Source organism: Bufo gargarizans, chromosome 9, assembly GCF_014858855.1.
Source record: "Bufo gargarizans isolate SCDJY-AF-19 chromosome 9, ASM1485885v1, whole genome shotgun sequence".
NCBI classification, from domain to species: domain Eukaryota; kingdom Metazoa; phylum Chordata; class Amphibia; order Anura; family Bufonidae; genus Bufo; species Bufo gargarizans.
The window spans coordinates 127,451,747-127,595,925 of NC_058088.1; the positions used below are offsets into that span (position 1 = coordinate 127,451,747).

Here is a 144,179-nt window from a genome sequence, read left to right on the forward strand (position 1 = left end):
TCTTGAGATGACCTACCCCCATAGGGCTTTTGCTGTTGCTATTGCAGTGTCTTTCCTCATGGGTAAGGCTTCCACCCATTTAGAAAACACATCAATCACCACTAGCAAGTAACGATACCCTCCAGGAGCGCTGGGCAAAGGGCCAACAAAGTCAATTTGTAGCCTTTCCCATGGTCCTTCTGCCAACGGTATCCTGGACAGCACAGGCCTTTGTCCTTTTGGCCTTGGATTCATTTGTGCACAGATTAAACATTCTTGTATAATCCTCACAACAGTGTCTTTCATGTTTTCCCACCAATATTTTGTTTGAATAAACTTTAAAGTACCCTCAGTACCCATATGCCCTGTCAGCCTATGGTTCTCTTTGGCAATGTCCTTTTGATACTGACAAGATACCACACATCTAGGGCCGCCTGGTGTTTCTCTGAGCAGCAAATCATCCTGGATATTGTAATATTGGGGTTTCTGTGCTGTCTTTTCCCTAATGGAGCATTTGATTTGCTGTAAATTAGAGTCTTTATCCTGCTCTGCTGCTAAGCACAGTGTTGGTGCCTTAACCACAGGCAGGCATTCAAGTTTAAGATCCATTTTGTCTCTGTCCTCACTGTCATGTTCATTCCAGGCCTGTCTTCCTTCAATATCATAGGGAGTCCACCTGGCCCCCATGACAGCTGCCTCTTTGGCTAGTTTGTCTACCTCATTGTTGCCAACCGCAATTTCATCAATGCCCTTCTGATGTGCCTTCACCTTTATTATTGCTACTCTTTGGGGTTCTAAACAGGCTTTGTCCCAAATGCCCTTCAACACTGAACCATGTGCAAGTGTCTTCCCTGATTCAATTGAAAAAAGAGAGGCTCCGGCACCAAGCGTGGACGTAGAAAAAGTTTTCTTCCTTTGCATGTCTTCCCTGATGCATCACTAAATCCTCTTGTATGCCACAAAGGCATGTACTCAGTTAGTGATCTAGTAACATAGGCACTGTCAGAAAAGATAGCAATTGGGCCTAATTGAAAGTGAAAAATGGCTTCTCTTACCGCTTCCAATTCTGCTCCTTGAGCGGAGAAAGTTCTTGAGCACTTAATGAGAATTCGTTCATTGGTTTGTGGACACCACATGGCGTACCCTGTGTGAAACTGTCCCTCTTCCCAATACCTAGATCCATCCACCCAAATTTTCAGATCTGCCTTTCCTGCTGTCAATTTGAATACTTCCTGTGTCTTAGTCCTATGCACTAGTGATGAGCGGCAGGTGCCATATTCAATTTCGACGAAATTCGCGAATATTCGATAGAATATTCGTTATATATTCGTCGAAATCGAATATTCGTCATTATTCTAGTTATTGCGATTAATATGCGATTTAAATAATCGCATATTGCGATTTTTTACTTAAAGGCTACTCTCCTATTAAAATAGCAATGCGATTAATTCAAGTTCTAATAATCGACTTTCGATTTCAACTTAGTACTGCTATATTCCATATTCGTTAATTCTAGCCTAATATGGAATATAGCAGTGCTAAGCTGAAATCGCAATTCGATTAATTCAAGTTATAATAATCATATTCCACAAAACGAAGATAACGAATGTATTTGTCATATTCCACAAAACGAAGATAGCGAAGTATTCTGCATCTTCGTTTTAGCTACCTATTCATCAACTTCGCTAATTCTAGCAATCATATAGGAAAGTTGACTATAGAGACAGCTAAGTTTAATTCGCTATGTGATTATATTATTTAGCTTTTTTTATAAATAGAATAATTATAATAATTATCAGGTATTATAATTATTCTATTTATTTAAAAAAAAGCTAAGTAATATAATCGCATAGCGAATTAAACTTAGCTGTCTCTATAGTAAACTTTCCTATATGATTGCTAGAATTAGCGAAGTTGATGTATAGGTAGCTAAAACGAAGATGCAGAATACTTCGTTATCTTCGTTTTGTGGAATATGACGAATATATTCGTCATATTCGCTAATTCTACCAAGCCAACCATAGTAAACCAGGTCCAAGTTGAAATCGTGATTAATATAACTCGAAGTAATCGCATGGCGATTTCAACTTAGCACTGCTATATTCCATATTAGGCTAGAACTAATGAATATGGAATATAGCAGTGTTAAGTTGAAATCGCAATTCGATTATTATAACTTGAAATAATCGAATTGCGATTTCAACGTAATTCTCAAATCCGACAGTACATTCTAGTATATGGAGACGTTCCCATGGTAATGGGGACGCTCCATGAGCATGGAATATAGCAGTGCTAAGTTGAAATCGCCATGCGATTACTTCGAGTTATATTAATCGCATTGCGATTTCAACTTAGCACTGCTATATTCCATATTGGACTAGAATTAACGAATATGGAATATAGCAGTGTTAAGTTGAAATCGCAATTCGATTATTATAACTTGAAATAATCGAATTGCGATTTCAACGTAATTCTCAAATCCAACAGTACATTCTAGTATATGGAGACGTTCCCATGGTGATGGGGACGCTCCATGAGCACGGAAGTCGGCAGAAGCGGCAACGGGCACTGACTGGAGCAGCCAGGAAGCCAGGAATCCAAAGGACAGGTAAGAACAACTTTAGGGAAGTTGGAAAGAAAAAAATATAACAATTAATAAAAAATTTATAAAAAAATGAATATTCGATATATCGAATTTATAGCACTATATTTGAAATATTCGCGAATTAGCGAAGTGCCGATATTCGCAAAAAAAAAATCGATATTCGAACTCAACACTACTATGCACCTCTCCACAATCATGTTTCTCACCTTCGTATTGCATCAGTTGTGGCAGCACAAAGGTAGTACTGTGTGCTACAGTGATGTTCCTTGGTGTCAGATCTACCAGCCATCTGGCTACCCTTTGAGATGACACTCCACTGAGTGTCCTCTCCAAGAGCATCTTGATGGGAGTGTGAGGTGTTTGTATGATGATCTTGGCAAACCCCACTATGTGTTCTGTTGCTATCACTGCCCAGTGTACTGCCAAAAGATTTCTGACACAGTCCTCAAATCCTATTTCCACAGGACTCAATAACATTGATAGGTACCCAACAGGAACCCATTTTCCTTGCCTCTCTTGTAGCAACACAGCCGTAATTGCTATTTTGGAGGCATTGACCTGTATTTCAAAGGGTAAATCTGGGTTTGGATTGCTTAGAGCAGGTGCCTGAGTGAGGCTGATCTTCAGTCTAACAAACGCTCCCTCATGCTCTTTCATCCACTCAAGCAGGTCTGCTTCCCGTGCTTCTCCTTTCAGGAGTTCATAGAGCGGCTTAGCTTTCTCAGCAAATCCCTCTATGAAGTCCCTACAAAATCCAACCATCCCTAGAAATTGCCTAAGGGCTGTTTTTGTGTTTGGCCTTGGCAACCTCTGTATAGTTTCACACTTGTTAGGGTCAGGAATCCTCCCTCCTTTTGAAACTATAACTCCCAAAAATGTCACCGCTTCCTTCATTAACTGGGCCTTCATAGGATTTAGCTTAAGGCCTGCATCTTCAAAAAGTCTCAACAACTCATTTAGTAACACGTAGTGTTTTACCTTGTTGTCAGTTTGGAGCAATATGTCATCCACATATTGCACAATACAGTCAGGCTCCGAAAATTACAACAATATTCCAACCATGCATTTATGGAAGTATGTTGAACTGGATTTGAAACCCTGTGGCAACCGACAAAATGTGTATTGTTTCCCTTGAAATGTAAATGCAAATTTGTATTGGCAATCAGGATGAATAGGAATTGAAAAATACCTATTTGAGATGTCTATTGATGAGTACACCGTGGAAGATGGCTTAACTGTTGTCATCATGTCGGGCATTTTGGCGACAACATTTGTAATGGGAGGGGTACACTTGTTTAATGCCCTGTAGTCTAGGGTAGGGCGCCACCCATTTGGTTTCCGAACGGGCCATAAAGTCGCATTGTTTGTAGACTGGCATTCCCTGATTACATTTTGGCCCAGCAATTCCTCAATTGTGTTTTTGATATATGGAATTGACTCAGGTGGTATCTTGTATTGCCTCTGGGGAGGGGGATCTGGGCCTTCTACCATCACAATCATATTTGACACTTTGCCACACTAAGTTTTTGATGTTGCCCACACTTTGTCATGTTGCCACAAGATATCAGCCAATCGTTTATCCTCTGTTTTTAATAATGCAGCAGGGTCTAGAGACTCTGCACCCTTGATCGCAGCAATTCCATAGTTATCAGTAACCATTTTAAGGCAGCCTTTATATCGTGATCCTTTCCACAACATCCAGTTACACAGATCAACAATGAGCCCATGTTCCCTCATCACATCTGATCCAATGATAGTACCCTCATGTGTTGAGGACAAGTACAAACTATGCTCCACACCTAGGTTTCCCATGCTTATAGCTACCGGTACAGATTGCCTAGAAGGTACCAATTGTCCACCAAAGCCTCTTAGAAAAATACTTTTACCTCTAGGGTTGATTGTCAAATCCAAATTCGTCAAACTTACCGCTGCCCCCGTATCCATTAAAATATTTGTACGATGGCCCCCTACCGCACCCTGGTCTACTGCCTTTGTCCCTATCTAGCTGGCACACAAGGGACAACACAGGGGCCTGACATTCCTATGGTTTTACATAAGGATTTGTTGGTGGTGGGGCCTTAAATTCCTCTGGCAACTCCGCTATTGCTTTTCCTATCCTTCTGATTTCTTTCAAAAGTGGACCATACAATGTAGCTTTAGGAGGCTGAGATACTCCATCAGCTGCATTATCTAATCCTTGCTTTTGCTGCTTTTTTCTTGGAAAAAAAGCTCTGTCATTGCATTCTCTCATAGTATGACCTGTATTTCCACATTTGTAGCACTTCCCCATAAATCTTACTTTGCCTTCATTCTTAACTATTTCTGATATTCTCTTCTGAGGTTTGTTGTCATTACAAGTCTCCTGAATCCAGTCCTTTAAAATATTTACAAAGGCTTGATAGGAATTTGCGTTCCTTAAGGCAACCTTTGTTAGGTAGTCAACAAATGTGCATTTATTAGCCATTGAATAAAGAAAACTGCTGTCGTGAGGAGGCCTGTCATGACAGTTATATGTAGCACGAAATAGGGTCAAATACTCACTACAGAAAATGATTGGGTCATCCCCTCTCCTTAATTTTGCATTCTCTAGGGCATTGGTACCTCTAGTATCTCTTCCTCCCATTATTCTCTGCAACTCTTTCAGCTTATCACTTGCATTTCCCCAGTTGGAATTGAGTTCTGCAGATAATCCTTTGTGAGTGCCCACAGGAGGCTGTAACTTCTCACAAAGCTGAGATGGAAGCCATACCCTAAACAAGGAACATGCATCCCTATTATTGAGATTATACTGCTTAACCACAGCTTCCAGCCTGTTGGAAAGATTAATGGGTGAAGCACTTGTATCAAATTTCCCCAATATTTGGCATAGGTTTGTTTTATCCTGTATAGAAAGTGTTGTGGATTGGATATGATTGCTACCATGAATATGCATCTCTTCTTTGTCTGCTTCCATCTGACACAGGAGTAAATAGAGAGGAACTATGATCTGGGGTTGATTGTGGCCCATCTGCAGTGCAAATAGGCTACTCCTCCCCCCACTTCCTCTCTGAGATCTTCACACCCACAACAATCATTTTCAGCGCTAGCAATAGCCACAGTGATTCCCTGTTCAACTCTATCCAGCTCACCCCTTAACTGAGCCTTTTCAGAGTACCACTGCAATTCCTTTTGCTCTGCTACCTCTTTCATTTTCATTAGCATGCACAACATATTAGCCAATTTCTCTTTCTTTGCTTTCTTATTTGACTTTCTATGTTTGCTATTTACATTCTGCTCATCACATTGCTTTATCATATCATTAAACTGATGTGTTAAAGCATCGTTTGTACAAATCTTAAAATTAGCAGATGCATGTTTTTCAACAAATTTATTCACAATTTCCATTGTACTTACTACTACAGACAACAGAAACAAATACCACTAACTTACTACAGTCAGTAAATGACAATTCACAAAGAAAAATAAATATACCACAAATGTATTGCAACTAGTAAATACTAATTCATTACAAAACAAACAACAACACCAGGGAAACAGATTTCATAAAATTCTCCCTATGGTAATCACACTCCAAAACCACTATCAGAGTCTCGTGATTTACCTATCCTTGACTGACCGTATCTCATATACCTGATCAACTATAGATCCAAGATCCAGGCCAAGAGTGATCTCCTATTGAAGCATAAGGCTACTTCCCCTTAACATGAGGTTCAGAGAGTTTCCTCTCCCTCACTTTCTTCGCAGAGATGTCTGTTTTTTCCTTTAGATCCTATGAGCACTTCAGTCAACAGGGTACTAACCCTAAGTTCTGTATTTCTTTGCAAAGGTTTTGGTCCGGTCTCAATGCAGGATATTCCTTGATCTTTCAATAACTGAATAAAGCAGAATCAAACGCCTGGGTCCTTCGTAGAGTGCTGTTTTCCACGGTCACGTCTGGGGTGCCAAATGTTGTATCCAAGGGTTTCTGCTGACTATATTTGTATGTCTTTGAAAGATAAGGAATCCGGATTTATGTAATGGCTTATTTAATTAATAAAAGTAGGGTAAAAGGTTACAAGATAAATGGATAACAGAGTATAAAGCAAACCTTCCTTCAATGTCCTATACTTGAAAAGAATATAAACATAACTAATAAATCCTAGTACTAGCTTCCCAACAATCAATACATATCTAACTAAGTAACTACCATTGATCTAGTGTATATTATATATCAAATAGAACCACATTCACACCCACAATTCCACCCCTTACTCCAGTATCTTCCGGCCTCCTTCATTACCATTCATCCAATGAACTTGCAGTAAACTGATCTGAGTCCACTCCTTCATATTGATGCAGTAACTGCCACCTTCCTGCGGATGGCACTGGTGTCCTTTTAGTTTGCCTTGGGCCTGAGGGATGGCATATTGTTTCAGCTATGTCAACAGTTTTCCTTCCAAACTTCCTTGAGAATCAGACCTTTTAGGGCCGACAGGATGCCTACACCATTACAAATGCGCAGTCCATTGTGTATAACACCGCAGGGGCTGGTTTCAAGTCATCAGGACAGGGGAAACAGGAACCCTATCTCATTTCCATTCTTATCAGTCAGATGTCAAGCTTATTCACATTGCTATTGTTGCAGCTTTTACGACAAGAAATAGCAAACTGTTCAGTCTTATTCAGATGCTGTTTACGACAGGATGAAAACAAGATGTTCAGGCTTATTCAGATGTTAGGCCTATTGACATTGCTATTTTCACCAGGATGACAGTAGTCCATTGCTCCCTCATCAACACATCCAAGTCCATCAAAGTGTATCAACTTGTATTAAACTTATGTTGACTTCCAACAGAGGGTAATGGAGTTGGTGCACTTGGGGGAACGGCTGGGACCGCAGGAGCGGACACAGGCGATCACCCTAGCCAAACAGGCCACATTCTCTCAGGAGCACGGGTACACTAGACTGGCAACTCACAGGGTAGAGACTCCAAGCCATGCTCCGTTGAGGCAACCCGCCTACCACATCCTCGAGGCAGTCCGGGAAGGGATGTGTAAAGAAATAAAGGAGATGCTCCGCTTAGGAGTCATTGAGCATTCTGAAAGCCCTTGGGCTTCACCGGTGGTACTAGTGCCGAAGCAGGACTGTACAACCCGCTTCTGCATAGATTATTGGTGACTTAATGATAGAACGGTTACAGACGCCTACCCGATGCCCCGGGTAGACGAATTGTTGGACCGTATTGCTAGAGGGAAGTATCTAACTTAAAAGTGGCACTATTGAAGGCAACAGAAAATTGCATTAGGCTTGTCAGTAAAAGCAAAAAAAGGAAGAGACCACTGTGGTACTCAGCAGAAGTGGCCAAAACCATTAAAAACAAAAATATAGCATTTAGTAATTACCGTATTTTTCGCTTTATAAGACACACTTTTTTCCCCCAAAAGAGGGGGGAAATGACAGTGCATCTTATAAAACGATGGTTGACTTTTTTTTACAGGGCTGACACTGATATATCACCGGCCGCTATGCTGCACAGTGTGGCCGTCGATACATCAGTTACAGTGCGGGGAGGGAGGAGGGGCTGGAGGCAAGCCACAGCGGGGCCCGGTGCAGTCACTGTATTACACCGGGCCCCGCGCACAGAAGTCTCTTTGTATGTAAAATCTTTCATTAATCCTTTATACCGTAAATCGCTCTCCATTTGATGAACTTTACTAGCCTAATCGCCTGCATCACTACTCACTAAGAATACAGCGTGCGGTCCGGCCAGCGTGTGTGACTTCATTAATGAAGCAGGAGCAGGATGAAGTCATGCGCCGGAGGGACCTCACGCTACATTCATAGTGAGTACTGATGCAGGCGATTAGGCTAGTTTATCAATAGGAGAACGATGAATTCAGGAATAATGAAAGATTTTTGTCACGGAAGGTGTACAGGAAACAAGACAATGCAAAATAAATATATGACTCACTGGATCCAAAACTAAGGAACAAAAGGGAGACCCCTGCATAAGACCTGGCACTCTCCCTGTCTGCTCAGCCTATGCGAAAATCCCAATGGTGGATGATCGCATATCCACGTACCTCAACTATATACCACCTGAACACCCTACAATAGTGAGGGGACACGACCACCGGCTCCCTACACAAGACACGGAGGGAGTCAGGGTCACCTGGGATCCAGCAAACAGAAAATCACAAATAAATGTACAGCACTTATCTTGTAGAAGGCTGGAAAATAAGATCAGCATGCACACACACTCCAGGAAGTTGTATAAGCCGCACACTAATGCATTAGGGGGAGGAATTTAAAGGGATGCAATCAGTCTATCTACATGACAGCTGAGAGAGGCTAACGAGATGAGGAACTGAAATTCAAAACAAAGAAATCTCAAGGAGGAGGTTCTGAAAGGCTTCTGTCAGAGCTTCTCAGCTGTCTGGTTGTGACAATTTTACATACAAAGAGACTTCTGTGCGCGGGGCCCGGTGTAATACAGTCACTGCACCGGGCCCCGCCGTGACTTGCCCAGAATAAAGTACTGTAATGCTGTGAAACATAGGGCCATGAGGGGGACCAGCATAAGATGCTACATGTGTGTCACCCACACATATAGCATCTTATGCTGGCCCCCCTCATGGCCCTATGTGTCACAGCACACATCCCCCATAACAGTGCATCATCCACAGATTCCCCCCCCCATAACAGTGTGTCATCCACAGATCCCCCATAACAGTGTGTCATCCACAGATCCCCCATAACAGTGTCATCCCCAGACAATTAGTTCAAAATCCACCAAAAGCACACCTTTTGGTTCAAAATATTTTTTTTCTTATTTTCCTCCTCAAAAACCTAGGTGCGTCTTATAATCAGGTGCGTCTTATAAAACGAAAAAAAAACGGTATATAAAAAAAAATAAAACGAGGATGACAGGCAAATTTATAAGATTAGGCAGAGAGAGGCCAAACACGTTATAAGAGCTTCTAAAGCACAGGCAGAAGAGAAAGCTCAGTCAGTGAAAAAAGGCGATAAGACATTCTTCAGATACATAAATGAAAAAAGGAAACTAAAACAAGGAATTACCAAATTAAAAACAAAAGAAGGAAAGTATATGGAAGAAGATAAAGAACTAGCTGACTGCCTCAATGAATACTTCTGTTCAGTTTTTACAAAATAAAATAAAGGAAAAGGACCTCAGTTAGGAAATAAGACTAATTCATCTTTTGATGCATGTGTCTTTACAGAGGAAGAGGTTCTAAGTCAGCTGTCTAAAATTAATACAAATAAGTCACAGGGGCCTAATGGGATACACCCAAAGCTATTAAAAGAGCTCAGCGGTGAACTAGCAAAACCATTAACAGATTTATTTAACCATTCACTGGCAACAGGAGTCGTCCCAGAAGATATTGTGCCCATTCACAAGAAAGGTAGTAGGGAGGAATCGGGCAACTATAGGCCAGTAAGGCTGACATCAATAGTGGGGAAATTAATGGAAACTATACTTAAGGAGAGGATTGTGGAACATCTAAAATCCCATTAATTGAGAGATAAAAAACAGCATGGGTTTACTTCAGGCAGATCTTGTCAAACTAATCTTATTGATTTTTTTGATTGGGTGACTAAAATAATAGATGGCAGAGGTGCAGTAGACATCGCTTATCTAGACTTTAGTAAGGCTTTTGATACTGTCCCACATAGAAGGCTTATCAATAAATTGCAGTCTTTGTGCATGGACTCCCATATTGTTGAATGGATTAGGCAGTGGCTGAGGGACAGACAACAGAGGGTTGTAGTCAATGGAGTATATTCAGGCCATGGTCTTGTTACCAGTGGGGTACCTCAGAGATCTGTTCTGGGACCCATATTGTTTAATATCTTTATCAGCAAAATTGCAGAAGGCCTCGATGGTAAGGTGTGTCTTTTTACTGATGACACAAAGATTTGTAACAGGGTTGATGTTCCTAAAGGGATGCACCGAATTAAAAAGGATTTAGGAAAACTAGAGGAATGGTCAAAAATCTGGCAACTAAAATTTAATGTTGATAAGTGCAAGATAATGCACCTGGGGTGTAAAAACCCAAGAGCAGAATATAAAACAGTGATACAGTCCTAACCTCAGTATCTGAGGAAAGGGATTTGGGGGTAATTATTTCAGAAGACTTAAAGGTAAGCAGACAATGTCATAGAGCAGCAGGAAATGCTAGCAGAATGCTTGGGAGATAGATCAGGAAGATCAGGGAAGATCTACTAAACTAGTACATGAATTGCAGGACAAAACTTACCAGGAAAGATTAAAGGACCTTAACATGTATAGCTTGGAAGAAAGACGAGACAGAGGGGATATGATAGAAACTTTAAATACATAAAGGGAATCAACAAGGTAAAAGAGGAGAGAATATTTAAAAGAAGAAAAACTGCTACAAGAGGACATAGTTTTAATTTAGAGGGGCAAAGGTTTAAAAGTAATATCAGGAAGTATCGTATTTTTCACCCCATAAGACACACTTTTTTTACCCCCAAAAATGGGGGGGAAATGCCCCTGCGTCTAATGGGGCGAATGCTTCAATTTCAATCAGACTGCAATGTATGAGCAGTGAGAGAGGAGGGGCTGGAGTCTGGAACTAGGGGCGGGGCCCGGTGTAGTCACTGTACTCTTACAACGGGCCCCGCTGCTCACCGCAGTATTTATAAACATTTATAAACATTAATCCTTATCCTGTTAATAAGTTTAACTAAAGCTGCGCTCTCCCCGTTCCCCTGTATCAGTACAGCACTTACGAACAAGCTTCGATAGCAGGCAGAGCGGAAGGCAGCAGTAACGTCACTCACTGACGTTGAGCGCCTGCTCCTCCCACTTTATGAATGAAGCAGGTGGAGCAGGTACGCAACGTCAATGAGTGACGTTACTGCTGCCATCTGCTCTGCCTGCTATGGAAGCTTGTCCGTAAGTACTGTATTGATACAGGGGATACAGGGGAACAGGGGAGAGCGCAGCTTTAGTTAAACTTATTAACAGGATAAGGATTAATGTTTATAAATACTGCGGTGAGCAGAGGGCCGGTGTATTTGGGGACACTGTTATGAGGGGGATCTGTGGATGACATATAGTAGTGTCATCCACAGATCCCCCATAACAGTGTCATCCACAGATCCCACACCCCATAACAATGCCATCCACAGATCTCCCACACCATAGCAGTACCATCCACAGATGCCCCATAACAGTTCCATCCACAGATGCCCCATAACAGTTCCATCCACAGATGCCCCATAACAGTGCCATCCACAGATCCCCATAAACAGTGCCATCCACAGATCCCCCATAAACAGTGTCATCTACAGATCCCCCATAACAGTGCCATCCACAGATCCCCCATAACAGTGCCATCCACAGATCCCCCATAACAGTGCCATCCACAGATCCCCCATAACAGTGCCATCCACAGATCCCCCATAACAGTGCCATCCACAGATCCCCCATAACAGTGCCATCCACAGATCCCCCATAACAGTGCCATACACAGTTCTCACATAACAGTGCCATCCACAGACCACCATTAATTCAAAACCCACCAAAAGCACACCTTTTGGTTAAAAATATTTTTTGTCTTATTTTCCTCCTCAAAAACCTAGGCGGGTCTTATAGGCCAGTGCATCTTATAGGGCGAAAAATACGGTATTACTTTACTGAGAGAGTAGTGGATGCATGGAATAGCCTTCCTGCAGAAGTGGTAGCTGCAAATACAGTGAAGGAGTTTAAGCATGCATGGGATAGGCATAAGGCCAGGGGCTATTCATACTATTCAATATATTGGGCAGACTAGATGGGCCAAATGGTTCTTATCTGCTGACACATTCTATGTTTCTATGTGTCTATCGACTTATGCAAGGGCTACTGGCAAATTCCACTAGCCGAGGATGCATTTCCGAAATCTGCCTTCGCCACTCCATTCGTACCAATTTAGGGTCATGCCATTCGGGACTAAGAATGCCCCAGCTACATTCCAAAGAATGGTAGATCGTCTCCTAGATGGTCTCCAGGATTATGTGTGTGCATACCTGGATGACATAGCAATCTTCAGCGACTCATGGGAAGCCCACTTAGAACACATAGGGACCGTATTGGACAGGATCAGAGCAACTGGTTTGACCTTGAAACACGAGAAGTGTCACATTGGTATGGTGAAAGTTCAGTATCTGGGACACAGGGTAGGATGTTGGAAACAACGACCGGAGACTGCTAAAATTGATGCTGTTGCCCGTTGGCCCACTCCCCGTACCAAAACACAAGTTATGGCTTTTTTAGGGACAGCCGGTTACTATATAGGCTTTGTCCCTGACTATAGCGCCCTGGCCAAACCCTTGACAGACCTGACCAAGAAAAACTTACCCCTACAGGTCCTGTGGTCCCCAGAGTGTGAGACAGCCTTCCAAACCTTGAAACAAGCTCTTGTAAATGCACCTGTTCTCGCTGCCTCTGATCCTAACACACGTTTTATCATCCATACCGATGCTTCAATGTTTGGACTGGGGCAGTGTTAAGCCAGATTGGAGAGGAGGGGGGTCGCACCCAGTAGCCTATTTGAGCCAGAAACTATTGCTAAGGGAGGTCAGTTATGCAGCTATTGAAAAAGAGTGCCTAGATCTCGTATGAGCACAAAAAAAAACTGACACCTTATCTCTATGGCTGTGAATTCACCCTTATCACCGACCACAATCCCTTAATATGGCTCAATCGAGTGGTAGGGGATAATGCTCGTCTTCTCAGGTGGAGTCTAGCCCTACAACCGTATGATTTCACTATACACTACCGGCCTGGTAAGATGAACGGGAATGCGGATGGCCTATCCAGACAGACTGAGTTAGTAGCGTATGTTATATCAGGTACTACCCGGACAGCCCCAAGTCGACCTGAAAGGGTCCAAATGTGTCTGCCGGAGCTGTAAACAAGAGGGGAGCAGTGTGACCGAGAACCCTTTCACTATGGATTCGATAGCACCTTTTTGTTCATTTATTTCCTTCATTTCGGCTGTTTGTTTGGTCCCCGAGCGGAGACCCCCCTCCACCTGGAATGCCAAGAATCCTTCATATGTTCAGGAAAAATCACATCAAAGGAGTGTTTTACAATACTGTATTAGGGGAAAACTAACTCTCCTTAGGGAGAGAGCACCTTAATCAGTGTGAGGAGATTTATAGGCCATACATGCTCCTCTGGGATTCTGGGAGGAAAGGGATTTGCAAATGAGCTCTTAACAAGCTCTGCCTCTAATGCCTTACATCTGGTAGCATTAGAGGCAGAGCTTGTTAAGAGCTCATTTGCAAATCCCTTCCCTCTCACAATACTGTATTGTTCTGTCCTTGGGAAGTTGGGGGTTGGCTTAGTTTGTAGTGGAATCATCTCCCAGGCTGTGGGGGAGGTGTTCTGTGCACTATATAATTGGATTTGTGTGTGCTAATAAACTCAGACTTGTTTTACCCGGCATTACTCCACAGCTCATGTGTGGGGGTTATACTAGTCTGCCTGTATGGCTTAATTGCGGTCCGGCTGAAGAAAAGGGGAACTCGTCACAGATATACACACTCCCTGCAGCAGTGAAGTAGCTGATTTTTAACACAATTTGTCACAAATTAATTTGGATCAAATAACTTTTTTTATTCGGCGAAGCTTCTGACTAGAATGCTTGAAAACTTTGGTCAGCTCTAATGGTAAGCTTTAATATAATATTCAATACAGTCCTACAAAATGTAGCTACAAAAACCCAGAAAAGCTAAATTCAGTTGACTAAGGGAACAACTCAGTCTTGTATAGTGGGAACATGTCCTGGTAATACAAAAGGGGAGTTTTTAAAGAGATATTAAATTAAGTAGTAAGTTTATACCCACAGGCAACAAAAGGAAACTAATGTGGCTAAAAAGGGGCGTACTAAACATAATAAACATAATAAGACAAAAACAAAGACCGTTTAAAGCATTGAAGGTCATGGGTTCTGAAAACGTTTTTTAGGCTTACAAAAAGGTCAATAGGAAACGTAGAAAATACGCTTTCTAAATTATTCACCATACCACTATGTATGGTAAAATACTGGAGGGGGGTGTATATCTCACTCAGACAGGTGAGGTAAAACAATTCAGAAAAGCTGGTTGTTTCAGCAAAGTGTAGCTTGCTGAGGCACATTTCTTTAAAGTATTTTTGATAAATAAACATGGCTACATTTATTTAAAAAAATCACAAAAACAAATAAAAATACACTAACAAAATAGATGCAAGCATTATATATGAACTAAGTCCTCATTCTTCTTTTTATTTTATTTTATAATTAACAATTTTTATTGTTTTGTCAAAGAAGGCAGATTATACATGTTATGATATCTCAAAATATCCAACATAAGCATATATTTAGTAGTCATAGAAGCAAGATGCAAGTACATTTCTTGAGTGATGACAGTCATACAGTGTACATAGAAACAGTATCAGGATAAACAATATAACCATATCAACGTTTGGATGTGGTTTGGTCTATAGCGAGTATGAAATCTTGCGTATTACATGAGGCAGATCACAGGATCTGTATATCAATGTGAGAAAGACAGTATGGCAGGACTGATCAGGGAAAATTCCTGTAGCTCTTCCAGGGCGACCATATATGGAGGAAGGTAGACCTTGTTCTTGTTTCCCAATGTGAGATTTCCTCAAATCTATAAATTTAATCAACTTTATTGATCCAGTGCTCTCTCGATGGAATCTCGGTAGAGAGCCATCTGGCAGCAGCCAGTAGGAAAGAGAAAAGAGAAGCCTTGTGGTCTTTTATGCCAGCTATCCCCAGGGAAAGAAGAGCCAACTCTGGGGAACATGGGAATGTGGTTTTACAGATTTGATTGCTAAGCCTAAATATTTCAAAGCACCAGGATTTGATAGGACCGCAAGACCACCAAATGTGGAGGTATGTCCCCTTTTCCTTGAGACATCTCCAACAAATATCCAGAGATCCCGGTTTATAGAGGCAAGTTTTGTCAGGGGTATTATACCAGCGGAGGAAAATTTTATAACTATTCTCCTGAATGCGTATGCATCTGGAAAGTTTATGCGGTGCCTGCAAAATCTTTGCAATTTTAGGGGGTGAGAAGGTCTTCTCCAAGTCTCTTTCCCAAAGGCCTAGCGCAGCCAGTTTGGAACAGGGGGGAGACGATGTCAAAGACCTATAAATGGTCGAGATTGTTTTGAGAGGGGCCAGTGGTTGGCTAAATAGTTTCTCAAACCAGCTGAGCTGGCTTGCTGGAGGTATTTTTTTTATCAGGGGAGGTAATCTTGTTTTAAGAAAATGAGAAATCAAATAGTATTGGTCAGAGAGTCCTAGTTTCTTTAGGAGGTCACCCTCCAAGGGGAAGCAGCCCTCTTTGTCCAGTAAGATAGACAAGCTTTGAGCATCTAAAGGCAGAGGGGCAGCTTTGTCTAAGTTCCTTAGGAGCAAGGGCTACAATATCCTCAATAAGTAGCAAAGGGGAGGGAAGCGTCAGGACCCCCCTGTCAGCCGAGGCCAACTTCCAGACCTTTAAAGTATTACGGATCATGGAGTTAGGGATAGAGCTAGGTGCTGGAAGAGGGCTGTCAGCCAACAAGAGGGTTCAAGCTGGAGTGTTGAGGAAGGAGTATTCCAACTTAATCCAGGTTTTATGAGGGGGGTTCCTAAGCCAGTTGACAACTCTAGACAGTTGGATGGCTTTCATATAAACCTCAGGATCCGGCTAGCCAATGCCTCCCTGGGCCCTGGGTTTGGTCAGTGTGTTAAAAGAGATGCGTGGGCTTCTTTCCCTGCCAGACGTAAGTGTGAATTTTTTTATTCAGAGAGTGGAAGAATGTCTTGGGTATTTCAATAGGGAGTACCTGCATCAAGTAGGTCAATCTGGGGATGACTAAGGACATGAGGATATTCTTCCTCCCAAACCAGGTCAGGTAGGGGAGATCCAGAGAGTCCAGCTGAGCAACCATAGAATGAAGAAGGGGTTTGTAATTTAGGTTGAATAAATCTGGTAAATGGGGAGTGAGTTTAACCCCCAGATACGTTAGTTGTTGAGTGTGCCAGTTAAATGGGGAGTTTTTCTGGAGGGAGGAGAGGACCTGAGATTTGGTGGGGTTTACTTTGAAGTTGGACAGAGAGCCAAAATGGTCAAGGGTCGACAGGATAGTGTTCATAGCACCAGAGGGATTTGTAGTGATTATCAGGAGATCATCTGCAAAGGCAGCAAGTTTAAGCTCACATCCATCTACTGAAAGGCCTCTAATTTTTTCCCTCTTGTCTAAAAGTTTGCAAAAGAGTCTCCATCACCAGAACGAAGAGAAGGGGGGAAAGTGGGCATCCCTGTCTAGTTCCGTTCCTGATTGGGAAGGGGGACGATAAGAATCCATTAACTGACACGGACACTGAAGAGTGAGTGTACATGGAGAAAACTGCGTTTACAAAGGGTTCCAGGATCCCAAATTTAATTAGGGTCTGCCTAATATACAACCAGTCCATAATATAGATTTGTGGCTGGCATAATATAGCGCATTTAGGACCTTCATGGTGTTGTCCTTTCCTTCTCGACCCTTGACGAAACCCACCTGGTCTGGATGAATCAGTGTAGGTAATAGACTCTTTGATTGTATGGCATGGAGGTTATTTTGTACAGCAGTCTGATGCTGTATGACAGAGGCCTGCGACTCTTCTAGTGCTTCTACTCTGCGCCCTATATGACGGACATCCTGTTTGATAACAAGCAAATCGGAGCCCCAAGGCTCCAAGGCAGACACCAGGGAGGAGGAGAGGGCTTCTTTGAGGTATGTGCGGGATATGGGTAATGCATCCGCATCGGTCTCACCTCTGTGTGCAGCATCGGGTGCCTCCAGCATTTTGTGGTTAGTGGAGTGCGGCGAGGTCAGCGCTCTCTTGGGATCTCTAGCCACATAGAGAGGAATCCCCAGCTTTGGATCTACCAATCTTGACCATTTTAGACTTAGGAAGCTATAATACCAGGCTTTATGGGCGATAATACTGACGGAGCTACAGCAGCATGCGTCCGGTCAGTTCAGACGCTAGCTCAGCCCCCCTAAGTCCTCATGTCTTTAAAGTGTTTTATGAGCCTGTATTTTTATGGAATGGTTGGTAGGTTGGTAGAGAGCCCTTCCATTACCTCCCACTTCAGTACAACATTTTTCAGAGCAAGACCTCCGTCTCCTGACACCTCTATACCTCACTAACCATCCAGTTCTCCCTCTGACTCCATGGGGAGCACAAAGCGACAAATACCAAGAGTTTACAGCTCCAACCTGGAGATATATTTTGAGAAAGGGAAAACCAAAGATGGAGTCGACTTCAACAGCAAGGCTGAATCTCCTACCTTGGTGCGTAGCATGTCTCCAGTGCAATCCCCTTGCTTGGCCTTCCCACTGGCACACTTGGACTCTTCTCTCTCCTTGGAGCCCTCCACTTTTCTGTTCCCACCAACTCCAAATGATATCAGGTCCTCTTCTATGGCGTGGGAGACCCTACTACAAGTCAGCCTAACAGGGAAAACAGCAGCTTCCTCTTCTACTAGCCCCAAGAAGCAGAGACCGTGGCTAGATAGCTCTAAATCTGCTCAGGTCAGTGCTACTTTAGATAAGGATATACACTACAGACCAAAAGTTTGGACACACCTTCTCATTCAAAGAGTTTTCTTTATTTTCATGACTATGAAAATTGCAGATTCACACTGAAGGCATCAAAACTACGAATTAACACATGTGGAATTATATACATAACAAAAAAGTGTGAAACAACTGAAAATATGTCATATTCTAGGTTCTTCAAAGTAAACACCTTTTGCTTTGATTGCTGCTTTGCACACTCTTGGCATTCTCTTGATGAGCTTCAAGAGGTAGTCACCTGAAATGGTCTTCAAACAGTCTTGAAGGAGTTCCAAGAGATGCTTAGCACTTGTAGGCCCTTTTGCCTTCACTCTGCGGTCCAGCTCACCCCAAACCATTTCGGTTGGGTATAGGTCCAGTGACTGTGGAGGCCAGGTCATCTGGCGCAGCACCCCATCACTCTCCTTCATGGTCAAATTGCCCTTACACAGCCTGGAGGTGTGTTTGGGGTCATTGTCCTGTTGAAAAATAAATGATGGTCCAACTAAACGCAAACCGGATGGAATTGCATGCCGCTGCAAGATGCTGTGGTAGCCATGCTGGTTCAGTATGCCTTCAATTTTGAATAAATCCCCAACAGTGTCATCAGCAAAGCACCATCACACCTCCTCCTCCATGCTTCACGGTGGGAACCAGGCATATAGAGTCCATCCGTTCACCTTTTCTGCGTCGCACAAAGACACGGTGTCCATTCCTTGTGTTCTTTAGCCCAAACAAGTCTCTTCTGCTTGTTTCCTGTCCTTAGCAGTGGTTTCCTAGCAGATATTCTACCATGAAGGCCTGATTCACACAGTCTCCTCTTAACAGTTGTTCTAGAGATGAGTCTGCTGCTAGAACTCTGTGTGGCATTGACCTGTTCTCTAATCTGAGCTGCTGTTAACCTGCGATTTCTGAGGCTGGTGACTCGGATGAACTTATCCTCCGCAGCAGAGGTGACTCTTGGTCTTCCTTTCCTGGGGCGGTCCGCATGTGAGCCAGTTTCTTTGTAGCACTTCATGGTTTTTGTGACTGCACTTGGGGACACTTTCAAAGTTTTCCCAATTTTTCGGACTGACTGACCTTCATTTCTTAAAGTAATGATGGCCACTCGTTTTTCTTTACTTAGCTGCTTTTTTCTTGTCATAATACAAATTCTAACAGTCTATTCAGTAGGACTATCAGCTGTGTATCCACCTGACTTCTCCACAACGCAACTGATGGTCCCAACCCCATTTATAAGGCAAGAAATCCCACTTATTAAACCTGACAGGGCACACCTATGATGTGAAAACCATTTCAGGTGACTACCTCTTGAAGCTCATCAAGAGAATGGCAAGAGTGTGCAAAGCAGTAATCAAAGCAAAAGATGGCTACTTTGAAGAACCTAGAATATGACATATTTTCAGTTGTTTCACACTTTTTTGTTATGTATATAATTCCACATGTGTTAATTCATAGTTTTGATGCCTTCAGTGTCAATTTGCAATTTTTATAGTCATGAAAATAAAGAAAACTCTTTGAATGAGAAGAAACTTTTGGTCTGTACTGTATGTCTTGATTCACCCATTGACTCCGTTTTAAGTTTCCCACATGAGATAAACCTCCTTCAGAGGAAATGCTAAAGCAGATGCTACTGGCGCTGAAATCATCTCTGCACCAGGATATTGGTAATCTAATCCACCCCATATGTTTTAGGGTGCAAGAAGTGGAGGATAGAGTTTTAAATATTGAGACAAAAATGGACACATTTGCCACGTCCCAGAAAACAGTAATTGATGCCCATAATGATATGGCAGATGAAGTTGAAGAACTTAAAGGGGTTATCCCATGACTAATGTAAAAAAATGAAATCAAACATCATATAGTAAATAACAACCTCTTTGTAACAAAGCTAGAACCAGCCCTGTATCTGACATGGATCCAGAGATCTCCCCATTCATTGCTCTGCTAGATTTATATCAAGCTCAAAGCTCAAGGGGAGTGTCTTTTCTGCTGCAGCTAAGGGGGCGTGTCTCAGCTCTCCCTATCACAACTCTGGAGGCAATTGAAGGATCAAACTGAGCATGTGCAGCCTTCTTAGTGAGCTGGACAAAGAAATTGTAACATAGCCTGTCATTGGGGCTTCCATTTAAAACTATTGATATTCAAAGATGGACATTTTCATGTTGTTCATACTCTCGAAGATGGGAAACACTTGCTTCAGGAATGGAAGATTCTAATGACCCTGTCAGAAGTTGGAATTAACACAACTGGTTCAACCACTGTGGCAGGAATGGAGGATGATACCCCAAGAGCGGACTCGCAAGACTGAGTGACTATACCATTTGATGTATCTTGAAACCCTTTAACTGATTTTCATCCATGTGATAGCCTCACAGGAATTACCCACCGTATCCTTTATTACTGGCTACTGACTCACACAGCTCTTTATTATCTACAGCAGTATTACCCCATGTGGAGAGGCTAGCTGCACGTGAAGATTACTGGGACTTACCCAATGTGTCGGAGGTCCTCTTTTTTTTTTTTTTCTGTTTTTATATTTCTTTTGCAGATGCTTCTCCCTCACTTTTTCAGCTTAGTGACACAGCTGTTGTAGTTTCTTGTGCTCTTGGCTTTATAGAACTTTTGCCCCCAAATTACCATACTGGTCACTATGTTTTGTCTGTTGTTTTTTTCTTTAAGTCTTTTTTCTTTAGCTCCTTTCACACAAATGGATGTAGATTATGTTGGTTCTCTCAGGCAATGCATTGCTTTGATCATGTGGTTTTACATCCCATCATTGGGATCAAAAATATGTCACTGAATGCTAAGGGGTTGAATTGTCCTCAGAAAAGAATCTTTGTATAGAGGGGGGCATTGTCCTCCAAGGCTGATGTACTCTGGGTCCAGGAATCTCACCTCCTGAAACCAGATTCATGTTGTGTTAAACATAGTTTATTAGAAACATAGAAACATAAAATGTGTCGGCAGATAAGAACCATTTGGCCCATCTAGTCTGCCCAATATATCTGAATCCTATGGATAACCCCTGGCCCTATCTTATAAGAAGGATGGCCTTATGCCTATCCCATGCTTGCTTAAACTCCTCCACTGTATTTGCAGCTACCACTTCTGCAGGAAGGCTATTCCATGCATCCACTACTTTCTCAGTAAAGTAATACTTTCTGATATTACTTTTAAACCTTTGCCCCTCTAATTTAAAACTATGTCCTCTTGTAGCAGTTTTTCTTCTTTTAAATATTCTTTCCTCTTTTACCTTGTTGATTCCCTTTATGTATTTAAAAGTTTCTATCATATCCCCTCTGTCTCGTCTTTCTTCCAAGCTATACATGTTAAGTTCCTTTAATCTTTCCTGGTAAGTTTTATCCTGCATTATTCCCTACCATTGTCCACTCCCACAACTCTAGGAAGTCTAAAGGGGTTTTCATAGTGATTAAAAACACAATTTTCTTTTCTATTATGTCACAAAAAGTAGATGGGAATGGTCGGTATACTATCATGGTGTGTCCCATAAATAACAAGTAAAGAGGAGGGCTTGGACTCCGGCAGAAGGAGTGCCTGGGTTCCTGTGCAGTAATGCATTCCCCGCTGGGCACCTTGAGACAACATTTGCATATGAATAAAAGTAAATTTTCTGCACTTGGGAAATACACAGAATACAGGTATGTTTTGCATTGTGTTAGGCAGCACTATGTAGCCCTAGACTGGGTTACATATAGTTAGATTTGCTGACAGATTCCTTTTAATAGATTCCAGAGACATTCCAGAACAGTTTAGTCTCTATTATATGAACTTACATTACCCTAAGGACACTGTCTCGTTGCCCTTACTTAGGCCCTTTCAAATGGATAGTTTAAATGCTCTTCTCGCTGAACCAGAGTTCCAGAAATTAATCCTGTCACTTCCATTGGGGAAAACCTCAGGCCCCGACAGATTACTTAACAAGTATTATAGACGATTCCAATCAACACTAATAGCCCACCTGTTACCTATGTTCCAAAAGAGTATGATGGGCACCCCTTTCCCTCGGATATGCTAATAGCATTGATAATCACACTCTCTAAACCGGGTAAACTCAGTGATGTCCCCCAGAACTTTAGACCTATTTCTCTATGTAATTTGGATATTAAGATATTTGCTAAATTAATCGCCTCTAGATTACCCTCCATCCTTCCCTTATTAATTAAAGACGACCAAATGGGTTCTGTTATAGGGCCACAAACGTTGGACAACACCCGTAGGATATTTGATTTATTTAACTATGCCAAATCCCACCACTCTCCTCTCTTGGCGGTGACTTTGAACGCTGAGAAGGTGTTTGACCGCCTCCATTGGCCGTTCACTTTTTCGGTCCTTGGGGAAATGGGCTTTCATGACCCTGTTATCAATGCTACCTTTAGTTTATACTCAGTCCCGTCTTCAAAAGTATTTTTGAATGGGGTGATTTCCAATAGCTTTCCAATCTCAAATGGATCACGTCAAGTTTGCCCACTGTCACCTCTGATATTTATTTTAGCCTTGGAACCCCTAGCACAACATATACGGAACACAGAGAGCATACAGGGTTACACTGTAGGATCCACCACTCACGCTATATCACTATATGCAGATAATATTATACTAACCCTTTCAAATCCAATCCAATCCCTTGAGAAGGCTTTGTCAGTAATATCCCACTTTGGCTCACTGTCATATTGTTAGGTCAATGAATCAAAATCTCAAGCTCTTCCCATTCACATCTCTCCTACTGAGTTGAGGCATCTTCAGGCCTCTTACACCTTAGACTGGCAGACTACCGAGTTGATATACTTAGAAATTAAGCTTACCACTCCTTGCTCTCTCCTTTATAAACACTTTAGCCCATGATTTTGCAAGCTTTGCCATGAAGGATATATCTTGGGTGGGTAGAGTCGCTTTGTTCCAAAGGATGCCTAAATTAATATATATTTTCCGTGTCCTCCACATTACTCTCCCTGAACCATTTTTTAAGAGGGCCCAAACCCTCCTTAATGCATACCTTTGGAAATCTGGTGGTCCTAGGATTGCACAAGCAATCTTTAATTGAAGGGAGCATAGGCCTCCCTTCAATTAAAGATTGTTACCCTGGGTCCAGATCAAATTTGAGTCACTTGAGGGGGCTCACTTCTCCAGGCCATGTAGAAGTCATGGCCATGTAGGAATCAACACCTTTGACCCAATGCTGGGTATAATTACCAGATGTGAATTCAGTTACATATTTATTCCCAGAATTTTTGTACAATCACTCTCAGAATTGAGAAAGCTTGTTGGAAGAACGAGTGAAACGTTTTCAAGAAATCTACAGTACGTCCAGTTGCCTTGAATTATTTTTTACAGATACATGTAGAAGTCTGTTTCTTCCAAAGCCACACTGGGACTTTATGTTCACATTTCCATAATTCTCATGGGGAACATGTACTCCTTCTTTCCAAACATGTCAACTCATGTCCTGGTGAAGATTATTGGGGGTTTGGACCTTTCTATGTGGCGTAAGGCAGGTGTCGACACAATTGCCCAGATCGTACAGGAGAACTCTGTGCTTCCTTTCACAAGAATGTCAATTGTGCTCTGCAGCAAGTACAAGCCATGTAATTGGATTTGGTTCCTGCAGCAAGTACAGGCCAGGAAATGTGAAATGGTTCCTGCACTAAGTATAGTATATGCAATGCGCAATTGATGTCTGCAGTAAGTACAAGCCATTTAGTGTGTATTGGTTCAGATTATACTATGTGTATTGCTCCTGTAGTAAGTACAGGCCATGCAATGTGATGTGGTGCCTGCTATAAATGTGGGCCATTCAATGTGTATTGGTTCAAGTTAAACTATGTTATAATATATTGTTCCTGTAGTAAGTGCAGACTATGCAATATGAAATTATGCCTATAGAAATTACAGTCCATAGAATGTGAATAATGCCTGCAATAAATACAGGCCATGTAGTGTAAATGGTGTCTGCAATATAATACAGAAAATGCAATGTGAGATGGTGCCTAGAGGATATACAGGCCATGCAAAGTGAAATGTCGTCCGCAATAAATAAAGGCCATGCAATGTGAGATGGTGCCTGGAGTATATACTGGCGATTCAATGTGAGATGTTCCATGGAGTACGTACAGGCCATGCAATGTTAGATGGTGCTTGCAGTATATAGAGGCAATACAATGTGAGATGGTGCCTGGAGTATATACAATCCATGTGTAGTGTACCACTCCGTTACAGTAGTGGGGCCCTGTATCTTTAAGCATGCCTTTATATTCTATGTGTGTATGTAGCTGTAAATTCATATTCACAAGCTGGTAAACTACACTACACCCTAGTCACCACTAGATGGTGATGGTACATCCAGGCCAGACACAGGAAGTAAATTAAGGGGGTGAATAACCTAGACAAGTTATTGGGAGAGTCAGACAAGTCCACTATGTAGCTGCCACTTTACTTCCTTGGCTCTGGCCAGGCTGAGGGAGTTTAGAGAAAAAGATATCGAAATCTACCTAGCACAGACCAGAGTAAACTGGGATATTGAGCAAGTCTAGTGGAGATATCAGCAGTCTTAGCTTATGGACTCCACAGCACCCAGTAAACGGGGAAAAGTCAAGCACCTGGACACAGCCTGACAACTAAGCGCAAAGTTGTTTGTCACCGCATTCCTCTATGTAACGCTCCAACAGGTGTGGACCCGCTGTGCCACTTACCGTTTGGCTTTGGGCCAAACTTGGGAGCAGAATCTAAGTTTCCCCCTGGTTTTCACCCTTTATCCCGCTCCAAGATGTGGAAGCTGGTCTTAGCTGCAGGGGAGACACCAGGTCGCTACTGTAAGAGTGGTCTCGGTTAAGTGGCAAGCACTGGGGATACAGGCAGATGGAGCGAGCTGTCACTGGATGGAAGGAGCACAGCAGCAGAGACAGATGAAGCAGAGCTGAGTTAGTGATTTAGCAGAGCTGGAGCTGTTAGAACAGTAAAGCTGATTAGCTCAAGTGCAGCAGGTGTAACAAGCTAAACAGCAGACAGAGGCGTGGTCGACAATCCGAATCATATACTTGAGAGCACCGAGGTACAGGAGGATCAGGCAGAGACGAGGTCATGATACAGGCTAAGGTAGGAAGCAGGAAAACAACACAGGAACTACGATCTGGAACCTTCACTGTAGAAAACGACAATATTGCTCAGGCATCACATGAAGGGGGAAGCACCCTTATAAAGGTGGTGCCTGGCCGGGATTGGAGAGAAGGCAGAATCAGGAGCGTGCACAAACCCTTAAAGGGAACCTGTCATGTGGATATTTGATTATAATCTAACTAATTATATACAATCATTAACTACTAAAAAGTGCCTTAGATATATTCACTTACTGGTGTGACAGATGGTTATCTCATAATATACACTCAAAGATGCCGCATGCTGCATGCTAATGACCTGATTCGAGTCCAGCGTGATGTCATTGAGTCCAGCGTATATTTAATTCAGAGCTATAGCCACTCCCCTGCCCACCTGCTGCTGATTCCTATGGAAAATAACTGTCAATCAGCAGCAGTTGGGTGGAGAGTCAGGAGCTCATGAATATTCAGGACTCATCATTATCAGCTGGAGCTTTTCAATACAAGATGCTGGCAGATTGACTGGGTCAATTAAAGAAAGTGACCCAGCATTTTGCTAAGAGAATCAGTGACTTATTTATGTTGCCCTTAGTTAGGACACCATAAAACTGGTGACAGGTTCCTTTTAAAGAAACAGGACGCGTGCGGCTCCTACAAGGTGCTACTGAAGCTGTTGCCACTATTGACAGTGCAGGAAAGCGGGTCCGGAGCCTGCAGAGGAGAGGAGGAGCCTTGTGTGCAGTTTGACTGAGGTACATAGCAGGATGCCCTGCACGCTGGCAGCTGCCAGCTGCCATTGTTACACTCTATGAATGTGTGGATCTGTTTCTGATGGCAACCAGTACAAAGAATGAAGCAGAAAAGTTCCTTCCTTTCCCTTCACCATTCTACGAGTCCTTCTTTGACTGACTCATATTGGTTTATTCAAATTGTTCTCATATTCAATAAATGATCTCCTTGTTATGAATCTTGATTAGATTATACACTGGATGATAATCATTAGAAGTGTTTTTTCACTTGTGATTTTTCTTTCTTTGTTTAGAACTAGGAAATAATATATTTTTGCTGTTGTAATAGGATATATTGCTCACATATATGTATTTGTAATGGTGATTGTTACCTCATTCCATATTATTGTAAGCTTTTATCGCTTCTATTATGCTTGTTAATAAAAACAACATTTACAAGAAAAGTGTTGCCTGTAGGTTGCAGAAAACAAAGTAAGAATTATATTATATCTAGTACCTGCTTGTTAGATACCAGCTAAAGGAAGCCTGTTAGTACCACAAGTGAGATCTGAAGTGAATATGCTTTATATGGTTTATAACTATGTCTATGAACTTGTTTATCTACCTCAAGGCAATTGATTACCAAAAGTTCCAGTTATTTATAAAAACTGACTCCTCTTTATTTCTACACCTCATTTGGACCCAAGGGTGCTGGCATTACAAACATCAGGAACCCTTCCTTTCCTTTACCTAAAACTCATACCATCAAGGGCACCTTAACAAACATCTGGTATGAGATCCCTCAACACCAGAGTGTGCCCAGAAGGAATCCGGTGCTATCCTTCTCATCACTGCACGCTTGCCCAAGGAGTTCTTCTAAACCATGAGTACCAACTACTACACCCATCAGACCACCTAACTCACCCCCACCCCTGTGGTTACAAGTAGAGATGGCCTTGCAGTTCGCCTGGCTGTCGTTTTGCGGCGAACTTTGCTCTTTCGCCATTTGCCGAATATGCAAACATTCGCACGTGCCATATTTTTTTGCATAGCGCTGAACCTTGAACCATGACACATCCATCAGGTGTGACAGGACAGACAATTGAGACCTTACAGCACATGGACACACCGCCTCCCCTATAAATAAACCCGATCTGGCAGCCATTTTACATTCAGTTTTTTTGCCAGTGTAGGGAGAGGTTTCTGTTTGGAGCAGGGACAGACTGTTAGGGACACCAAACACTAGCTGATAGGGCCACAAAAGTCCTTTTAAGGACTGGTATAGGTGTGCTATCGATAGGTGTGACATACTGAAGGGTGTGATATACCTATAATATACCTTCTTCCATAGAAAGTAAATTAAAGTGCATTTGCATTGTGCAGCAGTTATGTGCGGTTCTGCTGAGATACCGCAGCTAGATAGAGGGACAAACGCTATTGGAACAACTAACTGCAACTGGTGTGATATACCTGTTGCCCCCCAAAAAACTGATTAAGGGGTGTGATATACCTGCTTCCACAAAATACTAATTAAGGGGTTTGATATACCTGCTGCTTCCACAAAATACTGATTGAGGGGTGTGATGCTACTATAGGGTGATATCACACCCTTCAGTATGTCACACAAAATACTCATTAAGGGGTTCTATATACCTGTTTTCACAAAATACTGATACAGGTGATTGATATACCGGCTTGCACCAAATATTGATTGAGGCCTGCGATACACCAGTTTCCACCAAATATTAAAGGTTTTGATATACCGACTTCCACCAAATACTCATTAAGGGGTTCTGTATACCTGTTTACACAAAATACTAATAGAGAGGATTGATATACCGGCTTCCACCAACTATTGATTGAGGTCTGCAATACACCAGCTTCCACCAAATATTGATTATGAGGTTTGATTTACCGGCTTCCAGCAAATACTCATTAAGGGGTTCTATATACCTGTTTCCACAAAATACTGATAGAGGGGAGTGATATACCAGCTTCCACCAAATATTGATTGAGGCCTGCGATACACCGGCTTCCACCAAATATTGATTAAGGGGTTTGATTTACCAGCTTCCAGCAAATATTTATTAAGGGATTCTATATATCTGTTTCCACAAAATACTGATAGAGAGGATCGCCTGCGCCGATGATGTCAACCTACACCCGGAAAAGAGCATCACTTAGACAGGGAAAGCGAGCTTCCTTCTCTCAGAGCGCCTGTGCCGAATGAGGATCGGTAGGGCACAGGGGCGGGATTTTATGGGCAGAGAGGGACAGCGAGAGGAGGAGAGTGTTTACTGGCCCTGTCGATCAAGTGGAGGAGGGGGTGTGTTTATAGTCCTAGGATGCGGCAGCTACCAGCAAGTAACCGCCCAACTTGCTGGTAGTGAAGTAATTTGCATATTATAAAATACGATTTTTACTTAAATTACAGCACAGAGACAGGTAATAGTGATATATATGGACTCATCTGACATTAGCAAATAGCAAATGTCCAATAATGAAAATTGCAAAATGGGGGGGGGGAGTGACAGAAGCCCTTTAAAGGATTCTATATACCTCTTTCCATAAAATACTGATAGATGGGATTGATATATCGGCTTCCACCAAATTTTGATTGAGGCCTGCAATATACCTTCTTCCACAAATGCTGCTCTTCTATAGGGACTTTGTCACAGGGTAACAGACAGAGAAAGAGGCAGGCCATTCCGCAAGAGTGGTAGGGTGCACCAGGCCCGGCCCTAAGTGGGAAGCTGGAGAAGGTGTGTTCGATTAAGTCAAAGGACACACTAGAGTTGGTTGAGTGGCTCACTCAGCCTTCTGCTTCTGCACCCTCCTCATCCTCTGTATCTGCACCCTTCTCACTCTGTGCTGTGTGCACCCCCAAAGACACCACCACCACCACCTTAGCACCTCCACTCGAGTCAAAGGAATTATTTTCCCATCCATTCTCAGACCTTACCAATGCACAGCCATTCTTGGCATCGGATCAGGAAGAGGTAGCAATGGCCGCCACTCAGCGGTCTGACGACAATACTTAGATCAGCCCAAGGACGGAGGTCCCCGCTGTTGCTCCCTACTCCGAGATCTCTAATGTCAGTGGTGGTGAAGGTGGCGATGATGACATGTTGATGGATGTCACGTGGGTGCCCACATGAGAGGAAGAGGAGGGGAGTTCAGAGGGAGAGACAGAGCAACAGATAGGGAGGAGAAGGGGGCAGAACTGGCAGTGCACAGGAGGCAAAAAGTACACTGCTAATGTATCTGGATCGAGCCATCCACAATGCACGGTCACATCTGGTGCTCCCAGGCACATGGCTTCGAGGTAAGCCCAACACTCATCTAGGGACGACCGCCTTAAGAAGGCACCTGGCCTCCTCTCACTGAGCCCAGTGGGAGCAACACTGTCAGAACCCACAAAGCCACACTCTCTGCGCTCCACGTCCTACCTCTTCTCCTTCTCATCTCTCTTCCCATTTGTCCTCCACTCCACCTTCCACAGTGCAGTCATCACGTTCATCTGGCAAAAGGCACGCTTCCGTGGTCCAAATGTTTGAACGTAAAAAGTTTATGACACCGGATAAAGCTCTTGCCCAATGGTTCACTACTGGCTTGTCAGAACTGATAGCCCGCCAACTACTGCCATATAAACTGGTGGACTCGGAGGCCTTTAGAAAATTTTTGGCCATTGGCAAACCACAATGAAAGGTCCCTGGAAGGAAATATTTCTCCAAAAAGGGCATCCTAGAGCTATATGGCCACGTTCAGTGGCAAGTGAATGTATCTCTCTCTGGCACACAGTGTCAGTGCCAAGATACATCTGACCACAGACGCGTGGTCTAGCAAACACGGGCAGGAAAGGTACATAACTTTTACTGCACATTGGGTAAACCTTCTGATGGCTGTAAAGCCATGGTACCTGTGTGGATTTGGTGTTACCGCAACAGATTGCATGCAGGCCTGCCTCTTCTTCTCCTACTCCATCCTCTGTCTCCTCCTCGGCTGACTCCTCCTTTTCCCCTGCTACTGCCTCTTTCACTGCACCGCCCAAGCTCCCCAGAACCTATTCGACGTGCCAGGTGAGATGTTGCCATGCTGTGCTGCGGCTGTTGTGCCTGGAAGCCAAGAGCCACACCGTTCCTGCACCGCATTTCAGCTCTGTGGTCACAGGCCGATCAGTGGCTAACCCTGCTCAATTTGACAATTGGTAAAGTGGTGTACGACAATGGTGCCAATCTGCTGAGCGTGATGAAACAGGGCAAAATGACACATGTGCCGTGCATGGCACACGTCCTGAACTTAGTCATGCAGCGATTCGTTGGCAAATACCCCAGGGTACAGGACATCTTGCGGCAGGCCTGGAAAATCTCTGGCCATTTTAGAAAATCTTACACGGCCATGGCTCGCCTTGCTTACATTCAGCGGCAACACCACCTGCCCGTCAGACGTACTTAGACCCCCAGTACAAACACAAAATGGTGGACATGTTACCAGCATCACAGAGGGCTGTCAGAATGCAGTATTTCCAGGCCTTGCTGCGAGAGATGCTGCATTCTGCTGTTGTGGTCGCTGGCAAAGTAATTTCCACCCACAAGGAAACAGTTGTGGGTACCAATCGTACCGTTCATGCAAGAAAAGGGCGGTTTGAAAATGTGCTGGTCACTTCGGATTTGAGATAATTTTTGCTGCCAACCCATCGACAGCCACCCTCTAGATCCAGTCTCAGGGAACGCCTAGACTGACAGGTGTCCGACTAAATCGGGTTAGCGGCCGACGTGGACGCTCTGAGAAGCGAGGAACCCTTGGACTACTGGGGGTGCAAGCTTGACCTGTGGCCAGAGCTGGCACAATTTGCCATGAAACACTTAGCTTGCCCCTCGTCGAGTGTCCTATCCGAAAGGACGTTTAGCACAGTAGGGAGATCGTGACCGATGAGCACACTCATCTAAAAATGAATGAGGCATTGATCTCGGAGCAATTAAACACCTGTGATGAGCATTTTTAATTGAATTTCCTCATGCCAGCCCACACATATCTGCAACCACCCAGAACAAAGAATGCTCCCTGTCTTATGAAAATACAGCGGCATAAAAGGCCTTTTCTGTCCGGTGAATGCCTAATGTTTGGGGCCTGTACTCCACTGGCCTGCAGTAAAATTGATTTCCAATGACCGCCTAATATACCTCCAGCCACCTGATCACTTGATCTTTTCTGTTCAGTGAATGCATAATTTTTGGGGCCTGTTATCTAACTGGCCAACAGTAAAATTGTTATACAGTGACCGCCTAATTTATCTCCAGCCACATAATCACTTGTTCTTTTCTGTATGCTGAATGCATAATTTTTGGAGCCTGTACTCCACTGACCTGCAGTGAAATCGTTATCCAATGACTGCCTAATATACCTCCAGCCACATAATCCCTTAATCTCTTCTGTCCGGTAAATGCCTAATGTTTGAGGCCTGTAATCTAACTGGCTAACAGTAAAATTGCTATACGGTGACCGCCTATTTTACCTCAAGCCATATAATCACTTGTTCTTTTCTGTACAGTGAAAGACTAATTTTTGGGGAAGGTACTCCACTGGCCTGCAGTAAGATTGATATCCCATTGACTGTCTAATATACCTCCAGCCACATAATCACTTGTTCTTTTCTGTACGGTAAATGCATAATTTTTGGGGCCTATACTCCACTGGCCTGCAGTAAAATTGTTATCCAATGACTGTCTAATATACCTCCAGCCAAATAATAATTTAATGTTTTCTGTCTGGTGAATGCCTTATGTTTGGGGCCTTTACTCCACTGGCATGCAGTAAAATTAATATCCAATGACTGTCTAATATAACTCTAGCCACATAATCATTTGATCTTTTCTGTCCACTGAATGCCTAATGTTTGGGGCCTGTACTACACTGGCCTGCAGTAAAATTTTTATCTAATGACCGTCTAATATACAGACGTGGACAAAATTGTTGGTACCCTTTGGTCAATGAAAGAAAAAGTCACAATGGTCACAGAAATAACTTTAATCTGACAAAAGTAATAATAAATTAAAATTCTATAAATGTTAACCAATGAAAGTCAGACATTGTTTTTCAACCATGCTTCAACAGAATTATGTAAAAAAATAAACTCATGAAACAGGCATGGACAAAAATGATGGTACCCCTAGAAAACACAGAACATAATGTGACCAAAGGGACATGTTAATTCAAGGTGTGTCCACTAATTAGCATCACAGGTGTCTACAACCTTGTAATCAGCCATTGGGCCTATATATATGGCTCCAGGTAATCACTGTGTTGTTTGGTGATATGGTGTGTACCACACTCGACATGGACCAGAGGAAGCAAAGGAAAGAGCTGTCTCAAGAGATCAGAAAGAAAATTATAGACAAGCATGTTAAAGGTAAAGGCTATAAGACCATCTCCAAGCAACTAGATGTTCCTGTGAGTACAGTTGCACATATTATTCATAAGTTTAAGATCCATGGGACTGTAGCCAACCTCCCTGGACGTGGCCGCAGGAGGAAAATTGATGACAAATCTAAGAGACGGATAATCCGAATGGTAACAAAAGAGCCTAGAAAGACTTCTAAAGAGATTCAAGGTGAACTTCATGCTCAAGGAACATCAGTGTCAGATCGCACCATCCGTCGTTGTTTGAGCCAAAGTGGACTACATGGGAGACGACCAAGGAGGACACCATTGTTGAAAACGAATCATAAAAAAGCAAGACTGGAATATGCCAAACTACATGTTGACAAGCCACAAAGCTTCTGGGAGAATGTCCTGTGGACAGATGAGACAAAAATCGAAGTTTTTGCCAAGGCACATCAGCTGTATGTTCACAGACGAAAAAATGAAGCATATCAAGAAAAGAACACTGTCCCTACTGTGAAACATGGAGGAGGCTCTGTTATGTTCTGGGGCTGCTTTGCTGCGTCTGGCACAGGGTGTCTTGAATCTGTGCAGGGTACAATGAAATCTCAAGACTATCAAGGAATTCTAGAGAGAAATGTACTAGCCAGTGTCAGAAAGCTTGGTCTCAGTCGCAGGTCATGGGTCTTGCAACAGGACAATGACCCAAAACACACCGCTAAAAACACCCAAGAATGGCTAAGAGGAAAAAATTGGACTATTCTAAAGTGGCCTTCTATGAGCCCTGACCTCAATCCTATTGAGCATCTTTGGAAGGAGCTGAAACATGCAGTCTGGAAAAGGCACCCTTCAAACCGGACACAACTGGAGCAGTTTGCTCATGAGGAGTGGGCCAAAATACCTGCTGAGAGGTGCAGATGTCTCATTGACAGTTACAGGAAGCGTTTGATTGCAGTGATTGCCTCAAAAGGTTGCGCAACAAAATATTAAGTTAGGGGTACCATCATTTTTGTCCATGCCTGTTTCATGAGTTTATTTTTTTACATAATTCTGTTGAAGCATGGTTGAAAAACAATGTCTGACTTTCATTGGTTAACATTTATAGAATTTTAATTTATTATTACTTTTGTCAGATTAAAGTTATTTCTGTGACCATTGTGACTTTTTCTTTCATTGACCAAAGGGTACCAACAATTTTGTCCACGTCTGTACCTGTTCCAGTGAATGCCTAATGTTTGCGGCCTGTACTCCACTGGCCTGCAGTAAAATTGATATCCAATGATCGTCGAATATACCTACAGCCACATAATCACTTGATCTTTTCTGTACGGTAAATGCATAATTTTTGGGTCTTGTACTACACTGACCTGCAGTAAAATTGATATCCAATGACCGTTTAAAATACCTGCAGCCACATAATCACTTGTTCCTTTATGTACGGTGAATGCATAATTTTTGGGGCCTGTACTTCACTAGCCTGCAGTAAAATTGTTATCCAATGACCGTCTAATATACCTCCAGCCACATAATCACTTGATCTTTTCTAAGTGGCCATAAGTAAAATTGCTATACGGTGACCGCCTAATTTACCTCCAGCAACATAATCAATTCCTCTTTTCTGTACGGTGAATGCCTAATGTTTGGGTCTTGTACTCCACTGACCTGCAGTAAAATTGATATCCAATGACCGTTTAAAATACCTGCAGCCACATAATCACTTGTTCCTTTATGTACGGTGAATGCATAATTTTTGGGGCCTGTACTCCACTAGCCTGCAGTAAAATTGTTATCCAATGACCGTCTAATATACCTCCAGCCACATAATCACTTGATCTTTTCTATACGGTGAATGCCTAATATTTGGGGACTGTACTCCACTGGCCTGCAGTAAAATTGTTATCCAATGACCGCCTAATATACCTCCAGCCACATAATCACTTGATCTTTTCTGTCCGGTGAATGCATAATATTTGGGGCCTGTAATCTAGCTAGCCAACATTAAAATTGTTATACGGTGACTGCCTAATTTACCTCCAGCCACATAATCACTTGTTCTTTTCTGTAGGGTGAATGCCTAATGTTTGAGGCCTGTAATCTAGCTGGCCAACATTAAAATTGTTATACAGTGACCGCCTTATTTTCCTCCAGTCACATAATCACTTGTTCTTTTCTGTAGTGTGAATGCATAATTTTGGGGGCCTGTACTCCACTGGCCTGCAGTAAAATTGTTGTCCGATGACCGCCTAATATACCTTCAGCCACATAATCACTTGATCTTTTCTGTACGGTAAATGCCTAATGTTTGAGGCCTGTAATTTAACCTGCTAACAGTAAAATTGTTATATGGTGACCGCCTAATTTACCTCCAGCCACATAATCACTTGTTCTTTTCTGTACGGTGGATGCATAATTTGTGGGGCCTGTACTCCACTTGCCTGCAGTCAAATTGTTATCCAATGACTGTCTAATACACCTCCAGCCACATAATCATTTGTTGTTTTCTGTCCGCTGAATGCCTAATTTTGGGGCCTGTACTCCACTGGCCTGCAGTAAAATTGCTATCCAATGACCGCCTAATATACCTCCAGCCACATAATCACTTGTTCTTTTCTGTACAGTGAATGACTATTGTTTGTGGCCTGTACTCCACTGGCCTGCAGTAAAATTGTTATCCAATGATAGTCTAATATACCTCCAGCCACGTAATTACTTGATTTTTTCTGTCCAGTGAATGCCTAATGTTTGGGCCTGTAATCTAACTGGCCAATAGTAAAATTGATATCCATTGACCATCTAATATACCTGCAGCCACATAATCACTTGTTCTTTGCTGTACGGTAAATGGCTAATGTTTGGGGCCTGTACTCCAGTGGTCTGCAGTAAAATTGATATTCCATTGACAGTCTAATATACCTCTAGCCACATAATCACTTGTTTTTTTCTGTACGGTGAATGCATAATTTTTGGGGCCTGTACTGCACTGGCCTGCAGTAAAATTGTTATTCAATGACTGGCTAATACACCTCCAGCCACATAATCATTTGATGTTTTCTGTCCAGTGAATGCCTAATATTTGGGGCTTGTACTACACTGGCCTGTAGTAAAATGGTTATCCAATGACCGTCTAATATACCTCCAGCCATATAATCACTTGACCTTTTCTTTACATTGAATGTATCATTTTTGGGGCCTGTAATCTAACTGGCCAACAGTAAAATTGTTATATGGTGACCACCTAATGTACTTCCAGCCACATAATCACTTGTTCTTTTCTGTCCTGTGAATGCCTAATGTTTGGGCCCTTGCCTGCAGTAAAATTGATATCCAATGACCATCTAATATACCTCCAGCCACATAATCACTTGATGTTTTCTGTACGGTGAATGCCTAATTGTTGTGGCCTGACGAGCACATGCTATCGAATTTCACCTATTATCATTTGGGGTTTATTCAAGAGGGGAGATTTTGTTAGCCATGTTTTTAATCTAATTTTATATTTTTAGTTCTTTTAAACATATGTATTTGACATGTATTTGTACTTCACCGAATCACAGAGCACCGCATATAATGAATCAAAGGAATACTTTATTCAATACATATAAAACAATACATTAATAAAAAAAATAATGGTGGCGACATTAATTCACAGGAATGACAAGAACCACAATCAATGAGTTACATATCACACATACAGACTACTTTGTGAACATTAATCATGGCAGTCCTGTATAGCCACTGAAATATGGTATCCACATCATATGGTAAACATCATAAACTCCCAGTGGAGAACAGTGGATACACAGAATATCATGAACATCCAATAAATTAGAGTCTTAATTTTAATGTGCAAATTGCCATAAATATCAAATAGACCTCAAGAAGTACTGATAACAATAAACATACTGACCGGTGTGGTTCAAAACTTTGTGTTGAGTTATTTTAGAGCACACCAAATTTACACCATTATACAAGCTATACACTAATTACTTTACATTGTATCAAAGTGTCATTGTCACGGTCCCTCAGGTGACTGATCTCAGGAAATCAAGAAGATTGAGCATGGAGGAATCTAACAGCCTCCTTGATTTCTCTTGATTCAGTGTTGATTGGGTTAATGACCACTTCCCTTTTCTCAGTTGTTGCTCAGTGTTCATCACTTCTAGCTTTTATAGTCTCACCCCACCCTTCTGACTATGCGGGTGATAGCTTAATTTGGGTTTGGCTAAGCTGGGGTGAGATCCCCTCTTGTGTTCCTGTTCTTCCATAAGTTAAGTGTTGTGTTTGTTTGTATTTGTTATATTCCCTGTTGCTGTATCTGAGCCTGAGACGGAGACTTCCATTCATCCATTTGGGGAGGAATGGGTTGTCTCTGGTCCTATACTTGTTCCAGTCTGGTCCTATACTTATTCCAGGGCTTTATAGGAAAATCAGGGCCTAGGTATGCTGCTTATGAATATTCCTACCTTCATGGTCTATTCATATTTATAGGTAGCCAGGGCCCTGATTAGGGTTGCCCAGGAGGTGACCTGCTTCTTCCCTAATTTCCAGGCCCAGTTACTGTTCTCCTTCCCTCCTGTGTGCAGTGTGGAGTCGTCCCCCCCCCCACACACACACACTGATCGTGACTAGAGTTGAGCGGACACCTGGATGTTCAGGTTCGACAGAACTTCACAAAAAAGTTAGAGTATGGGACACGAACTTGACCCGAACTCCATTGAAGTCAATGTGGACCCAAACTTTTGAGCACTAAAACGGCTGTAAAAATGTCATGAAAAAAGCTAGAGGGCTGCAAATGGCATCAAAATGTGGTTAAGAGCATGGCAAGTGCTCTGCAAACAAATGTGGATAGGGAAACTACTTTAAATAATATAAAATATGTAAAAATAAATAATAATCTTGATCTAGGAGGACGAGGTCCATATGGAGTAGGAGGTTGAGGAGGCGGTGGATGTGGCGGTGTGGGTGGAAGCGGCGGTGGAGGAGGAGGAGGTAGCCTACACTGCTATTTGGTTTTAAATTTATTAAAATGTTTTTAAATTAGGGTACACCCCAAAACATTGGGAAATATAACCTGTGATAACCCTCTCCAGTCGTACTAAACACACGTTCAGACAATACACTGGCTGCAGGGCAGGCAAGCACCTCCGAGGGGTAAAGGCCAAGCTCAGGCCATGTGCCCAATTTAGAGACCCAGAAGTTGAAGGGACTGACCCCTGTCAGTCAGTTCATATAGGCGTGTGCACACTTACTGCCCCACCATGTCACACGTCCCCGTGATGTTCACAATCCAATTTGATATCTGCTCTATCAACTTTCGATGTTCTTTTATGCACCTACCATGGTGATCACGGGTGGCAGGGAATCAGGTTTCCAGACCAGAGAGGCTGCCTGAGAAAAAGATACCACATGCAGGGGAGGCGAATGTATGAAATTAAATGTAATCGAGCGGAAATGTGGGACAAAGTATTGAAGCCTAAGCTTTCAAGTTAAAGAGGGGTGCGTGGCAATTACACACTCCCGACTCGGGGAGGTAGTGACGATAAATAACAACACAGGACTCTTAAGATGCCCTGTTATTTGAATTATTAATAAAACATTATAGGGAATGTCACTGGGGTATTTTGGATTTGTAAACGTTAGCCAGGAGAGACCCTGCGGCCGCTTCGTTGAATCTGTTGCTAACTTCTGATTGATCGCACGTCCCTGTGACGTCCACCATCCATTTGGATATCTTCTCTATCAACTTTCAATGTTCTTTTCTGAGCCTACCATGCTGATCATGGTTATCGGCGAATTAGGGTTCCACTCCGGAGACGGAGCGTGAGAAAGAGAGACCACATATAAGGGAGGATAAAACATTTTCAAATTTAAAATTATAGAGCGGAAATATGGTACAAATTATTAAAGTGTAAAAGTGGGACAACTTTTTAAAGTTTAAGCATTGAATGAAAGGATGTGGCGCGCATCAATTAATGAAGAATTTAAAAATGTCACCTGACAATGTAATTGACAATTTTTTTAGATTTATGTTCCTGTCACCAATGTAGAGGTTCCCCCTAGTGACATCCACCATCCATTTGGATATCTTCTCTATCAACTTTCAATGTTCTTTTCTGAGCCTACCATGGATCCCCGCGGTGGATGTAGCGGTGTAGTTGGAAGCGGCTGTGGAGGACGAGGTAGCCAACACTGGTTTTTGGTTGTATTTATATTTTTTTTTAATTAGGGTACACTCCAAAAGAGTGTGAAATATCCAAAATGCAAGAATGAGCAATTGCACTGTAGTATAACAATGGCTGGTTAGTGCCGGTATACATGTCTATCCTGCACAAGGTACGGCCAAGTTTTGTGGGATCCATGCCTGGTTCATTTTAATGAACGTGAGCTTGTCCACATTGGCTGTGGACAGATAGCTGCGCTTGTCTGTGATGACGCCCCCTGCCGTTCTAAACACACATTCAGATAATACACTGGCTGCAGGGCAGGCCAGCACCTCCAAGGCGTAAAGGGCAAGCTCAGGCCATGTGCCCAATTTGGAGTCCCAGAAGTTGAAGGGGGCAGACCCGTCATTCAGTACGTGTAGGCGTGTGCACACATACTGCTCCACCATGTTAGTGAAATTCTGCCTTCTGCTAAGACGTTCCATATCAGCTGGTGGTGCTGGTTATTGTGGCATGCTGACAAAGCTTAGCAACATTTCTGCCATGCTAACCCTCCCTTCCGAGGTGCTGGCGGTGCCCCAGCTGCGTTGGAGACCTCATTCACCTTGTGCTTACACTGTGCCCCTGCTGTCAGGTGGCAATGCCACGAGCAGAGCATCTACCAGCGTGCACTTGTACTTGCGCATCTTACGATCACGCTCTAGTGAGGGAATTAAGGACGGTACGTTGTCCTTGTAACGGGGATCCAGCAGCGTGGCCACCCAGTAATCAGCACAAATTAGAATGTGGGCAACTCGGCGGTCGTTGCGGAGACACTGCAGCATGTAATCGCTCATGTGTGCCAGGCTGCCCAGAGGCAATGAAAGCTGTCCTCTGTGGGAGGTGTATCGTCTGTGTCCTCTGTATCCCCCCAGCCATGCACCAGTGATGGCCATAAGCTGGTCTGGGTGCCACCCTGCTGTGAACATGATACCTCCTCCTCCATCTCCTCATCCTCCACCTTGTCATCTTCCAGAACTGTGCCCTGGCTGGACAAATGTGTACCTGGCGTTTGTGGATGCAGGAAACCACCCTCGGAGCCACTTGTGAATGACTGGCCAGAAACCTTACGAAATGATCCCTCCTCCTCCTCCTGTGCCACATCCTCTTCCATCATCCCCAGCAGAGTTTTTTCAAGGAATCATAGAAGTGGAATAGTTACGCTGAGAATGGCATTATCGGCACTGGCCATGTTGGTGAAGTACTCGAAAACAGTGCAACAAGGAACACAGATCTCACATGGAGGCCCAGTCATTGGTGGTGAAGGGCGTGCTGCAGCTGAAACTCCACTATCGCCTACTGCTGCTGGACAGCATGTGCAAGGTGGATTACCACCTTGTGGGCATGTTGCATATGAGGCGGTGAGCTGGAAGGCCGAAGTTATGCTGCAGCGCTGACAGGCAAGCAGCAGGGTCAGAACGCCAAAAGCGCGCACAGACAGCCCGCACTTTATGCAGCAGCTCTGACATATCGGGGTACTTTTTAAGGAATCTCTGCACCACCAAATTCAGCACATGCGCCAGGCAAGGGATGTGCGTCAAACCGGCTAGTCCCAGACTGTCACTAAGGGCACTGCGGACTGCGGAGGGAGACGGGGAGGCGTGCTGCCGGCAGCCTATCAGAGAGGCTGCCAGACCGGCGCAGGAGGCTGCGCTGCCGTAGTAAAGACATCAGCAGTGCTGGAGGCGGGACGGGACTATTCAGTGAAGGTGCTCAAGGAGGTAAGTATAAGTCTGACTGACTATTTTTCTTTTTTTTTTTTTCTTTCATTTCTGTCACTGATAGGGTGCCCTATCTGGCTGCTGGCACATTATAAGGGGGGCCCTATCTGGCTACTGGCACATTATAGGGGGGGCCCTATCTGGCTACTGGCACATTATAGGGGGCCCCTCTCTGGCTACTGGCACATTATAGTGGGGAGCAGCACACTAGTGGATAGCCTATTATAGAGCAGCACATTATAGTGGGGGCCTATGGCTACTGGCACATTATAGGGGGGCCCTATCTGGCTACTGGCACATTATAGGGGGGGCCCTATCTGGCTACTGGCACATTATAGGGGGCCCCTCTCTGGCTACTGGCACATTATAGTGGGGAGCAGCACACTAGTGGATAGCCTATTATAGAGCAGCACATTATAGTGGGGGCCTATGGCTACTGGCACATTATAGGGGGGCCCTATCTGGCTACTGGCACATTATAGGGGGCCCCCCTATAATGTGCCAGTAGCCATAGGGGCCTATGGCTACTGGCACATTATAATGGGGGGCCTATGGCTACTGGCACATTATAGGGGGGCCTATCTGGCTACTGGCACATTATATGGGGGGCTATGGCTACTAGCACATTATATGGGGGGCTATGGCTACTGGCACATTATAGGGGGGCCTATGGCTACTGGCACATTGTAGGGGAGCCTATGGCTACTGGCACATTATAGGAGGCCTATGGCTACTGGCACATTATAGGGGGGCCTATGGCTACTGGCAGAATTTAGGGGGGCTATGGCTACTGGCAGATTATAGGGGGCCTATGGCTACTGGCACATTATTGGGGGGCCTATGGCTACTGGCACATTATAGGGGGCCTATGGCTACTGGCACATTATAGGGGGGCCTATTGGATACTGGCACATTATAGGGGGGCCTATGGCTACTGGCACATTATTGGGGGGCCTATGGCTACTGGCAGATTATAGGGGGGCCTATAGCTACTGGCACATTATAGGGGGGCCTATAGCTGCTGGCACATTATAGTGGGGCCTATTGGCTACTGGCACATTATAGGGGGGCCTATGGCTACTGACACATTATAGGGGGGCCTATGGCTACTGGCAGATTATAGGGGGGCCTATAGCTACTGGCACATTATAGGGGGCCTATTGGCTACTGGCACATTATAGGGGCACTATGGGGACATTAGCTCAACTGGGGACATTACAAGGGGGTATTTTTTTGCACTGTCTATTATAAGGAGAGTTATTACTACTGGGGAGGGAGCATTATGGTGGGCTTTATTACTCCCCCATGGTCTGAGCCCCCTAGTAGCAGCACCAGCCTCTCCCTGCTCTGCTATCCCTCTGCCTCTTCTCCAAATCTTTATTATGAAATTTTTCTCATTAGGATAAAACACATCAGCTCTGCCGAGCCCCGGCTAAAGTGTGGAGGTATTTTCATATGAAATATGTTTATTTTATACACATATACCATATACCATATACCGTGCCCCACAATATGGCCTGAATGGCAGTTAGGAAATATGGTCACCCTACTGTTGCCTCTATAAATGGCCCCCCATCGGAGTGGCCGACAAGAACATGTTGCCTTCCCAAATGCCTGTTTCACTGATCGGGCTCCTCTGCGGCCACAGCAGCTCCCTCCGCCCACTTCTGCTACTATTGGCTGGGAGGGAGACTACCCACCTACCATTGGCAGGCTGTGAAGTGATGCGGGGACCTGAAGGGAGGAGACAGTGACACCACAGGAAGCTGCAGGAGCATTTATCTTGGCTGCTAGAGGCTGCTGAAGCATTCATCTGACCCCCAGGCCCCAACTACCAGGAGAGAAAGACAAGAGGGAAGAAAACCTAAGTAACAGTAACTCCATGTTCTTTTTGTATGACCTTTGCACTTCCTTACTGACCTCTACGTTACACCTCTGTTCGTTTTTTTTTATTTTTTTCGGTGCACCTCTAGTTAAAACTCTTTGACATGTCATTACCCCTTCTTCCGGTCAACACTGACAGAGAGGTATGTTAAAGTGTAGAAAAACAAAATCAAATAAAGTAGATTACTATAAAAATTAACCCTTTATGGTGATTATCTGCAACTGAGGAGTATGACTTACATCATACTCCTTTATCACTGAGGATGTTATTTACTAAGCTGCCAAATAAATACCTGTCCCGAAATAAAGGAAGCTGAAGCTTCTTTGACTATTCACTTCAGTACTGTAAGGCTAATTTTAGCTATACATTGGCTCGCTTCATCTCCCTTCACTTCCCCTTCAGTTAAGCTGAACAGCCTCCGGACTTTTGGCTGAACCAAAGGGAGTATTCTGGTTAGCCCCGCCGATCCAACATCTGGGTCTGCTGAGGCAAACATTCGTCAGTTTATTCACTTTTGTACGGGCTAGTCTCACAGGGGCCAAACAGCCGAATGTTCAGCTTAATCCTTTGGCTCCTTAGTGAACCCCCTACGTTTTTTAGTGACACCGCACATTGTATTCCACATTAGTTTGCAAACTTTGTTGTTAGTAGATATAAAGGAAATTGTACAATCAGATTGTAAGGTGTGTGTTGAGCTTTAGGGTTCCATTGCAAAGGCCTGCTCTGGATGCCCAACGCTCCAGTAAGTAATGCTTGTGCTGTGGTGCCCTTACACCTGTGGGAGCACACTGGCATGGCATGCCCTCACCTTTGGGTCACCTTAGATGATTGGCATATATAAAGTTTTAATTTTTATTCTGGATATGTACTATAAAGCCCTTATTCCTGTCCCAATTGTTACTCCCTTTTATTTGTTTGATGTCCAGCAAACCGTTTAGTTCATTCATTATTGATAAATATGGAGAGCATACCATCAAAAAGCAAGGAAAAAAGTGGAGCTCAAAAAATATGCGAGAAAAGGGCTAAAGAGCTTGACATAGCAGGAAAAGATCCTAAGCAAATGAAATTATCATTTGCAGTGGTGAGTTGAAAGTTTAGAAGTTGTAAAGCAGGGGTAGGCAGCCTTCTGCACTGCTCATAATTTTGATATGACTTTTTGTAGGGTCATGGTGCAACAGTACCCAAAGAAAGACCAACAGAGGTTTGCACAGACCAAGATAGGCTTCCAGTGAGGCAAGATGTGCTAGTTCAAGAGGAGTTGAGAACACAAAGTCCAAGTAGCTTAACCACTTCAGCCCCGCTAGCTGAAACCCCCTTCATGACCAGAGCACTTTTTACACTTCGGCACTACACTACTTTCATCGTTTATCGCTCGGTCATGCAACTTACCACCCAAATGAATTTTACCTCCTTTTCTTCTCACTAATGGAGCTTTCATTTGGTGGTATTTTATTGCTGCTGACATTTTTACTTTTTTTGTTATTAATCAAAATGTAACGATTTTTTTGCAAAAAAATGACATTTTTCACTTTCAGCTGTAAAATTTTGCAAAAAAAACGACATCCATATATAAATTTTTCGCCAAATTTATTGTTCTACATGTCTTTGATAAAAAACTATTACAAACTATGGTACAAAAATGTGAATTTCCGCTTTTTGAAGCAGCTCTGACTTTCTGAGCACCTGTCATGTTTCCTGAGGTTCTACAATGCCCAAACAGTAGAAAAAACCCACAAATGACCCCATTTCGGAAAGTAGACGCCCTAAGGTATTCGCTCATGGGCATAGTGAGTTCATAGAACTTTTTATTTTTTGTCACAAGTTAGCGGAAAATGATGATGATTTTTTATTTTTATTTTTTTTCTTACAAAGTCTCATATTCCACTAACTTGCGACAAAAAATAAAAAATTCTAGGAACTCACCATGCCCCTCACAGAATACCTTGGGGTGTCTTCTTTCCAAAATGGGGTCACTTGTGGGGTAGTTATACTGCCCTGGCAATTTAGGGGCCCAAATGTGTGAGAAGAACTTTGCAATCAAAATGTGTAAAAAATGACCGGTGAAATCCGAAAGGTGCACTTTGGAATATGCGCCCCTTTGCCCACCTTGGCATCAAAAAAGTGTCACACATCTGGTATCGCCGTACTCAGGAGAAGTTGGGGAATGTGTTTTGGGGTGTTATTTTACATATACCCATGCTGGGTGAGAGAAATATCTTGGCAAAAGACAACTTTTCCCATTTTTTTATACAAAGTTGGCATTTGACCAAGATATTTTTTGTGTTTTTACATTTATATCTCTATTTCGCCATAGCAATCTGCACCTGCTAGGGGTTGTGCGGGCTGAAATTTTCCATATTTTTCTCTTTGTAGTACGTATTGGAGGCGTGGCGATCTCCAAGCAGTCAGGCACACCTGTCCAGTTAATCTGCCCCCTGGAGGCTGGTTTTAAAGTCAGTATAAAACTGAGTCTGCTTATACAGCACCTACCAGTAGCCATTAGGCTCCAGGAGAAGTATAAAGTGGGCTCAGCATGCATGTGAGTACTTGCATCCCTGGATCCGATGAAAGCTGTAATGGCGCCGGACGGGGTTAAAGGCAGAGTGTGCCTGCGCTCCCTGGACTTTGTGTGGCTGTCATGGCCCATAAAAGGTAGGAACTAGTGTTAGGGACCACTCATGAAGGCGACCTTGACGTGGTGAGTGGCTTATTGCGCTTTGGCCAAAATGTACACCAATGCCTTATTCAACATCCAGCATAAAGGCAGGGCAGAGTGCTGGTTGCAGTGTGCGATTGCATTTTGTGTTTTTACATTTATATCTCTATTTCGCCATAGCAATCTGCACCTGCTAGGGGTTGTGCGGGCTGAAATTTTCCATAAAAGACAACTTTTCCCATTTTTTTATACAAAGTTGGCATTTGACCAAGATATTTATCTCACCCAGCATGGGTATATGTAAAATGACACCCCAAAACACATTCCCCAACTTCTTCTGAGTACGGCGATACCAGATGTGTCACACTTTTTTGCAGCCTAGATGCGCAAAGGTGCCCAAATTCCTTTTAGGAGGGCATTTTTAGACATTTGGATCCCAGACTTCTTCTCACGCTTTAGGGCCCCTAAAAAGCCAGGGCAGTATAAATACCCCACATGTGACCCCACTTTGGAAAGAAGACACCCCAAGGTATCCAATGAGGGGCCTGGCAAGTTCATAGAATTTATTTTTTTTTCGCATAAGTTAGCGGAAATTGATTTTTTTTTGTTTTTTCTCACAAAGTCTCACTTTCCACTAACTTAGGACAAAAATTTAAATCTTTCATGGACTCAATATGCCCCTCAGCAAATACCTTGGGGTGTCTTCTTTCCAAAATGGGGTCAGTTGTGGGGTGTTTGTACTGCCCTGGCATTTGAGTGTCTCCGCAATCATTACATGTATGGCCAGCATTAGGAGTTTCTGCTATTCTCCTTATATTGAGCATACAGGTAATGAGATTTTTTTTTCCGTTCAGCCTCTGGGCTGAAAGAAAAAAATGAACGGCACAGATTTCTTCATTCGCATTGATCAATGTGGATGAAAAAATCTCTGCCAAAAAAAAAAAATGGAGGGGAAAGGCGTCTGCCAGGACATAGGAGCTCCGCCCTACATCCATACCCACTTAGCTCGTATGCCCTGGCAAACCAGATTTCTCCATTCGCATCAATCGATGTGGATGAATAAATCATTGCCGGGATTTTTTATTATTTTTTTTATATATATATATACAAAGTGTTTGCCAAAGCATAGGAACGCCGCCTCCTCCTCAGCTCGTATGCCTTGGCAAACGTATCTGTCACTGCAGAGGAGAAAATCCCGTCTTGCAGCGCCGCATACACCGACTTGCGTGTAATCTGACAGCAGCGCAATGCTTCTGTCAGAATGCACATCGGTGCTGCAGCTAGTAGATCGGTTGGTCCACCTGGAAGGTAAAAAAAGAAAAAAAAAAAAAAGAAAAAACCAGGCCACAACGCAATAATTTTATTAACTTTGGAACAGAACATGTAAACTTTAACTTTTTGAACTAAACATTAACGTGTTTGCTTACTGGTGTTTTTTTTTTTTTTTTTGTTTTTTTTTTACCTTTATAGAACAAACCTCTCCTTCCCCATGGGTCAATGTGCAAAGCGCAAAGCGCCCAAAGATGTGGCGAAGTGCGTTATGCACTTTGTCCCATGTGAAAGGAGACGTTTGCAGCTGCTGTGAGTGAATGGGCCCTAATAGCCCTGTGTGCCTATCCTGGTGAGATGATCCCTATGCTAGGTGTACCTGTGTGTGGTACTTTCGGAAACACTCCCCTAAGCATAGGGCAGGGTGGTCAGGACAGTCAGGACAGAAATAGCGGGTGTCACGCCTTATTCCACTCCTGCTACAGACACGACATCTTTTTCGGGGTGACGGGTGGGTTGAGGTACCAGCAACGACATTGGGGAAATGTCGCTCGTGTAGACGGCTAACTACACTGGTGGATGGGGCCACGGAACCTCCTGGATACAGGAGGTTCTCGATGATCTCTTCCTGAAATTTGAGGAAGGATCCAGTTCTCCCAGTCTTACTGTAGAGAACAAAACTATTGTACAGAGCCAATTGAATTAAATATACAGACACCTTCTTATACCAGTGTCTGGTTCTGCGGGAAACTAAATACGGAGACAACATCTGGTCATTGAAGTCCACCCCTCCCATGTGAAGGTTATAGTCGTGGACTGAGAGGGGCTTTTCAATGACACGGGTTGCTCGCTCAATTAGTATTGTCGTGTCTGCGTGAATGGAGGAGAGCATGTAAACGTCACGCTTGTCTCTCCATTTCACCGCGAGCAGTTCTTCGTTACACAGTGCGGCCCTCTGCCCCCTTGCAAGACGGGTGCTAACGAGCCGTTGGGGGAAGCCCGCGCGACTAGTTCGTGCGGTACCACAGGCGCCAATCCGTTCTAGAAACAAATGCCTAAAGAGGGCCACACTTGTGTAGAAATTGTCCACATAAAGATGGTACCCCTTGCCGAATAAGGGTGACACCAAGTCCCAGACTATCTTCCCACTGCTCCCCAGGTAGTCAGGGCAACCGACCGGCTCCAGGGTCTGATCTTTTCCCTCATAGACACGAAATTTGTGTGTATAGCCTGTGGCCCTTTCACAGAGCTTATACAATTTGACCCCATACCGGGCGCGCTTGCTTGGGATGTATTGTTTGAAGCCAAGGCGCCCGGTAAAATGTATAAGGGACTCGTCTACGCAGATGTTTTGCTCTGGGGTATACATATCTGCAAATTTCAGGTTAAAATGGTCTATGAGGGGCCGAATTTTGTGGAGCCGGTCAAAAGCAGGGTGGCCTCTGGGACGGGAGGTGCTGTTATCACTAAAGTGCAGGAAACGCAGGATGGTCTCAAATCGTGTCCTGGACATAGCAGCAGAGAACATGGGCATGTGATGAATCTGGTTCGTGGACCAATATGACCGCAATTCATGCTTTTTTGTCAGGCCCATGTTGAGGAGGAGGCCCAGAAAAGTTTTAATTTCGGAAACTTGGACTGGTTTCCACCGGAAAGGCTGGGCATAAAAGCTTCCCGAGTTAGCGGTTATAAATTGTGCGGCATACCGGTTTGTCTCTGCCTCAACTAAGTCTAAGAGCTCCGCAGTCAAGAACAGCTCAAAAAATCCCAGGGCCGAACCAATCTGAGCTGTCTCAACCCGAACTCCAGACTGGGCGGTGAAAGGGGGAACTACAGGTGCGGCTGAAGTTGGGGACTGCCAATCAGGGTTTGCCAGCACCTCTGGGATTCTAGGGGCTCTACGGGCACGTCTTTGCGGTGGCTGCGACGGGGTCACTACTGCACGTGCCACCGTACCAGCTTCAACTGCCCTTCTGGTGCTCGCTACTTCACCATGTTCTACGGCAGTGCTGGTACAAGGTCCAGGAAGGGCGGGGCTGCTGGTGTATGCCTCACCACGTAGTCCGACAGCACCAGCCCCACTCTGCTGCTCTTGAAGCGGATCCTGCGCAACCTGCGGTCTAGCGACACGGGGCCGGGTACGCCTGCTGCTATCAGGGACCTCAGCCTCCTCGTCCGAACTTTGGGTCAGAGAGCCACTGCTTTATATAGGTTCGTATTCTGACCCGCTGGATTCATCAGATGAGGGTTCCCACTCCTCATCCGACTGGGTCAGAAGCCTGTAGGCCTCTTCAGAGGAATACCCCCTGTTAGACATGTGGGCAACTAAATTTAGGGGTATTCCCTGAGACTACCCAAGAAAAAAAAAGCAAGCCTGTCTTACAAATGGGAGGCTAGCGAAGTACCGGAGGCTGCTGCGGTTGATAAAAAATATCAAAACTGATTTTTTTATCGCCGCAGTGCATGTAAAGTGAATGTGCAGCGATAAAAAAAAAAATAAAATGTTTGTCACTGCGGTGGGGCGGGCGTGGGCGAACGCACGTGTGGGCGACCGATCAGGCCTGATCGGGCAAACACTGCGTTTTGGGTGGAGGGAGAACTAAAGTGACTCTAGTACTATTATAGATCTGACCGTGATCAGTTTTGATCACTTCCTGATACTATAAATTAGCGATACGCTAATCAGCGAATAACGGACTGCGGTGCGGTGGGCTGGGCGCTAACCGATCCCTAAACTACCTAACCAAGGGGCCTAAACTATACTGAAACCTAACGGTCAATACCAGTGAAAAAAAAAAGTGACAGTTTGCACTGATCACTTTTTTCCTTTCACTAGTGATTGACAGGGGCGATCAAAGGGGTGATCAAAGGGTTAATTTGGGGTGATCTGGGGGCTAAGTGTGGTGTAGTGGGTACTCACAGTGATGTGTGCTCCTCTGCTCCTCTGCTGGAACCAACCGACCAAAAGAAGGAGCAGAGGAGCACAGCAGCCATATAACCCCATCATATTTACTAATATGTGGGGTTAAATGGCTGCTGATTGGATTTTTTTAAAATCAGCAACCTGCCAGCCAATGATCGTGGCCGGCAGGCTGCTGACGAAATACTCTACTGCGAAATGCCGGCCCACGATGCGCATGCGCGGGCCGGCTGTGACGTAATCTCGCGTCTCGCGAGATGACGCGCCGATGCGTCCAGGAGGAACAAATCAACCACCTCCCGGACGCATCGGTGCGTTAGGCGGTCGGGAGGTGGTTAATAGAGAAGGAGTTGGACTTTGAAAGCAGTTCTGAAATGACTATTATAGAACAATCACCCATTCATTGCTCTGAAGCTACAAGCTTTCATGATTTAGAAAGCGATAGAACAGAAGAAGAATCTGCATCTTCTGATGTTCAGTTTGACACCAGCAAAACTCTCTTTAGTCTTCCTTCTACATGTTCCATTGCAGAAAAAATTGCATTTGTGCAAATGCATCAAGTGCAACCAAGCACTACCGATTGTGAAGGCCTTCCCTTTAAAGAAATCAATTTTTATTTCCTTAGAAATCCAAATGGAGATCTTTTTAGGCGTTCATGGCTTACTTGCAGAGTAAGCAGTATTTTCAAATTCCACTTCATCGTTCACTAGTGGGTGTACAAATTTTAGGCATTGTTATCAGGTTGCAAATAAACATGAGACATCAAAAACTCACTGTGAAGCTGTGAACACATATTTTACTATAACAAAGACCAGATGCATTGATACATTGATAAACCAGGCACATGCTTCAAAAAGAAAGGAGATACTTCAAAACATAGAAGTAATTAAACAAATCTTTTATATTGTTAGGGCTCTTTCACACCTGCGTTCTTTTCTTCAGGCATAGAGTTCCGTCATCGGGGCTCTATGCCGGAAGAATCCTGATCAGTTTTATCCTAATGCATTCTGAATGCTGCGCTTTTTGCTCCGGCCAAAAATCCTGAAGACTTGCTGCAAGGCCGGATCCGGAATTAATGCCCATTGAAAGGCATTGATCCGGATCCGGCCTTAAGCTAAACAGTGTTTCGGCGCATTGCCGGATCCGACGTTTAGCTTTTTCTTAAAGTCCTGGCAGCCATGGTAAAGTGTAGCGGGGAGCGGGGGAGCAGCATACTTACCATCCGTGCGGCTCCCGGGGCGCTCCAGAGTGATGTCAGGGCGCCCCAAGCGCATGGATCACGTGATCGCATGGCACGTCATCCATGCGCATGGGGCGCTCTGACGTCACTCTGGAGCGCCCCGGGAGCAGCACGGATTGTAAGTATACCGCTCCCCCGCTCCCCGCTCCTACTATGGCAACCAGGACTTTAATAGCGTCCTGGCTGCCATAGTAACACTGAAAGCATTTTGAAGACGGATCCGTCTTCAAATGCTTTCGGTACAATTGCGTTTTTCCGCATCCGGGGTGTAATTCCGGCAAGTGGAGTACACGCCGGATCCGGACAACGCAAGTGTGAAAGAGGCCTTAAACTGCTAGCAAAACAAGGATTACCTTTTCGTGCCCATGGAACTAATGAATCATTATATAATTTGAACAATGCTGAAATTAACCATGGAAACTTTCTAGAAATGGTTTTATTTCTCTCGAATTATGATGTTCCGCTTAAAAATCATATTCGGAAATGCATTTCTGAAAGTGAAAATAGTGAAAAACAGAGAAGACTCCTGGGAAAACAGACAGCAGGCTGTGGATCACTTGTGACATTTTTGTCATATAACACAGTAAAAAAAAGTTATTATGGCAATCGTTCAGACCATGAAGTCATCAATAGTGTCTGAAATTGGTGAAAAGAGATTAAGCATCCAAGTAGATTCTACACAAGATGTTGGAGTAGTTGACCAAGCTACTGTGGTTGTTAGATATGTAAAAAAGATGAATCTGTTAAGGAACGTCTCATCTCTGTTTTACCGGTAAAATATACATCTGGAAGAGGACTCAATGAACTTTTAATGTCAAGTTTTCAAATTCTTGGACTGGATTACAAAAAAATAGCAGGAGAGTCTTTTGATGGAGCAGCAAACATGAAAAGTGCTTATGTGGGGTTGCGTGCTCAGATTGCAAAGGAAGTGCCTAATGCTGACTACATTTGGTGCTATAGTCACATTTTAAACCTGTGCATATCTGATTGCTGTGATGTTTTAGAGGCAAAAACTTTTTGGGGTCTCCTACATCGCTTAGCAACATTTATTGGGGACTCTCACAAGAGAATGAATGTCTAGAGGGATCAGCTTGATAAGAGATGTGGGTATGAGAAACTGCTCAGATTGCAAAAAATTAGAGAGTCAAGATGGTGGCCCAAAGATAAAGCCCTCCACTGGCTATTTTGAGAAAAACACTCACTATTTTTGGACACTTTAGAAGTTTTATTGTTGATTTCACAGTTCAAACAGTCTGATTCAAAGACTACTTCAGAGGCTTCTTCTCTGTCAGAAAACCTATGTTTGTTTAAGAGCATTTTAACTGCACATCTATTTTTGTCTACAGGGAGTGCAGAATTATTAGGCAAGTTGTATTTTTGAGGATTAATTTTATTATTGAACAACAACCATGTTCTCAATGAACCCCAAAAACTCATTAATATCAAAGCTGAATATTTTTGGAAGTAGTTTTTAGTTTGTTTTTAGTTTTAGCTATTTTAGGGGGATATCTGTGTGTGCAGGTGACTATTACTGTACATAATTATTAGGCAACTTAACAAAAAACAAATATATACCCATTTCAATTATTTATTTTTACCAGTGAAACCAATATAACATCTCAACATTCACAAATATACATTTCTGACATTCAAAAACAAAACAAAAACAAATCAGTGACCAATATAGCCACCTTTCTTTGCAAGGACACTCAAAAGCCTGCCATCCATGGATTCTGTCAGTGTTTTGATCTGTTCACCATCAACATTGCGTGCAGCAGCAACCATAGCCTCCCAGACACTGTTCAGAGAGGTGTACTGTTTTCCCTCCTTGTAAATCTCACATTTGATGATGGACCACTGGTTCTCAATGGGGTTCAGATCAGGAGAACAAGGAGGCCATGTCATTAGATTTTCTTCTTTTATACCCTTTCTTGCCAGCCACGTTGTGGAGTACTTGGACGCGTGTGATGGAGCATTGTCCTGCATGAAAATCATGTTTTTCTTACCTTGCAGACTTCTTCCTGTACCACTGCTTGAAGAAGGTGTCTTCCAGAAACTGGCAGTAGGACTGGGAGTTGAGCTTGACTCCATCCTCAACCCAAAAAGGCCCCACAAGCTCATCTTTGATGATACCAGCCCAAACCAGTACTCCACCTCCACCTTGCTGGCGTCTGAGTCGGACTGGAGCTCTCTGCCCTTTACCAATCCAGCCATCTGGCCCATCAAGACTCACTCTCATTTCAACAGTCCATAAAACCTTAGAAAAATCAGTCTTGAGATATTTCTTGGCCCAGTCTTGACGTTTCAGCTTGTGTGTCTTGTTCAGTGGTGGTCGTCTTTCAGCCTTTCTTACCTTGGCCATGTCTCTGAGTATTGCACACCTTGTGCTTCTGGGCACTCCAGTGATGTTGCAGCTCTGAAATATGGCCAAACTGGTGGCAAGTGGCATCTTGGCAGCTGCACGCTTGACTTTTCTCAGTTCATGGGCAGTTATTTTGCGCCTTGGTTTTTCCACACGCTTCTTGCAACCCTGTTGACTATTTTGAATGAAACGCTTGATTGTTCGATGATCACGCTTCAGAAGCTTTGCAATTTTAAGAGTGCTGCATCCCTCTGCAAGATATCTCACTATTTTTGACTTTTCTGAGCCTGTCAAGTCCTTCTTTTGACCCATTTTGCCAAAGGAAAGGAAGTTGCCTAATAATTATGCACACCTGATATAGGGTGTTGATGTCATTAGACCACACCCCTTCTCATTACAGAGATGCACATCACCTAATATGCTTAATTGGTAGTAGGCTTTTGAGCCTATACAGCTTGGAGTAAGACAACATGCATAAAGAGGATGATGTGGTCAAAATACTCATTTGCCTAATAATTCTGCACGTAGTGTATTTTTGATGTTATTGGCCCTGTTTCAAGATATCTTCAAACAAGTGGTCTTGACTATATGGTTGCATGGAGATTGGTGGAAAGTACAGTTGACCAACTAAAAAAAATTTAGTTTTCTTATATACACTACGTGCAGAATTATTAGGCAAATGAGTATTTTGACCACATCATCCTCTTTATGCATGTTGTCTTACTCCAAGCTGTATAGGCTCGAAAGCCTACTACCAATTAAGCATATTAGGTGATGTGCATCTCTGTAATGAGAAGGGGTGTGGTCTAATGACATCAACACCCTATATCAGGTGTGCATAATTATTAGGCAACTTCCTTTCCTTTGGCAAAATGGGTCAAAAGAAGGACTTGACAGGCTCAGAAAAGTCAAAAATAGTGAGATATCTTGCAGAGGGATGCAGCACTCTTAAAATTGCAAAGCTTCTGAAGCGTGATCATCGAACAATCAAGCGTTTCATTCAAAATAGTCAACAGGGTCGCAAGAAGCGTGTGGAAAAACCAAGGCGCAAAATAACTGCCCATGAACTGAGAAAAGTCAAGCGTGCAGCTGCCAAGATGCCACTTGTCACCAGTTTGGCCATATTTCAGAGCTGCAACATCACTGGAGTGCCCAAAAGCACAAGGTGTGCAATACTCAGAGACATGGCCAAGGTAAGAAAGGCTGAAAGACGACCACCACTGAACAAGACACACAAACTGAAACGTCAAGACTGGGCCAAGAAATATCTCAAGACTGATTTTTCTAAGGTTTTATGTAGAGTTGAGCGAACACCTGGATGTTCGGGTTCGAGAAGTTCGGCCGAACATCCCGGAAATGTTCGGGTTCGGGATCCGAACCCGATCCGAACTTCGTCCCGAACCCGAACCCCATTGAAGTCAATGGGGACCCGAACTTTTCGGCACTAAAAAGGCTGTAAAACAGCCCAGGAAAGAGCTAGAGGGCTGCAAAAGGCAGCAACATGTAGGTAAATCCCCTGCAAACAAATGTGGATAGGGAAATGAATTAAAATAAAAATTAAATAAATAAAAATTAACCAAAATCAATTGGAGAGAGGTTCCATAGCAGAGAATCTGGCTTCCCGTCACCCACCACTGGAACAGTCCATTCTCAGATATTTAGGCCCCGGCACCCAGGCAGAGGAGAGAGGTCCCGTAACAGAGAATCTGTCTTCATGTCAGCAGAGAATTAGTCTGCATGTCATAGCAGAGAATGAGGCTTCACGTCAGCCACCACTGCAACAGTCCATTGGCATATATTTAGGCCCAGCACACACACAGGCAGAGGAGAGAGGTCCCGTAACAGACAATCTGGCTTCATGTCAGCAGAGAATCAGTCTGCATGTCATAGCAGAGAATCAGGCTTCACGTCAGCCACCACTGCAACAGTCCATTGGCATATATTTAGGCCCAGCACACACACAGGCAGAGGAGAGAGGTCCCGTAACAGAGAATCTGGCTTCATGTCAGCAGAGAATCAGTCTGCATGTCATAGCAGAGAATGAGGCTTCACGTCACCCACCACTGCAACAGTCCATTGGCATATATTTAGGCCTAGCACACAGGCAGAGCAGAGAGGTCCCGTAACAGACAATCTGGCTTCATGTCAGCAGAGAATCAGTCTGCATGTCATAGCAGAGAATGAGGCTTCACGTCAGCCACCACTGCAACAGTCCATTGGCATATATTTAGGCCTAGCACACAGGCAGAGCAGAGAGGTCCCGTAACAGACAATCTGGCTTCATGTCAGCAGAGAATCAGTCTGCATGTCATAGCAGAGAATCAGGCTTCACGTCAGCCACCACTGCAACAGTCCATTGGCATAAATTTAGGCCCAGCACCCAGGCAGAGGAGAGAGGTCCCGTAACAGACAATCTGGCTTCATGTCAGCAGAGAATTAGTCTGCATGTCATAGCAGAGAATCAGGCTTCATGTCAGCCACCACTGCAACAGTCCATTGGCATATATTTAGGCCCAGCACCCAGGCAGAGGAGGGAGGTCCCGTAACAGAGAATCTGTCTTCATGTCAGCAGAGAATCAGTCTGCATGTCATAGCAGAGAATGAGGCTTCACGTCAGCCACCACTGCAACAGTCCATTGGCATATATTTAGGCCTAGCACACAGGCAGAGCAGAGAGGTCCCGTAACAGACAATCTGGCTTCATGTCAGCAGAGAATCAGTCTGCATGTCATAGCAGAGAATCAGGCTTCACGTCAGCCACCACTGCAACAGTCCATTGGCATATATTTAGGCCTAGCACACAGGCAGAGCAGAGAGGTCCCGTAACAGACAATCTGGCTTCATGTCAGCAGAGAATCAGTCTGCATGTCATAGCAGAGAATGAGGCTTCACGTCAGCCACCACTGCAACAGTCCATTGGCATATATTTAGGCCTAGCACACAGGCAGAGCAGAGAGGTCCCGTAACAGACAATCTGGCTTCATGTCAGCAGAGAATCAGTCTGCATGTCATAGCAGAGAATCAGGCTTCACGTCAGCCACCACTGCAACAGTCCATTGTCATAAATTTAGGCCCAGCACCCAGGCAGAGGAGAGAGGTCCCGTAACAGACAATCTGGCTTCATGTCAGCAGAGAATTAGTCTGCATGTCATAGCAGAGAATCAGGCTTCATGTCAGCCACCACTGCAACAGTCCATTGGCATATATTTAGGCCCAGCACCCAGGCAGAGGAGGGAGGTCCCGTAACAGAGAATCTGTCTTCATGTCAGCAGAGAATCAGTCTGCATGTCATAGCAGAGAATGAGGCTTCACGTCAGCCACCACTGCAACAGTCCATTGGCATATATTTAGGCCTAGCACACAGGCAGAGGAGAGGTTCATTCAACTTTGGGTAGCCTCGCAATATAATGGTAAAATGAAAATAAAAATAGGATTGAATGAGGAAGTGCCCTGGAGTCCAATAATATATGGTTATGGGGAGGTAGTTAATGTCTAATCTGGACAAGGGACGGACAGGTCCTGTGGGATCCATGCCTGGTTCATTTTTATGAACGTCAGCTTGTCCACATTGGCTGTAGACAGGCGGCTGCGTTTGTCTGTAATGACGCCCCCTGCCGTGCTGAATACACGTTCAGACAAAACGCTGGCTGCCGGGCAGGCCAGCACCTCCAAGGCATAAAAGGCTAGCTCTGGCCACGTGGACAATTTAGAGACCCAGAAGTTGAATGGGGCCGAACCATCAGTCAGTACGTGGAGGGGTGTGCACACGTACTGTTCCACCATGTTAGTGAAATGTTGCCTCCTGCTAACACGTTGCGTATCAGGTGGTGGTGCAGTTAGCTGTGGCGTGTTGACAAAAGTTTTCCACATCTCTGCCATGCTAACCCTGCCCTCAGAGGAGCTGGCCGTGACACAGCTGCCTTGGCGACCTCTTGCTCCTCCTCTGCCTTGGCCTTGGGCTTCCACTTGTTCCCCTGTGACATTTGGGAATGCTCTCAGTAGCGCGTCTACCAACGTGCGCTTGTACTCGCGCATCTTCCTATCACGCTCCAGTGCAGGAAGTAAGGTGGGCACATTGTCTTTGTAGCGTGGATCCAGCAGGGTGGCAACCCAGTAGTCCGCACAGGTTAAAATGTGGGCAACTCTGCTGTCGTTGCGCAGGCACTGCAGCATGTAGTCGCTCATGTGTGCCAGGCTGCCCAGGGGTAAGGACAAGCTGTCCTCTGTGGGAGGCGTATCGTCATCGTCCTGCCTTTCCCCCCAGCCACGCACCAGTGATGGACCCGAGCTGCGTTGGGTGCCACCCCGCTGTGACCATGCTTCATCCTCATCCTCCTCCACCTCCTCCTCATCCTCGTCCTCCTCGTCCTCCAGTAGTGGGCCCTGGCTGGCCACATTTGTACCTGGCCTCTGCTGTTGCCAAAAACCTCCCTCTGAGTCACTTCGAAGAGACTGGCCTGAAAGTGCTAAAAATGACCCCTCTTCCTCCTCCTCCTCCTCCTCCTCCTGGGCCACCTCCTCTTCCATCATCGCCCTAAGTGTTTTCTCAAGGAGACATAGAAGTGGTATTGTAACGCTGATAACGGTGTCATCGCCACTGGCCATGTTGGTGGAGTACTCGAAACAGCGCAACAGGGCACACAGGTCTCGCATGGAGGCCCAGTCATTGGTGGTGAAGTGGTGCTGTTCTGTAGTGCGACTGACCCGTGCGTGCTGCAGCTGAAACTCCACTATGGCCTGCTGCTGCTCGCACAGTCTGTCCAGCATGTGCAAGGTGGAGTTCCACCTGGTGGGCACGTCGCATATGAGGCGGTGAGCGGGAAGGCCGAAGTTACGCTGTAGCGCAGACAGGCGAGCAGCAGCAGGATGTGAACGCCGGAAGCGCGAACAGACGGCCCGCACTTTATGCAGCAGCTCTGACATGTCGGGGTAGTTGTGAATGAACTTCTGCACCACCAAATTCAGCACATGCGCCAAGCAAGGGATGTGCGTCAAATTGGCTAGTCCCAGAGCTGCAACGAGATTTCGCCCATTATCACACACCACCAGGCCGGGCTTGAGGCTCACCGGCAGCAACCACTCGTCGGTCTGTTGTTCTATACCCCGCCACAACTCCTGTGCGGTGTGGGGCCTGTCCCCCAAACATATGAGTTTCAGAATGGCCTGCTGACGTTTACCCCGGGCTGTGCTGAAGTTGGTGGTGAAGGTGTGTGGCTGACTGGATGAGCAGGTGGAAGAAGAGGAGGAGGAAGCCGAGAAGGAGGAGGTGGCAACAGGAGGCAAAGAATGTTGCCCTGCGATCCTTGGCGGCGGAAGGACGTGCGCCAAACAGCTCTCCGCCTGGGGCCCAGCTGCCACTACATTTACCCAGTGTGCAGTTAGGGAGATATAGCGTCCCTGGCCGTGCTTACTGGTCCACGTATCTGTGGTTAGGTGGACCTTGCCACAGATGGCGTTGCGCAGTGCACACTTGATTTTATCGGATACTTGGTTGTGCAGGGAAGGCACGGCTCTCTTGGAGAAGTAGTGCCGGCTGGGAACAACATACTGTGGGACAGCAAGCGACATGAGCTGTTTGAAGCTGTCTGTGTCCACCAGCCTAAATGACAGCATTTCATAGGCCAGTAGTTTAGAAATGCTGGCATTCAGGGCCAGGGATCGAGGGTGGCTAGGTGGGAATTTACGCTTTCTATCAAATGTTTGTGAGATGGAGAGCTGAACGCTGGCGTGTGACATGGTTGAGACGCTTGGTGACGGAGGTGGTGGTGGTGGTGTTGGTGGTACATCCCCTGTTTGCTGGGCGGCAGGTGCCAACGTTCCTCCAGAGGCGGAGGAAGAGGCCGAGGCGGCAGTAGCAGAATAGGCCGAGGCGGCAGCAGCAGAAGAGGTAGCAGGGGGAGCCTGAGTGACTTCCTTGGTTTTAAGGTGTTTACTCCACTGCAGTTCATGCTTTGCATGCAGGTGCCTGGTCATGCAGGTTGTGCTCAGGTTCAGAACGTTAATGCCTCGCTTCAGGCTCTGATGGCACAGCGTGCAAACCACTCGGGTCTTGTCGTCAGCACATTGTTTGAAGAAGTGCCATGCCAGGGAACTCCTTGAAGCTGCCTTTGGGGTGCTCGGTCCCAGATGGCGGCGGTCAGTAGCAGGCGGAGTCTCTTGGCGGCGGGTGTTCTGCTTTTGCCCACTGCTCCCTCTTTTGCTACGCTGTTGGCTCGGTCTCACCACTGCCTCTTCCTCCGAACTGTGAAAGTCAGTGGCACGACCTTCATTCCATGTGGGGTCTAGGACCTCATCGTCCCCTGCATCGTCTTCCACCCAGTCTTGATCCCTGACCTCCTGTTCAGTCTGCACACTGCAGAAAGACGCAGCAGTTGGCACCTGTGTTTCGTCATCATCAGAGACATGCTGAGGTGGTATTCCCATGTCCTCATCATCAGGAAACATAAGTGGTTGTGCGTCAGTGCATTCTATGTCTTTCACCGCTGGGGAAGGGCTAGGTGGATGCCCTTGGGAAACCCTGCCAGCGGAGTCTTCAAACAGCATAAGAGACTGCTGCATAACTTGAGGCTGAGACAGTTTCCCTGGTATGCATGGGGGTGATGTGACAGACTGATGGGGTTGGTTTTCAGGCGCCATCTGTGCGCTTTCTGCAGAAGACTGGGTGGGAGATAATGTGAACGTGCTGGATCCACTGTCGGCCACCCAATTGACTAATGCCTGTACCTGCTCAGGCCTTACCATCCTTAGAACGGCATTGGGCCCCACCATATATCGCTGTAAATTCTGGCGGCTACTGGGACCTGAGGTAGTTGGTACACTAGGACGTGTGGATGTGGCAGAACGGCCACGTCCTCTCCCAGCACCAGAGGGTCCACTAACACCACCACGACCATGTCCACGTCCGCGTCCCTTACTAGATGTTTTTCTCATTGTTATGGTTCACCACAACAACAAATATATTATTTGGCCCAATGTATTGTATTCAAATTCAGCGGGATATAAATTTGAGGCCTAGTATTTAGGCGCTGGGTGACCGGTATGGATTTAGTGACAGAATTAGACTTGGAAATGCACAGAAGCGTGTGTGTGAAGTTATTCTGAATGACCCTATGTGCACCTTGAATATTATATACCCTTTTAGGGATAGATTTCAAATAGCTCTGATATAGCAGAAACCACTAAATTATGAAATTGCTAAATTGGGAATTGTATTTCAACCCAGAACAAGAAATGTGCTTGAACGGACACTAAATAACTCGCCCAGCTACAGCACTAAGGACAGATTTAGCGGGATATAAATTTGAGGCCTAGTATTTAGGCGCTGGGTGACAGGTATGGGTTTAGTGCCAGAATTAGACTTGGAAATACACAGTAGCGGGTGTGTGTGAAGTTATTCTGAATGACCCAATGTGCACCTTGAATATTATATACCCTTTTAGGGATAGATTTCAAATAGCTCTGATATAGCAGAAACCACTAAATTATGAAATTGCTAAATTGGGAATTGTATTTCAACCCAGAACAAGAAATGTGCTTGAACGGACACTAAATAACTCGCCCAGCTACAGCACTAAGGACAGATTTAGCGGGATATAAATTTGAGGCCTAGTATTTAGGCGCTGGGTGACAGGTATGGGTTTAGTGCCAGAATTAGACTTGGAAATACACAGTAGCGGGTGTGTGTGAAGTTATTCTGAATGACCCAATGTGCACCTTGAATATTATATACCCTTTTAGGGATAGATTTCAAATAGCTCTGATATAGCAGAAACCACTAAATTATGAAATTGCTAAATTGGGAATTGTATTTCAACCCAGAACAAGAAATGTGCTTGAACGGACACTAAATAACTCGCCCAGCTACAGCACTAAGGACAGATTTAGCGGGATATAAATTTGAGGCCTAGTATTTGGGCGCTGGGTGACAGGTATGGGTTTAGTGCCAGAATTAGACTTGGAAATACACAGTAGCGGGTGTGTGTGAAGTTATTCTGAATGACCCAATGTGCACCTTGAATATTATATACCCTTTTAGGGATAGATTTCAAATAGCTCTGATATAGCAGAAACCACTAAATTATGAAATTGCTAAATTGGAAATTGTATTTCAACCCAGAACAAGAAATGTGCTTGAACGGACACTAAATAACTCGCCCAGCTACAGCACTAAGGACAGATTTAGCGGGATATAAATTTGAGGCCTAGTATTTAGGCGCTGGGTGACAGGTATGGGTTTAGTGCCAGAATTAGACTTGGAAATACACAGTAGCGGGTGTGTGTGAAGTTATTCTGAATGACCCAATGTGCACCTTGAATATTATATACCCTTTTAGGGATAGATTTCAAATAGCTCTGATATAGCAGAAACCACTAAATTATGAAATTGCTAAATTGGGAATTGTATTTCAACCCAGAACAAGAAATGTGCTTGAACGGACACTAAATAACTCGCCCAGCTACAGCACTAAGGACAGATTTAGCGGGATATAAATTTGAGGCCTAGTATTTAGGCGCTGGGTGACAGGTATGGGTTTAGTGCCAGAATTAGACTTGGAAATACACAGTAGCGGGTGTGTGTGAAGTTATTCTGAATGACCCAATGTGCACCTTGAATATTATATACCCTTTTAGGGATAGATTTCAAATAGCTCTGATATAGCAGAAACCACTAAATTATGAAATTGCTAAATTGGGAATTGTATTTCAACCCAGAACAAGAAATGTGCTTGAACGGACACTAAATAACTCGCCCAGCTACAGCACTAGGGACAGATTTAGCGGGATATAAATTTGAGGCCTAGTATTTAGGCGCTGGGTGACAGGTATGGGTTTAGTGCCAGAATTAGACTTGGAAATACACAGTAGCGGGTGTGTGTGAAGTTATTCTGAATGACCCAATGTGCACCTTGAATATTATATACCCTTTTAGGGATAGATTTCAAATAGCTCTGATATAGCAGAAACCACTAAATTATGAAATTGCTAAATTGGGAATTGTATTTCAACCCAGAACAAGAAATGTGCTTGAACGGACACTAAATAACTCGCCCAGCTACAGCACTAAGGACAGATTTAGCGGGATATAAATTTGAGGCCTAGTATTTAGGCGCTGGGTGACCGGTATGGATTTAGTGACAGAATTAGACTGGGATATGGCCAAAAAATAAACAGACTATTGCTGGTTAAATGCACTTGGTGTGACAGCTTCACCCTGATGTAGGCTTTAGCCAAAAAACAACCACACCATTGAGGGTTAAATGCACTTGGTGACAGGCGCAGCTTGCCCCTGATTTAGTATATGGCCAAAAAATGAACAGACTATTGCTGGTTAAATGCACTTGGTGTGACAGCTTCACCCTGATGTAGGCTTTAGCCAAAAAACAACCACACCATTGAGGGTTAAATGCACTTGGTGACAGGCGCAGCTTGCCCCTGATTTTGTATATGGCCAAAAAATGAACAGACTATTGCTGGTTAAATGCACTTGGTGTGACAGCTTCACCCTGATGTAGGCTTTAGCCAAAAAACAACCACACCATTGAGGGTTAAATGCACTTGGTCGCAGCTTGTGCTGGCGCACCACAAGACACAAAATGGCCGCCGATCACCCCAGAAAAATGTGACTGACAAACGGTCTGGGCAGCCTAAAAACAGTGAGCAATTGAGGATCAGCAGCTCAATGATCCACAGCTGCAGATCGATCAGTTAATCAAGTCCTTTGGAGGAGTTAATCTGCCTAATCTCGCCCTACTGTCGCAGCCGCAACCTCTCCCTACGCTAATCAGAGCAGAGTGACGGGCGGCGCTATGTGACTCCAGCTTAAATAGAGGCTGGGTCACATGGTGCTCTGGCCAATCACAGCCATGCCAATAGTAGGCATGGCTGTGATGGCCTCTTGGGGCAAGTAGTATGACGCTTGTTGATTGGCTGCTTTGCAGCCTTTCAAAAAGCGCCAAGAAAGCGTCACAAAAGCGCGAAGAAAGCGACGAACACCGAACCCGAACCCGGACTTTTACGAAAATGTCCGGGTTCGGGTCCGTGTCACGGACACCCCAAAATTCGGTACGAACCCGAACTATACAGTTCGAGTTCGCTCATCCCTAGTTTTATGGACTGATGAAATGAGAGTGAGTCTTGATGGGCCAGATGGCTGGATTGGTAAAGGGCAGAGAGCTCCAGTCCGACTCAGACGCCAGCAAGGTGGAGGTGGAGTACTGGTTTGGGCTGGTATCATCAAAGATGAGCTTGTGGGGCCTTTTTGGGTTGAGGATGGAGTCAAGCTCAACTCCCAGTCCTACTGCCAGTTTCTGGAAGACACCTTCTTCAAGCAGTGGTACAGGAAAAAGTCTGCAAGGTAAGAAAAACATGATTTTTATGCAGGACAATGCTCCATCACACGCGTCCAAGTACTCCACAACGTGGCTGGCAAGAAAGGGTATAAAAGAAGAAAATCTAATGACATGGCCTCCTTGTTCACCTGATCTGAACCCCATTGAGAACCTGTGGTCCATCATCAAATGTGAGATTTACAAGGAGGGAAAACAGTACACCTCTCTGAACAGTGTCTGGGAGGCTGTGGTTGCTGCTGCACGCAATGTTGATGGTGAACAGATCAAAACACTGACAGAATCCATGGATGGCAGGCTTTTGAGTGTCCTTGCAAAGAAAGGTGGCTATATTGGTCACTGATTTGTTTTTGTTTTGTTTTTGAATGTCAGAAATGTATATTTGTGAATGTTGAGATGTTATATTGGTTTCACTGGTAAAAATAAATAATTGAAATGGGTATATATTTGTTTTTTGTTAAGTTGCCTAATAATTATGTACAGTAATAGTCACCTGCACACACAGATATCCCCCTAAAATATCTAAAACTAAAAACAAACTAAAAACTACTTCCAAAAATATTCAGCTTTGATATTAATGAGTTTTTTGGGTTCATTGAGAACATGGTTGTTGTTCAATAATAAAATTAATCCTCAAAAATACAACTTGCCTAATAATTCTGCACTCCCTGTATGTAAAAGAAAAACCAAAGCAGTTTGCAAAAATAAATAAATGACCTAATCATAGAAAGAGAGGGCCTCGATTCCCTGGAAGTTGAGTCAGAGCTACAAGAGAGAAGAATTGGGCAAAAAAGAAGCGTATGCCTGGCAAATCCTCAACTGATGAACGTCCTATTAGTGAAACCCAACATTTTTGAGTTGAAGTTTTGAGACCAATTCTGGATCAAATCATTGGAAGCCTGGATGAGCGATTTTCTGAAAACAAACAATTAGTTCAGGACTCCGAATACTTGGATCCTCATTTCTTTGACAAAATCAGAAAAGATCCAAATGTGTTAGAGGCAGGAGCACTACAAAAAAATTCTCAATTGGCAAACGTGGATGAATCAGGTCTGAAAAGTGAGCTACAGAGTTTTGCCAACTTGTTCCCACATCTTAGAGAACATGAGAGCGGGAAGGTAGACATAGTTCCTGTTAGCTGTCAGCAAGAAGAAGATGATGATGATTATCTGGATAATAATCCTCTTAATACGGAAGCTGATGATGATGACTGAGGCTCCTGTAAAGTTGATACCATGGAACAAGAAACAAAATGCAAGTCCTGTAACAAATGATTTCTTTGCTGTCACCGATTTCTTGTAAAATATTATCTTTTTTCATCTGCTTATGAAAATCTCTCTGTTGTTTATGAATACCTGCTAACACTATCATATACTTAAGTGGCATGTGAAAGAGCATTTAGTAAGTTAAAACTTAGAAAGACTCTCCTAAGAGCCACCATGGGGCAAGAACTTCTTGATGCACTTATGATAATGTCAGTTGAAAGAGATCTTTTGGAACTTGTTCCAGATGTTCTTGAAAACATTCGGAAGACCTCTCCTTTGATGAGGTCTTTGCTAACGGTTTGAGAAAAACATACCTCTCCAAATGTTAGTATGGTGTATGCAATACATCATAATATGTTCTGCACTAAGCAATTGTAATATGCACTTAACTATTTAAAAAAATGGTGTTGTCACGTTTGTTTGCTAGTGTGAAAAAAACTATTCGAGAGAAATGCTTGTCCTTTTAATTTATGTTTGCTTCTGTATATCGGATTAAAGTTCTCTATTTATTTAAAAAAGTCTTACAGTGTGACTTGCTTTAGAAGTGCACCAAAATGCAAATTTAAAAAATAAAAATAAATGTCAAGCCGAAATCGATTTTTTTTATTTCATTTTTCATTTTTTCCCCATAAACTTTTAATTTCATTATTCATTTTTTATTAAATAATTAGATTTTTTACTTTACTTTTAGGGGCTTTGGGGAAATATTAGGGGTCTAAACCGACCCCTGATATTTCCCTTTTAAAATAGAAAAAGCAATTAAGGACACAAAGTCCTCAATCTCTATTTCTGTATTCCCTGTTACAAATGAACAGGAATCCTCTATACTGAGAGTTTCTGTTCATTCATAACATGAGGACAGAGTGTGTTTACTATAATTACAACTATGAATGAACACAGTTCATGTATGACCGGCTGGACTGTCTGCCCCCCTCTTCCTATGGTGCGAGTCTATTATTTTTGCTTTTTTCAATCTATATGGTCGCCCCTCACTGTGTATAAATAGTGCCAGAGATATTTTAAAAAAAGGGGTGAAGAAAGAAGGACGGTGTGGAGAGAGAAGGAGGGTAGGAGTGAACATAGATGGGTTGGAGACTGGAGTGTGGAGGATGGAGGTTGCGGCCTAGTGTTTTATTATCGTTGGAAGAAGAAAAAAGTATTGAGTGAGGGACGATGAGGGGGGGGGAGTGAATATACTCAGCCGGGTGTCTACTATAGGGCATAGCGGCATTTTTTTTATCCCCAGCTGGACTTTTGATTAACCCTCTGACTAACCCTCTGAAGAAGTTGCTCCAGGACTAACCTCTAATCTCTCTAACAGTTGCTAATACCTCCAAACTCTCCTGGATTAAATTGGGATTTATTCATCCTGATATCTATCGAGCTTCATCTCCATACTTAATAGTACAAATGGACATTTTGTTTTGACGAAAATCTGTGACGTCTTCATTCCCCTTTTTTTTTATTTTAAAGTGGACACTAATCTCTGATTAACCACGTCTAACCTCTTATAGGATTATAGGAAAAACGTTTATAACCTGGTTGCTGGACTTGTGTTCCCTTTCTTTTTTTGTGTTTTTGTTTTTCCCCTTTCTTCTTCTCTGCTCTCATAACAGTAATTGTTTCATGTTGTTAACAAAACTTCTCTTCTCCTCTTCTCTTTGATTAAGCTGAAACGTACAGCTAAGTTAAACTGTTTGATTTTTGGTAATAGTTTACTAGATTGCAAAACGTACTGTCATTATATTTTTATAGATCTGATGTTTTTTAGGATAATTATATTCTGGTAATACGGAAGGAGAGGGAGGGGGAGAAGTGGAGTAGAGATGCCAGCCAAGAGAAGGGAGGAACAGCGCGGCCCTACTGGCGGCGGTGGTAGGAGATCGGTAACAGGGTTAGAGAGCGGGTCTAAACAACAAGGATTGAACAAATTTTTGGTTTTAAATTCACCAGGTTCCAGCCCCTTTCAGAAAAAATAAAATATGGATGTAGAGCCTCAGGGTTTGACGCATGAGAACAGGCCTATGGGTGGGGCTGAAGTACGGGATCTCCGGCGCCATCCACAGAGATAGACGCAGGAATGGTGAAGGACATATTTTGCACTGTCTCGAGGATGGAGAATGTAATGGGGAACATAGTGACGCAGATCGGGGCAGTGCAAACGGATGTCAGTATAATACGGGATGAGATGGAGAAAATTAGGCAGCGTCTACATGAGATGGAGAAAAGGGTCCCTGCTCTGGAACACTTAGCACAGAACTTAGAGAAGGAGGTGGTTTTTCTAAAGGAAATGAATACCAGTATGGAACAAAAATTAATAAGTCAAGAAGATAGATCAAGGAGATCCAACATAAGTTGTGTAGGGATCCCAGAGCGTGCAGAGGGGGATAACTGTACTGAATTTATGGAAAAATGGATCAGGGAGAATTGTAAAGAGGGTACTCTTTCCCCCCTGTTCGCCATTGAAAGAGCACATAGGGTCCCTACAAAAAATAGGGTTCCAGGGGATTATCCAAGATCGATACTGGTGAAATGCCTACTAGCCAAGGATCGCGACATTATAATAGCCGATGCTAGAAATTCTGAAAAATATCAGATACAGGGTGAAAAGATAAGATTTTTTCCGGATTACTCTGCAAATACTAATGCCCGTAGAAGAGATTTTATATCTGTAAAAAAAAGATTAAGGGAGGCAGGTTTAAAGTACAGCTTGCTTTTTCTGGCTAAGTTAAGGGTGGAATATAAAGGAAAGAGTGTGTTTTTTCAGGATCCAGGAAAGGTTAGTGAGTGGGCGGATGGGAAGGGCCTTTGAGGCAGGGGGTGGTAGAGGGGGAAAGGAGCCATTATGCTAGGTTATGGAGTCCCCCCGACTGCTGTTCAGCAGAGTGGGAGACTACTTAGGGTGGGTGGGTATTAGTGGGTTGGGGGAGAGGGAGAGGCGTTCCCCCCCCCTCTCTGCTAGATGGTCAGGATTGTTTCATTGAATGTTAGAGGTTTACGTGAGAGAGTAAAGAGACATTTAGATAAGGAATCCTTAAGATGGTTGGAGAAGAGATGGATAGGGGAAAGTTACCATTCTGTATACACTACCTACTCAAGAGGGGTCTCAATTTTGATTCACAATAAAATTAAATTTGAGTGTCTGGTATATGAGGCCGATGACTATGGTAGGTACCTCTTTCTATATTGTAATATAGAAGGAGTTAAAATGGTAATTGCAAACATATATATTCCTCCACCATATAAGTCAGAAGTCTTGTATCAACTGTATAGATTTATGTTGAACAGACAGGAATCCATAATGATAGCGATAGGAGATTATAATGCTGTAATGGATCCACTCAAGGATAGAACCTCTAGCGGAGGGGGAAGAATTCAAAAAGTAGATTTTTATAAACTAGCCCATGAATTTAACTGGGTTGATGTTTGGCGCTTCCAGAACCCGGATGAAACCATGTATTCATGTTACTCTAAAACACATCAAACTTGGTCTAGAATAGATATGGTCCTGGGAAATAAGAATTGAATGTCTTATAATAGGATGAAAATAAAGTACTTGCCCATGGCCCTATCAGATCATAGTGCGGTGGTAATGGAATTAGATTTGAATAAAAAGAAGGATTTACCACTGTTTAAGTTCAACCCCCATTGGTTATCAATGATCTCAGATAAAGAGAGTATAACTGAAGAATTAAAATAATTTTTTAGGGAGAATAATCACTCCGTGAGTAGGTTAATCTTTTGGGACACTGCTAAAGCATACTTGAGAGGATTGCTTTTTAAAAAAGTGAACTATTGGAAAAAACCCACTAGGGAAAGGGGGATCGTACTGGAATAAAAAGTTCAAGAAGCGGGAATAACATGTGTAAAACACCCTACTGAACATAATAAGAAAATATGGGAGGAAGAACAGGAAAAGTTAAAGTTATATCAAATGGAGAGAAGCAGGAAAGAACTACTTTTCCAAGGGATTCGCTTAGCCTCAGAGGGAGAAAAAGTTGGCAAAGTTCTGGCAAGTATAGTGAGAAATCAAAGAGGGAAATCTTGGATAGGGGCGATTAAAGATAAAATGGGCATAATAATTAATACTCCAGAAGGAATTAAAGAAGTGTTTCTGGAATATTTCCAGGAGATATATAAGTCCAAGGTACAATACTCAATACAAGATCTAGAGTTATATATAGACCAGATTCCCCTCAGAGAGATATCTCATGCCCAAAAATAATTTTCAGAAAAATAAATATCGATGGCGGAAATAAATTAGGTTTTGGGGCAGGTAAAATCTGAAAAAGCACCAGGATGCGATGGGCTCCCCTTTGAAATATACAAAACTTTCTCCCAGGTGCTAGTACCCGAACTAAAAACAACACTGGACGAGGCTAAAAAAATTGGGGATCTACCAGACTCTATGAAAGAGGCAATTATTACATTAATTCCCAAAAAGGGTAAAGAACAACTAGACCCTGGGTCATATAGGCCAATATCTCTTTTAAACACGGATGTTAAAATTTTGGCAAAAGTTCTGGCAGATAGGTTATCAAAAGTGGTTAAAGGTGTAATAAATGAAGACCAAACTGGTTTTATACATTCAAACATGGGGATGCCCCAGGGATGCCCTCTCTCTCCACTATTATTCGCTATTGCGATTGAACCATTGGCATGCATAATAAGAAGCAATAGGGGAGATTAAAGGTTTTCACTATGAGGGTGGGGAGGAAAAATTGCTAATGTACGCAGATATTTTGTTATTTATGCACAACACTGGGGATCGATTTAATAGAGTTATGATATAGTAGATAAGTTTGGCTTTTTTTCAGGATTAAATATTAATTGGGAGAAATCATATATGTTGATGTTGGGAGATGCACAACCACAGGAGGGTTTAAAGGTGCAGGTGCTTGGTAAACAGGAAAACTTTAAATATTTAGGGATACAAATTTCTGGAAATGTTGAAGAATATGAAAAACTAAATGTACTCCCCCTTATAAAAGAACTTAGGGCCAAAATACATATCTGGCAAAGACTACCGATGTCAATACAGGGTCGTGTAAATTTTATAAAAATGGTTTTCCTCCCTAAAATACTTTATGTCCTTCAAAATGCCCCAGTTAGGTTGCCTCAGGGTACTTTTAGATTACTCAATAGTCTAATGGGAGATTTTCTTTGGAAAGGTACGATCCCCAGAATAAAGAGAGAGATACTTCAGTTCCCAGTGAGAGAAGGTGGATTAGCTGTCCCGAATTGTTTTTTTTATTATTTAATTACACAATATGGACATATTAAAGCTAGTTTAAATGGTTTAGTGGGTAGGCAGGTATTAAATAGATTGGGGTGGAAAGAAGAATGTAATTACTTAGAGGTGTACTCAGGTACACTTGGTAGAAATAATATCGGAAATAGAGTTTTAAACCTATTGGAATATGTAGGGGTGGAAATTAAAAAAAATATTAGAGATTAAAGGGCTTTTGTATTATACACCTATTTGGAAAAATACTTATCTTAAGGAATTGCAAGGGATTAAGGCGTATATAGATTGGGAAAAAAATGGGGTGAAATACTTAAACCAGATATTTGAACAGGGTAAATTAAAAGACTTCAATACAATGGTTAGAGAGTTTGGTATACCGCAAAAGGATATATATAAAGGTTTTTCGCTTAAGAATACATTGCGTACAGTTAGGCAAGAGGATAAATATAAGTTGGAAACATCTGATACATTGCATAATTTCACTAACGTGGGTGAAAGAGGAGGAACAACGGCTAAAAGATATAGGATACTGATGAAGGGAAAAAAGAAACAGGTTATAATACCTGCTAGAAAGAAATGGGAAAATTAACTCCAATTTTTTACGGAAGAAAAATGGAACGATGCTTTAAAAAGCTATGCGGGAGTCTCTAATAGGGGCTCACATAAGATCTCACAATTTTTCGTAGTTCACAGGCTGCATCGATCACCACGGATATTGAAAAGAATGGGTGTTAGAGTTTCGGATAATTGTACAAAATGCGGGGGAGAGAATGCTGATTTAATACACTGTTTTTGGAGATGCCCAAAACTGTTCAGGTATTGGACAGAAATGACAGATACTGTATACTTAATTTTGAAGGTTCAAATATCAGCAGATCCTATGACTTGTATCTTGGGGGCAACAGAACATCTGAGGCTAAATAGAGACATACGAATGGTCTTGAGTAAGGTACTATTTCAAGCTAGACTCCTTATACTTAGGAAATGGGTAGGGGCGGACCCTCCAACAGTGGGACAGTGGAGGAAAGCAGTGGACAACTTGATTAAAGAAGAACGAATGATGGAGGGCCATAGTAGAAAAGTAAAAAGTGTCGATGAAATATGGAAGGATTGGTTAGTTTAGGGCTGGATAGAGAATGTGTTTTTTTTAGTTTTTTTTCTACGCGTCTCCCCCCTCTCCCCCTCCCCACAAGGGAGATAGTTGGGTGGGTAAATGGGGAATGAAGATATTTGTATATGTATAGGAAAAACTGGTATGTATTGGATATACTAAAAATGTAATTTTTTTGTGTTGAATTTTTTTTCTACTCTGTAGTGATGATGGAAATAAAGAGATATTTATAAAAAAAAAAAAAATGAATGAACACACCTGTAGACCACTTTATTTTATTCATAATTGCGGACACAGTAAACATGCTAGGTTCTCAATTATTTACAAACACTCAGTGATCACTGATCACTGCGTGTTTGTGCCTCACTCTGCTTCCTGACACGCTGTCACAGGAGGCTGAGCAGGCGGTATGGAGAGGAGAGCTCAACCTCCTGGGACAGCACTGCAAGCTGTCTCTGCCCACACGCCGCTCTGCCAATCTGTGACAGGAGGCTGAGCATTGTGGCGAGGAGAGACGTCGGCCACTAACTGCGCTCTCCTCCCGCAGCGCTCGGCCGGCTGACACAGTTACTCTCCTCCCTGCTGGGACACAGAGCAGCGCCCAGCGGGGAGGAGAGAATACACGGATGCAACACTATATCAGCTAGAATTATACCAAAAATGCCATTTGTGGCTGATATGTTTCGGCTTATTTGGCTGTATTTCAAATAACTGAATATAACCCCTGTATATAAAGGGTGTATCTCACATGCCCTGACCCACACTAGGCCACAATTAAAGATTTGTGCCCAAACTGGCTGCATTTCAAATAACTGAATATAACCCATGTATATAAAGGGTGTATCTCACATGCCCTGACCCACACTAGGCTGCAATTAAGGATTTGTGCCCAAAATGGCTGTATTTCAAATAACTGAATATAACCCATGTATATAAAGGGTGTATCTCACGTGTCCTGACCCACACTAGGCCGCAATTAAAGATTTGTGCCCAAAATGGCTGTATTTCAAATAACTGAATATAACCCCTGTATATAAAGGGTGTATCTCACAATGACATCTGCAGCAAAGGATGCCAAATAGTTTTTTTTTGCCCAAACAGGTTTTTGCTTAATAACTGAATATGAAAGCAGTTTATAACCCTGGACTTTCAAATGTCTTGATGCTGCAAAGGCGGAACAATTGTGTATTTTGCACAAAAAAGGGTGTTTTATTAATAGAAGAATATAACCCCTATATATAAAGGGTGTATCTCACATGCCCTGATGCACACTAGGCGGCAATTAAAGATTTGTGCCAAAAATGGCAGTATTTTAAATAACTGAATACAACCTCTGTATTTAAAGAGCGTATCTCACAATGACATCTGCAGCAAAGGCTGCCAAATATTTTTTTTTAATAACTGAATATGACAGCAGTATATAACCCTGGAATTTCAAATGTCTTGATGCTGCAAGGGCGTAAAATTGTTGGTCAGAGGCCAAACAAAGCGCTGATACGCGCGAAACGTCCGTCACCGCTATTCTGTCCATACCGATGCATACCTGCTCCTTTCTTCTGCATTTTACATCACGCGGATAAAGGATTTACTACAACAGTGGTGAGTGCCGCCCCTTTTCTTCATTCTCACGGAAAAATTGTGTATTTTGCCCAAAAAAGGGAGTTTTAAAAAAAACACAAAATTATGGCTGTAGTTATAGCTAAGGATGAGCGAACCCGAACTATATAGTTCGGGTTCGTACCGAATTTTGTAAACATTTTCGTAAAAGTCCGGGTTCGGTGTTCGTCGCTTTCTTGGCGCTTTTGTGACGCTTTCTTGGCGCTTTTTGAAAGGCTGCAAAGCAGCCAATCAACAAGCGTCATACTACTTGCCCCAAGAGGCCGTCACAGCCATGCCTACTATTGGCATGGCTGTGATTGGCCAGAGCACCATGTGACCCAGCCTCTATTTAAGCTGGAGTCACATAGCGCCACCCGTCACTCTGCTCTGATTAGCGTAGGGAGAGGTTGCGGCTGCGACAGTAGGGCGAGATTAGGCAGATTAACTCCTCCAAAGGACTTGATTAATCGATCGATCTGCAGCTGTGCATCATTGAGCTGCTGAAATTCAATTGCTCACTGTTTTTAGGCTGCCCAGACCGTTTGTCAGTCACTTTTTTCTGTGGTGATCGGCGGCCATTTTGTGTCTTGTGGTGCGCCAGCACAAGCTGCGACCAAGTGCATTTAACCCTCAATGGTGTGGTTGTTTTTTGGCTAAAGCCTACATCAGGGTGAAGCTGTCACACCAAGTGCATTTAACCAGCAATAGTCTGTTTATTTTTTGGCCATATACTACATCAGGGGCAAGCTGCGCCTGTCACCAAGTGCATTTAACCCTCAATGGTGTGGTTGTTTTTTGGCTAAAGCCTACATCAGGGTGAAGCTGTCACACCAAGTGCATTTAACCAGCAATAGTCTGTTTATTTTTTGGCCATATACTACATCAGGGGCAAGCTGCGCCTGTCACCAAGTGCATTTAACCCTCAATGGTGTGGTTGTTTTTTGGCTAAAGCCTACATCAGGGTGAAGCTGTCACACCAAGTGCATTTAACCAGCAATAGTCTGTTTATTTTTTGGCCATATACTACATCAGGGGCAAGCTGCGCCCGTCACCAAGTGCATTTAACCCTCAGTAGTGTGGTTGGTCAAGCTGTCACACCAAGTGCATTTAACCAGCAATAGTCTGTTTATTTTTTGGCCATATACTACATCAGGGGCAAGCTGCGCCCGTCACCAAGTGCATTTAACCCTCAGTAGTGTGGTTGGTCAAGCTGTCACACCAAGTGCATTTAACCAGCAATAGTCTGTTCATTTTTTGGCCATATACTACATCAGGGGCAAGCTGCGCCTGTCACCAAGTGCATTTAACCCTCAGTAGTGTGGTTGGTCAAGCTGTCACACCAAGTGCATTTAACCAGCAATAGTGTGGTTATTTTTTGGCCATATCCCAGTCTAATTCTGTCAGTAAATCCATACCGGTCACCCAGCGCCTAAATACTAGGCCTCAAATTTATATCCCGCTAAATCTGTCGTTACCGCTGTACTGTTCTGGCTGGGCAAGTTATTTAGTGTCCGTCAAAGCACATTTTTTGTTCTGGGTTGAAAAACAATTCCCAATTTAGCAATTTCCTAATTTAGTGGTTTCTGCTGTATCAGAGCTATTTGAAATCTATCCCCAAAAGGGTATATAATATTCAAGGTGCACATAGGGTCATTCAGAATAACTTCACACACACGCTACTGTGCATTTCCAAGTCTAATTCTGTCAGTAAATCCATACCGGTCACCCAGCGCCTAAATACTAGGCCTCAAATTTATATCCCGCTAAATCTGTCTTTACCGCTGTACTGTTCTGGCTGGGCAAGTTATTTAGTGTCCGTCAAAGCACATTTTTTGTTCTGGGTTGAAAAACAATTCCCAATTTAGCAATTTCATAATTTAGTGGTTTCTGCTACAGTATATCAGAGCTATTTGAAATCTATCCCTAAAAGGGTATATAATATTCAAGGTGCACATAGGGTCATTCAGAATAACTTCACACACACGCTACTGTGCATTTCCAAGTCTAATTCTGTCAGTAAATCTATACCGGTCACCCAGCGCCTAAATACTAGGCCTCAAATTTATATTCAGCTGAATTTGAATACAATACATTGGGCCAAATAATATTTTTGTTGTTGTGGTGAACGATAAAAATGAGGAAAACATCTAGTAAGGGACACGGACGTGGACATGGTCGTGGTGGTGTTAGTGGACCCTCTGGTGCTGGGAGAGGACGTGGCCGTTCTGCCACATTCACACGTCCTAGTGTACCAACTACCTCAGGTCCCAGTAGCCGCCAGAATTTACAGCGATATATGGTGGGGCCCAATGCCGTTCTAAGGATGGTAAGGCCTGAGCAGGTACAGGCATTAGTCAATTGGGTGGCCGACAGTGGATCCAGCACGTTCACATTATCTCCCATCCAGTCTTCTGCAGAAAGCGCACAGATGGCGCCTGAAAACCAACCCCATCAGTCTGTCACATCACCCCCATGCATACCAGGGAAACTGTCTCAGCCTCAAATTATGCAGCAGTCTCTTATGCTGTTTGAAGACTCCGCTGGCAGGGTTTCCCAAGGGCATCCACCTAGCCCTTCCCCAGCGGTGAAAGACATAGAATGCACTGACGCACAACCACTTATGTTTCCTGATGATGAGGACATGGGAATACCACCTCAGCATGTCTCTGATGATGACGAAACACAGGTGCCAACTGCTGCATCTTTCTGCAGTGTGCAGACTGAACAGGAGGTCAGGGATCAAGACTGGGTGGAAGACGATGCAGGGGACGATGAGGTCCTAGACCCCACATGGAATGAAGGTCGTGCCACTGACTTTCACAGTTCGGAGGAAGAGGCAGTGGTGAGACCGAGCCAACAGCTTAGCAAAAGAGGGAGCAGTGGGCAAAAGCAGAACACCCGCCGCCAAGAGACTCCGCCTGCTACTGACCGCCGCCATCTGGGACCGAGCACCCCAAAGGCAGCTTCAAGGAGTTCCCTGGCATGGCACTTCTTCAAACAATGTGCTGACGACAAGACCCGAGTGGTTTGCACGCTGTGCCATCAGAGCCTGAAGCGAGGCATTAACGTTCTGAACCTGAGCACAACCTGCATGACCAGGCACCTGCATGCAAAGCATGAACTGCAGTGGAGTAAACACCTTAAAACCAAGGAAGTCACTCAGGCTCCCCCTGCTACCTCTTCTGCTGCTGCCGCCTCGGCCTCTTCCTCTGCCTCTGGAGGAACGTTGGCACCTGCCGCCCAGCAAACAGGGGATGTACCACCAACACCACCACCACCTCCGTCACCAAGCATCTCAACCATGTCACACGGCAGCGTTCAGCTCTCCATCTCACAAACATTTGAGAGAAAGCGTAAATTCCCACCTAGCCACCCTCGATCCCTGGCCCTGAATGCCAGCATTTCTAAACTACTGGCCTATGAAATGCTGTCATTTAGGCTGGTGGACACAGACAGCTTCAAACAGCTCATGTCGCTTGCTGTCCCACAGTATGTTGTTCCCAGCCGGCACTACTTCTCCAAGAGAGCCGTGCCTTCCCTGCACAACCAAGTATCCGATAAAATCAAGTGTGCACTGCGCAACGTCATCTGTGGCAAGGTCCACCTAACACACAGATACGTAGACCAATAAGCACGGCCAGGGACGCTATATCTCCCTAACTGCACAATGGGTAAATGTAGTGGCAGCTGGGCCCCAGGCGGAGAGCTGTTTGGCGCACGTCCTTCCGCCGCCAAGGATCGCAGGGCAACATTCTTTGCCTCCTGTTGCCACCTCCTCCTACTCGACTTCCTCCTCCTCTTCTTCCACCTGCTCATCTAGTCAGCCACACACCTTCACCACCAACTTCAGCACAGCCCGGGGTAAACGTCAGCAGGCCATTCTGAAACTCATATGTTTGGGGGACAGGCCCCACACCGCACAGGAGTTGTGGCAGGGTATACAACAACAGACCGACGAGTGGTTGCTGCCGGTGAGCCTCAAGCCCGGCCTGGTGGTGTGTGATAATGGGCGAAATCTCGTTGCAGCTCTGGGACTAGCCAGTTTGACGCACATCCCTTGCTTGGCGCATGTGCTGAATTTGGTGGTGCAGAAGTTCATTCACAACTACCCCGACATGTCAGAGCTGCTGCATAAAGTGCGGGCCGTCTGTTCGCGCTTCCGGCGTTCACATCCTGCTGCTGCTCGCCTGTCTGCGCTACAGCGTAACTTCGGCCTTCCCGCTCACCGCCTCATAAGCGACGTGCCCACCAGGTGGAACTCCACCTTGCACATGCTGGACAGACTGTGCGAGCAGCAGCAGGCCATAGTGGAGTTTCAGCTGCAGCACGCACAGGTCAGTCGCACTACAGAACAGCACCACTTCACCACCAATGACTGGGCCTCCATGCGAGACCTGTGTGCCCTGTTGCGCTGTTTCGAGTACTCCACCAACATGGCCAGTGGCGATGACGCCGTTATCAGCGTTACAATACCACTTCTATGTCTCCTTGAGAAAACACTTAGGGCGATGATGGAAGAGGAGGTGGATCAGGAGGAGGAGGAGGAGGAAGAGGGGTCATTTTTTGCACTTTCAGGCCAGTCTCTTCGAAGTGACTCAGAGGGAGGTTTTTGGCAACGGCAGAGGCCAGGTACAAATGTGGCCAGCCAGGGCCCACTACTGGAGGACGAGGAGGACGAGGAGGAGGTGGAGGAGGATGAGGATGAAGCATGGTCACAGCGGGGTGGCACCCAACGCAGCTCGGGTCCATCACTGGTGCGTGGCTGGGGGGAAAGGCAGGACGATGACGATACGCCTCCCACAGAGGACAGCTTGTCCTTACCCCTGGGCAGCCTGGCACACATGAGCGACTACATGCTGCAGTGCCTGCGCAACGACAGCAGAGTTGCCCACATTTTAACGTGTGCGGACTACTGGGTTGCCACCCTGCTGGATCCACGCTACAAAGACAATGTGCCCACCTTACTTCCTGCACTGGAGCGTGATAGGAAGATGCGCGAGTACAAGCGCACGTTGGTAGACGCTCTACTGTGAGAATTCCCAAATGTCACAGGGGAACAAGTGGAAGCCCAAGGCCAAGGCAGAGGAGGAGCAAGAGGTCGCCAAGGCAGCTGTGTCAAAGCCAGCTCCTCTGAGGGCAGGGTTAGCATGGCAGAGATGTGGAAAAGTTTTGTCAACACGCCACAGCTAACTGCACCACCACCTGATACGCAACGTCTTAGCAGGAGGCAACATTTCACTAACATGGTGGAACAGTACGTGTGCACACCCCTCCACGTACTGACTGATGGTTCGGCCCCATTCAACTACTGGGTCTCTAAATTGTCCACGTGGCCAGAGCTAGCCTTTTATGCCTTGGAGGTGCTGGCCTGCCCGGCGGCCAGCGTTTTGTCTGAACGTGTATTCAGCACGGCAGGGGGTGTCATTACAGACAAACGCAGCCGCCTGTCTACAGCCAATGTGGACAAGCTGACGTTCAAATAAATGAACCAGGCATGGATCCCACAGGACCTGTCCGTCCCTTGTGCAGATTAGACATTAACTACCTCCCCTTAACCATATATTATTGTACTCCAGGGCACTTCCTCATTCAATCCTATTTTTATTTTCATTTTACCATTATATTGCGAGGCTACCCAAATTTGAATGAACCTCTCCTCTGTCTGGGTGCCGGGGCCTAAATATGTGCCAATGGACTGTTCCAATGTTGGGTGACGTGAAGCCTGATTCTCTGCTATGACATGCAGACTAATTCTCTGCTGACATGAAGCCAGATTCTCTGTTACGGGACCTCTCTCCTCTGCCTGGGTGCTGGGCCTAAATATATGCCAATGGACTGTTGCACTGGTGGCTGACGTGAAGCCTGATTGTCTGTTACGGGACCTCTCTCCTCTGCCTGGGTGCTGGGCCTAAATTTATGAAAATGGACTCTTACAGTGGTGGCTGACGTGAAGCCTGATTCTCTGCTATGACATGCAGACTGATTCTCTGCTGACATGAAGCCAGAATGTCTGTTACGGGACCTCTCTCCTCTGCCTGGGTGCTGGGCCTAAATATATGCCAATGGACTGTTGCACTGGTGGCTGACGTGAAGCCTGATTGTCTGTTACGGGACCTCTCTCCTCTGCCTGGGTGCTGGGCCTAAATATCTGACAATGGACTGTTGCATTGGTGGCTGACGTGAAGCCTGATTCTCTGCTATGATATGAAGACTGATTCTCTGCTGACATGAAGCCAGATTGTCTGTTACGGGACCTCTCTCCTCTGCCTGGGTGCTGGGCCTAAATTTATGACAATGGACTGTTGCAGTGGTGGCTGACGTGAAGCCTGATTCTCTGCTATGACATGAAGACTGATTCTCTGCTGACATGAAGCCAGATTGTCTGTTACGGGACCTCTCTCCTCTGCCTGGGTGCTGGGCCTAAATTTATGACAATGGACTGTTGCAGTGGTGGCTGACGTGAAGCCTGATTCTCTGCTATGACATGAAGACTGATTCTCTGCTGACATGAAGCCAGATTGTCTGTTACGGGACCTCTCTCCTCTGCCTGGGTGCTGGGCCTAAATTTATGAAAATGGACTCTTACAGTGGTGGGTGACGTGAAGCCTGATTCTCTGCTATGATATGAAGACTGATTCTCTGCTGACATGAAGCCAGATTGTCTGTTCCGGGACCTCTCTCCTCTGCCTGGGTGCTGGGCCTAAATTTATGACAATGGACTGTTGCAGTGGTGGCTGACGTGAAGCCTGATTCTCTGCTATGACATGCAGACTGATTCTCTGCTGACATGAAGCCAGATTGTCTGTTACGGGACCTCTCTCCTCTGCCTGGGTGCTGGGCCTAAATTTATGAAAATGGACTCTTACAGTGGTGGGTGACGTGAAGCCTGATTCTCTGCTATGATATGAAGACTGATTCTCTGCTGACATGAAGCCAGATTGTCTGTTACGGGACCTCTCTCCTCTGCCTGGGTGCTGGGCCTAAATTTATGACAATGGACTGTTGCAGTGGTGGCTGACGTGAAGCCTGATTCTCTGCTATGACATGCAGACTGATTCTCTGCTGACATGAAGCCAGATTCTCTGTTACGGGACCTCTCTCCTCTGCCTGGGTGCCGGGGTCTAAATATCTGAGAATGGACTGTTCCAGTGGTGGGTGACGTGAAGCCAGATTCTCTGCTATGGGACCTCTCTCCAATTGATTTTGGTTAATTTTTATTTATTTAATTTTAATTTTAATTCATTTCCCTATCCACATTTGTTTGCAGGGGATTTACCTACATGTTGCTGCCTTTTGCAGCCCTCTAGCCCTTTCCTGGCCTGTTTTACACCCTTTTTAGTACCGAAAAGTTCGGGTCCCCATTGACTTCAATGGGGTTCGGGTTCGGGACGAAGTTCGGATCGGGTTCGGATCCCGAACCCGAACATTCCCGGGAAGTTCGGCCGAACTTCTCGAACCCGAACATCCAGGTGTTCGCTCAACTCTAGTTATAGCTTAAATTGCACACTGACTAATCCAAATCTTACCAAAAGAGTGTATTTTTTTTTACTAACAGAATATGAAAGCTGTATATATTGAACATTTTACACTTCTGGAAAATAGTGGATTTTGGCAAAAAAAAGTGTGTTTTTAAAAACCAAGAAAATGATGGCTGTATTTCTAGCCTAAATTGCACACTGACTAATCCAGATGTTGTATATTGCAAAAAAAAGTGTGTTTTTTTTACTAACAGAATATGAAAGCTGTATATATTAAACTTGAATTTCACACTTGCAGATCTGTAAAATAGTGGATTTTGGCCCAAAAAAGTGTGTTTTTAAAAACTGAATATGAAAGCTGTATATAACGTTTGAATTTCACACATCTAGATTCAGCTAGGGATGTAAAATAGTGTATTTTGCACAGAAAGGGTGTTTAAAAAAAAACTGAAAATTATAGCTGTTTTTCTAGCTTAACTTGCACACTGACTAATCCTGCAAATGCACCAGATGTTGTATATTGCCAAAAAAAGGGTGATTTTTTTTTACAACCACATTATTAGTGCAGTTTTCCAAAATTGGATTTCAATGTCCCAAAAGCTCAGATGCAGTGCTGGTGCACTGAGCTTTCATAAAATGGCCGCCTCCGCCGCCCACCTAACTAACGTTTTTTTTTTTTTCGGGCACTAGGCTTAGTGCAGGGTAAAAATATTGTGCCCTGCACCCACACAACTAAATGTATTTCGATCGCTAAGTTAGATTCTCTCCTATTCTTTCCCTGAAATCACCAGCCGCATCCTCCCCCTACACTAGTAACAGCAGAGTGACGTGCAGCGCTACATGACTCCAGCTTATATAGAGGCTGGGTCACATGCTGCACTGGCCAATCACAGCCATGCCATTAGTAGGCATGGCTGTGATGGCTTCTAAGGTCACACAGTTAAATGCTTGTTGATTGGCTGCTCTGCAGCCTTTCAAAAAGCGCCAAGAAAGTGCCAAACACCGAACCCGAACTTTTACTAAAATGTTCGGGTTTCGGTCCGGGGTCCAAAAATCCTAAAGTTCGGTTCGCTCAACCCTAATCGGGACATTATCAACCACCACAAAAACCATTTTGTTCAGGTCAGTTAAGCTATGGATCCTGTCTGTACTGGTCGAACAGCTGCATGGACTGTCTTTGGAGGTAGCTGACCTTACGGATTCATAGACCACAGGCGGCTGTTTCCGATGGTGGGTACCTGACCTGCCCTGAACCTAAGGTTGCCCTCTCGGACAGATTCTGGGGGTAGTGACAATTTCATTCGTTTTAGGTAATCGTGTAAATTGTTCTTTAAGCTGCGTCCATACTCTTCTGGGGATGAGTGTCAACTAGAGTTGAGCGGACACCTGGATGTTCGGGTTCGAGAAGTTCGGCCGAACTTCCCGGAAATGTCCGAACCCGATCCGAACTTCGTCCCGAACCCCATTGAAGTCAATGGGGACCCGAACTTTTCGGCACTAAAAAGGCTGTAAAACAGCCCAGGAAAGGGCTAGAGGTCTGCAAAAGGCAGCAACATGTAGGTAAATCCCATGAAAACAAATGTGGATAGGGAAATGAATAAAAATAAAATAAATAAAAATTAACCAATATCAATTGGAGAAAGGTCCCATAGCAGAGAATCTGGCTTCACGTCACCCACCACTGGAACAGTCCATTCTCAGATATTTAGGCCCCGGCACCCAGGCAGAGGAGAGAGGTCCCGTAACAGAGAATCTGGCTTCATGTCAGCAGAGAATCAGTCTGCATGTCATAGCAGAGAATCAGGCTTCACGTCAGCCACCACTGCAACAGTCCATTGCCATATATTTAGGCCCAGCACCCAGGCAGAGGAGAGAGGTCCCGTAACAGAGAATCTGTCTTCATTTCAGCAGAGAATCAGTCTGCATGTCATAGCAGAGAATCAGGCTTCACGTCAGCCACCACTGCATCAGTCCATTGGCATATATTTAGGCCCAGCACCCAGGCAGAGGAGAGAGGTCCCGTAACAGAGAATCAGGCTTCATGTCAGCAGAGAATCAGTCTGCATTTCATAGCAGAGAATCAGGCTTCACGTCAGCCACCACTGCAACAGTCCATTGGCATATATTTAGGCCCAGAACCCAGGCAGAGGAGAGAGGTCCCGTAACAGAGGATCTGGCTTCATGTCAGCAGAGAATCAGTCTGCATGTCATAGCAGAGAATCAGGCTTCACGTCAGCCACCACTGCAACAGTCCATTGGCATATATTTAGGCCCAGCACACAGGCAGAGGAGAGAGGTCCCGTAACAGAGAATCTGTCTTCATGTCAGCAGAGAATCAGTCTGCATGTCATAGCAGAGAATCAGGCTTCACGTCAGCCACCACTGCAACAGTCCATTGTCAGATATTTAGGCCCAGCACCCAGGCAGAGGAGAGAGGTCCCGTAACAGAGGATCTGGCTTCATGTCAGCAGAGAATCAGTCTGCATGTCTTAGCAGAGAATCAGGCTTCACGTCAGCCACCACTGCAACAGTCCATTGGCATATATTTAGGCCCAGCACCCAGGCAGAGGAGAGAGGTTCCGTAACAGAGAATCTGGCTTCATGTCAGCAGAGAATCAGTCTGCATGTCATAGCAGAGAATCAGGCTTCACGTCAGCCACCACTGCAACAGTCCATTGGCATATATTTAGGCCCAGCACCCAGGCAGAGGAGAGAGGTCCCGTAACAGAGAATCTGGCTTCATGTCAGCAGAGAATTAGTCTGCATGTCATAGCAGAGAATCAGGCTTCACATCACCCAACATTGGAACAGTCCATTGGCATATATTTAGGCCCCGGCACCCAGACAGAGGAGAGGTTCATTCAACTTTGGGTAGCCTCACAATATAATGGTAAAATGAAAATAAAAATAGGATTGAATGAGGAAGTGCCCTGGAGTACAATAATATATGGTTAAGGGGAGGTAGTTAATGTCTAATCTGCACAAGGGATGGACAGGTCCTGGGGGATACATGCCTGGTTCATTTATTTGAACGTCAGCTTGTCCACATTGGCTGTAGACAGGCGGCTGCGTTTGTCTGTAATGACACCCCCTGTCGTGCTGAATACACGTTCAGACAAAACGCTGGCCGCCGGGCAGGCCAGCACCTCCAAGGCATAAAAGGCTAGCTCTGGCCACGTGGACAATTTAGAGACCCAGAAGTTGAATGGCGCCGAACCATCAGTCAGTACGTGGAGGGGTGTGCACACGTACTGTTCCACCATGTTAGTGAAATGTTGCCACCTGCTAACACGTTGCGTATGAGGTGGTGGTGCAGTTAGCTGTGGCGTGTTGACAAAACTTTTCCACATCTCTGCCATGCTAACCCTGCCCTCAGAGGAGCTGGCCGTGACACAGCTGCCTTGGCGACCTCTTGCTCCTCCTCTGCCTTGGCCTTGGGCTTCCACTTGTTCCCCTGTGACATTTGGGAATGCTCTCAGTAGCGCGTCTACCAACGTGCGCTTGTACTCGCGCATCTTCCTATCACGCTCCAGTGCAGGAAGTAAGGTGGGCACATTGTCTTTGTAGCGTGGATCCAGCAGGGTGGCAACCCAGTAGTCCGCACACGTTAAAATGTGGGCAACTCTGCTGTCGTTGCGCAGGCACTGCAGCATGTAGTCGCTCATGTGTGCCAGGCTGCCCAGGGGTAAGGACAAGCTGTCCTCTGTGGGAGGCGTATCGTCATCGTCCTGCCTTTTCCCCCAGCCACGCACCAGTGATGGGCCCGAGCTGCGTTGGGTGCCACCCCGCTGTGACCATGCTTCATCCTCATCCTCCTCCACCTCCTCCTCATCCTCGTCCTCCTCGTCCTCCTCGTCCTCCAGTAGTGGGCCCTGGCTGGCCACATTTGTACCTGGCCTCTGCTGTTGCAAAAAACCTCCCTCTGAGTCACTTCGAAGAGACTGGCCTGAAAGTGCTAAAACTGACCCCTCTTCCTCCTCCTCCTCCTCCTCCTCCTGGGCCACCTCCTCTTCCATCATCGCCCTAAGTGTTTTCTCAAGGAGACATAGAAATGTTATTGTAACGCTGATAACGGCGTCATCGCCACTGGCCATGTTGGTGGAGTACTCGAAACAGCGCAACAGGGCACACAGGTCTCGCATGGAGGCCCAGTCATTGGTGGTGAAGTGGTGCTGTTCCGTAGTGCGACTGACCCGTGCGTGCTGCAGCTGAAACTCCACTATGGCCTGCTGCTGCTCGCACAGTCTGTCCAGCATGTGCAAGGTGGAGTTCCACCTGGTGGGCACGTCGCATATGAGGCGGTGAGCGGGAAGGCCGAAGTTACGCTGTAGCGCAGACAGGCGAGCAGCGGCAGGATGTGAACGCCGGAAGCGTGAACAGACGGCCCGCACTTTATGCAGCAGCTCTGACATGTCGGGGTAGTTGTGAATGAACTTCTGCACCACCAAATTCAGCACATGCGCCAAGCAAGGGATGTGCGTCAAACCGGCTAGTCCCAGAGCTGCAACGAGATTTCGCCCATTATCGCACACCACCAGGCCGGGCTTGAGGCTCACCGGCAGCAACCACTCGTCGGTCTGTTGTTCTATACCCCGCCACAACTCCTGTGCGGTGTGGGGCCTGTCCCCCAAACATATGAGTTTCAGAATGGCCTGCTGACGTTTACCCCGGGCTGTACTGAAGTTGGTGGTGAAGGTGTGTGGCTGACTGGATGAGCAGGTGGAAGAAGAGGAGGAGGAAGCTGAGTAGGAGGAGGTGGCAACAGGAGGCAAAGAATGTTGCCCTGCGATCCTTGGCGGCGGAAGGACGTGCGCCAAACAGCTCTCCGCCTGGGGCCCAGCTGCCACTACATTTACCCAGTGTGCAGTTAGGGAGATATAGCGTCCCTGGCCGTGCTTACTGGTCCACGTATCTGTGGTTAGGTGGACCTTGCCACAGATGGCGTTGCGCAGTGCACACTTGATTTTATTGGATACTTTGATGTGCAGGGAAGGCACGGCTCTCTTGGAGAAGTAATGCCGGCTAGGAACAACATACTGTGGGACAGCAAGCGACATGAGCTGTTTGAAGCTGTCTGTGTCCACCAGCCTAAATGACAGCATTTCATAGGCCAGTAGTTTAGAAATGCTGGCATTCAGGGCCAGGGATCGAGGGTGGCAAGGTGGGAATTTACGCTTTCTCTCAAATGTTTGTGAGATGGAGAGCTGAACGCTGCCGTGTGACATGGTTGAGATGCTTGGTGACGGAGGTGGTGGTGGTGTTGGTGGTACATCCCCTGTTTGCTGGGCGGCAGGTGCCAACGTTCCTCCAGAGGCGGAGGAAGAGGCCGAGGCGGCAGCAGCAGAAGAGGCCGAGGCGGCAGCAGCAGAAGAGGTAGCAGGGGGAGCCTGAGTGACTGCCTTGTTTTTAAGGTGTTTACTCCACTGCAGTTCATGCTTTGCATGCAGGTGCCTGGTCATGCAGGTTGTGCTAAGGTTCAGAACGTTAATGCCTCACTTCAGGCTCTGATGGCACAGCGTGCAAACCACTCGGGTCTTGTCGTCAGCACATTGTTTGAAGAAGTACCATGCCAGGGAACTCCTTGAAGCTGCCTTTGGGGTGCTCGGTCCCAGATGGCAGCGGTCAGTAGCAGGCGGAGTCTCTTGGCGGCGGGTGTTCTGCTTTTGCCCACTGCTCCCTTTTTTGCTACGCTGTTGGCTCGGTCTCACCACTGCCTCTTCCTCCGAACTGTGAAAGTCAATGGCACGACCTTCATTCCATGTGGGGTCTAGGACCTCATTGTCCCCTGCATCGTCTTCCACCCAGTCTTGATCCCTGACCTCCTGTTCAGTCTGCACACTGCAGAAAGACGCAGCAGTTGGCACCTGTGTTTCGTCATGATCAGAGACTTGCTGAGGTGGTATTCCCATGTCCTCATCATCAGGAAACATAAGTGGTTGTGCGTCAGTGCATTCAATGTCTTCCACCGCTGGGGAAGGGCTAGGTGGATGCCCTTGGGAAACCCTGCCAGCAGAGTCTTCAAACAGCATAAGAGACTGCTGCATAACTTGAGGCTTAGACAGTTTCCCTGATATGCATGGGGGTGATGTGACAGACTGATGGGGTTGGTTTTCAGGCGCCATCTGTGCGCTTTCTGCAGAAGACTGGGTGGGAGATAATGTGAACGTGCTGGATCCACTGTCGGCCACCCAATTGACTAATGCCTGTACCTGCTCAGGCCTTACCATCCTTAGAACGGCATTGGGCCCCACCATATATAGCTGTAAATCCTGGCGGCTACTGGGACCTGAGGTAGTTGGTACACTAGGACATGTGGATGTGGCAGAACGGCCACGTCCTCTCCCAGCACCAGAGGGTCCACTAACACCACCACGACCATGTCCACGTCCGCGTCCCTTACTAGATGTTTTCCTCATTGTTATCGTTCACCACAACAACAAAAATATTATTTGGCCCAATGTATTGAATTCAAATTCATGCCTTTTTTTACAGACACCTAACACTATCTGGCTATCTATTTAGGTACCGTATTACACTAATACAGGCACAGCAGTAACCACAGATTTAGCTGACTATGAATTTGAGGCCTAGTATTTAGGCGCTGGGTGACAGGTATACGTTTTACGGACAGAATTAGACTGGGGTATGCACAGTAGCGTGTGTGTGAAGTTATTGAGAATGACCCTATCAGCACCTTGATTCTGATATACCCTTTTAGGGATGTATTTAAAGTAGGCCTGATACAGCAGAAACCACTAAATTCGGAAATTGCAAAAAATGTGCTTTGACGGACACTAAATAACTTGCCCAGCCACAACAGTACAGCAGTAACGACAGATTTAGCTGGATATAAATTTGAGGCCTAGTATTTAGGCGCTGGGTGACAGGTATAGGTTTACTGACAGAATTAGACTTGGAAATGCACAGTAGCGTGTGTGTGAAGTTATTCAGAATGACCCTATGTGCACCTTGAATATTATGTACCCTTTTAGGGATAGATTTCAAATAGCTCTGATACAGCAGAAACCACTTAATTAGGAAATTGCTAAATTGGGAATTGTATTTCAACCCAGAACAAAAAGTGTGCTTTGACGGACACTAAATAACTTGCCCAACCACAACAGTACAGCAGTAACGACAGATTTAGCTGGATATAAATTTGAAGCCTAGTATTTAGGCGCTGGGTGACAGGTATAGGTTTACTGACAGAATTAGACTTGGAAATGCACAGTAGAGTGTGTGTGAAGTTATTCTGAATGACCCTATGTGCACCTTGAATAATATATACCCTTTTAGGGATAGATTTCAAATAGCTCTGATACAGCAGAAACCACTAAATTAGGAAATTGCTAAATTGGGAATTGTATTTCAACCCAGAACAAAAAATGTGCTTTGATGGACACTAAATAACTTGCCCAGCCACAACAGTACAGCAGTAACGACAGATTTAGCTGGATATAAATTTGAGGCCTAGTATTTAGGCGCTGGGTGACAGGTTTACTGACAGAATTTGACTTGGAAATGCACAGTAGCGTGTGTGTGAAGTTATTCAGAATGACCCTATGTGCACCTTGAATATTATATACCCTTTTAGGGAGAGATTTCAAATAGCTCTGATACAGCAGAAACCACTTAATTAGGAAATTGCTAAATTGGGAATTGTATTTCAACCCAGAACAAAAAATGTGCTTTGACGGACACTAAATAACTTGCCCAGCCACACCAGTAACGACAGATTTAGCTGGATATAAACTTGAGGCCTAGTATTTAGGCGCTGGGTGACAGGTATACGTTTACTGACAGAATTAGACTGGGATATGGCCAAAAAATAACCACACTATTGATGGTTAAATGCACTTGGTGTGACAGCTTGACCAACCACACTACTGAGGGTTAAATGCACTTGGTGACAGGCGCAGCTTGCCCCTGATGTAGTATATGGCCAAAAAATAAACAGACTATTGCTGGTTAAATGCACTTGGGGTGACAGCTTCACCCTGATGTAGGATTTAGCCAAATAACAACCATACCATTGAGGGTTAAATGCACTTGGTGACAGCTTGCCCCTGATGTAGTATATGGCCAAAAAATAAACAGACTATTGCTGGTTAAATGCACTTGGTGTGACAGCTTCACCCTGATGTAGGATTTAGCCAAAAAACAACCACACCATTGAGGGTTAAATGCACTTGGTGACAGCTTGCCCCTGATGTAGTATATGGCCAAAAAATAAACAGACTATTGCTGGTTAAATGCACTTGGTGTGATAGCTTCACCCTGATGTAGGATTTAGCCAAAAAACAACCACACCATCGAGGGTTAAATGCACTTGGTGGCAGCTTGTGCTGGCGCAACACAAGACACAAAATGGCCGCCGATCACCCCAGAAAAAAGTGACTGAAAAACGCTCTGGGCAGCCTAAAAACTGTGAGCAATTCAATAGCAGCAGTTCATTCATCCACAGCTGCAGATCGATTATTGGATGGAGTCTTTTGGAGGAGTTAATCAGCCTAATCTCGCCCTACTAGTGACGGGCGGCGCTATGTGACTCCAGCTTAAATAGAGGCTGCGTCACATGGTGTTCTGGCCAATCACAGCCATGCCAATAGTAGGCATGGCTGTGACGGCCTCTTGGGGCAAGTAGTATGACGCTTGTTGATTGGCTTTGCAGCCTTTCAAAAAGTGCCAAGAAAGCGACGAACACCGAACCCGAACCCGAACCCGGACTTTTACGAAAATGTCCGGGTTCGGGTCCGTGTCACGGACACCCCAAAATTTGGTACGAACCCGAACTATACTGTTCGGGTTCGCTCATCCCTAGTGTCAATGTTTGGGTATGATCATATCTTTGCTTAAGGATGATGCACAGTCTTGGGCTTTTTCTCTTCCGACCGGATCACTGTCCCTCCTGTCTGTAAATGAATGTTTTAGAGCCTTGGGTCTTTAAGATTACCCGGATCGGATCTCTCAGGCTGAGACCAAGTTACGCTGGGAGAACGCTCCACGGAGATCTATTGCTCTGAATTTAAGAGATGGGCTATGGATACGGATTAGAATGATCCTGCTCTCCATAGCCAGTTATGTCAGGGTCTATCTGAGAGGCTGCAAGACACGTTGGCCTTTCATGAAAAACCTGAGTCATTGGAAGCAGCTATGTCCCTTGCTGTATGTCTGGATAGATGCCTGAGGGGGAGATCTAAGGGTTCCTCATCCTCAGGATGTACTGTCAAATAAGGTGGCGGCTTCCTTTGACACTTATGGTAAAGAGAGACCTGTGGTTATTCCTTGTGAGGAGCCTATGCAGTTGGGGGGAGCTACTCCTGGGACTGTTGGCAAGAGCTCTGGTCATATAAAGGGAGTCTGTTATGGAAAGAAGGGACATTTCGTGAATATTTGTCCGTACATTCAGCGTCAAGGTGTAAAAAAAAAAAAAGAAAAACAAAAAAAAAAAGAAAAACAAAAAAAAAAAGAAAAACAAAAAAAAAAGAAAAACACTTAATCCCCAAATTACTATTGGTGGTGTGGGTGGGGAGCAAGAAAACTTACTTTTGTCATTTACTGGTAGTATCCGATTTCTACTGTCTGCCAAGGTGGCGCTAGAGTCCAAAACTGTGTAAATCAAGGTATTTATCGACAGTGGGGCTGGAGTTAACCTGATTGATGGACAGTTTGTTTATCTTCATGGGTTGACTACTAATGAAGTGTTGTGGAGTTTCTTTCTACTAATGAAACTAGAGAGAAGCATTTCTGTCTTCTGCACCTCTTTCCCAAAAATGCCCGTCGCAGGTGGTAAATGACATCCATTTAAGAGTGTGTGATTTCCATCAGGAATCTTTCTTGTGTTATGTGTTGAAGGGTCTGCCTGCTCCCATGGTTTTGGGCTTACCATAGTTAAGCAAATATAACCCTGCCATTGACTGGTAAGCGAGACAGATTCTCGATAGGAGTGATTTTTGCATGGACAACTGTCTTAATGCGTCTTTCTCTGTGGTCACCACTAAAACTGTACCCTCGTTAATTTCAGAATTTTCTGATGTGTTTTCTGAGAGTGGTAACCAGAAGGTACCCCCGCATCGGGAGTATGATTGTCAATCTTAAAAGATTTTTTTATTAGACTTAATAGTCCAGACACTTAGACCATGTCTGGACTTTCGTGAGCTCAACCGTATTTCATTTCCGTCCGTGATCTTAACCCCCTTCCTTTGATTCCGGATTTGTTTAGTCAGTTTGTCGGTGCCAAATTGGATCTGAGGGGGGCATATAATCTGGTAAGGGTAAGGGAGGGGGATGAGTGGAAGACCGCATTGAATACACCTGAGGGTCATTTTGAAAGGAAAAAAATCCAGCACCTCGATTTTTCGTGCTTGAACAATGTTTTTTCACCGCTGTATATTTGGTTTTGTGGAATAAAACATCGTTCAAGCACGAAAAATCGAGGTGCTGGATTTTTTTCCTTTCAAGTATATGAGTCTGGGTCTCTTCCCATCCGTGCACCTTCCAAACTACTGATGCAGGTGAGCTGGACTGTTACTACGGTCATTTTGAAAACCTGGTCATGCCCTTTGGGTTAAACAATGCTTTTTTTAACACTTTATCAATGACATCTTTCATCATCTGGTGGGGAGATTTGCTGTAGTATATCTGGATGACATACTAATTTATTCTCCAGACATGGAGACTCATAAGGATCATGTGAGACAGGTGTTACAGATCCTAAGAGAGAAAAAATTGTATGCGAAGATGGAAAAATGTGTTTTTGCTCTTCAGGAAGTGCGAACATCCTCTCATCCTCAGGTTTTCTTATGGATCCCGAGAAAGTCTGTGCAGTGTTGGACTGGGATCGACCCGAAAATCTGAAAGCGCTTATGCGGTTTTTGGGATTCACCAACTACTACTGTAAATTCATCCTGAACTATTCAACTGTGGTTAAACCTTTAACAGACAGGGGGTCAATTTCTCTGTTTGGTCTGAGGCGGCATTACAAGCCTTTTCTGCTGTGAAGGAATGTTTTGCTTCAGACCCTATTCTGGTGCAACCGGACATGTCTCAGCCATTAATTGTAGAGGTTGACGCATCAGAGTTAGGAGTGGGAGCAGTTTTGTTGCAAGGTCCTTCACCTAGTAAATGGCGCCCATGTGCTTTTTTTCTCTAAAAAACTTTTGACTGCTGAAAGAAATTATGACGTAGGTAATAGGGAATTGCTCGTCATTAAGTTGGCTTTTGAAGAATGGCGCCATTGGTCACAAAAATCTGGCTTACATTGAGTCGGCTAAATGACTGAATCCAAGGCAGGCTAGATAGTTGCTGTTTTTCACCAGATTTAACTTCATTGTCACCTACCGCCCTGGGGTTAAGAACATTAAGGCGGATGCTTTGTCGCACAGCTTTCCTGGGGGGAGGGTCATTCTAAAGATCCTAGTTCTATTTAGTCCTATTTACCCCTTCAGACTAAATAGGACTAGGATCTTTAGAATGACCCTCCCCCCAGGAATATCTGCCCTATATCCCGATCTTGAGGCTAAGGTGTTGGAGGCCCAAGAGGATGCTCCGAACTCTTGTCCTCCAGGGAAATAGTTTGTTCCTTCAGACTTTTGTCATAAGGTATTTGAGGAACATCACTGTACTGTCTTGGCTGGACACCCTGGGAGTAGATCCACTGTCAATCTCATCTCGCGCAGATTCTGGTGGCCGGGGCTGCGTAAGTGTGTTGAGGACTATGTGTCAGCCTGTTGTACCTGTACTCATGCTACGGTGACACATACTCGGCCTTCTGGATCTCTTCTTCCGTTACCCATCCCGTCCAGACCTTGGATGCATTTGTCCACGGACTTTATCACGGATTTACCGAATTCTTCGGGAAAAACTGTGATCCTGGTGGTAGTCGATCGGTTTAGCAAAATGACACATTTTATAGCATTGCCTGCTCTACCTAATGCCAAGACTCTTGCACAGGTGTTTGTCGATAACATCTTATAACTAAGTTCTCAAACTTCTGGTATTCCTGAGGAGGAACGATTTTCCTCTTCTTTGTCTTCGATTTGGCGGAAAATTCAAAATAACCTGAAAAAGATGGACAACAGGTATAAGCATGTGGCTGACAGGAGACGTATGAATGGTCCGGACCTGAGAGTGGGTGATTCTATGTGGCTGTCCACAAGAAACATTAAGCTTAAGGTACCTTCTTGGAAGTTGGGCCCAAGATTTATTGGTCCACATAAGATCACTGCCATAGTTAACCCTGTAGCCTTCCGTCTTCAACTTTGAAAATTCATAATGTATTTCATAAGTCATTGTTGAAGAAATGTGTCAAACCTGTTGAGCCGTCCTACTTGCCTCCCGCTCCTGTCATGGTGTACCATAATTTTTTATTTTAAATCAGCAGGATCAGTTCTCTGTAGAGCCCTCCAGTATCTCGTCCTCTGTAAGGGTTACGGACCAGAGGAGATGATGTGGGTTCCAGCGGCCGATGTTAATGCAAATCGTCTGGTGAAGGCCTTTCACAGAGCCCATCCTGAAAAGGTTGCTCCTGGGTGTCTGGAGGTCACTCGTAGAAGGGGGGGGTACTGTCATGCTCCCTCAGGTGACTGATGTCAGGAAATCAAGGAGATTGGCTGAGCGTGGAGGAATCTAACAGCCTCAGATTTCTCTTGATTCAGTGTTGATAGGGTTAATGACCACTTACATTTTCTCAGCTGTTGCTCAGTGGTCATCACTTCTACCCTTTATAGTCTCACCCCACCCTTCTGACTATGCGGTTGATAGCTTCATTTGGGTTTGGCTGAACTGGGGTGAGATCCTCTCTGGTCTTCCTGTTCTTCCATCTCTACAGAAGTTAAGTGTCACGTTTGTTTGTATTTGTTATATTGCCTGTTGTTGTATCTGGGCCTGAGACCGAGACTTCCATTCGTCTATCTGGGAAGGAATGGGTTGTCTCTGGTCCTATACTTATTCCAGCGCTTTATAGGAAAATCAGGGACTAGTTATACTGCTTATAAATATCCCTACCTTCAAGATCTATTCATATTGATAGGTAGTCAGGGCCCATATTATGGTTGTCTAGGAGGTGACCTGTATCCTCCCTAGTTTACAAGCCATTAGAAAGCAGCAGGGTGGCAACATGCCGATGGCCCAGTACGGTGGAAGCAGTGGGAGATTTAGAGCCAAATGTGCCTGGGGTAGATGATTTGCTACATAGGAGCCTACCTGTCAGGTAACAACTAGTGGTGCATAGGTTCATAAAGGCAGCTGCAGGCAGTCAGCACAGAGTGGTAGGGATAAAATGCCATACTCGTGGCCTGGGAAAACAGTGGCACTACTGTGGTTTCCCAGCAGCCCACATGCCTTTTCTATCAGTCAGAACTCCTCTACCTCAGCAGAAAGAAGCTGTTGTTCCTTCCCTTCGTATATTGCTCCAGATGCCCCCCCTCGTCCTCGTCACATGTTTTGCCAGTAATTGATCATCGAGATGACTGCAAAGAAACAACAGTATACACGCACTTATCCAACAATGCAGAAGCTGAAAATGCACCTGGCCAAGTTACTGGTACTACAGTCCCTCCTTTTCCATATTGCGGACTTTGAACATTTCAGAGAACTGATGGCTCTTGCACACCCAAGATGGAGAGTCCCAAGCCACCATTACTTCTCTAAAAAAGTTGTACCAGCTCTGCACACATATGTTGAGCAGAAGGTGGGACAGTCCTTAAGCCTCTCGGCATCTGGTACAGTTTATGCCAGCGCTGACGTGTGGAGCTGTAACTGTGGAAAAAGGACAATATACAGTGGGATGCGAAAGTTGGGGCAACCTTGTTAATCGTCATGATTTTCCTGTATAAATCGTTGGTTGTTACGATAAAAAATGTCAGTTAAATATATAATATAGTAGACACACACAGTGATATTTGAGAAGTGAAATGAAGTTTATTGGATTTACAGAAAGTGTGCGATAATTGTTTAAACAAAATTTCCACAGTTAGGAACATATTGAGGAAATGGAAGACCACAGGCTCAGTTTAAGTTAAGGCTCAAAGTGGCAGACCAAGAAAAATCTCGGATAGACAGAATTGGCGAATGGTGAGAACAGTCAGAGTCAACCCACAGACCAGCACCAAAGACCTACAACATCATCTTGCTGCAGATGGAGTCACTGTGCATCGTTCAACCATTCGGCGCACTTTACACAAGGAGATGCTGTATGCAAGAGTGATGCAGAGGAAGCCTTTTCTCCGCCCACAGCACAAAAAGTGCCGCTTGAGGTGGGCTAAAGCACATTTGGACAAGCCAGCTTCATTTTGGAATAAGGTGCTGTGGACTGATTCAACTAAAATTGAGTTATTTGGCCATAACAAGGGGCGTTATGCATGGAGGAAAAAGAACACAGCATTCCAAGAAAAACACCTAATACCTACAGTAAAATATGGTGGTTCCATCATGTTGTGGGGCTGTGTGGCCAGTGCAGGGACTGGGAATCTTGTCAAAGTTGAGGAACACCTGGATTCCACTCAGTATCAGCAGATTCTGGAGACCAATGTCCAGGAATCAGTGACAAAGCTGAAGTTGCACCGGGGCTGGATCTTTCAACAAGACAACGACCCTAAACACTGCTCAAAATCCACTAAGGCATTTATGCAGAGTAACAAGTACAACGTTCTGGAATGGCCATCTCAGTCCCCAGACCTGAATATAATTGAAAATCTGTGGTGTGACTTAAAGAGAGCTGTCCATGCTTGGAAGCCATCAAACCTGAATGAACTAAAGATGTTTTGTAAAGAGGAATGGTCCAAAATACCTTCAACCAGAATCCAGACTCTTATTGGAACCTACAGGAAACGTTTAGAGGCTGTAATTTCTGCAAAAGGAGGATCTACTAAATATTGATTTTATTTATTTTTTGTGGTGCCCAAATTTATGCACCTGCCTAATTTTGTTTAAATGATTTTAGCACACTTTCAATAAATCCAATAAACTTCATTTCACTTCTCAAATATCACTGTGTGTGTCTCCTATATGATATATTTAACTGACATTTTTTATCGTAACAACCAACGATTTATACAGGAAAATCATGACGATTAACAAGGTTGCCCAAACTTTTGCATCCCAATGTATGTCCTTAATCGTAGGATATCTACACCATTGTCGTCCTCTGTTTTCTCATTCTCCACCTTGTCCTCATTTTCCACTCTAGTGTGGTCCTTCAGCATACCACATATGCAAAACACAGCATTGTCAAGCAGTTCTGCACCTGGTCAGCCTGGGCGAACGGAGTTAAACCAGGGAGGAAATACTCTGTGTCATCAACCAAGAAATTTAATCCTGGCTGTCTCCTTGCCAACTGGAGATGGGAACCATGGTCACCAATAATGGGTGAATGCACTTCAGCCACTCCTCCTTGACCGTCAAAGGCATGGTGTTCTTTTACATCTCCTCATATGTGACATTTCCACATGTTGGAACTCCACCCTCCACATGCTGGACCAATTGTATGAGTAGAGGAAACCTGTGACCGATTTCTTCATGATGCAGACAGACAGTACTACTCCCTGTTGTAACTTTGACGTTAGACAGTGGCAGCTCGTGCATGACAACTGCCATTTGAGGAGGCCACTTTATTTATCAGTAGCCAGGACTACATGATAAATAATGTCATTCCACTCCTTCATGTCCTGGAAGGGATGCTGATAAATCTGACTGGCGAGGGGACAGAAGGCGTGGCGCCTACATCTCATGGCCATCTGAGCCCTGTGGAGGCTGAACTGGCACTGGAAGAGGATTTAGACAAGAAGGAGGACATAAATGCCCAGGAATTATATACAGAACTAGGTGCTTTATCTGCCCAAGCCACAGGAGAGGAGCATGAGATGCTAGGGGAGTGATAACGCAGTTGACCCCAAAAGACCATGGCAGTATGCAGTGGAGATGAGGCAGGGAGTCCCTCCAAGTCCCTTGCACAAATGATTAAATGCATGCTGAGTTGCTTGCATAGTTCCAACCGCATTATTGCTATTCAGCACAGGGATGACTATTAGTTCTCCACATCGTTAGATCTCTCTTTACCAGTCTGAAATGGGGGCCTTTTTTACACCTTCTGAGTGGGATGAAAAACTACTATCGAGACATCCTTTGTAATCGGTTGGTCACTGCCTATGTGTGCCATCGTCCAACCTCACGAAGGTCTAACCAGGGGGACCATCTGAACTCATGCTCCAATGCCATGACTGCTGTAGTGGGGGTGGGGCAGGAGAAGCACCAGCTCCATCAGCAGCAACTTAAGTCTTGAGACTCTGATGAGCAGTTTTCTTCAGCTGCCTACTGAAGAAACCACCCAGCAGCAGCAGCACATGGAGCAGAACCTGAACCAGCAGGTGGTAGATCACCCTAGATTCAAGATCCCCAGCCAATAGTATTTAATTTTGTCCACAACTGGCCGAATTAGCCCTGGGCAAGCTTTCCTTTTACAGTGGCAGCTAATGCATGCCATTTATTTGTCAGTTGCCAGGACTACGGGATGAATTATGTCTTTCCACTCCTTCACATGAGTGGGTTGAAAAACTGAGTAGTGTGAAAAACTGAGTGGGATGAATTGTGGCCGCAATTTATGCCAGTAATGTGGCATCAAAGGAGGTGTTTAGTGTGGTGGGTGGCATAGTTACCCCAAAGAGAATGTTATCTCTGTTTTGGACCCACTTCTGTTTTTGCCTTACCAAAACGGATCAAATACTGATGCAAAAAACTGACCAAATACTGACTGTGTGATAGATGCCATTAAAATAAACAGTGATGTGAACACAGTTTTACTGCTGGCACCCTTCCCACTGTCATTGCTAGTGTTGGGCACGAATATTTGAATCACAAATTTTAATCGCGAATATTGCCACTTCGAGAATTCGCAAAGATTTAGAATATAGTGCTATATATTTGTATTCGCAACTATTCTAGATTTTTTTTCAATGAGAAGGCTGCAATGTCTTTGTCTGAGCTTAGCAACATCCCTAGCAACCAATAAGAAAGTTGCCTACCCCTTACTATATAAGAACCTCCCGAGCAGCCAAATTCTGTAGTTTTTTTTTTGAAGTTCTGAGAGAGACAGCAGTGTCATTGTGATTTACTGTTTAATTACATTAGATAGTTAGCTTATATAAATAATACAGATAGTTAGAGGGAGATAGTCAGTGTAGGTTAGATAGTGATATAGTGTACCTGATATGTTCTGCTGTCTATACACATATGCTATAGACATAGTGCTGTGATATCACAAGTACACAACAATACTTAGTGCACCAATCAGTAATATGTAGTCAGATCTGCTAAAATGTTAAGTTGCATGGATTGCGCCAAAATATGTGCATCATTAATTGCCTATTTTGCACAATTGTGAATATATTGGAGCACTATCTGCATATAAAGTAATGTTCTGCTGTGCCAACCATTTTATCCAGTCTCAGGAAACTTCTAGCAGCTTGAAAAATGTAGCAAAAGTGACCCACGCCTGTATTGCATGCACAATACATGCATATTACATTGCCGATTTTCGCAATCAAGAAAATAATGGCAAATTCTCAAATTTGCATATATATGACAAATATTCGCGAAATATCACAAATTTGAATATTGCCCCTGCCACTCATCACTAGTCATTGCCACTGCTTGAATCTTGGGCCACACTGATAAATTAGACCGGACGCTAACATTGACCTGTAAGTCTGAGTTAACACTTCTGTTATTTGGTCAGTTATTTCCATCACTTATTGTGAGCCCAATTTAGGAGCTATCATGAATAGATTTGCACTTCTTCTATGGTTTTCACCTGCACCTGGTTTGGTCTGACAATAACTGATGAGAATAAATGACCAAATAAGTGAAGTGTAAACAAAGCCTAATAGTTACAAACAGTCATTTTACAGCTAACAGAAGGGATTCTATCACGTGTTTACACTGCCACAACATGGATTAGGGCTCTTTCACACCTGCGTTATTGTCTTCCGGCATAGAGTTCCGTCGTCGGGGCTCTATGCCGGAAGAATCCTGATCAGGATTATCCTAATGCATTCTGAATGGAGTGAAATCTGTTCAGGATGCATCAGGATGTCTTCAGTTCCGGAACGGACCGTTTTTTGGCCGAAGAAAATACCGCAGCATGCTGCGCTTTTTGCTCCGGCCAAAAAAACTGAAGACTTGCTGCAAGGCCGGATCTGGAATGAATGCCCGTTGAAAGGCATTGATCCGGATCCGGCCTTAAGCTAAACGTCGTTTCGGCGCATTGCCGGATACGACGTTTAGCTTTTTTAGAGTGGTTACCATGGCTGGCGGGACGCTAAAGTCCCGGCAGCCATGGTAAAGTGTAGCGGGGAGCGGGGGAGCAGCATACTTACCATCCGTGCGGCTCCCGGGGCGCTCCAGAGTGACGTCAGGGCGCCCCAGGCGCATGGATGACGTGATTCGCATGGCACGTCATCCATGCGCATGGGGCGCTCTGACGTCACTCTGGAGCGCCCCGGGAGCCGCACAGATGGTAAAGTAAGCCGCAAAGTATACCGCTCCCCCGCTCCCCGCTCCTACCTATGGCATCCAGGACTTTAATAGCATCCTGGGTGCCATAGTAACACTGAAAGCATTTTGAAGACGGATCCATCTTCAAATGCTTTCAGTACACTTGCGTTTTTCCGGATCCGGCGTGTAATTCCGGCAAGTGGAGTACACGCTGGATCTGGACAACGCAAGTGTGAAAGAGGCCTTAAACGAACCTTTTTTTTTGTCTCCACTACTTTATTGGCGCCGCCTACGTGTCCTTATTTTGTTCTGCTAATGAGTCATTGGGACACAACTCCTGAGGGGACTGTTGGTGGCCTCCACGATGATGCACATAACCATTTATGGGACCCGTCTGTCATTCTGACACAATTTAACCGTTTTGCTACCAGAAAGGACTAGCTATGCATGTTACTGCAATACACCAGAATTACATTTTGGTGAAGGTGCAGAAGTGTGTCACATTTCTACATTGACGAGAAAACTTTTGGCAGGTGTCACGGCAGTAGAAAAAACTGTTCCATTATGTAACTAGCAAACTGATCTGGTTGTTTTGGCTTCTGCTACTTGTTGTAGTAGAGATAGATGGAAAGAAATTACTAAAATTTGGTTGAAGGTGAAGGGACGTGGGCTGGCTGGTACAAAGAAGACCAGGAAAAGGAGGATAGATTTGTTCTGATTGTAAATAGTGGGCAATTCTATTTTCCCACTGGATCCATTGATGATGCCTCATGTGCTGCGATAGAGTGTTAGTACCTACACTGACCAAAAATATAAACGCAACACTTTCGGTTTTGCTCCCATTTTGCATGAGCTGAACTCAAAGATCTGAAACATTTTCTACATACACAAAAGACCCATTACGGTCAAATATTGTTCACAAATCTGTCTAAATCTGTGTTAGTGAGCACGTCTCCTTTGCTGAAATAATCCATCCCACCTCACAGGTGTGGCATATCAAGGTGCTGATTAGACAGCATGAATATTATACAGGTGTGCTTTAGACTGCCCACAATAAAAGACCACTCTGAAATGTGCACAGGTTTGCCTTACTGGAGGGGGAAGTCAGAAAACCAGTCAGTATCTGGTGTGGCCACCATTTGCCTCACGCAGTGTAACAAATGGCCGTCGCATAGAGTTGATCAGGTGGTTGATTGTGGCCTGTGGAATGTTGGTCCACTCCTATTCAATAGCTGTGTGAAGTTGCAGAATATTGGCAGGAACTGGAACACGCTGTCATATACGCCGATCCAGATCATCCCAAACATGCTCAATGGGTGACATGTCCGGTGAGTATGCTGGCCATGCAAGAACTGGGATGTTTTCAGCTCCCAGGAATTGTGTACAGATCCTTACAATATGGGGCCGTGCAACATCATGCTGCAACATGAGGTGATGGTCGTGGATGAATGGCACAGCAATGGGCCTCAGGATCTTGTCATAGTATCTCTGTGCATTCAAGATGGCATCAATAAAATGCACCTGCGTTCGTTGTCCACAAAATAGGCCTGCCCATACCCTAACCCCACCGCTACCATGGGCCACTCGATCCACAACGTTGACGTCAGCTAGAGATGGCCTTGTGGTTCGGCGGCAGAACGAATTTTGCTTGTTCTCAGTTCGCCAAACGGGCGAACATATGAGGAAGTCCGCCGGCACCATATTTTTTTACATTGTGAAGAACTTTGACCCATGACACATCCATCTAGTGGTACAGGACAGCCAATTGAGATGTTTCAGCACATGGACTTACCCCATTATCTTATAAATAAACCCGATATGGCCGCCATTTTACATTCAGTCTTTTGCCAGTGTAGGGAGAGGTTGCTGTGTAGAGCAGGGACAGGCTAACATTAGCTAATAGGGCAAACATTAGCTAATAGGGCCACAAAAGTCCTTTTAAGGACTGGTATAGGTGTGCTATCGATAGGTGTGACATACTGAGGGGTGTGATATACTTATAATATACTTTTTAACATAGAAAGTATATTATAGTGCATTTGTATTGTGCAGACATTGCGTGCGGTTCTGCTGTGATACTGCAGCTACACAGAGTGCCAAACGCTATTGGAACAAATAATTTCTACTGGTGTGATATACCGGTCCCCCCCCCAAAACAACATATTGAAGCAGGGGTGTTTAATACCAATTATATACTTTCTATAAAGTGCATTTAGGTAGTGCAGCATTTGTTTGAGGATGTGGCGCGTTACTGCAGCTACAGGGTCATTTTGAAAATAACAGGCAGAGGCAGGCCATTCCATAGGGGTTGTAGGGGTCAAGGAGGTGCACCAGGCCGGAGCCTAAGTGGGAAGTTGCAGAAGGTGCGTGCGATTACGTCAAATAATGCACCAGACTTGGTTGAGTGGCTCACTCAGCCTTCAACTGCTGCACCCTCTTCACTCTCTACTGTGTGCACCCCCAAAGACACCACCACCACCACCACCATATCCAATCCGCTCGAGTCAAAGGAATTATTTTCCCATCCATTACAAGACTTTACCGATACACAGCCATTCTTGGCATAGGATCAGGAAGAGGAGGTATCAACGGTCGCCACCCAGCAGTCTAACGACAGTACCCAGATCAGCCCAAGGAGGGTGGTCCCCGCTGTTGCTGCCTACTCCGAGATCTCTAATGTTAGTGGAGGCGAAGGGAATGATGGCATGTCTATGGACATCACATGGGTGCCCACAAGAGAGGAAGAGGAGGGGAGTTCAGAGGGACAGACAGAGCAGCAGATAGGGAGGAGAAGGAGGAAAAGCAAACAGTACTTACAGTGCACAGGAGGCAAAAAGCAGACTGCTATTGTATCTGGAACGAGCCATCCACCATGTGAGGTCACATCTGGCGCTCCCAGGATGTCAGAACATGGCTCCCCAGTGTGTGCCTTTTTAACGTGTCTGCTGCTGACAATAGTGTTGCCATCTGCAGCCTGTGCTGTCAACGCATAAGTCGCGGAAGCCAAACACTCACCTAGGAACGACCGCCTTAAGAAGGCACCTGGCCTCCCTTCACCGAGCCCAGTGGAAGAAACACCGTCAGAACCCACAAAGACACACTCCTGGTGCTCCACGTCCTGCCTCTTCTCCTCTCTCCTCCCATTTGTCCTCTAATCCACCTTCCACCATGCTGTCGTTGCGTTCATCTGGCAAAAGGCAGGCTTCCATGGCCCAAATGTTGGAGCGAAAAAAAGATGATGATGCCGGATTACCCTCTTGCCCAACAGCTGACCGCTGGCTTGTTGGAACTGATGGCCCGCCAACTACTGCCATATAAACTGGTGGACTCGAAGGCCTTTAGAAAATTTGTGGTCATTGGCACACTACAATGGAAGGTTCCCGGAAGGAAATATTTCTCCCAGAATGACATCCCGGACCTATTTGGCCACGTTCAGCGGCAAGTGAATGTATCTCTGGCACACAGTGTCGGTGCCAAGATACATCTGACCACAGACACGTGGTCTAGCAAACACAGGCAAGGAAGGTACATTACTTTTACTGCCCATTGCAAGCATGCAACCCGTGGAACCCGTGTGTATTTGGTGCTAGCGCCATGGATTGCATGCATGCATGCCTGCCTCTTGTTCTCCTCTTCGTACTTCATCCTCTGTCTCCTGATCAGCTGACTACTCCTTTTCCAAGAGCCACACTGGTCCTTCACTTCTTTCAGCTTTGCGGTCGTAGGTCGATCAGTGGCTAACCCCACTCAATTTGACAGTTGGTAAAGTGGTGTGTGACAACAGGGCCATCTGCTGAGCAGGCTGAAACAGGGCAAAATGACACACGTGCCGTGCATGGCACACGTCCTGAACTTAGTTGTGCAGCGATTTGTTGCCAAATACCCTGGAGTCCAGGACTTCTTGCGGCAGGCCAGGAAAATCTCTGGCCATTTTACAAGATCTTACATGGCCATGGCTCGCCTTGCTGATGTTCAGCGGCGACACCACCTGCCCGTCAGACCTCTGATATGTGACTGCCCGACGTGATGGAACTCCACCTTGTATATGCTTGATAAGCTGCTCCAGCAGAAACATACAGTTAACGACTACCTGTACGAACTCTGCGGCAGGACAGGTTCTGGGGAGCTTGGTTTTTTTCACTGCACCAGTGGCTGCTTATGCTCGAAGCATGCAGACTTCTGTGGCCATTTGAGGCGATCACCAAACTGGTCAGTCGCAGCCAGGGCGCAATCAGTGACATCGTACCTTACTACTTATTTCTGGAGCATGCATTGCGTTGTGTCATTGATCAAGCCGTCGAGGAGCAGGAGCAGGAAGATGAGGAAGTCGCAATGCTCGATGAATTACCAGGAGGGCTACTCCATCTGAGAAAAGTCAGGAGTCTGAAAAGGAGTCAGAGGAGGATGGTTTCTGGGTGGAGGAGGAGCAAGAAGAGTGTGCTTTAAGCTTTTCTGGGATCCCTGGTGTTGTCCGTGGCTGGAGGGAGGAGACCAAGGACGACATTATCCTGTACGATGAACAGGAGCCAGGCCACTCCAGCGCTTCCAGTTTAGTGAAAATGGGGTTCTTTAGTTCTGGCGGACATGTTACCAGCATCACAGAGGGCTGTCAGAATGCAGCACTTCCAGGCCTTGCTTCGAGAAATGCTGCATTCTGCTTTTGCGGGCGCTGGGAGAGGAATTTCCACTTCACAGAGAAAAAGTTGTGGGTACCAATCCAACAGTGCATGCAAGAAGAGGGCAGTGTGAAGATGTGTTGGTCACATCGAATATGAGATCATTCTTGCAGCCAACCCATCGACAGCCTCCCTCCGGATCCAGCCTCAGGGAACGCCTAGACCGACAGGTGTCCGACTACATTGGGTTAAAGGCCGATGTGGACGCTCTGAGAAGCGAGGAACCCTTGGACTCCTGGGTGTGCAGGCTTGACCTGTGGCCAGAGCTGGCACAATTTGCCATGGAACTGTTGGCTTGCCCCTCGACGAGTGTCCTGTCCGAAAGGACGTTCAGCGCGGCGGGGGGGTGGGGGGGGTCATGACCAATAAGCACACTCGCCTAGCTCACATCAGTGTGGACTACCTCACATTTCTAAAAATTTATGAGGCATGATCTCGGAGGAATTTATGAGGCATGATCTCACAGGAACACCTGTGACAACCACGTTTAATTTAATTTACTAATGCCAGCATACATACTTACTTGTTCTATTATGTATGCTGAATGCATAATTTTTGGGGCCTGTAGTACACTGGCCTGCTGTAAAATTGATATCCAATGACATTGTAATCTACCTCCAGCCACATACTTGTTCTTTTATGTATGCTGAATGTATAATTTTTGGGGCCTGTAGTACACTGGCCTGCCCGAAAATGTATATATAATGACCGTGTAATCTACCTTAAGCTACCTACTTACTTGTTCTTTTATGTACGCTGAATGCATAATTTTTGGGGCCTGTAGTACACTTGCCTGCTGGAAAATTGATATCCAATGACCGTGTGATCTAAAATATCGCGCCTGCGCCGTACCTGTCTTTAATCGGCGCAGGCGCACTGAGAGGCGGATGCTCTCTCGGCCGCTCCATCCTCAATGCGCCTGCGCCGGGTGTAGATGTGACGTCATCGGCGCAGGCGCATTGAGGATGGAGCGGCCGACAGAGCACCTGCGCCGATTAAAGACAGGTACGGCGCAGGCGCGATATTTTGAATTCAAACAGGGCCAGCCGAGAACGATACCGTTCCCTGGCCCTGTCACTCACTGAGCGGAGGGGGCGTCATTATGAGAGGAGGATGCGGCTGCTACCAGCAAGTAGCCGCCCTACTTGCTGGTAGCAAGGTAATTTACATATTATAAAAATAGCTTTTTAACAAAATCTACTGAACAAAAATGAATATTTAGCTTATGTATAGGGAGCTCGCAGTGTAGAGATTATTATTAACCAAAGTAAGTTTGGTTAATAAACTTATTAACTGGTAAGTTTTATCCTGCAATCCATGTACCAGTTTAGTAGCTCTTCTCTGAACTCTCTCCAAAGTATCAATATCCTTCTGGAGATATGGTCTCCAGTACTGAGCACAATACTCCAAATGAGGTCTCACTAGTGCTCTGTAGAGCGGCATGAGCACCTGCCTCTTTCTACTGGTAATTCCTCTTGCTATACACCCAAGCATTCTGCTAGCATTTCCTGCTGCTCTGTGACATTGTCTGCCTACCTTTAAGTCTTCTGAAATAATGATCCCTAAATCCCTTTCCTCAGATACTGAGGTGAGGACTGTATCACTGATTTTATATTCTGCTCTTGGGTTTTTACGTCCCAGGTGCATTATCTTGCACTTATCAACATTAAATTTTAGTTGCCAGATTTTTGACCATTCCTCTAGTTTTCCTAAGTCCTTTTCCATTTGGTGTATTCCTCCAGGAACAACAACCCTGTTACAAATCTTTGTATCATCAGCAAAAAGACACACCTTACCATTGAGACCTTCTGCAATTTCGCTGATAAAGATATTAAACAATATGGGTCCCAGAACAGATCCCTGAGGTACCCCACTGGTAACAAGACCTTGGTCTGAATATACTCCATTGACTACAACCCTCTGTTGTCTGTCCCTCAGCCACTGCCTAATCCATTCAACAATATGGGAGTCCAAGCCCAATGACTGCACTTTATTGATAAGCCTTCTATGTGGGACAGTATCAAAAGCCTTACTAAAGTCTAGATAAGCGATGTCTACTGCACCTCCTCCATCGATTATTTTAGTCACCCAATCAAAAAAATCAATAAGATTAGTTTGACATAATCTCCCTGAAGTAAACCCATGCTGTTTTTCATCTTTCAATCCATGGGATTTTAGATGTTCCACAATCATCTCCTTAAGTATGGTTTCCATTAATTTCCCCACTATTGATGTCAGGCTTACTGGCCTATAGTTGCCCGATTCCTCCTTACTACCTTTCTTGTGAATGGGCACAACATTTGCTAATTTCCAATCTTCTGGGACGACTCCTGTTGCCAGTGATTGGTTAAATAAATCTGTTAATGGTTTTGCTAGTTCACCGCTGAGCTCTTTTAATAGCTTTGGGTGTATCCCATCAGGCCCCTGTGACTTATTTGTATTCATTTTAGACAGTTGACTTAGAACCTTTTCCACTGTAAAGACACATGCGTCAAAAGATTAATTAGTCTTCTGTCCTTCTGTTCAGTTTTTACAAAGGAAAATGAAGGAGAAGTATTCATTGAGGCAGTCAGCTAGTTCTTTATCTTCTTCCATATACCTTCCTTCTTTAGTTTTTAATTTGGCAATTCCTTGTTTTAGTTTCCTTTTTTCATTTACGTATCTGAAGAATGCCTTATCGCCTTTTTTCCCTGACTGAGCTAATTTCTCTTCTGCCTGTGCTTTAAAAGCTCTTATAACTTGTTTGGCCTCTCTCTGCCAAATCTTATAAATTTGTCTGTCATCCTCATATTTTTATTTTTTTTATAATTCCTAAATGATTAAATGATTAATTTTAATGATTTTGGCCACTTCTGCTGAGTAGCACAGTGGTCTCTTCCTTTTTTTGCTTTTACTGACAAGCCTAATGCAATTTTCTGTTGCCTTCAATAGTGCCACTTTTAAGTAGTCCCATTTCTCCTGGACTCCAATGAAACTGTTCCAGTCTGATAGGGACTCGTGTACCACTAATCTAATTTTAGAAAAGTCAGTTTTTCTAAAATCTAAAACTTTTGTTTTTGTGTGGTGTGACTCAGTCACTGTACTTATAGTAAACCACACTGACTGGTGATCACTAGATCCCAAGCTTTCCCCTACAGTAATATCAGATACCAAATTCCCATTTGTGAATACTAAATCTAAAATGGCCTCCTTCCGGGTTGGCTTTTCCACTACTTGCTGTAGAGATAATCCCAGTAGGGAATTTAGAATATCTGTACTCCTGGCAAAACAAGCTATTTTGGTTTTCCAGTTTACATCTGGAAGATTGAAGTCTCCCATAATGATAACTTCCCCCTTCAATGTCATTTTAGCTATTTCCTCAACTAGTAGATCATCTAATTCTTTGACTTGGCTAGGTGGTCTATATATCACACCTACACGAGTTACCTTATGATTATCAAGCTGCAAGGTAACCCAAACGGACTCCAAATTGTTCTCGCTAACTTGTATCAAATTAGATTTTATGCTATCTTTCACATACAGGGCCACCCCTCCCCCCTTCTTGCCTACTCGGTATTTCCTGTATAGAGAGAACCCTGGTATTGATGTATCCCAGTCATTACTCCCCTTGAACCATGTCTCAGTAACAGCCACTACATCTATATTCTCAGATGCCATTATAGCCTCAAGTTCATTGATCTTATTCCCTAGACTGCGAGCATTTGTAGACAAGACTCTGAGCTTGTCATTTCTTAACCTTTGTGCTACTGGCCTCTTCTGGCATTGTTCCGGGGGGCAGTCGGACTGCTGGATTATCACTCTTTTGCCCCCCTTTCCTAGTTTAAATGCTTCTTAGCAAATACTTGGAACTGTTCACCGAGGACATTCGTTCCCTTGAGAGAAAGATGCAAACCATCTTTCTTGTACAGTTCTTTTCCATTCCAACAAGAGCTAACATGAGACACAAAGCCAAACCTTTGGTTCAGACACCATTCACCAAGCTATACATTGAATTCCTTAATGCGAATTCCTTAATGTGACATCTGTGGCATTGTGCTGTGTGATCAAACTGCACATTTCAGAGTGGTCTTTTATTGTGGTCAGCCTAAGGCACACCTGTGCAATATTCATGCTGTCTAATCAGCACCTTAATATGCCACACCTGTGAGGTGGGATGGGTTTTCTCGGCAAAAGAGAAGTGCTCACTAACACAGATTTAGACAGATTTGTGAATAATATTTGAGAGTAATGGGTCATTTGTGTATGTAGAAAATCTTTCAGATCTTTGAGTTCAGCTCATGCAAAATGGGAGCAAAACCGAAAGTGTTCGGTTTATATTTTTGGTCAGTGTATGTTTGAATGTCCATGTCTTATTTTAATCCTGCATATCTTGCGCACAGCTGGGGTTTTATGTGCCAGCTGGCCTTGTAGAAAGAAAGCATCATATGGGAGTTGTTCATACAGAGCTAGAGGCAGCCGAGCATGGCCTAATTCTGGTACATTTTGAGCCTGTGCCAAAGTATCAGCAGCATAACCAGTTCTCGAGCTGACCACAATAGAAGCAGACTTGGCCCTGACAGTGGTGGATTACAATAGGGGAGTTCGGGTGGGCATCGCCGGGGGCCCAACCCCGACCTGAAGGCCCACAAACTGCGGCGGGGCACGGTAGCACATAGCTTCCTGTCCCGCTGCCAATCACCGTTATAGGCTTCAGGATAAGTAGGCCTGAGGCCTATGCGGTAGTGAAATCCCGGCGCAGGAGGGAGTGATGACGTCATCGCTCTCCTGTGCCGGGACGCAGCACTGTGACGTGTGTGCGCTTGCCTCATCCCGCCTTTCTCTGCGAGCAAGCGCCTGGCGCTGAACATAGGTGAATATTCCTTTTTATTTTATTTCATGTGTCTACTTTAGGGGACACGTGGGGTGAGGACACACAGGAGGACATATTAGTGAAGAGACATCGAGTACATCGGGAGGAAATTACTATATTGGGGTTTCTCTATGGGGCAAATTACTATGTGGGGAAAAAATATTTTGGAAGTATTACTATGTGGTGGCTGTGTGGGGCCAAATTATTATGGGATGGACTATTATGTGGGGCAAATTACTATGTGGGGCAGTGTGGGAGAAATTACTGTGTTGGGGCAGTGTGGGAGAAATTACTATGTGGGGGCAAATTACTATGTGGGGCAGCGTGGGGGAAATTACTATGTGGGGGAAATTACTACATGGGGCAGTGTGTGGGCAAATTACTATGTGGGGGCAGTGTGGGGGAAATTACTATGTGGGGGAACTGCAGTGTGGGGGAAATTACTATGTGGGGGCAAGGTGGGGGAAATTACTATGTGTGGGCAGTGTTGGAAAATTACTATGTGGGGGCACTGTTGGAAAATTACTATGTGGGGGAACTGCAGTGTGGGGGAAATTACTATGTGGGGGCAAGGTGGGGGAAATTACTATGTGTGGGCAGTGTTGGAAAATTACTATGTGGGGGCACTGTTGGAAAATTACTATGTGGGGGCACTGTGGCAAAATTACTATGTGGGGGAAATTGCTGCGTTGGGGCAGTGTGGGGAAAATTGCTGCGTTGGGGCAGTGTAGGGGAAATTGCTACGTTGGGGCAGTGTGGGGGAAATTGCTACGTTGGGGCAGTGTGGGGGAAATTGCTGCGTTGGGGCAGTGTGGGGGAAATTGCTGCGTTGGGGCAGTGTGGGGGAAATTGCTGCGTTGGGGCAGTGTGGGGGAAATTGCTGCGTTGGGGCAGTGTGGGGGAAATTGCTGCGTTGGGGCAGTGTGGGGGAAATTGCTGCGTTGGGGCAGTGTGGGGGAAATTGCTGCGTTGGGGCAGTGTGGGGGAAATTGATGCGTTGGGGCAGTGTGGGGGAAATTGATGCGTTGGGGCAGTGTGGGGGAAATTGATGCGTTGGGGCAGTGTGGGGGAAATTGATGCGTTGGGGCAGTGTGGGGGAAATTGATGCGTTGGGGCAGTGTGGGGGAAATTGCTGCGTTGGGGCAGTGTGGGGGAAATTGCTGCGTTGGGGCAGTGTGGGGGAAATTGCTGCGTTGGGGCAGTGTGGGGGAAATTGATGCGTTGGGGCAGTGTGGGGGAAATTGATGCGTTGGGGCAGTGTGGGGGAAATTGATGCGTTGGGGCAGTGTGGGGGAAATTGATGCGTTGGGGCAGTGTGGGGGAAATTGATGCGTTGGGGCAGTGTGGGGGAAATTGATGCGTTGGGGCAGCAAAATACTATGTGGGGCAGTGTGGGGAAATTACTATGTGGGGCAGTGTGGGGAAATTACTATGTGGGGCAGTGTGGGGAAATTACTATGTGGGGCAGTGAGGGGAAATTACTATGTGGGGCAGTGTGGGGAAATTACTATGTGGGGCAGTGTGGGGAAATTACTATGTGGGGCAGTGTGGGGAAATTACTATGTGGGGCAGTGTGGGGAAATTACTATGTGGGGCAGTGTGGGGAAATTACTATGTGGGGCAGTGTGGGGAAATTACTATGTGGGGCAGTGTGGGGAAATTACTATGTGGGGCAGTGTGGGGAAATTACTATGTGGGGCAGTGTGGGGAAATTACTATGTGGGGCAGTGTGGGGAAATTACTATGTGGGGCAGTGTGGGGAAATTACTATGTGGGGCAGTGTGGGGAAATTACTATGTGGGGCAGTGTGGGGAAATTACTATGTGGGGCAGTGTGGGGAAATTACTATGTGGGGCAGTGTGGGGAAATTACTATGTGGGGCAGTGTGGGGAAATTACTATGTGGGGCAGTGTGGGGAAATTACTATGTGGGGCAGTGTGGGGAAATTACTATGTGGGGCAGTGTGGGGAAATTACTATGTGGGACAGTGTGGGGAAATTACTATGTGGGGCAGTGTGGGGAAATTACTATGTGGGGCAGTGTGGGGAAATTACTATGTGGGGCAGTGTGGGGAAATTACTATATGGGGCAGTGTGGGGAAATTACTATGTGGGGCAGTGTGGGGAAATTACTATGTGGGGCAGTGTGGGGAAATTACTATGAGGGGAAATTACTATGTGGGGCAGTGTGGGAAACTACTGTGTTGGGGCAGTGTGGGAAACTACTGTGTTGGGGCAGTGTGGGAAACTACTGTGTTGGGGCAGTGTGGGAAACTACTGTGTTGGGGCAGTGTGGGAAACTACTGTGTTGGGGCAGTGTGGGGGAAACTACTGTGTTGGGGCAGTGTGGGGGAAACTACTGTGTTGGGGCAGTGTGGGGGAAACTACTGTGTTGGGGCAGTGTGGGGGAAACTACTGTGTTGGGGCAGTGTGGGGGAAACTACTGTGTTGGGGCAGTGTGGGGGAGATTGCTATGTGGAAGCAAAATACTATATGGGTCGGTGTAGGAGAAAAACCGCAATTAGACTTACCGGTAATTCAGTTTCCTTGAATCCACCATGACGGCCCACATTGAGATTGACCCTTGACCTCTGTAGGGGCAGGAACACATAGAGAGTTTAAGAACCCCTCACCCCTCCACCTTCTCAGTGCTTTACAATTACCCGAAAAGGTGGAACAAAAGTAAAAGGATATTAATTCATACCCTTAAACTCCTATTTATCCTAAAGTACGTATATATGAAAAGATATATTCGTAAGTATATATCTCCCTCTTTTTTTTTTTTGGGAAGGGGAATAGTATGGGCCGTCATGGTGGATTCAAGGAAACGGAATTACCGGTAAGTCTAATTGCGGTTTTTCCATTTCATCCACCATGACGGCCCACATTGAGATATAACAGATAACTAAAAGGGTGGGGATAACGCCTGTAAAACCTTCCGGCCGAAAAGAGTTTCATTTGAATCCGGAAGATTAAGACGGTAATGTTTTACGAAGGTATTGGTGCTTGACCAGGTTGCAGCCTTGCAAATCTGGTCCAGCGAGACTCCTCCTTTCTCAGCCCAAGAGGAGGCAGTGGCCCTAGTAGAGTGGGCCTTAACATTATCAGGACTGGGTTTATTCTGGATCCTGTAACAACATTCAATGGTGGATCTGATCCATCTGGCTATGGAAGACCTAGCTAGTTTCTTTCCCTTATTTTTCCCCGAAAACTGAACAAGGAGATTGCCATCAACCCTAAAATCCCTGGTAGAATCCAGGTACTGGATCACTGTATCCCTGACATCTAAGAGATGTAAATTAACGCTAGACCCTAAAGATTCAGATCTGGGGATGGAAGGTAGAAAGATCTCCTGTTCCCGATGAAAGGGGGGGGACTACTTTTGGGAGAAAACCTGGATCGAGAGTTAAACGGATGTGATCTTTGGTGATCTGGAGATAGGGTTCCCTACAAGAAAGGGCCTGGATCTCTCCAATACGTCTGGCTGAGGTGAAAGCAATTAAAAAGGCAGTTTTTAGGGAAAGGTGTTTTAAAGAGATTTCTAATAACGGTACAAAGGGAGGTTTTGTTAGGCCTTCTAGGACGATGTTAAGGTCCCAAGTAGGAGCCCTGGATTTCAGAGAGGGTCTCAATCTTGAAACCACTCTAAAAAAACTCCTGATCCATCTGTGGCTAGCTAGGCTGCAGTCATAAAAAGAGCTGAGAGCAGAAACCTGGACTTTCAGGGTACTAGGTCTTAGGCCCAATTCCAAGCCGCACTGCAGAAAGTCCAAGATCCTATTGATGGGAGGGGAGGAGGTGTCTGGGCGCTCCACTCCTAACCAGGAACAGTATCTCTTCCAGATCTTTAGGTAGATGGCAGACGTCACCTTTTTCCTACTGGCCCTTAGGGTAAGTATCACTTTTTCTAAAAGACCCCTGTTTCTTAATGTCTCGCTCTCAGGATCCAGACCGACAGTTTGAATATCCCGGGGTCTGGATGAAGTAGAGGGCCCTGGACTAGAACATCCCTCTGAGGAGGTGGAGGGGTGGGGGGTTCTTAAACTCTCTATGTGTTCCTGCCCCTACAGAGGTCAAGGGTCAATCTCAATGTGGGCCGTCATGGTGGATGAAATGGAAATTACTATGTGGGGCAGTGTGGGGAAATTACTATGTGGGGCAGTGTGGGGAAATTACTATGTGGGGCAGTGTGGGGAAATTACTATGTGGGGCAGTGTGGGGAAATTACTATGTGGGGCAGTGTGGGGAAATTACTATGTGGGGCAGTGTGGGGAAATTACTATGTGAAGGCAGTGTGCTGGAAATTACTATGTGGGGTAAATTACTGTGTTGGGGAAGTGTGGGGTAAATTATTATATGGGGCAGTGTAAGGGAAATTATTATATGGGGCAGTGTAAGGGAAATTATTATATGGGGCAGTGTAAGGGAAATTATTATATGGGGCAGTGTAAGGGAAATTATTATATGGGGCAGTGTGGGGGAAATTACTGTGTGGGGGCAGTGTGGGGGAAATTACTGTGTGGGGGAAATTACTGTGTGGGGGCAGTGTGGGGGAAACTACTGTGTGGGGGCAATTGCTATGTAGGTGCAAATTACTATATGGGGCAGTGTGGGAGAAATTACTATATGGGGGAAATTGCTGCGTTGGGGCAGTGTGGGGGAAATTGCTGCGTTGGGGCAGTGTGGGGGAAATTGCTGCGTTGGAGCAGTGTGGGGAAATTGCTGCGTTGGGGCAGTGTGGGGGAAATTGCTGCGTTGGGGCAGTGTGGGGGAAATTGCTGCGTTGGGGCAGTGTGGGGGAAATTGCTGCGTTGGGGCAGTGTGGGGGAAATTGCTGCGTTGGGGCAGTGTGGGGGAAATTGCTATGTGGAAGCAAAATACTATATGGGGCAGTGTGGGGGAAATTGCTATGTGGAAGCAAAATACTATATGGGGAAGTGTGGGGAAATTACTATATGGGGCAGTGTGGGGAAATTACTATGTGGGGCAGTGTGGGGAAATTACTATGTGGGGCAGTGTGGGGAAATTACTATGTGGGGCAGTGTGGGGAAATTACTATGTGGGGCAGTGTGGGGAAATTACTATGTGGGGCAGTGTGGGGAAATTACTATGTGGGGCAGTGTGGGGAAATTACTATGTGGGGCAGTGTGGGGAAATTACTATGTGGGGCAGTGTGGGGAAATTACTATGTGGGGCAGTGTGGGGAAATTACTATGTGGGGCAGTGTGGGGAAATTACTATGTGGGGCAGTGTGGGGAAATTACATTCGTAAGTATATATCTCCCTTTTTTTAATTAATTTTTTTGGGAAGGGGAATAGTATGGGTCGTCATGGTGGATTCAAGGAAACGGAATTACCATTAAGTCTAATTGCGGTTTTTCCATTTCATCCACCATGACGGCCCACATTGAGATATAACAGATAACTAAAAGGGTGGGGATAACGCCTGTAAAACCTTCCGGCCGAAAAGAGTTTCATTTGAATCCGGAAGATTAAGACGGTAATGTTTTACGAAGGTATTGGTGCTTGACCAGGTTGCAGCCTTGCAAATCTGGTCCAGCGAGACTCCTCCTTTCTCAGCCCAAGAGGAGGCAGTGGCCCTAGTAGAGTGGGCCTTAACATTATCAGGACTGGGTTTATTCTGGATCCTGTAACAACATTCAATGGTGGATCTGATCCATCTGGCTATGGAAGACCTAGCTAGTTTCTTTCCCTTATTTTCCCCCGAAAACTGAACAAGGAGATTGCCATCAACCCTAAAATCCCTGGTAGAATCCAGGTACTGGATCACTGTATCCCTGACATCTAAGACATGTAAATTAACGCTAGACCCTGAAGATTCAGATCTGGGGATGGAAGGTAGAAAGATCTCCTGTTCCCGATGAAAGGGGGAGACTACTTTTGGGAGAAAACCTGGATCGAGAGTCAAACGGATGTGATCTTTGGTGATCTGGAGATAGGGTTCCCTACAAGAAAGGGCCTGGATCTCTCCAATACGTCTGGCTGAGGTGATAGCAATTAAAAAGGCAGTTTTTAGGGAAAGGTGTTTTAAAGAGATTTCTGATAACGGTACAAAGGGAGGTTTTGTTAGGCCTTCTAGGATGATGTTAAGGTCCCAAGTAGGGGCCCTGGATTTCAGAGAGGGTCTCAATCTTGAAACCGCTCTAAAAAAAACTCCTGATCCATCTGTGGCTAGCTAGGCTGCAGTCATAAAAAGAGCTGAGAGCAGAAACCTGGCCTTTCAGGGTACTAGGTCTTAGGCCCAATTCCAAGCCGCACTGCAGAAAGTCCAAGATTATATTGATGGGAGGGGATGAGGTGTCTGGGCGCTCCACTCCTAACCAGGAACAGTATCTCTTCCAGATCTTTAGGTAGATGGCAGACGTCACCTTTTTCCTACTGGCCCTTAGGGTAAGTATCACGTTTTCTGAAAGACCCCTGTTTCTTAATGTCTCGCTCTCAGGATCCAGACTGACAGTTTGAATATCCCGGGGTCTGGATGAAGTAGAGGGCCCTGGACTAGAACATCCCTCTGGAAAGGGATTTCCCATGGATCCTCCAGCGATAGCTGTTTTAGAGTGGAGAACCAACTCCTCTTTGGCCATGAAGGGGCTATTAGGATCAGAGTAGTTGGTTCCCCTAGGAGTTTCTGGATGACCCGGGGAAGAAGAGGTATTGGGGGGAAGGCGTAGGCCAGGTTCCAATTCCAGTGTATCGATAGGGCATCGATTGCCCAGGGTCTGTCCTCCAGGTTTACAGAGCAGAAGCATTCCACCTGCGCATTTTTTCTGGAGGCGAACAAGTCTACCTCCGGACGGCCCCATCTTTCCGAGATCTTCCGGAAGATATCCCTGTTCAGAGACCATTCTCCTGGATCTATCGTCCTCCTGCTCATGAAGTCTGCTATCGTATTTTCGCAGCCCCTTAGGTGGATGGCGGAGAGAGATAAGACGTTATCTTCTGCCCAGGAGAAGATTCTTCTTGCTAACACACCCAGAGGCCGTGACCTTGTCCCTCCTTGATGTCGCAGATAGGCCACCGTTGTGGTGTTGTCGGACATTACTCTTAGGTGTTGCCCTTTTAAAAGACTCTCTCCCCTTAATAACGCCTCCAGGACTGCATACAGCTCTCTGTAGTTTGAGGATCTGACTCGTATCTCGGCTGGCCAGGAGCCCTGTAGAAGATGATCTCCTATCTTTGCACCCCAGCCTCCGAGGCTTGCGTCCGTGATAACCTGAACGGCCGGATGGTTCTGCCACTGTAGGCCACCAAGCAATCTTCCTCTTTCTTTCCACCAGTCTAGGTCTGTCTTTACGGCCTGTGGAATCCGGAAAGTCTTGTCCAGACTTACCTGCTTCCCGTCCCAGATGCCTAGGATCCAACTCTGGATCACCCTTGTGTGGCCTTGGCACCAGGCAACCGAGGGGATGCAGGCGGTTAGGCTTCCCAGGAGACTCATGGCCTTCCGGATGAAGCAACTGCGAGTCCTCTGGAATGCTGGGATCTTTTCCGTCAGAGTCGTGGCCTTGTCCTGAGGGAGGAAAGTTCTCAACAGGGATGAGTCCAGTTCCACACCCAGGAACCTTATTCTCCTGGATGGGATTAGGGTGGATTTCTTTAGATTTATGATCCAGCCGAGCTTTTTAAGAATTCCGAGAATCTTTGCGTTGCTCGGAGGTTTTCGGACTCTGTCTTGCCCAGAATCAGGAAGTCGTCGAGATATGGGATGATTGTAACTCCCTCTTGACGAAGATAGGCCACCATCTCTACTACGACCTTCGTGAAGACCCTGGGGGCCGAGGAGATACCGAAGGGAAGGGCCACGTATTGAAAGTGATGGATTGATCCGTCTGGACCCTTTATAGCAAATCTTAGATACTTCTGAGAGAGATGATGAATGGGGACGTGGTAGTAGGCGTCCTTTAGATCGATTGATGACATGAACGCCCCCTTCTGGATCAGGGGAATTGTGGATGGGATTGTCTCCATCCTGAACCTCCTGTATAGAATGGACTTGTTTGGGGGTTTTAGGTTTATAATGGTGCGAAAGGATTGGTCTGGTTTTTTTACTAAAAAAAGGCTGGAATAAAACCCTCTCCTTTCCTCTGGGATAGGGACCTTCTGAATCACCCCTAGGTCCAAGAGGTCTTGGACGCCCTGCCAAATTTTTGGAAGTTCTGACCTGCGCTGGGGTGAGATGCAGAATCTTCTTGGGGGGACTGATGCGAATTCTATCTTGTAGCCCTGAGAGATTACATTTAGAACCCAGGGATTTGAAGTTACCTGTTTCCAGGAAGATAGAAAACCCATCAGTCGCCCCCCTACTTTGGCGTCACTGCTGTTTGTTTGGTCTATTTTGGGGATTGAGGATGAAGCCTCTTCCTCTCCCTCCTTTGGGATAGCTCCATCGGCCAGTTTTCCCTTTCCCCCTGTAGGATCTCTGCTGAGGCTGGAATTGACGAAAGGGCTTCTTTTTAGAATCCTTCTCCTCAGGGAACACCTTTTTCTTGTCTGCCGCCCCCTCTAGGATTTTATCCAGAGTGGGACCGAAGACAAATTCCCAGGAAAAGGGGATGGAGCAAAGTTTGGCCTTGGAAGCCTTGTCCCCGGACCAGGCCTTCATCCATAACGCCCGCCGGGCTGCATTAGAAAGAGCCGCATCCTTGGCTGAGAAACGGATCGACTCTGCAGAAGCATCGGCCAAAAATGCTGTGGCGGAGCGTAGAAGAGGGAGCGAGTCTCTGATCTCTTCTCTTGGGGTTTTATTTTTCAGGTGTTCGTCCAACTCCCCTAGCCATATATACATTGCTCTAGCAACAGAGGTAGCAGCGATATTAGTCTTGACCCCGAACATGGCTGATTCCCAGGATCTTTTTAGGAGCCCATCCGCCTTTCTATCCATAGGATCGCTCAACTGTGAGGAGTCTTCAAAGGGTAGGGCGGTCTTTTTTACTACCTTAGCCACCTGTAGATCCACTTTAGGGGTCTGATTGTAAAGTTTGCATTCAGTCGGATCAAAGCAGAGCCTGTTTCTGAACTCTTTAGGAACGCCTAACCTTTTCTCCGGGTCTGACCATTCTTCCATTATCATCTCCTTTATATTTTCATTAATGGGAAAAACTATAGAGGATTTAGATCTAAGACCCCCAAACATTTCGTCTTGTACCGTACGGGGTTTAGGGGTATCCTCGATACCCATTGTGGATCTAACTGCTCTCAGCAGCTCCTCCATTTCATCAGCGGAGAAGAAATATTTCTTATCCTCGTCCGGAATTTCCCCGTCAGACAAGGGTTCCTCATTAGGAAATTGTCTGGATGAGGTGGAAGCCACTTCAACATCCTCGCCCTCAGAAGAGGAGATAGCGGACAATTTGCGTTTCTTGGAGGGGATGGGAGTACTAGCGGGGGCCGTCAGGGTGGCTAAAAAGGACTTAATTCCGTCCGCAATAAAAGATTTCATTTCAGACAGTATATCTGGTTGTTCTTCTTTCCAAATTTCCGATTGTGCAAGATTTGCACAACCTTTTTTTGTAGTTCTCAGGGAGACGCTTAGAGCAAGCGCAGCATTTTAAGAGTTTGGATTTTGGTTTTGACTCCTTGCTGCCCTGGAGTGAGGAAGCAACCAGATATGCCACAATTAGTATTTCAATCTCAAAAGACTGAAATATATACCCCCCAGAAGGGGACTCACGGTACTGGCAGCAGTGGGATCAGGGCCTTCCTGGCGGGGAGCAGGTGTCTCAGACATCGCGGTGCAGCAGGCAAGAGCTGGAGGGAACCGCAGTCTACTTCCCTTTTCAAATTTCCCGGCGTCTGACGTCATCAAGCTGCACCCCTAGTGACGGCAAGAGCCGGCGCCGCACGAGCCTATGAGAGGATGCGTGCGACGTCCGGCCTGCCTCCTGAGCGCTCCATGCGCCGCACCTGCTCCCCCAGCCGGTCACAAGCGCACAGCATGTCCGGAGGAAGAACGCCGCATACCGCGCGCCCGCGAAGCCGGCACCCCCGACTGCTTCCCTAAGGAGGGAAGGAAGTACAAGAGGTATGGGGAGGACCACAGCCCTCGGCATAGGCCAAGACGAGGGTCCTCGATGCTCCAAGCTGGCCAGCCTTAGCCCATGCCGCGGGAGGCCAGCTGGAGAACCTGCAAAGGAAAAAATAACGATGTAATCCTCCTTGAGGAAGATCCTCTCCACGTGTTGGCCCCTGTAGGGGCAGGAAAGCACTGAGGAGGTGGAGGGGTGGGGGGTTCTTAAACTCTCTATGTGTTCCTGCCCCTACAGAGGTCAAGGGTCAATCTCAATGTGGGCCGTCATGGTGGATGAAATGGAAAATACTATATGGGGGAAGTGTGGAGAAAATTATTATGTGGGGCAGTGTGGGGAAATTACTATGTGGAGGCAGTGTGGTGGAAATTACTGTGTTGGGGAAGTGTGGGGTAAATTACTATGTGGGTGAAATTACTGTGTGGGTGCAGTGTGGTGGAAATTACTATGTGGGAGCAGTGTGGGATAAATTACTATATGGGGGTGTTGCTATTGGGGAGGCACTGTAGGGGCAATTCCATTATTTTTGGGGTCAATATACAGGGATTATTGCCTGGAGCACAATGTAAGGGACACTATAGCTGCTGTGGACACTATAGGGACATTTGGGGTAATTTATCAAACTGGTGTACAGTTGAATTGGCTTATTTGCCCATAACAGCCAATCAGGTTCCACCATACATTTTTGACAGCTCTTTTGGGTAACCAGTTCTTCTTTACACCAGTTTGATAAAATACCCCTATTATTCCCTCTATTAGGGTCACTATTTTTTCAGCAGTATAGTACCTGGGGCATTGGGGAGCACAACGGGCACAGTATTGGGAGAGGCAGCAGGATGACACTGTGGGGAAACCTGGATGGGGAGTTTGGTGGAAAAATTGAGAAATCTAACGTGTCTGTGTTACAAACTCTGTAGGGACAAGATGTGGCTAAAAGAATTTCCCATGGTGATCTGGGTCAAATGGAGGAGAAGAGGAAAGAGAAGGTCTACATGATAGATGTCACTGGATGTAAGAGGTATGTGGTGTTGTATTTTCCTCCAGGTCTTTTTTATTATAATTAGATGAATTTTAAATTTGGTGACAACATTTTTCAGTTTAGGAGCCAATTTGAGGTAATTTGGGATATTTATTTTAGTCTTAAGATATGGCCTAGGAAGAGAATGTGGTGCTCACGACGCACCGCAGTCTCTTCATACAAAAAAAACTAAACCAAAATGGAGGGAGGAGTCCCGGGCCTATCATGCACCTTATCCACCCCTGAAGTTTTGAGAGAAAAACAATAGCTGTCTCTGTTTAAAAATATTTGGCTGGTTTTGTAATGCAGAACTGCTAGAATGAGATTATGCAACAGCTATATTATTAGGCACTCTGCCCTAGCCCCTCACTCCCTCAAAGTTTTCCCTGATAAAAGCTCCTACACAATTATTTATTTCTATTCTTTTCCTACACTGTTAGGCTGAGTTCACACGGGCGTGACAGGTGTACTGCGGCAAACCCGTGCAAGTAGGTACCCAATTGCAGTCAATTTTGACTGTGATTGCGTTCCATTGTTCAGTTTTTATCACGCGGGTGCAATGTTTTTTGCACGCGCGTGATAAAAAACTGACTGTGGTACCCAGACCCGAACTTCTTCACTGAAGTTCAGGTTTGGGATCGGTGCTGTGTAGATGTTATTATTTTACCTTATAACATGGTTATAAGGGAAAATAATAGCATTCTTTAATACAGAATGCTTAGTAGGTGGTCAATTGAGGGATAAAAAATAAAAAATAATTAACTCACCTTCTCCTCTTGATCGCGTAGCTGCCGGTCTCTTCTTACTTATTTAATCATGAGCTGCCGGCTAAAGGACTTGTGGTGATGTCAGATCACATGGTACAGTGATGGACCATGTGATTGGACCATGTGATCTGACATCACCACAGGTCCTTTAGCCAGCAGCTCATAATTAAAGAAGTAAGAAGAGACCGGCAGCTACGCGATCAAGAGGAGAAGGTGAGTTAATTATTTTTTATTTTTTAACCCTCAATTGACCACCTACTAAGTATTCTGTATTAAAGAATGCTATTATTTTCCCTTATAACCATGTTATAAGGGAAGATAATACAATGAATAGACTGTCACCTAGCAACCGTGCGTGAAAATCGCACCGCACCGCGGATGCTTGCGATTTTCACTCAGGCCCATTCACTTCTATGGGGCCTGCGCTGCATGATAAACGCACAATATAGAGCATGCTGCGATTTTCACGCAACGCACATGTAATGCGTCAAAATCACCACTCATGTGCACAGCCCCATAGAAGTGAATTGGTCCGGATTCAGTGCGGGTGCAATGCGTTCACCTCACGCATTGCACCCGCGCAGAAATCTGGTCCATGTGAACTTAGCCTTACACTAGAATAGATGCTTGCCCGTGCCTCTCTAAACTTTGTAAAATCATTTTCTGCATAGACTTATCCACCCTCTTCAACATCTCAACACAGAATTAGTTTTTGCTTGTTCTCCACAGGCATCTCCCTGGCTCATGGGGCTGTTTTTCAGCATCTGAGCCAATCAGGGCAACCCCTCTCCCCCACTGTCTCCCAGGGTCATGTGACTATACTTCTTCCGCACTCGTGGTTTTACCCACCAACATGTGCAGTAAAATGGCACTGCTCACCGTTTTAATGGATTTGTCTGAAGTGAATCTGAAAAGCTTTGGGTTTGTTTGGCGGTCAAATTTTTGTGACATTCGTAACAAACCCAGTTCATTATGAATCATTTTACTTATCCTTAGGGGAGCCCCCCCTTACTCTATACAATCTGATGCCTGCTGAATATTTTCTATATGTACTGTATAATGTTAACAGTTTTTGCCTCTTTTTCTTTATTAAGCTACCCTACTGCCAGAAAATGCTAATAAGGTCAGCCCCAGATGATATTAAAAGTGGCAATGATTTCTGCTTAATCTTTATTTTTAATACATTAAAACTGAGACATTTTGATTTTGTTGCTTGGTTGACAGTCTACAGATTCTCATGTTTAATTATCTGCTATAAACACGTTTTCACTATCTCCTCAGTTCTGAGCAGAGACATTTGTAATATAATTACACGCAACCTTCCTCAGAACTTGTTTAGTCAAATAACCTTGCAATAAAATTCTGTAAGTTTGTTTTTACAAAAATGCATTTACTTTACCATGAAATGAACACCATTACTATTGACACTGTCAAGACAGTGGAATATATATATGGGTTGTATAGAAATATACTGTATAAGTAGAAATAGGAGGTGGATCATCATGGATGTGTGAATATGTAGAAAAGTTTTTTTTAAAAAAGTAGCAGGACACCACTAAATGCACTAAGGGTGGATAAACAGAAGAATGTGTGAACAGGGTCAAATACATGAATACATGACTTTTCTACATTGTTGCCATTGTAGCTTGCACCTGCAATTGTGTCTGGAGGTGTTGTTCCTTTTTCTAGTATGTACTGTATATTTAGTAGAGGAGTAGGCACCCTCTTTTGGAACTTAGCACTCCACTCCCACCTGGCTGGTGCTTTTAATCAGAGTAACAATGGAGCTGGACACTCCAGGTTAGACCTCATGCACACGGCCGTGTTCCGTGGCCGAGAGCAGACCGTGGAAACCCGGCCGGGATTCCTGCTGACAGCATGAGCGCTCGGCGTCATTGGTTGCTTTGACGCCGTGCGCTTCATGCAGTCGCTCCTGTACAGTAATACACTATACTAGTGTATTACTGTACAGCAGCAGCTGCATGAAGCGCACGGCCTCATAGCAACCAATGACGCCGTGCGCTCATGTTGTCAGCAGGAATCCCGGCCGGGTTTCCACGGTCCGCTCTCGAGTAAGCCTTAGAGTAGGTCCCATATGATAAGAAGCCACCTTGATGTCTGGTAGATGGGCCCAACATATTTTTGATCAATTATATGTGCTAAGAGCTTCTACTCCCCTTGATAGTAAGTATGGTAGTCATGTATTCATGTATTTGAGCCTGTTCACACATTCTCCTGTTTATCCACCCTTAGTGCATTTAGTGGTGTGCTGCTACTTTTTAAGGCTACTTTCACACTAGCGTTCGATCGGATCCGTTCTGAACGGATCCGATCATATTAATGCAGACGGAGGCTCCGTTCAGTACGGATCCGTCTGCATTAATAACTTAGAAAAAATTCTAAGTGTGAAAGTAGCCTGAGCGGATCCGTTCAGACTTTCAATGTAAAGTCAATGGGGGACGGATCCGCTTGAAGATTGAGCCATATGGTGACATCTTCAAGCGGATCCGTTCCCATTGACTTACATTGTAAGTCTGAACGGATCCGCTCGCCTCCGCACGGCCAGGCGGACAGCTGAACGCTGCAAGCAGCGTTCAGCTGTCCGCCTGTCCGTGCGGAGGCGAGCGGAGCGGAGGCTGAATGCCGCCAGACTGATGCAGTCTGAGCGGATCCGCTCCATTCAGACTGCATCAGGGCTGGACGGAGGCGTTCGGGTCCGCTCGTGAGCTCCTTCAAACGGAGCTCACGAGCGGACCGACAAACGCTAGTGTGAAAGGAGCCTTACATTGTTGCCATTGTAGCTTGCACCTGCGATTGTCTCTGGAGGTGCTGTTCCTTTTTTTAGTATGGATGTGTGAATACGATCGCAATAATAATAAATGTTGAAAATAGAGTTTTTCCCAATATTCTCATACTGAGTCCTTCAAGGGAATCTCTCACATAGCTGTGTTCCACCTGCTTGATATGAGGGTCTGTACCCAAATTATGATACTTGTTCTTAATATGCAAATTAGACCTTTTGTTACAGATAAGGTGATACCAAATATGTCTAGTTTTTTAAATGTATTTATTTTCTATAGCAAAAGGCTTGCTGAGAGGATAAAAGTTGTTTTACTTAAAACGTTATAAAAATTTGTTAAACTTTTTATTTTAGTTCCGCTAGGGGACTTCAGCTTCTGATGTCCTGATCACTGATTATATACATATATAGTTCATTGCAATGCATTGAACCTGCTAGTTTTACAATGACACTTCACTTATCAGGCCCTGTGGAGTGAGAGCGGGAGCTCTCTCCCTCTGTAAACCACTTAGATTTTGTCATCTACCGCTTCAAAGGGGTTAAACAGCTGGGATTGAAGTCTGGCAGTGAGTAACAACAGTGACCATACCCATGCAGTGATTGAGCAAGCACAGCTACTGTGCCCACTCAATTACTGCACCAGACATGTAGTGTGCTTTGCAAGAATACCTGGAAAGCAGTGCTGTACATGTACAGTGCATGTCAGGTAGAATTAAAGGACTGGTGATCGGTGTATACCCTACAAATGCCGCGAACATAAAAATTTTCGTTCGCGGACGGCGAACGCAAATTTCTGAAAATGTTAGCGAACAGGCGAACCGCCATTGACTTCAATAGGCAGGCGAATTTTGAAACCCACAGGGACTCTTTCTAGCCACAGTAGTGATGGAAAAGTTGTTTCAAGGGGACTAACACCTGGACTGTGGCATGCCGGAGGGGGATCCATGGCAAAACTCCCATGGAAAATTACATAGTTGACGCAGAGTTGGATTTTAATCCATAAAGGGCATTAATCACCTAACAATCCTAATTTTTTTTGAACAACGTGGTTTAAAACATCCAGTGTGTGTATACGATCAGGTATGATGTTGTATCGATCAGGTAGTGGAAGGGTTATGCCCGCTTCACAGACATTGACAGACCAAACTCCCCTTTTAATGCACCGCAAACAGTCCATTTGCCCAACCGCAAACTTCCCATTTGCACAAGGTTGGATACCAAGCTAGCCATGTCCCATTGATGTAATTGAAGGTTTCTTCCTCCACCCAGCCACATACAACTTCAAGGGTCCCCGAAAGGTGAATTGAATTGATTTTTCGAACGGGGAGATGGTTAAAAAAACGTTTGCTCCCTCCCCTTTGTTTGAACCCACGCCACGGTCAGTGCGTCTACGCCGTGCAAATTACTGTCACACCCGATATGAGTGGTATTTTCTCATTTTTAGTGCCCCCTGGAGCACCCCTACCTACAGGTCGCCGCCTAGGACTCATGCAGCAGAAAGATAAGTATTGAACTAATCTGAATAATCGGTTTTATCTGAACTGGCTGGCTATGGTTATAACCTATTATTGTTGTGAGTTCCTCTGGCTGTTGGTTTGCGACCGTGGGGTTGCTCCAGTTATTATTTATTGTTTTCTCCTTAATTTTGGTTTATATGTGTTAAACCATTGACGTGTGGCCACCAAGCATTGTGGGTGGACCACCAGATTACCTTCACTGTCTCCTGATTTACAATAGGTGAAACGCGTCGAGACTAGAAGGGAGATCAATACTATTTAGGTAATAAATCACGCATTGAATGACCCGGGCATCCATATGGGCCAATCTATGTGGTAAGGGCCTTTGCAAGGACAGACAGTTTTAGGCACGGGGACAGAGTGCCTCTACCATCTGGGGGCATCTCTGGGCAGAGAAATAGACCAGGGACACCCTAGGGTTACACCAGGGACCCCATATGGTTGCCCATACCCGATGTCAATATCAGAGCATCTCTTTCTGTCTCGCATCGGCCGCTTTTTGTTGTGTTGTTGTCTGTTTATGTTAAATTAGTCCCCTGGAAAGGGACCCTGTTGATCTTAGAATATAAGAATAAAAGTAATGTTTTAGGTAGTTGGCCTCTGTGATCCAGTTTTTCTATACAACTACCAATTGAGAATTTTTCAGTCAATTCAAAAGTGGTATTTTCTGTAGTACTATTCTCATCAGTTTAATCCCTGTTACGTCCCATATCAGGGATTGCCTTTTGTGAAAAGAAAATTGGGGCTGGGTACCTTCGACTGCCTTCACAGTGACAGACCAAACTCTGATACACCAAACTGAATTGAGTTTTGGAACCGGGAGATGGAAAAAGCAGCTTGGTCGGTCCTCTTACTCCCAAGTTGGGGCACTGCGCGTGCACAGAGCAATGTGCTGTGACACCCTATATGAGTGGTGTCTTAACTAGTACTATTTCTATCAGTTTAATCCCTGTTACGTCCTATATATGGGGACGTGTGTGAAATTGATTAATCATTGTTGAATTAATGACATCCTGAAATAATTTTGTTCTGAGCTCTGTACTTGCTTTGTATTGGAATTGATGGGGATTTTTTAAATTGTCTGCATTAGTTCTAATAAACTTTTAAGAGACTTTATTATGATTTTTTTATTTTATGTATTTAAAAACCATACAACCAACAAAAAAAAAAAAAAGAAAAAAGATAAATGTTTTTTCTATGAAAAATTATCCAGCCAATCGCTTTTAGTCTGATCATAATGAAGCAACGGCCTTATCTGGGGTGTGGCAACATTGCCAACACACTCATAGAGGTGAGGATCGCTTCATTGTGATACGCAAGCCCCTTCACCACAACAAGGTACCGATCACGAAGGGGAGTTGACACATGTATGTGCCTTTTTTTTGTTTTGTTTTTGCAGCCACAGTGCAGCACTAGAGGCCAGAAAAATTAGGCATGTACACATGCCTGAAAAATAAAGGTATTGTTGTTTTCCAGGCAGAAAGGTGACTAAAACATTGTGGCTTGAACCCTAGTTGGTGGCGGAGAATTCACGAAAGTCATCCGGTATGAAGACATTAAATACAGCGGTGTGGGGACCATTTTGAGGCCAAGGCATGTCATCAGGCCTTTTGTTAGTCAAACGTATCCCCCACTGTCAGTCCCTTCGGGATCCATGCCTCATTCTTCTTAATGAAGGTGAGGTAATCAACACTTTTTTGACCGAGGCAACTTCTTTTGTCAAGGACAATGCCTCCTGCTGCACTGAAGGTCCTTTCTGACAGGACACTTGAAGCGGGGCAGGCCAGAAGTTCTATTGCAAACTAGGATAGCTTATGCCACAGGTCAAGAATGCACACCCAGTAGTCAAGGGGTTCATCGCTCCTCAGAGTGTCGATATCTGCAGTTAAGTCGAGGTAGTCTGCTACCTGTCGGTCGAGTTGTTCTCTGAGGATGGACCCCGAAGGGCTGTGGCGATGCGTAGGACTGAAAAAGCTCTGCATGTCCTCCATCAACACCACATCTGTAAAGCGTCCTGTCCTTGCCGCCGTGGGAGGAGGAGGAAGATTACTTTCACCTCTTCCCCAGTTAGATTCCCATTGTGCTGCGACATCCCCCTTATAAGCTGTGTAAGGCATATTTTTTTGTTTGGTTTTGAACTGCTGCATCCTTTCTGACGGTAATTTGGTAACATTTCCGCAACTTTCTGCTTATACCGGGGGTCTAGTAGCGTGGCCACCCAGTACAGGTCGTTCTCCTTCATCCTTTTTATACGAGGGTCCCTCAACAGACATGACAGCATGAAAGACCCCATTTGCACAAGGTTGGATGCTGAGCTACTCATTTCCCGTTTCTCGTCCTCACTGATGTCATTGACGGTCTGTTCTTCCCCCCAGCCATGTACAAAACCACGGGTCCCAGATAGGTGACAACAACGAGCAACCTGGTGGGATGCCTGCTGTGGTTGGTCTTCGTCCTCCTCAAAGCCACATTCCTCCTCTGACTCCTCTCTTTCTTATACTCCTCTTGCAGCGTTTCCGCAGGTCCGGCAAGCGATGACAAGGCTTTTTCTGGTGGTGATGGTGACCACAACTCTTCCTCTTCACGCTCATCTACAGCCCGATCCAGCACTCTTCGCAGGGCATGCTCCAGGAAGAAAACAAATGGGATGAGGTCGATGATGGTACCTTCGATGCGACTGACTAGGTTTGTCACCTCCTCAAAAGGACGCATGAGCCTACAGGCATTGCACATGAGCGTCCAGTAACGTGGCAAAAAAATTCCCAGCTACGCAGAGGCTGTCCTAGCACCCCAGTCATACAAATACTCGTTGACGGCTTTTTCTTGTTGGAGCAGGCGGTCGAACATTAGGAGTGTTGAATTCCAACATGTCGGGCTGTCGCAAATCAAGCGCCTCACTGGCACGTTGTTTTGGCACTGAATGTCTGAAAAGTGCGCCATGGCCGTATATGAACGCCTGAAATGGCCACACACCTTCCTGGCCTGCTTGAGGACGTCCTGTAAGCCTGGGTACTTAGACACAAAGCGTTGCACAATGAGATTCAACACATGTGCCATGCACGGCACATGTGACAACTTGCCCAAATTCAATGCCGCCAACAAATTGCTTCCATTGTCACACACCACTTTGCCGATCTCCAGTTGGTGCGGGGTCAGCCACTGATCCACCTGTGCGTTCAGGGCGGACAGGAGTGCTGGTCCGGTGTGGATCTCTTTCAGGCAAATCAACCCCAAGACAGCGTGACACTGTCGTATCCGGGATGTGGAATAGCCCCTGGGGAGCTGAGGGGATTCAGTTGATGTGCAGCCAGACGCTGCAGCAGAAGAGGACTCAGTCGAGGAGGTTATGGAAGAGGATGGAATAGGAGGAGTAGAGGAGGTGGCAGTAGGCCTGCCTGCAAGTCGTGGCGGTGTCACCAACTCCGCTGCAGAGCCACGCATTCAATGCTTGGCAGCCGTCAGCAGGTTGACCCAATGCGCAGTGTAGGTGATATACCTGCCCTGACCGTGCTTTGCAGACCAGGTATCAGTGGTCAGATGGACCCTTGCCCCAACACTGTATGCCAGAGATGCCATGACTTACTTTTCAATCACTGAGTAGAGGTTTGGGATTGCCTTTTTGAAAAAAAAAATTGTTTAGGTACCTTCCACTGTGGTGTCCTATTAGCGATACATTTTTTGAAGGCTTCAGACTCCACTAGCTGGTATGATAACGCCAGGCAAAGGAGTGACTCTGTGACATTGGCTTCTTACGCTCAAACATTTCCTTTACAGACACCTGACTGTGGGCAGGTGAGATGGAACTGCTGAAGGTGAGAGGCGGAGTGGTGGGGGGTTGAGAGGGGGCAAGGAGGACAGCAGTGGTTGACGTGGCTGAAGATGCTGGACCAGGAGGAGGATGGTGGCTTTGAGCTTGTGTGCTGCTTCTACTCCTCATCATGTGTTGATCCCATAGGCGTTTGTGATGTGCGATCATGTGCCTTTGCAAAGCAGATGTACCTAGGTGGGTGTTGGATTTCCCACAACTCAGTTTCTTTTGGCACAGGTTGCAAATGGCATCGCTGTTGGCAGAGGCAGACACACAAAAAAAATGCCACACTGCTGAGCTTTGCAATGACGGCATTCTGGTGGTGGCAACAGCATTGGCGTGCTGTCTGGCTGACTCCGAGTGCCGATACATGCTGTCTGACTGTGCCACTAGCTCCTTGCGACGACCTCCCCCTGCTTCCAACTCGTCTCCTCCTTCTCTCTGTCTCCCCTTCTGAACTTTCCCCCTCTTCTTCTTCTCTTCAAGCAGGCACCCAAGTGGCATCCACGGACACGTCATCATCAACCACTTCACTTGTATCTGACACCTCAGCAAAGGAAGCAGCAGCAGGTACATCATCATCTTTATTATCACACTGTACGTCCCTGTGTGTAATGCTGCCTGACTGAGACATATCCCTGTTATCTACATTCTCTGGCAATAATGGATGAAATTAGTGATGCGCAACCAACTGAAGTGTAAATAACTCCTCTGAGGGATCAAGTGAAGTGGCTGTGGTGGCTGTGGTGGTAGTGGCGGCGGGCGGAAGAGTGGTAACTTGAGAGAAGCTGACCAAAGCTGAGCTGGAGAAGGATGGTGCGTCAAGGTTCTTAGCGGAAGCTGTTGAAGATTGGGTGTCCTGTGTAAGCCAGTCAACTATTTTCTCCGAATTTTTTGGGTTCAGGGTACGTGGCCTCTGAACACTGGGCATTATTCCAGGGCCAGTGGAAATCACAGCAACACGACCACGACGGCCCTTGTGGGGTGGCCTGCCTCTGCCTGTCATTTTTTTTTTAGATGGGTGGTACTATGGGTGCAAGGTACTTTGCCACCCTATATAAGTGGTGGGCAGTGGGCACAGTACAGTCTGTGTGGGCCTGACACACACGGGCTTGCAACTGTGATTATATCACTGAAAAATATTAAATAGAATCTTTTTTATTTGCAAGGTATTTGAGTGAGTGACACCCTGTAACGGTATGAGTGGAGGCCTAGCCACTAGCCAGTGGCCACAATACAGTCTGTGTGGGCCTGACACACACAGGCTTGCAATTGTGATTATATCACTGAAAAATATTAAATATAATTTTTTTTATCTGAAAGGTATTTGTGACTCACACCCTGTAATGGTATGAGTGGAGGCCTAGCCAGTGGCCACAGTACAGTCTGTGGGTCAGACACACACTGGCTTGCAACTGGGATTATATCACAGAAAAATATTAAATAGAATTTTTTTTATCTGCAAGGTATTGTCTGTGACACCCTTTATGAATGGTGTGCACAAAGTACTGTCTGTGACTGAGCCTGCAGCCTCTCACACACGGGCAGCCAGGCAACTGCAATATATATATAGTACAGACCAAAAGTTTGGAAACACCTTCTCATTCAAAGAGTTTTCTTTATTTTCAAGACTATGAAGGCATCAAAACTATGAATTAACACATGTGGAATTATATACAAACAAACAAGTGTGAAACAACTGAAAATATGTCATATTCTAGGTTCTTCAAAGCAGCCACCTTTTGCTTTGATTACTGCTTTGCACACTCTTGGCATTCTCTTGATGAGCTTCAAGAGGTAGTCACCTGAAATGGTCTTCCAACAGTCTTGAAGGAGTTCCCAGAGATGCTTACCACTTGTTGGCCCTTTTGCCTTCACTCTGCGGTCCAGCTCACCCCAAACCATCTCAATTGGGTTCAGGTTCGGTGACTGTGGAGGCCAGGTCATCTGGCACAGCACCCCATCACTCTCCTTCATGGTCAAATAGCCCTTACTTTCAAAATTTTCCCAAATTTTTGGCTGACTGACTGACCTTCATTTCTTAAAGTAATGATGGCCACTCATTTTCCTTTACTTAGCTGCTTTTTTCTTGCCATAATACTAATTCTAACAGTCTATTCAGTAGGACTATCAGCTGTGTAATTACCTGACTTCTCCTCAACGCAACTGATGGTCCCAACCCCATTTAGAAGGCAAGAAATCCCACTTATTAAACCTGACAGGGCACAACTGTGAAGTGAAAACCATTTCAGGTGACTACCTCTTGAAGCTCATCAAGAGAATGCCAAGAGTGTGCAAAGCAGTAATCAAAGCAAAAGGTAGCTACTTTGAAGAACCTAGAATATGACATATTTTCTGTTGTTTCACACTTTTTTGTTATGTATATAATTCCACATGTGTTAATTCATAGTTTTGATGCCTTCAGTGTGAATCTACAATTTTCATAGTCATGAAAATAAAGAAAACTCTTTGAATGAGAAGGTGTGTCCAAACTTTTGGTCTGTACTGTATATATAAATATAAATATAAATAAAAATAAAAAAAAGAACACTGATGTACCAGCCCTGAAAAGGGCTTTTTGGGGTGCTGTCAGGATGCTGTCCTTACAGCAGATGAGTCTTTGGACACAGAACAATGCCCTAGCTAACGCCTTCCCTATTAGATCAGCAGCGGCAGCACTGTCCCTCCTCTCACTGAGAATGCAGCTTCCAAATGAATCTAAAATGGATGCTGTCCAGGAGGTGGGAGGGTCTGGGAGGGAGGGTCTGCTGCTGATTGGCTGGAATGTGTCTGCTGACTGTGAGGTACAGGGTCAAAGTTTACTCAATGATGATGTATAGGGGGCAGACCGAACATAGTTCGGGCCATCACTAGTATACCCCTGACAAGGGTACCACTCTAATTTGATGCTAACTTGTTGGGAGTTTAACAATGCCAATAAAATAAATAAAAAAAGGACACTAAACAGCCACTGGCTCCCTTGTAGGTCTCTGACCAACATCTTCAAGAGTTTTTACCTCCAGGAATTGTATTGCTTTCTCTTACACACAATGCTCCCGTACAGAAGAGCTAGAGGTATGCTTCAATAGAGTATGAGAAAAAAAACTGAAAGTTAATCATTGAATGTAATTGCTTATTGTGTATGTTGGTATTATCCTGTTATGGGGTAGGATTACCATATAATTTCCACTTAGGTATCAAAAGCTAGAATCTGTCTTCAGATCAATTAGAGGTTCTTATGTATAAAACCCATATGCTACAGACATTTTCTCTGCCTGTGCCAATGAGACCATTACTTTCATTTTCTAAACTATCCTGGAATTTTTTTTATGTTTTATTATTTATCTTAACTAGAGTTGAGCGAACACCTGGATGTTCGGGTTCGAGAAGTTCGGCCGAACTTCCCGGAAATGTTCGGGTTCGGGATCCGAACCCGATCCGAACTTCGTCCCGGACCCGAACCCCATTGAAGTCAATGGGGACCCGAACTTTTCGGTACTAAAAAGGCTGTAAAACAGCCCAGGACTAGAGGGCTGCAAAAGGCAGCAACATGTAGGTAAATCCCCTGCAAACAAATGTGGATAGGAAAATGAATTAAAATAAAAATTAAATAAATAAAAATTAACCAAAATCAATTGGAGAGAGGTCCCATAGCAGAGAATCAGGCTTCACGTCACCCACCACTGTAAGAGTCCATTTTCATAAATTTAGGCCCAGCACCCAGGCAGAGGAGAGAGGTCCCGTAACAGACAATCTGGCTTCATGTCAGCAGAGAATCAGTCTTCATATCATAGCAGAGAATCAGGCTTCACGTCACCCACCACTGTAAGAGTCCATTTTCATAAATTTAGGCCCAGCACCCAGGCAGAGGAGAGAGGTCCCGTAACAGACAATCTGGCTTCATGTCAGCAGAGAATCAGTCTTCATATCATAGCAGAGAATCAGGCTTCACATCAGCCACCAATGCAACAGTCCATTGTCAGATATTTAGGCCCAGCACCCAGGCAAAGGAGAGAGGTCCCGTAACAGACAATCAGGCTTCACGTCAGCCACCAGTGCAACAGTCCATTGGCATATATTTAGGCCCAGCACCCAGGCAGAGGAGAGAGGTCCCGTAACAGAGAATCTGGCTTCATGTCAGCAGAGAATTAGTCTGCATGTCATAGCAGAGAATCAGGCTTCACGTCACCCACCACTGTAACAGTCCATTTTCATAAATTTAGGCCCAGCACCCAGGCAGAGGAGAGAGGTCCCGTAACAGACAATCAGGCTTCACGTCAGCCACCAGTGCAACAGTCCATTGGCATATATTTAGGCCCAGCTCCCAGGAAGAGGAGAGAGGTCCCGTAACAGAGAATCTGTCTTCATGTCAGCAGAGAATCAGTCTTCATGTCATAGCAGAGAATCAGACTTCACGTCACCCACCACTGTAACAGTCCATTTTCATAAATTTAGGCCCAGCACCCAGGCAGAGGAGAGAGGTCCCATAACAGACAATCTGGCTTCATGTCAGCAGAGAATCAGTCTTCATATCATAGCAGAGAATCAGGCTTCACGTCAGCCACCAATGCAACAGTCCATTGTCAGATATTTAGGCCCAGCACCCAGGCAGAGGAGAGAGGTCCCGTAACAGACAATCAGGCTTCACGTCAGCCACCACTGCAACAGTCCATTGTCATAAATTTAGGCTCAGCACCCAGGCAGAGGAGAGAGGTCCCGTAACAGACAATCTGGCTTCATGTCAGCAGAGAATCAGTCTTCATGTCATAGCAGAAAATCAGGTTTCAAGTCACCCACCACTGTAAGAGTCCATTTTCATAAATTTAGGCCCAGCACCCAGGCAGAGGAGAGAGGTCCCGTAACAGACAATCTGGCTTCATGTCAGCAGAGAATCAGTCTGCATGTCATAGCAGAGAATCAGGCTTCACGTCAGCCACCACTGTAAGAGTCCATTTTCATAAATTTAGGCCCAGCACCCAGGCAGAGGAGAGAGGTCCCGTAACAGAGAATCTGGCTTCATGTCAGCAGAGAATTAGTCTGCATGTCATAGCAGAGAATCAGGCTTCACGTCAGCCACCAGTGCAACAGTCCATTGGCATATATTTAGGCCCAGCACCCAGGCAGAGGAGAGAGGTCCCGTAACAGAGAATCTGGCTTCATGTCTGCAGAGAATTAGTCTGCATGTCATAGCAGAGAATCAGGCTTCACGTCACCCAACATTGGAACAGTCCATTGACATATATTTAGGCCCCGGCACCCAGACAGAGGAGAGGTTCATTCAAATTTGGGTAGCCTCGCAATATAATGGTAAAATGAAAATAAAAATAGGATTGAATGAGGAAGTGCCCTGGAGTACAATAATATATGGTTAAGGGGAGGTAGTTAATGTCTAATCTGGACAAGGGACGGACAGGTCCTGTGGGATCCATGCCTGGTTCATTTTTATGAACGTCAGCTTGTCCACATTGGCTGTAGACAGGCGGCTGCGTTTGTCTGTAATGACACCCCCTGCCGTGCTGAATACACGTTCAGACAAAACGCTGGCCGCCGGGCAGGCCAGCACCTCCAAGGCATAAAAGGCTAGCTCTGGCCTTGTGGACAATTTAGAGACCCAGTAGTTGAATGGGGCCGAACCATCAGTCAGTACGTGGAGGGGTTTGCACACGTACTGTTCCACCATGTTAGTGAAATGTTGCCTCCTGCTAACACGTTGCGTATCAGGTGGTGGTGCAGTTAGCTGTGGCGTGTTGACAAAACTTTTCCACATCTCTGCCATGCTAACCCTGCCCTCAGAGGAGCTGGCCGTGACACAGCTGCCTTGGCGACCTCTTGCTCCTCCTCTGCCTTGGCCTTGGGCTTCCACTTGTTCCCCTGTGACATTTGGGAATTCTCTCAGTAGCGCGTCTACCAACGTGCGCTTGTACTCGCGCATCTTCCTATCACGCTCCAGTGCAGGAAGTAAGGTGGGCACATTGTCTTTGTAGCGTGGATCCAGCAGGGTGGCAACCCAGTAGTCCGCACACGTTAAAATGTGGGCAACTCTGCTGTCGTTGCGCAGGCACTGCAGCATGTAGTCGCTCATGTGTGCCAGGCTGCCCAGGGGTAAGTACAAGCTGTCCTCTGTGGGAGGCGTATCGTCATCGTCCTGCCTTTCCCCCCAGCCACGCACCAGTGATGGACCCGAGCTGCGTTGGGTGCCACCCCGCTGTGACCATGCTTCATCCTCATCCTCCTCCACCTCCTCCTCATCCTCCAGTAGTGGGCCCTGGCTGGCCACATTTGTACCTGGCCTCTGCTGTTGCCAAAAACCTCCCTCTGAGTCACTTCGAAGAGACTGGCCTGAAAGTGCTAAAAATGACCCCTCTTCCTCCTCCTCCTCCTCCTCCTGGGCCACCTCCTCTTCCATCATCGCCCTAAGTGTTTTCTTAAGGAGACATAGAAGTGGTATTGTAACGCTGATAACGGCGTCATCGCCACTGGCCATGTTGGTGGAGTACTCGAAACAGCGCAACAGGGCACACAGGTCTCGCATGGAGGCCCAGTCATTGGTGGTGAAGTGGTGCTGTTCTGTAGTGCGACTGACCCGTGCGTGCTGCAGCTGAAACTCCACTATGGCCTGCTGCTGCTCGCACAGTCTGTCCAGCATGTGCAAGGTGGAGTTCCACCTGGTGGGCACGTCGCATATGAGGCGGTGAGCGGGAAGGCCGAAGTTACGCTGTAGCGCAGACAGGCGAGCAGCAGCAGGATGTGAACGCCGGAAGCGCGAACAGACGGCCCGCACTTTATGCAGCAGCTTGACATGTCGGGGTAGTTGTGAATGAACTTCTGCACCACCAAATTCAGCACATGCACCAAGCAAGGGATGTGCGTCAAACTGGCTAGTCCCAGAGCTGCAACGAGATTTTGCCCATTATCACACACCACCAGGCCGGGCTTGAGGCTCACCGGCAGCAACCACTCGTCGGTCTGTTGTTCTATACCCTGCCACAACTCCTGTGCGGTGTGGGGCCTGTCCCCCAAACATATGAGTTTCAGAATGGCCTGCTGACGTTTACCCCGGGCTGTGCTGAAGTTGGTGGTGAAGGTGTGTGGCTGACTAGATGAGCAGGTGGAAGAAGAGGAGGAGGAAGTCGAGTAGGAGGAGGTGGCAACAGGAGGCAAAGAATGTTGCCCTGCGATCCTTGGCGGCGGAAGGACGTGCGCCAAACAGCTCTCCGCCTGGGGCCCAGCTGCCACTACATTTACCCAGTGTGCAGTTAGGGAGATATAGCGTCCCTGGCCGTGCTTACTGGTCCACGTATCTGTGGTTAGGTGGACCTTGCCACAGATGGCGTTGCGCAGTGCACACTTGATTTTATCGGATACTTGGTTGTGCAGGGAAGGCACGGCTCTCTTGGAGAAGTAGTGCCGGCTGGGAACAACATACTGTGGGACAGCAAGCGACATGAGCTGTTTGAAGCTGTCTGTGTCCACCAGCCTAAATGACAGCATTTCATAGGCCAGTAGTTTAGATGCTTGGTGACGGAGGTGGTGGTGGTGTTGGTGGTACATCCCCTGTTTGCTGGGCGGCAGGTGCCAACGTTCCTCCAGAGGCGGAGGAAGAGGCCGAGGCGGCAGCAGCAGAAGAGGCCGAGGCGGCAGCAGCAGAAGAGGTAGCAGGGGGAGCCCGAGTGACTTCCTTGGTTTTAAGGTGTTTACTCCACTGCAGTTCATGCTTTGCATGCAGGTGCCTGGTCATGCAGGTTGTGCTCAGGTTCAGAACGTTAATGCCTCGCTTCAGGCTCTGATGGCACAGCGTGCAAACCACTCGGGTCTTGTCGTCAGCACATTGTTTGAAGAAGTGCCATGCCAGGGAACTCCTTGAAGCTGCCTTTGGGGTGCTCGGTCCCAGATGGCGGCGGTCAGTAGCAGGCGGAGTCTCTTGGCGGCGGGTGTTCTGCTTTTGCCCACTGCTCCCTCTTTTGCTACGCTGTTGGCTCGGTCTCACCACTGCCTCTTTCTCCGAACTGTGAAAGTCAGTGGCACGACCTTCATTCCATGTGGGGTCTAGGACCTCATCGTCCCCTGCATCGTCTTCCACCCAGTCTTGATCCCTGACCTCCTGTTCAGTCTGCACACTGCAGAAAGACGCAGCAGTTGGCACCTGTGTTTCGTCATCATCAGAGACATGCTGAGGTGGTATTCCCATGTCCTCATCATCAGGAAACATAAGTGGTTGTGCGTCAGTGCATTCTATGTCTTTCACCGCTGGGGAAGGGCTAGGTGGATGCCCTTGGGAAACCCTGCCAGCGGAGTCTTCAAACAGCATAAGAGACTGCTGCATAACTTGAGGCTCAGACAGTTTCCCTGGTATGCATGGGGGTGATGTGACAGACTGATGGGGTTGGTTTTCAGGCGCCATCTGTGCGCTTTCTGCAGAAGACTGGGTGGGAGATAATGTGAACGTGCTGGATCCACTGTCGGCCACCCAATTGACTAATGCCTGTACCTGCTCAGGCCTTACCATCCTTAGAACGGGATTGGGCCCCACCATATATCGCTGTAAATTCTGGCGGCTACTGGGACCTGAGGTAGTTGGTACACTAGGACGTGTGGATGTGGCAGAACGGCCACGTCCTCTCCCAGCACCAGAGGGTCCACTAACACCACCACGACCATGTCTGCGTCCCTTACTAGATGTTTTCCTCATTTTTATCGTTCACCACAACAACAAAAATATTATTTGGCCCAATGTATTGTATTCAAATTCAGCTGAATATAAATTTGAGGCCTAGTATTTAGGCGCTGGGTGACAGGTATGGGTTTACTGACAGAATTAGACTTGGAATTGCACAGTAGCGTGTGTGTGAAGTTATTCTGAATGACCCTATGTGCACCTTGAATATTATATACCATTTTAGGGATAGATTTCAAATAGCTCTGATACAGCAGAAACCACTAAATTAGGAAATTGCTAAATTGGGAATTGTTTTTCAACCCAGAACAAAAAATGTGCTTTGACGGACACTAAATAACTTGCCCATCCACAACAGTACAGCGGTAACGACAGATTTAGCGGGATATAAATTTGAGGCCTAGTATTTAGGCGCTGGGTGACCGGTATGGATTTACTGACAGAATTAGACTGGGATATGGCCAAAAAATAACCACACTATTGCTGGTTAAATGCACTTGGTGTGACAGCTTGACCAACCACACTACTGAGGGTTAAATGCACTTGGTGACAGGCGCAGCTTGCCCCTGATGTAGTATATGACCAAAAAATGAACAGACTCTTGCTGGTTAAATGCACTTGGTGTGACAGCTTGACCAACCACACTACTGAGGGTTAAATGCACTTGGTGACGGGCGCAGCTAGCCCCTGATGTAGTATATGGCCAAAAAATTAACAGACTATTGCTGGTTAAATGCACTTGGTGTGACAGCTTGACCAACCACACTACTGAGGGTTAAATGCACTTGGTGACGGGCGCAGCTTGCCCCTGATGTAGTATATGGCCAAAAAATAAACAGACTATTGCTGGTTAAATGCACTTGGTGTGACAGCTTCACCCTGATGTAGGCTTTAGCCAAAAAACAACCACACCATTGAGGGTTAAATGCACTTGGTGACAGGCGCAGCTTGCCCCTGATGTAGTATATGGCCAAAAAATTAACAGACTATTGCTGGTTAAATGCACTTGGTGTGACAGCTTGACCAACCACACTACTGAGGGTTAAATGCACTTGGTGACGGGCGCAGCTTGCCCCTGATGTAGTATATGGCCAAAAAATAAACAGACTATTGCTGGTTAAATGCACTTGGTGTGACAGCTTCACCCTGATGTAGGCTTTAGCCAAAAAACAACCACACCATTGAGGGTTAAATGCACTTGGTCGCAGCTTGTGCTGGCGCACCACAAGACACAAAATGGCCGCCGATCACCCCAGAAAAAAGTGACTGACAAACGCTCTGGGCAGCCTAAAAACAGTGAGCAATTGAGTATCAGCAGCTCAATGACCCACAGCTGCAGATCGATCGATTAATCAAGTCCTTTGGAGGAGTTAATCTGCCTAATCTCGCCCTACTGTCGCAGCCGCAACCTCTCCCTACGCTAATCAGAGCAGAGTGACGGGCGGCGCTATGTGACTCCAGCTTAAATAGAGGCTGGGTCACATGGTGCTCTGGCCAATCACAGCCATGCCAATAGTAGGCATGGCTGTGACGGCCTCTTGGGGCAAGTAGTATGACGCTTGTTGATTGGCTGCTTTGCAGCCTTTCAAAAAGCACCAAGAAAGCATCACAAAAGTGCCAAGAAAGCGACGAACACCGAACCCGAACATTTACGAAAATGTCCGGGTTCGGGTCCATGTCACGGACACCCCAAAATTCGGTACGAACCCGAACTATACAGTTCGAGTTCGCTCATCCCTAATCTTTTTTTTTTCTTTTGAATAATTTATTGTATTTACTGACATCAGGAGCCTTGTTTTAGTAATAAACAAAATTATCATAATCCATGTTTAGTCATTTTATTGCGATATAAAATTAGTCTAAAACAAATCACTTACTGTAATTTACTGACATCTCATTCCTACACAAGACATTTTTCCAAGTCTCTATCTTAAAGGGGTTCTCCAGGAACTAAGAAAATGAAAATACCTCAACATCACCTTGTTCCAAATATCTTTCATTAGTTAGAATGGCTCGCCTTGTCTAGGAAGCAATCAGGGTGAACAAAATAGCCACTGTGCTACCAGCACACCTGTCCCAATCACACAGGAGGACAAGCCACTCTACAACACCGAGGTAAAGAGCTGCCTCATCCTCCTCTGTGCTCCGCCTGCCACAGACAACGATCCCGAACACAGATCATAAGATCTTCAGCTGAATCTCTGTAGGAATGGAGTCCACGAGGAGACACGAAGCACATTGAGGATGGGCAGGGCAGACTGCATACAAGTGCTGATGCTTATTACCCTATCCTCTTCTCTGTACCCCACGTCTCCTCATGAACTCCATTCCCACAGAGATTAATTTCAGCTGCACTCAGGATCACAATCCCCGACAAGCAGAGCAGAGAGGAGGCCGAGGCATCTCCCCAGCCCAGTATTCCGAAGCAACCCGTCCTGCCGTGTTACCAGGACAGGTTTTGTGTGTACCAATAGGACAGCGGCCATCCCACTCCCCCTGATGATTGTTCCCCAGAAAAAAACGAGCCACTATAACCAACCAAAGGTATCTGGGAATATATTTATAACAAAGCGATATTTAAGCATTTGAACCCTCTTAATTCCAGGAGAACCTCCTTGATGAACTAATAAAGGCACCCAGTATGATAAATAAGAACTTGGCATGTGACAACAAAAAGATGTCTACTAAGGTATGCCAAGTCACATATGGTATCTATACAATGGTTTCTTTTTATCAATTGCTGCTCTGTTTTAAGTAGTTCCATGTTAGCACCGAAGTCCTGGTATCCCTAGCAAGCAAGGATTACCCCAAATATTAAACCCAATGCCATTAAAGGAATACAGGTATATAAAGCACATCTTGGGGTATGTAGCAATAGAAAAGGTACACACAGTTGGTGCTTTTCATGTCTTTTTATATATATATATATATATATATAGATCCCATACAAAGTTCACAGCAGTAGCTGGATATAGATGCTGCCGTGAGCCCTCCCTGCCTTGCCAGTCCGACAAAATATTTAGTATCAGAAGTTGTGAGCACTTTAGGTACTTTACATTACATCAGGAGAACCTCATTAATAATCATCTATTGCCTTGCATGGTTGTGACAGAATAGAGCGGTCCTCAAGGCTCCCGGTAATGGGCAGGTGTATTTTTTATAATGCCACTTGTATGTCCAAGGTCCATGATGTGAAATAATGACAGTAAATACTTTTGTGAAGAACACTCAAGGCACAAACTTTATGCACGTTGAAGGAAGATGAAACAGATGAAGATACCATGCAGTGACTTGAGGCTTTGCTTTCGGAATTCATGATTTACATGTTATTGATATGGGAACATCAAGCATGGTTAGGCTGGAAATAAAGATGGCATATATAAATGTCCTTTAACAGATGTACTATGGATTGGTTGGTTTTTGCTGCATTGAGAGAAAGTAACTGATGTATGATGTCAGAAGGTCATCCATCTTATAGCCCAATGAAGTCTCACACAGGATCTTGTTATCTCGTACTAGGTTCCCAGTTGTCATCTGAAAATAAGTATTTCCACTGTTCCAGCGAGATATTTTATTTAATGGGTGGTTAATAAGCAACTCCTTAGTTTTGGGATGAAATAAGGATACTCCATGCTTGTTTATTGCAATAAGTACAATATCAGGCAATGATGGCTCATCCCTAATCTTAACCCTTTCATGACCAAGGGTCATTGATGCCCCAGTGTCCAGGTCAAAATTTACAAATCTGACATGCGTCACTTTATGTGGTAATAGCTTTGGAACACTTTTACTTATCCAAGCCATTCTGAGAATGTTTTCTCGTGACATATTGTACTTCATGATAGTCATATATTTGAGTCAATATATTTCACCTTTATTTATAAAAAAAAATCAAAAATGTACCCAAAATTTTGAAAAAAAATTCACAATTTTCCAAATTTCAATTTCTCTGCTTCTTAAACAGAAAGTGATACCTAATAAAATATTTATTACTTAACATTCCCCATATGTATACTTTATGTTGGCATCATTTTGGAAATGTCATTTTATTTTTTTAGGATGTTGGATGGCTTAGAAGTTTAGAAGCAATTCTTAAAATTTTTAAGAAAATTGCCCAAACCCACTTTTTAAGGACCAGTTCAGGTCTGAAGTCACTTTGTGTTGCCTACATAGTGGATACCCCCATAAATTACCCCATTGTAGAAACTACACCCCTCAAGTTACTCAAAACTGATTTTACAAACTTTGTTAACCCATTAGGTGTTCCACAAGAATTAAAGGAAATTGGAGATGACATTTCTAAATTTCACTTTTCTGGCAGATTTTCCATTTTTTCTTTTTTTTTCTTTAACACATTGAGGGTAACAGCCAAACAAAACTCAATATTTATTACCCTGATTCCACGGTTTACAGAAACACCCCACATGTGGTCGTAAACTGCTGTACGGGCACACAGCAGGGCGCAGAAGGAAAGGAATGCCATACGGTTTTTGGAAAGCAGATTTTGCTGGATTGGTTTTCTGAACGCTATGTTTTTTATTTTTCTGCCGATCATCTTGTGCAGGGACGTGTTTTTTGCAGAAAGTGTTGAGGTTTTTATTGGTATCATTTTTGGGTACATAGGATTTTTTGATCATTCATTATTACACTTTATGGGGCAAGGTGACCAAAAAATTGGCAGTTTTCATTTATTTATTTTTATAGCGTTCATCTGAGGAGTTAGGTCACATGATAGTTTTATAGAGCAGATTGTTACGGACTTGGCATTACCTAATATGTATACTTTTTCTTATTTATTTAAGCTTTACACAATAATAGCATTTCTGAAACTAAAGAAATGATGTTTTAGTGTCTCCATAGTCTGAGAGCCATAGCTTTTTTATTTTTTGGGTGATTGTCTTAAATAGGGTATCATTTTTTGCGGGATGAGGTGACGGTTTCATTGGTACTATGTTGGGGGTCATAAGCCTTTTTGATTGCTTGGTGTTGTAAGGTGCTTTTTGCTTTTTGTGATGTAATGTGACAAAAATAGCTTGTGCTATATTTATAGAGACTGTTGTTACGGACATGGTGACACCTAATATGTGTATTTTATTTTTTTATTTTTTTTATTTTTATAGGAAAAGGCAATTTTTTTTAATTTTCATTTTTATTTTATTTTTTCATTTTTCTTATTTTCACTTTTTTTTATCAAGTCCCTCTTGGATCATGAAGGTCCAGTGGGGCTGATGGGTATACTATACCTTGCAATGCTCTTGCATTGCAAAGTATAATACTATTAGATGCCCTGTAGGTGGCAACAGCGGACGCTTTTGCAAAGTGTCCGGTTGCTATGGCAACCATCGGGTGCTGCCATCGCAGCGCAGCAGCCCCGATGGTTGAGAGAGGGAGCTCCCTCCCTCTATTAACCCCATGGATGCCGCAACCACGGCATCTATGGGATTACAGCAGAGTGTCAGCATAGAGCTGACACTCTGCTGATGGCGGCTCAGGAATGGAGCCGCCGCCATCACACACAGCAGGGGGACCGCACGGCAAGGGGGACCTAGGTACGGCCGCCAACTTTGAGGGATGCTGGAACAGGAGGGGCGGGGAGAATGGAGGGGGCGGACCGCATCAGGGGCAGCCCGGGCAGACTACTTGAATATGGATGGGGCGGGGGAACTGCACTGCATCAGGGACAGACGCGGACAGGGGGGTGTTGGAGGCACAAGATCGGGTGGGGCACAGAGACACTACCTGATTTCAGGCTCTGATCTGCAAAGCGCAGATCAGAGCCTGAAACCGGCATTTTTTTCACTGCCGCGATCCGATTGGTTATTCAGCACAGACTAAACAATCGGATCGATTGCCGGCAAGGGACAACTCTGATTGGTCCCTTGCCGGCATTACTGCACTGTATGCTGTCCGTGACTGCAGCAGTGCAGGGGCAGAAGCTTTAATCCAAGTGCTTTGCAGCGCTTGGATTAAAGAGCTGGTTTGACGTTTATAGACGTGATAGCTGCACGGGGTATGTGCAGCTATCATGTACATAAACGGATTGCAGTTGGGAAGGGGTTAAAAATTGCAAGGCTTTGCTACAAAAAACTTTTTGGAACCCCGGACCTGAACCCGAATACTTCAGTAAAAGTTTGGGTTTGGTGTTCGGCGAGTTAATGGCGCTTTTTGAAAGGCTGCAGAGCAGCTAAATCAACAAGCGTTTAACTCGTGTGCCCTTAGAAGCCATCACAGCCATGCCTACTAATGGCATGGCTGTGATTGGCCAGTGCAGCATGTGACCCAGCAGATATATAAGCTGGAGTCACGAAGCTCTGCACGTCACTCTGCTCTGATTACTGAAGGGATAGGATGCTGCTGCTGGAGGGAGAGAATAGGACAGAATCTTTTATCAGAAGTGCTTGTTAACTCAGCAATCTACCTAGATTTTGTTTTGTGGGCGCAGTGCCCAATCTTTTTACCCTGCCCTGAGCCCAGTTACCGAGAAAAATAACTTTTTTCCGTCTGTTAGTTAGGTCGGCGGTGGCGGCGGCCATTTTATACAAGTTCTGTGCACCAGCACAGCATATTTGCATTTGTGACAGTCAAATAGAAGCTTGAAATAGTGCAATTATATTCTGGGTTTAAAAGAAATCACCCATTTTTGGCAAGACCCTACATATGTGGCCTTTACAGCATTAGTCAGTGTGCAATAAATATACAGCAATAATTATCTTGGTTTTTAAAAACACCCTTTTTGGGCAAAATACTAAATATTACAGCCCTTGCTGCATCTGTCAGTGAGAAATGCAAGATTATATACTGCTGTCATATTCTGTTATTTAAAAAACACCCTTTTTGGGCAAAAAAAACTAAATCCTAATTTTGCAGCATTTCCTGCATCTGTCATTGTTAAAAACAAGCTAGAAATAATTCAATAATTTTCTGGGTTTTAAAAAAACACCAATTTTTGGCAATGCCCTCCATCTGGGGCCTATGTGCATTATTCAGTGTGCAATTTTAGCTAGAAATACAGCAATAATTTTCTGGGTTTTGAAAAACACCCTGTTTGGTTAAAATAGTCAATATTACAGCCCTTGCTGCATCTGTCAGTGAGAAATTCAAGCGTTATATACTGCTGTCATATTCTGGCAAAATACAAAATTTGCGGCCTTGTCTGCATCTGTCAGTGTGAGATACAAGCTTCAAATACAGCAATAATATTCTGGGTTTAAAAAAATACTTATTTTGGGCAAAGTATTTAATATTGCAGCCCTTGCTGCATTTGTCATTGTGAGATACATGCATTAGATACTGCTGTTCCATTCTGTTATTTAAAAAAAATCACCCATTTTGGGCAAAAAAACTTTAAGTAGCAGCCTTTGCTGCCTCTCTCATTGTGAGATACACCCTTTAGATACTGTTGTTCTATTCTGTTATTAAAAAAAACACCCATTTTGGGCAAGATCCTAAATTTGAGAAATATGAGGAGAGCATCAAATAAGGGACGTGGCCCTGGTCGTGGTGCTGCTGGTGGAGGCTGCTGGTAGATCTCCTGTTGCAGGGAGAGGATGTTGTTAATCTGTGCCAGCTACACGCACAAGTGAAACACCTTCCTTAGGTGCAAGTAGGCGATAAAACCTTCAGCGGTATTTGGTCAGGCCTAGTGCCGCTCTTTCCCAGGGCTATCCACCTAGCCCTGCCCCAGAAGTGGAAGAGATTGAGTGCACCGATGCCCAACCACTTATGTTTCAAGATGAGTACATGGGAGGACCATCCTAGCACCGTTCAGATGATGACGAAACACAGGTGCCAACTGCTGTGGCTTTCGAAAA

General features: G+C 45.1%; 1 protein-coding gene across 1 annotated transcript; it reads right to left on the bottom strand.

Annotated features, from left to right (window-relative positions):
- Positions 1 to 4,625: 4,625 nt before the first annotated feature.
- Positions 4,626 to 115,502, bottom strand: LOC122919807 (posterior protein-like). Its single transcript, XM_044268997.1, is given in 5 exon segments — positions 4,626 to 5,520; positions 5,522 to 5,591; positions 5,713 to 5,887; positions 115,090 to 115,269; positions 115,374 to 115,502. Coding segments are annotated over 5 exon segments (1,449 nt in total).
- Between the last annotated feature and the right edge of the window lie 28,677 nt (positions 115,503 to 144,179).